Source organism: Tetrao urogallus (assembly GCF_951394365.1).
Source record: "Tetrao urogallus genome assembly, chromosome: 11".
Lineage (NCBI taxonomy): Eukaryota > Metazoa > Chordata > Aves > Galliformes > Phasianidae > Tetrao > Tetrao urogallus.
In genome coordinates, this window is record NC_136824.1 from 16,014,634 (window position 1) to 16,158,812 (window position 144,179).

General features: G+C 39.3%; 1 protein-coding gene and 1 pseudogene across 2 annotated transcripts; both read right to left on the reverse strand.

Annotated features, from left to right (window-relative positions):
- Positions 1 to 403: 403 nt before the first annotated feature.
- VPS13C (vacuolar protein sorting 13 homolog C) lies at positions 404 to 78,865 on the reverse strand (the record flags this gene model as incomplete). The annotated part of the gene is made up of 85 exons (XM_079540623.1): positions 404 to 493; positions 1,556 to 1,639; positions 1,943 to 2,066; positions 3,316 to 3,407; positions 8,896 to 9,010; positions 9,682 to 9,805; positions 11,566 to 11,611; positions 12,745 to 12,908; positions 13,570 to 13,645; positions 13,883 to 13,996; positions 14,459 to 14,540; positions 14,815 to 14,951; positions 15,081 to 15,194; positions 15,996 to 16,107; positions 16,911 to 16,980; positions 17,065 to 17,146; positions 18,550 to 18,690; positions 19,285 to 19,435; positions 19,760 to 19,995; positions 21,153 to 21,279; positions 21,713 to 21,846; positions 22,497 to 22,625; positions 22,967 to 23,131; positions 23,671 to 23,775; positions 24,707 to 25,096; positions 25,430 to 25,724; positions 25,973 to 26,094; positions 26,471 to 26,631; positions 27,184 to 27,448; positions 28,341 to 28,496; positions 28,926 to 29,015; positions 29,652 to 30,017; positions 30,911 to 31,003; positions 31,483 to 31,712; positions 32,709 to 32,947; positions 33,485 to 33,654; positions 34,628 to 34,740; positions 35,542 to 35,698; positions 36,817 to 36,961; positions 37,359 to 37,663; positions 38,120 to 38,287; positions 38,649 to 38,752; positions 39,219 to 39,335; positions 40,396 to 40,561; positions 41,638 to 41,697; positions 42,303 to 42,382; positions 42,705 to 42,861; positions 43,824 to 43,957; positions 44,367 to 44,469; positions 45,218 to 45,365; positions 46,216 to 46,520; positions 47,301 to 47,468; positions 47,763 to 47,866; positions 48,302 to 48,418; positions 48,803 to 48,950; positions 50,800 to 50,859; positions 51,005 to 51,081; positions 51,545 to 51,698; positions 52,207 to 52,346; positions 53,231 to 53,309; positions 53,679 to 53,808; positions 54,144 to 54,261; positions 54,950 to 55,076; positions 55,783 to 55,919; positions 56,262 to 56,376; positions 56,539 to 56,731; positions 57,716 to 57,858; positions 58,514 to 58,608; positions 59,220 to 59,355; positions 60,014 to 60,076; positions 60,502 to 60,673; positions 61,351 to 61,457; positions 62,253 to 62,380; positions 63,237 to 63,294; positions 66,476 to 66,556; positions 67,166 to 67,225; positions 67,841 to 67,900; positions 68,678 to 68,787; positions 69,565 to 69,630; positions 71,157 to 71,219; positions 74,000 to 74,101; positions 74,815 to 74,910; positions 75,632 to 75,674; positions 77,994 to 78,037; positions 78,766 to 78,865. 85 exons carry the CDS (start codon positions 78,863 to 78,865, stop codon positions 404 to 406), a joined length of 11,247 nt encoding a protein of 3,748 aa, XP_079396749.1.
- A 31,300-nt stretch (positions 78,866 to 110,165) lies between these two features.
- On the reverse strand, positions 110,166 to 111,461 carry LOC306950687 (C2 calcium-dependent domain-containing protein 4C pseudogene; annotated as a pseudogene). The gene has a single exon. The product of its transcript is annotated as a C2 calcium-dependent domain-containing protein 4C pseudogene (transcript).
- Between the last annotated feature and the right edge of the window lie 32,718 nt (positions 111,462 to 144,179).

Sequence of the window (144,179 nt, forward strand, 5' to 3'; positions counted from 1 at the left end):
TTACTTTAGTTTGCAAAGTGCACAATTACCACAATGTGCTTGTAAACCAGAACCTTAGAACATGAATTAGACAACCATTTATTTTAAAGAAGCTATATATATATATTAAAAAAAAAAAAAAAAAAAAAAAAAAAAGCAGAAAAGGACATTTCAGAGTAAGAAAACCTTTTATAACAAGTTGTAAATTTTGGATGCTTATTTTAGAGTAACAAAATCCATAGTTTTGGCAAAACACATAGATTTTCAAAAGAAAGTGTTTATGACAATTAACATCAAAGGAAGACCTCAGTTTTTTTATCTGTAGTTTCAGCAAAATGTTTGTATGTTGCTTCTAATCAATTTTAGTGATAAGATCATATGTCGAAGTCAAACCCAACAGATCCTGTTATTATCAAGACAGCATTTATGGTTTCTTCAACCGCAGCGATGCCTGTTTCACCAGCTTTTGTTGTTTTCTTGTTGCCTGTGCTCTCTGAATGGCAACACAAACGCTCTGTAAAGAACACATTGAAAGAAGTCACATTGAAAGAAGTCACATTGAAAGAAGTCACATTGAAAGAAGTCACATTGAAAGAAGTCACATTGAAAGAAGTCACATTGAAAGAAGTCACATTGAAAGAAGTCACATTGAAAGAAGTCACATTGAAAGAAGTTAGCCTGTAGTTTCTTTCTGTGAGATACTACCCAAAATGGCTAATCCAACATTCAAACCTATATACGTGAAGCATGGCTTGTTTGCATTGAGTACTGGAGTAGCTTCGATGGCCCACCTAGTTTTACGCAAGTAATGCCAGCATTCAGTGGAAGCTGAAGTGTTTGAAATGCTTGTCAGTGTGCTTTTGCTCACAATTTCATTAAGTCTAACTAATTTCTACCATGAATATGAAGAGAAAGTAATTTAAGCTCGGTGGACAGACAACAAGCATTAGTGTTACTGAAGCATTTCAAGCATTTATAGACTGTTGGTAACTTACAGAAATTCAGAATTTGCTACAAAACTACATTAAGGCAGATAGTTACCCAGGTCAATTTTTCCATTGTTGAGGAATCATGGAATTGATGCAAATCGTTAGCTTAGCCTGTGCAAGTCAGCTACAAGACCCAAGCACACGCTCAACAAAAACTCCCCCAAATCAGCCTCTCAAACATCAGAAAATAAATGGTAGAAAACCAGCAGAGCATGAGGAACAGGGAATAAGTAATTCTTTTCACATACAGGTACACTTACTGGGTTAATTCAATTACCTTGAAATACTGAGAAGGGAGCATAATTCAGACATACAACTGACTACAGTGAACGTAATTATTTGAATTATTTTCCTTTACTAAGTTATAACGTACAAAGTATAAAACGACGCAACTTCAACTTTATTCCTGCACACACCCTCAAATGTTTTAAACTGCCTTATCTCATTGTTTTCCTGGTCAAACTCATTTTTCAACAAGAAAACATGGTCAATAGTTCCTTGGAATGTGAACATTACTATTTTTTAGATGTTTGGAGTTTCAGCAAGTACAACAACAATAAAAGAAAACAGAAGAATAAAGAATATACCGCTGCTGTAGCTTCATCCTGAAACTGAATGGCCTTTTCACATTTATGACCTGTGCTGTCCTTCCTTTGGAACATCCTTTGATCCTGTTGCAAAGGGGCACAAAAATATAGTTCAGGTGACTCATAAAACAAGAACGCAGAATCTGATACATAAATGGCTTGAGTGTCAGCTTCGGCTTAGACTTCAGTTCATTCTCTGTCTAACACATCCACACTTCCAAAAATATGAATTAATTTCTCCTATCACCAGAGCCAGGAGTTAAGAGTCATTAGATAAATTAAAAGCATCTTTGGAACTCTAAATAAGCAGTATTGAATAATAAATAATTTAAAATGAATTTTTAAAAAAGACAAAAAAAAAAACAACAAACCACATGATTTTCTTACCAAAACAGTTAGTTTTAAAACACTTCCTTCACATGTGGGACCGTACTTAATGTCTTCATATAAGTAATCCCACTCTGCTGTTAAATGACCTAAGATTTCCACCTCTTTTACATATATCACCCTCCTGTTCAGAAGGAAAAACACGTCAATACACAATTTCCACCAGAAATTACAGCTGTACGAGAAAACAAAATGGAAAACAGAAATGTTTCAGAATGCATTTTCTATGTGGATCAAAAATATCCATTCAGTAGCAGTTTAACTGTATTTCCTTAATGTATACTCTAAGACCATTACTTTGTCCTTAAGACTCAGATGTTCTATGTTTTCACATGGGATGCTCAGGCAGATTAATCAAAACCACCAGCCACTGGATAATAGAGGGAGATTACTTAATTTTAACCAGCTCCTCAATGCCAGCAGTCAGCCAGCTGAATACTGACTACACAGTGAAATAAGTATGTAATTAGACTGACAGATGATCCATTGCTACAGCTTGCATTTGTTTACTAGTTGCTCCTTCATCTCCTCAGATATCCAATGTCATCTAGCACACAACAAAGAAAAAAAAAGTAGCAGTTTCAAACAGAATTAAGTTAGAAGCTTTAAGCATATATTGACCAACTGGATTAAGAACAGCAGTACATATTTTAACTAAAGCTGCAAATAAGAGAAAAAAAAACCCACAACCAAACCTAAACCATCCATCATAAAAATGTGTCAGTATCTATCTTAAAAATCTTGTTATGCTACAACATGAAGTGCACTGTTATAAAAAAAATACAGGTTGGCTGTCTCCAAGAGTTTTGGTATGGATAAGCCTACCTCATACACCCAGGCAAAGGGCAAAAACTAGTAACGTCTAGGATGCAGAGATCATAACCCATGGGATCATCTTAGCACAGTTACAAGGTTTTGAGCTCTCAAACCATCCAAGACAAGCAATATCTTACATTCTAAATACTGCCTGATGGATTTAATATTCATTTTAATTTGAACAAAAGAAAATCTGATTCAGAGTACTTTTTACTTAACAAGCTTGTAAACATGCATTATTAAAACACTGGTTTGACTGCAGACACTTCGCACAAGCTAGTTTCAAGCATCAGAAACAGAAAAAAAGCATTTCCCCCCAACAGAATGAAATAGTCACTGACTTTAGAATTAAAATAGCTTCCTGAATTAGTAGGTAGTGTCAATATAACTGATCATGACCTCACATTTTGAATAAAAAAAAGAAAACAAATTACAAAATCAATAAGAAAACAAATAAGGAAAGTGCATGTGCAAAGAACAGCTATTATTTAAAACTTAGCCAGATGCCTGATGCCTAAATTGAAACAAGCTCATAAAAAGCCTTTGGAACTTAGTACCTATTGGTAACAATAAGGTTTGCCCTTCTGCCTTTTGGAAGCTCACAGTGGTATCGGTAATTCTCTTCTTCCAGCTTTCTTATGTGCAATTTCTGAAACAGAAAATGAAAACGTTTGGCCTGTAAAAACACAAGTCAAAGCAATGTATTTAATTAATCTTTTCAAGAGGATTACCTTGTTGAACTGCTTCTTTCAAGACATTCTCTTACAGTGTTCCCAGTCCTGAAGCATCAGTGAAATATCTGATCCCTCCCACCATTCAAAAGGGAGAACATGACACTATGGTGTTATTAGGCTACTTATTTACCTTGAATTTCCCTTTTGTGCTAATTATTCTTTAGCAATTCCTATTCTGCTACATCTGCAGACTAGATTCAAGAGTGAAAATCCTGTGACAATACCTTTAAAGAATATAATGTTAGGCTTAGACCCGTAGAAATAACCAAATTACAAACACTCAGTGCTCCTCAAGGGTCAGCTTCTACAGCACTGAAAAAGCATGCATATTCAACATCCAAATACAGAAGGTATATGAAAGTGCAGACCAAACTACCCATCACATTCCTGTTAGCTACAAATTAAATGACAAAGAGAGGTTTAGAAAAGCTTCAAAATACACCGAAGTGCTTTCTAACTATTTTTACGTTCCTCAATATTTTTTGATGAAGTATTTTTCTGATTTTCCATTCTTTGTGTCACTTAGCGAAGAGTGATTTTTTCTACGTTACGTCACTAGCTCTACAATATTCAATCAACCCCAAAGAGCAGTACTGCAGAGTATCACAGTATATCTCAAAATCACCCACAATAAATTTTAGCTTAAAGACATCACATTTCAGAAGGATACATCAATGAATTTGAAGGAAGTTTCAGTTTAATTCTGTTATTAGGGAATTCATCTGCTGTATTGCAGCAAATTTGAATTTAATTGATAAACTAGGAAGAGCACACTGGAAATGAAGGAGGAAAGAACAAGCCAGTTCAGTTTTGGTTACTCCCTGTAAATAAACAACCTCCTCAATTTCCATAGCTGATTCTACGACTTGACTCCATATTCATCTGTCTATGGTCAAGCACACAGGCTAAAAGCTCAGTATATATCAAGTAACCACAAAGAAAACCATCATCCCAGCCTACTTCAGAATTGAAACAAATCTCAAAGTTTACATTTTATTCTCATTTATTTAAAGCTTAACAAATGTCTTAAAGCATCATTGTACATTTGAAGAGATCCCAGGAAAACCCTTTAAAGATCCACGACAATAAATGTGCAGTCAATGAAATCAATGGCATAGTGTTTTCCTGGAGTTGCTCCCAACAGATGTGATATTAATATATATATATGTATTTTTTATTTTTTTATTTTTTTGAACCAACCAAAAATATATGGTCCCCATCTTCTATAATACACACCTATATAATCAATTTCTGGCCATCTTAGAACTTTGATATTGTAAAATAGACATGAAAGAGAAAAGCACGCCACAAAAGACTGCTCATCTCACTCTCTGCATTTCTTCAGAACGTAGAAAGACAGCAGCAAATGACTAAAACCACATGAACTCACATTTTATACCCAAACCATAGCTGATTCAGTTATATAAGTCTGAATATATAAAATTAAAAAACACGAAATTAAAAGCAAAACACATCACTACGCAAGACCACAATTCAGAAGTTGCAACTCATTCTGAATCTTTGTTGGATATGTAAAAAGTGAGACACACTGCACTTTTAAACAGATTCATTCATAAGCTTATTCCTCTGTTTAAACTCAAAACTTTAGTGAGAAAATCTGGTTTCGTAACCCTAACTTCAAAAACTATCCTGGTATTATGTTTTGTATACTAAGACAAGAGCTTCCATGGAGCTCTCAGCCCAAGAGATGCAGTATTTGTCAGAGCTGTACCAACACTCCTGATACAAATTCAATGCGTTACAGTGGTGCATTATGTAAAAAGGGGTTTGGGACACTTGATGCAAACTACACTGTGACCTGCTTATACTGTTTAAATTCAGGCATCTTTATCAGAAGCTTTTATTTTGAGGAGACCACTACAGCGCTTTTAAGAAGTTCAATTACAGTTATTTTGCGTGGAAATGAAAGAAGTAATGCATATATACACAGCAGAACTGAAACTCAACTAGATATATAATCTGCAGTTTTTCTTACTGTGAAACACCAGCATCACCTAATTATCCTCAAGTATTCTGTATTCTTAATAACGCTCCATGTGTTAACTAGGAAACGAGGCAAAGTAGCACTGTAAACACGAATAAGAACACATCCTGCCAGACCTTTAAGTACTGGGTATAGATGGGAGTCTCCTCATCAGAACAGGCAGTAATGCCCACACATTAAAAGGCAACAACTAACAAAGCCTTGCATGAAGATAAAGCTCATGAGAAAACTCGCTTCTCAAGAAACAATTCTCCCAAAGCTGCTGTGTTTTTTAGTTTGCTTCCTCCAACTGTACATAGATTGCACGTAACATATTCTTTACTGCTAAGCCTCACTGCATGAGCTAGAGACATGCTCTGCAAGATACGGCTCTAACATTTAGGAACATCCACATTTTTATGTAAAACACCTTTTATCCAATCACTGGATATTTTTAAGGCATTCTTTCCTTAAGGTAATATGCCAAAGTTTCAACCTTGGATATACATATTTATTTTAAAAGAATATACATATTAGAGTAAATTAAAAAGGTCAAAGCAAGTGAACTAGAAAAGTATTTTGCACAGCTCCTCTGTAGAGGAATTAAGTCAGAGTAATGAGACTGCTAAGCTTTTTCCCATGGAAAAGTGAACAAGTTAATGACATAAGGTGCATAGAAGTAGTGTGGCTGGAAAAGAAAGCATATTGAAACATGAGGTTTTCAAATCAACCAAGGAAAGTCACTTATATTTTGACGCAAACAATGAACTCTGTAAATGGATCTGAGCTGTGCCATTAACTATGAGGGCTAAAGCAACAGGCAAGAAGCAGAGCCTTCTCAAATTAATTTGAATTAGTTACTCAATTTAATAAGGTACAAGTCAGTGGCAGAATCAGGGATGATACAATCAAGGCAAGATACAGAAGTATTTGGTGGAGGTAAGAATGGAATTTGAAATAATTTCAACTGCATAGGCAGGAGAATAATTTCTGGGTCAATGTTTTTGTATGGCAGATAGAAAGCATCAAGAAGCGAGGCATGCAAGAGAATATAGGAATTAAGAATCCAAAACACATTTACATATTACAGTTTTCCAATTCTGAATAAATTTTATTCTTCAGCTACTTACAGAGGGAAGGGGGGAAATACAGTTAATGAGATGATGATAAGGAGAAAATCCTGGTTGAACTACTTGTGATCTTGGGGCAGAACTGGAACCAAAAATAAACTGAACATAAACTTATGGCAAATAAATTTGTCTGTATAAACTGACCTTCCGAATTGCTTTCCCTGCTGAAGTATCTTATTTCCTGTAAGACACTGCCCATCTTGCTTGGAATTTACACTAAGATACATAACTTTCCCAACGCTAGCCTCTAGCAAAGACATCAAAGCCAGTTTAAAATATGTATGTAAATAAACTAAAAGCTGTGTTCAATTAATTGGCTTCCAAAAGGAAGAGACTATCTAGAGGACTATGCACAGGCTTCGTTCTTGTTTAATATACAATTCTGATCAAAACAATTTAGGCCTAAGAAAGATACAAATATTAGATGCGCAAGAAATGCAAAACATGTAGTTTTCAGTGCTAATTACGCTACATTCTCCTTTCTGACAGATGGAGCAATTGTGAAACCAGTGAGAAAGCACAACATTACTGAAAAATATCTTCAGCACGATCTAAAAATAAAAATAGTTTAAAAAAAAATCATTGTATGAAAAAAAATCTGGTTTGCTTCATACATAATAATGATAAGTTTTCTAAAATAGCTAAAATTAAAAAACTCTATTACATTTCCTTTCTTTAAACAACTTAAATGAAAAATGTTGACTATTGAACTGTAAACTCTAGAAAGGTATTAGCAGCAGAGATGCATCTGCTTGAAGTTTTATTCATTTATTATATGAAAGTACTTTGCTCCTAAGACAACTTGTTCAGCTTTGTTAATTTACAGTGTTGCATTAGAAATGAAATTTATGGCATCACTTGCTGTAGAAATAAATTTAATTACCAATTCACGTTAATAGTTGACACTTAATTACGTTAAACAGAGAGGACCCAGAAGATTCTGTGAATGAAACCAGAGTCAATAAGCTGGCTATAATATTTCTAATTGATACAAATGATAGAATAGTAGTAATAGAAAAGGCACAGGGGTTTTCAAACACGTAAGTGGTTGGCCTATAGCATATTACAGAAACCAGAAAGACACAGCTTTCTTGAAGTTTTTATGGAAACAGTATTTCCCTACAATTATGAAATAAGCAAATGTTTTCACAGAATAATTTTCTCTTCAATGCTATTTTAAATCTTGTGCTCATGTTTACTCCCTTCATCCATAGCCCTATGAGAATGGCAATATTAACAACCAAGTGTACTCAGCATCTATGCTACCACGATTATTTTTTTTCTACTCAGGTGCCCTCAGTAGCTGCCATTCATAAGGAGGTAAGCAGTCTCAGAAAAACAGACATAAAAGAAAAAAGCGCTCCCTTTTCTCTCAGCTTTCTCGCTTAGCTAGTCTTACCTTATTCAAGTTCATTTTAGTTTGGTTTCTTAGCATGGACAACATGAAACACTATCTACTACAAAGAGAAGACACGAAAAGTGGGGAGAGGACATGTTAAATGCAATCATGCCCTTAACCTAAAATAAATGAGGTTCATAAAAGATCACAAAGGAAATCAAGAAGAAAAATGGAAAACGTTTACTCCTTTATTCCAGTTCTTGCTGCGTATGCCAGGAGAGAAAGAGAAAGAAGAAAAGCATTAGAAATAGGCTAGGAAATAAGGACTAGTACTGAACATTAAGAAGAAAGTACTAACAGCAACTTCTACTTTTCAAATGTCCATCAGGGAATTTACTTTACTCTAATTTTTAGAAGAAAAAAAAAACAAAAAACAAAAACATTTTCATTTAAGGAAGTTGAAATACACTTCAACTAGACTATATAGAGCTTGAAAACAACTGTTACTAATTCCCTGTACGTTAGCCACATCCACATGTAAAAGCAGCCTAGATGTTCACAGAATGCTTGTACTTACAACACACTAACATTAAGAATAATAAATACCAAAAGGTGGTATTCTCAGAATTCATAGTTTTCTCCATTGCTAATACAACCAGGAATCCCAGTAATTGTATCAAACAGAAAATACATTAAGCAACTCAAGCTCTATTCACCCTATGTAAGAGTTGCTTTCATTGTGAAGATGACTTAGTAGCAGTAAGTTCTGTTTTATCAGCAAAGCATTTCATCTGACTGCCAAAACTTTTTCTCTTCAAACTATTCTTAATCCTATCTCCCTTCAGAGCAATGCTTTTGTTTTGTTTTTTTTTCCTCCAGAATTTCTATCATCCTTTAAAGAATCCCGTGGGTCAGAAAACTTAGAATTGCATTTACAATGTAAGTCATACCTCAAATAAATCATAACCCTCAGCTTCCACCCTATCGTATGGCCGGATGATGCCATCTTCATGAATGAAACGTGGAGGGCGGAGATTAGGTACTTCTTCTGTTGATTCTGCCACCCTGTTATAGATGATGGAACAGTATTCTCATTAGCTCATTACACATTTGAGTTTCACCAATTTATGCCTAATATTCATCGTACTTACTACATCACTTAAACTTTACAATTGTCCTAAAGGTGTAAATAACGAAGACACGCTGCCAGTAATACATAAAAACACATGAGAAAATTAGCAAACTACAACATGACTTAGAAAAGCTTACTCCCATGCCCTGGCAAGCATTAAGAATTCAAGTTGATTAACATTAACATAAGCCTTCCTTAGAACACACAAAACCCTATTGCTGAGTTTCAAACTGGTAACGGTCAATTTTCACAGTAAGTTAAATGTCACTTAAACATTTGCATTCAGCAGTACATAAATATATCACAGAAGGTAAATTTAAATAAGATCCTTTAATTACTTTTTTATAAGGGAAGCAACTGAAATGAGAAAATGAGCTAGTTATTGTCTATGTGACCTGCAATATTGCAGGACAAATTCTAAAGGAACAATTTCCTGAGATCAACATAACACAAATTCATTAGAGACTGCTAGGTGTCTCTTGGTCCTATAAATCCTACTGAATATTGTACGTAACACAAATGATTTAGTGTCACTACTGGATCATTTCACTACGTGGCATGCAACGTACAGAGACTGTGTGAAAACATCCTCTTGACTTTTTACCTTTGAATTCCCTGGAAGGTACTGCTTGCCATATCTACAATGCCACCTGTTGGGCGGGCAACCACTCCTACAAGTCCCTTTCCGATTCCTTTAAAGAATCCAGCTGCGCCTTCTTTCTTAGCCCCTTCAGAAGAAAGAGGGGAAAAAAACGATAGTTTCAACGATCTGACAGAAGATAGTAGCACAGAATTAAACCGCTATAGCTCCAAACATCATTGCGTAACTAGAGCTCACAGGAACTGATTATGTACCATCCGGTTACTACAAAGCTCTCCATACAAGTCACAGATTGCCCATTCAGTAACGTAGCTGTTCATTTAAAGCTTTAACTGCCTTCAAAGCTAACATAAACAAGGTCAGTAAGGACCCACAGGCCAGGTCCACCTTCTGGCTGCACAGAGAACTACCCCAAACCCAAACCTTACGTCTAAGAGCAGCGTCCAAGTCCTCCTTGAGTTCCAGCAGCTCGGGCCCATGCCCACTGCCTGCAACAGCTCATTCCATGCCCCACCATCTACTGAAAAACCTTTCCCTAGCCCCCAGCTGTCCCTCTCCTGACACAGCTCCACCCCGCTCCCTTGGGCCCATTTGCTGTCACAGATCAGAGCTCAGTGCTGCCCTCCACTCCCTGTGAGGAGCTGCAGCCACCATAGGCTTCCCCTCAGCCGGCTCTGCACTGAACAATTTACAACATTTAGAACAATTTAGAACATTTATAAAAACATCAAAGAGAACTGACCCTAAAATGAAGCCCTGTGGAATCCCAGTGGTCTCCAGTCTAATGTAACTTCATTTATTCTAACTCTTTGAGCCCAACAAATCAGCCAAACTAGATTCTGCTCCTCACATATTCAGTCAAGTCTTCAAGCTAATGTATCAGTCTTTGTAAGTCAATAACAACAAAATAATCGGAATTGTCTAAGCTGCATATACACAGTGGAGTTAATTATTTCTCTAAACTCCATGCTTTTGGTGATACATAAAATAGAAGAACCAGGTGAATGTTCAGAAAGCATATCTGTGCACCCACTACTGAAAGGAATACTACAGCTCAAATTATCTGCCAACCATGTATAAGAGACAGGTGATACACAGCACAATAATAATTAACTTGCAATATTTAAATCACTTGGATGTGAACTTTAATGTAAAATATATCTTTCTTAGATATCATCTATATTGTGGCAGATTTATTACATTTCATGAAGTGACAGCCTTCATGCAAACTGCTCTCGGGAACTAAATCAGATTCATTTATTAAGATTTCCCCAATATTTGAAGTCCCCCCAAAATTAAAATGCATGACATCTGTCATCTCCAATAAACATATTATTTTAAGTATTCATTGTTTTTGCAGTATCAAGTATCTATTAACTCAACACGTGATATGAACATGCCACAAGCAGTGTAAGATATAAAATGTCAGAATCTCAGGACAGAATCATAGAACCGTCTAGCTTGGAAAAGACCTTCAAGGTTAAGTTCAACCATCAACTTGACTTACTAAGTCCAATCACTGAAGCTATGCCCTTTATGTCATAATTCTAAAGCTTTTTCAACTGGTGTTTAAATTATTGGTTTTTTTTGTAGAATCATTGTTAGTATTTTTATTCTAGCTTTAAATGACAATCTGCTTACTACAGCAAGCCTAACATAATACATTGCAAAGACAATTCCTCCCTATTTCACACAAAAGCAAATAACAGTTGTAGATGTATCACAGTAAAAGACTGCAGAAGGTTGCATTTGAACTAGAAATATAAAAATCATCTTCTTACACTTTAGCATCATGATAAAAATTTCTTAAAATTAAAAAGTCTATATTAAATATTAATCTTGATAATAAAAAATCTTTAAGTGGTGCAGTGCAGGCTTACAACTTACCTTCCACAGGTTTCGTAATTATTCCTGTCACACCCCCAACAACACCCTAGAACAAAGAAAACAATTAAGTCCCTATTTAGAAGCTAGAAAGCTATTGTCCAGTTAGGCAAACAGAATCTCACCTTCAATTTTAGAAGGTGATAATGAAGTTCAATATCAATATATTATTTTTACTCTAAAATAGAAGCTAAAAGAGGGAAATGGCTCCAGTAACATTTATTTGCCTACAAAGACACAGAAATCCTTTGCATAGTAGTCTGTCAGAATAATTAAGAAAGCTTCTTTCTAACAAAGCTCTTCAGAAAGCTGTCAGAATTTTCAATCATGAGTGAGTAGTACCAAATATCTAGGGTAACATCAAATAACTGAGAGGGATTTTAAAGTTGAAGCATTGAATGACATTAAGGTAAAAAATACATATATATCTCCATGGTAACTTCTAAACTTTCAGCAAACGCAATCAGAAATTGACACAATGCTTATTACTCGTAATTCTTCAGAAATAAGTTGATGAATTGGAATGGCAAGTCACAGAATTTATTGAAATCTTATTTACTTTCATCTAACAGAAATCCCTCAGAAATTGTTTACATGGGTTCTTTACACTTAGCAGGAAACAGGCACATTTTTTCTTTAACCAGAAAAGGTTTCCTGACTTCACATAATAAAGAACAGATGACACTTCAGCAGTTTCTATTCCAGAAAAATCTCTCCCACCTAGCATGATACTCACTTTCATACACATTCAACTTGATTTAGAAGAATGTGCAAGTAAATGAAAAAACTCGAGTTTTTGTATGAGTTCAGCATACAGAATGCCATTTCTATATAGAACAAGTCCAGAGTTCAAATTCACAGCCAAACTGCTTTAATGACAGAATTAACTGGAAGAAAATATAAAGGGCCCAGTTACTTCAGAGGAAAAACTTGTATTATTTCTTACGATTTCCCTTTTTAAGATCTTATCTTCGTTTCCTTGTGTTGGCCAAAAGAACATAACCTCAAACACTAAAGCTAACAAATGGTATCGAGTCTACTATAACCTGTTTTTGACTTCCTGTTTTTGTCTTCTGTTTAGTTCACGTTTAATATAAAGCCAAAGACGACATGATAAAGATTATATGCATGGAGGTACATATTAAGAGCTGACACATCATATACTCAGCTTCCAATTCATACCCGTAAAAAGCCTTTTCCTCCCTTAGCCAGGCTGCCGCTGAAGTCTCTTGGCTGACGACCCATTTCCTCTCTGCGTTTTTGCTGATATTCCTTATCCATAGTAATGGCTGCTAAACCTTTCCCAACAGAACCAGTGATCCTAGACACCACCCCTGCAGCACCACCTAATGGAACAGAAAGTAAAAGCTATTTTTCTTACACAAATTAATAGTACAAAATACTAGACACAGGTATCTCCCATATTGAATTTAGGTATTACTAATTTACATAAGCTGACTATCACATTGAGTATGAGAAGAAATTGGCCTGAAATCTGTTAGTTTAGTATAATATAATTCTTACATCAGCTCACCATGTCTCACATATCATACTGAATGGAAATTGACTTTCTCTATGAACTGTAAAACAGCTGAATAAACATCTAAGGTATACGTAACAAAAACTTATGAAAAGTACAGTTCTCAGGCATTTCCAGATATTTTGGAATCATTAGAATCACTTCATTCAGCCTCACTTTCTTTATTCATCTGTAACATGTTACAAATTCAGTTGCACACACAATTTTTCTGTTTGCTTTCCTGTTCTGCGAAACAGATTTAGATGCTCTCAAGTTAGGTATGAATGGTCTGTAAGGTGAAGACTGGCTGTACTGATGTACCACTGTACATTTATTGTACCACTGCACATTTATTATAACTCCTGTTTTGAAAATATCTATGGGATATTTCTTTTACGTAACTTATCTCTGAAATAAGGAAAAGAATGCAAAAAATGTAATCCATGTGTTAACCTATTTTATCGAATCAGTAGCAATAGGATACACACCCACTGTATGTCCAAGAAGACTTCTAACACCAATTACAAAGCCCTCAGCAAATTCTTCAGGTCCTTGAACAGCACCCTGAAAATGAAGTCTATTATCATTAGAAGAAAACTTACACATGCATTTCAGGAAAGTTCTAGGAATTCCTTCATATCAGCAAGATTGTTTTAATATGGCACTTCTTTAAGAATTGAGAATACACTTTTCTTTTTTTTAATGTTAACTGTGTTGAATACAATGACAAAAAGCCTACAATGCTACCCATTTATTTCATCAGCCTACTGTTTATGTACGGTTAAAGAATCAAAGTCATACCTGGAAAGGCTCATAAAAGAAAGCTTCAACTCCCTCAGACAAGCCTCTGATTAAGCCAAATGGGTTTCCAAGAACATCTAACCCAAGTACAAGAACATACATCTGTTTCAGGAACTAAATCAAAACAAAAACGAAAAATAAATTACCATCAACAACAAACAATCCAGAACAGCTTTAATGGCTGCTGTTACATAGTAGAGTACAAAGGTGATACATTTTTTTGATTGACTGCCCAAGTAAGGTGTTAGAGTACTGAAGCAAGTATTTCTGTTGTGAGAAAGACTGGCTAATGTAAAAGGTACAGCTTATTTATGGATAACTAATAGAACACTGCAGTGAAAAAATGTACAGACAGAAAGAAAAAAACTAACTACATATATTCTTCAACATACTTTCAGAACATTTTTGTAATTATGGTTTCAGTAACGTGCCTCCAAATTCCTACTTCAGTACCATGAACTTGGGGGGGGAAGGAGGGGAGTATCTGTAGCTTTCATTCATCTTTTCTTTCCTATTTTCCACATTCCGTAAAGACAATTATTCAATATTTTATACAAAGGCTTGATTAAAATTTACCTGTTCACTATAATGCCTAACAGCTCTCTTCATCAGTTGGTCTCTCTTGTAGAACTGATATTTAATTTCAAAGTATGCAAGTCTGAAAGACAAACGATTGTGAAGTAACTGTACATTACCTATAGGTACTCTTATTCCTTTTCAGTAGTTCTGGTTTTTCGTTTGTCTTTTACTTGAGATAAACTTGAAGCTATGTTCCCTTGAAAAAGAGAAGAAAACACACCACTCCTGCATTCCTCCTCTTCCATATACCTTTATACTAGAGACAATCAGCAAACCTTAATACAGACATTCTAACAAAAGTGTATAGTACATATTTTTTGAATTATTAAAATAAAAATACTTCTTTGGCTTACTTGAAAATAAGATCATCCACATCTGTTAGAGTAGCTCCAATACTTTTCAACAGTAAATTAAGAGAATGAATGGCTATCATTTCTTCGCTCTTATCTGATGCTTCTCCACCAGAAGCCAGAGACAGACTCAAATGCAACTGTAAAGAAGGAATTAGTAAAACCAACAAGTTCATCCAGAAGGTCAATCGCACCACCTATCTTACCCTAAGGAATGAAGAAATAATTTTTATCAAGTATCTTATTACCCCAAATCATCTATCACATACCTTAATAGGAGAAATATGAAAAAGCTCAAAAAAGCTCAGCATTGACAAGTCTGTTAAGGAAGTCTCCATTAGTTCTGTGCTAAGTGCATCCACATCTTGCTGAATTAGTTTAGACTATTTTAAAGTAAGAAGAAATAAAATTGAACAGAAGGTTATCAACACATGTAACAGCAGAAAAAACATACAAACATATACGTATTACACAAAAACATATATAAACATATGAATAAAAGCTAGCACAAGGAATAATTGTGTACAAACACAGCAAAACAGCAAGCTAACTAAATGGTGAGCAACCCCAAAACTGGAAACGGGCTACTTGCTTTTGCATCCCAAACAAACATCTGAGTAACACCAAGTCTTTTCCTTAAAAGGGTAAACGTGAAAATTTGTGATGTTTTAGTCCTTCTTGATAATTTTATATGTCTTTATATTTCCCAATCATTAACAGATATTACTTCCATATTAACTTAGAAGTAACTAACTTCCTGTAGTCACTTGTATTTTTGTATTTCCTCACCAGATCAGAATTTTACATAACACATCTGAAGGTAACATTTCTAAGAAAAAAAATCACTTTCCAGTTACACAGCACTACTGACAAGTCAGTCAAAAGGTTACTCTATATACCTTAACCTTCATTTACTACCCTTAACACTTTGCAGCCACAGTTGAAACAATCATGTCAAACAATTAAACCTTAAAAGAAAAAACAATTACACATACCACTGTATTTGTTAGTCAAACTTGTCTGTTAGCAATACCCAACCCTAAATGACAACGAAAACCCCAATGCTTCACTGACAATTATTTTATTAAGTCTCTTCTTTCATTGTTCTCTAATGCAATATTCACTAAAATATTCAGAAAACCACGTAGGCCCTTAAGGACCTATTGTGGCAAAAATCACATTACCCTCTGCCTTTCAGCTTCTGGGTCTGTAGATGGAGTGAAAAGTTCAATAAGTGCTGCTAAGAACCCTTGGTCAATTTTCAGTGCCATTTCCTGGATAAGAACCATGAAGTACCTAAAATGGGAAGATGAACAGTGTGTATTTGAAAGGACCCGGAATTTAAGCTCAACTTGTACAAGTAACTGAGGTTTGGTTATTCAATGCTGCTTATTAAAAAAGCAGTATTAACTGCTTATTTACAGTTGGGAGGGCTTAACAGCCGTGTGAAATTATGTGTTGCTATACTGCAAATTATTCAAAATTGACCTAATAATATCAGCTATCAGTAATTTTTATTTTGTACTTTATGATTTTGTGTGCTCTCTTGTAACATATTTGTTCCTCTTATCCACCTGCCTTCCTCTGTAAGTCATATTATTATTTACTTCAATGAAATTGACCAGCCTTAAGTATCACACCCATATTAGCCAGGTACAAAATCTTATAAGTAACCATTAGTACATTTTCAACTCATTTTCATAGTACAAGAACTCAAACAAAGACACAGACGTATTAACTAGAGAAGATATATTTCACAGTAAAACACTGTCTTGAGCTACATCAGAGACCAAATTAGTCTGTTGTTAGAGCACAAAATAAACCCAGCACTGTATAGCAAACAGGCAGATAAGCAACTCTGATGTTTCAGTTGAAGATGTACATCATTCTGATTACTAAAGAACTTCCTTAACAGTTAATGAGGCCAATTCTTACTTTCTAAAATAAATATTATTTTAAAACGTTTTTTCGCTACAGAGGTTTAAAACTCAATCCAAGTCAGGAGTAGTTTGGATAGGACAATCCCACTGCTAAAAGAACGTTCACTTTAAAAAGAATTAAAGATTTCTAAAGATGCATTACAACACGATTACACTCACTTGAATTGCAGCACTTTGCTGTACTCGTTAAACCTAGTGATAACACTGATGTCAATGAACGGTTTTGGTTCTGAAACAAAAAATAAAAAACAAATTGTCAAGCTGCTATATTCAAGGCTGCATAATTCTGGTATCATTAAAGATTTTCACTTACCTGAATCCAAAGCAATTGACTTGGGAGGGGCTACTGGGTGAAACACGACAGGGAACATCGATCCTGGTAACTGATTATCAACCTAAAATTATCATATTAATTAGACATGTGTTTTAATACCACAGTAATCAAAGACCATTTCAGTTTTAGAAGGCCTGAGGAGATCCCTTTTTTTAAAATATACTTCAATGTTGTTTTCATACTCCTTCCCCCTTCTTCTTAGGGGAAGGAGAAAGGGAAGGTAGATTTGGCTGCAATAATTTTGAAAAGTTACTTTTTAAGTAGTAGAAGATCTAATGGTTGAAACTGTTGGAAAGGGATGCTCATGGAATTTCACACACACAGTCATTTAGAGGATCTGTAGCTGATGGTATGTTTGACTCTAATAACAAGTACCAGCTTCATGCAAAATAAAAACAAAACGTGAAAGAAAGACAGAGGAAAATCTTCCCCAGCAGCTGGTGAGAAAAAGTATCAACAGGGTCTTTGCTGAGTGCCTCCTTTGTGAAAGACTCTGAAGGGCCGCCAGAACTGATGAAATTGATAGCTATCCTCCTCAATATTTTCCTCAAAAACAAAGCACTTCTCAGAATTACCTCAAACAATATATGGCTATTCTTGTTCATGTATCAGCACTCATAGCATCAACTGCAGTACGCTAGTTAGCTACGAATACTGAATGTTAATTCACTTTGTGTTAAACTTGTGTGCAGATAAACTGCTGGATATTGGTTTAGTGTCCATTGTCTGCTTTCCAGTAGGTTGGTCCTCCGATTATACAAAGAGCTCTGATTCTCCAGGTATACTATCTACAGTTACATGTTACATGACTATATACAAACTATGACTGTACAGAAGCAACTACGATAAATTTTGAAAAAGGTTATTTATTTTCTAAATAAACCTATAAACCTATAAAGCCTATAAACTTTCTTTAGAAACACACTTTCCATTTTAGGGCCCTGTTTCACGCTAATCCATAATTTTGTGCAATCCTTTCCATATTATGCCAAATGACAGGATAGAGTTGTTTTCCACCAGTGAGTATTTATACCACTTCAGCTACCCTGACATCAGAGGGCAAAGAGTCATACATCCATCAAGTGGATGGGGCCAGACTCTTTTCTGTGATGTGCAGCAAAAGAACATGGGCCAATGGGAAAGAACTGGAACACAGGAAGTTCCATACAAATGCAAGGAAGAACTTCCGAGAGTAATAGAGCACTGGAACAGGTTGACCAGAGAAGTTGTGAAGTCTCTGAAGATACTCAAGATCCATCTGAACACTCTGCTGCACAACCTACCATAGGGACCCTGCTTTAGCAGAAGGGCTCAACTTCATGATCTTCAGATTTCCCTTCCAACCCCTGCAATTCTATGATTTTCTGATATACATTAGATTTGGAGATATTTCTTCATATAGATATAGTACAATACAATAAAATCTTAAGTGTTTATTATATAAAGCATGAGGAAAGATCGTACCTGTAGCCAATACAATTGAGCCCGTAAGCTTCTTTGGTGAGGTGACTGTTTGAATTCAACCTGAATTCCTGATAGGAAGTTACGTCGGATATTGCATCTAACTGGGAGGCGCATTTCCATCGGGACCTTACTAAAATTCACCTGGGAATAGTAAGAAAACAGAGCAAGCGTATCATTAAATTAAGCTTGAGGATAAAGAACGTTTCATAATACCAACAAACAGACTAGTACATACCACCTGCATTACTCATTACATCATGATCACATGTATTAAAAAAAAATTTATCAAATTAAATATTTAATTATCAAATAAAAAAAAATTACTCAAATTAAGTATTTGCATGGAAAGAAATTCAGTTATTTTGACAAGCACATTACATGAAACTTCAATTGTTCAAACTAAAAATGTCTGTGTTATCTTAACAGTTACTCAACACACGTTGGTGTAACTGAAGATGTTTACATGCAGCTTTCTCATTTCCCAGTTGATGCTTCTACTCCTGATCCAGATGATCTCTTACTTAGTAATAAGTACACAGGAAACACATCAATATTGTCTCAATATTACATCAGAACAAGATATTTCACTTAGAACACAAAATGATTCCAATATAAAATTTGCTTCTCATATTGAGTATCTTTTAATTGGTCACCTATCCTTAATTAATAAAATGTAAGTATTTTCACTGTTGTTCAGGTGCTACAGTCATTTCAATGGTTCAACTCAGAACATACCTCTGTATTGCTGTCTAGTTTATGCCAACCTGGAGCTTGGAAAGCACTCTTACAAAGATACTTTTGATAGGCTTGTTCCAATAGGTTTATTTGTTTTTGATTAAATGGCCTCCATTTCTGCTTCCGTTTTTCTTCCCAGACAACACCAGAACTGCGAGACATACAACAAGGTTAACAATTTTAAAATAATTAAGCCTTTCTTATACACACAGGCCATATAAAAAGATGCTATCCTCATTTTTCAGGCCTGAGTGAACTACTGTTTGCTTTTCTATAGAAGCTAAGAAAAAAAGCAAGCATATCCCATTATTGTACAACAGGAAAAAAGGCAGAACTTCAGTTTGCTTAAAAGGTTTCACCCATATTAATCACATAGACAAGACATTCCTATCAATTCAACCACACTGCTGAATTTACCATGTACTGTCAAATTTTTGAGTACTCAAAGAAATATTTAGGCCTCTAAGTGCACTACCTCGTAATTCCTATGTAAGAGATTTCTTTTTTATTTTCGTTGTTAACAAGAGAAAGTCCAAGACTGTGAATTGACAAGATTATTTCTTGGTCAGGTTGCTCTAGTTCTTCGGCTTGTAATGCTTTGGAAACCAATGCAACATCATCTGTGAACAGCAGCACCCGTTGGCGACCATCCAGGAAGGAAACCCAGTGTATTTGAGTATTTGCATTATACGGAAATTGGCCACATTCATCCTGTATTGGAAAACAATAACATAATATATTACAGGAGTAAACCCACGATGTTTGTTTATATACATACAGCAACAAGTTTACTGGCACACAAGTAAACCAGAACTAAAATAATTTTCTGTTGTTGATTCACTTTATTGCATCTCACTGATTTAGAGGCATGTTGTATCTCAAAACACTGTAAAGAGAAGCAGCAGGCTGGTTTTCTTTTCTTTTTTCCCCTCCCCTTTTTCATTTATTTTTTAAGTGCTTTTGAACTGTAGCAATAGTAGCCAGTGAGAAGAACTATGGCAATGATAGTAAACAAAGCCCTTTGCAGCAAAGGGTATAACTTAGAATCCTGTGTTATGGGGGCAGAATGCATTAAACTGCATACCATAAAACAGTAAAGATGGACAACGATTCAAAACTTCAAATGCAGAGATTTCTCATTTGTTTCTTTGTGAGGTACAAATGACATAGATAAAAATCCCCTTCTTAAAAGTCATGCAAACATAATCATAACGATACACCAAGGAAATAAGTTTTCACACAAACTAAACCCACGTTAAAATAAATGTGGAAAATCGGACTCAAGAAAGTGGTTACATGGTAAATGCTTGCTTCCCATAACTTAATAAAATACTTGATTAGTCTTATTCTAGATTTACCTCTGATTGTAGTTAGTCTCCCCCACCTCCTCACTCATTTTCAACAGAATCATTTGTCTTTTGCACCCATTTAACAGTATTTTAATATTGAGGGAGCTAGAAACACTACAAATACCTCTTGCTAAACAACCCAGTTCTCTACTCTATGCAAGCATTTCTCATAAGGAAGCCAGTCACAGAGTTTTTCCTAGAGCTTTGGGGAAATACTTAAGCCAAATGCACCATTGCTTAAAGTGATTTATGTGTCCTTTGTATTATACAGATACTTCTATAGCCAAAGCTCTTCACCACTCTTCTTTAATATCTGAGGAAAGCATGGTGAAAACAGTTTGGAAACTGTATGAAATCCTCTATTAGTATCAATTTAAAAACTTGTTTAACTGAGAACAGGATCTGCTGGAGAACAAGACAGAAATGCCTAGATACTGAAAAAACTTTCACACTGAAAATTTTAGACTTCTTACAGTCCTAGTGTGTTTCAGCATTTACTTCTCCCTTTCTGAGATTTACCTTCAGTAGATCATGTTCACCAAAGCTTTGAGAGTAGCTCCAGGCCAATTTTCTTGTTTTAGTTGGATCTGTCCATGCAAACAGGCATACTTGCTTTGGTTTCAATTCCATTTCCTCCTGTAATCCACTGCAGTTTAAAATAATAATAACATTAAAATAAAGATTATATAATTCCCTGTTTAAAGAACACTGTTTAAAGTAGTATAACATGTTATGGTACCATACACTCTTCTGATCCAGCCTCCTGGAGGTGAGGCATGAAGGGCACAGGAGATCATCTCCAACCTGTAGCTAGGCTCTTGGTGAACTATGGTCTATACTCCTATTTTATCTTTTCCAGTTTCTCAAATAGTACTAACTGCTTAATAGCAGGTAAAGAATACTTCATTAAATGAATGATATAGCTTTTTTATTACTATTTTTTTATTACTATTTTTTTATTACTATTTTTTTATTGAAAACATTATTATTTACCATAATGGTAAAGGAGAATTATTACTTTCTTCTCAAAGGATATCCACTCTTTAAATAATTATCAGTGAACTGTTTCTTTCACATACCTCTGTTTATATCTGAGGGAGTCCCATGAAGTATGGTTAACAATAAGAGCTGGGGCAGCTCCCTCATGGTAATCTGAGAAGCTTATAAGAGTAGAGTGCTCTGACACATTCACCTCTACCAATAAGCCCCCTGTCTGGAGTAAAAGTTAGAAAGAAAGTTCAGTATTTGCTCTATGCATACATTCAAAGTAGAAGAGGCTAAATTATTACTTTGATGTCAGTCTTCCATGGGTCTCTTACAAACAAAAAAAGGAAACTTATTCCACATTATCTAGTAACGGTAACATCAAACTTAATGTGGCTTAAGACATTTGAAGCATTCACAAAACATGTGTAGGTTTAAATTAAAATTTATATTCCCATTGTAAGAAAAATGGCTTTTAAAAACAGACGTGTAACATTTTTTTTTTTTAATTACTTTATTTGGCTACACTTAGTAAAACCAATAGGCAGACATTTCCTTCCACAAATTTTACAAAACTGAAAGACAGGAGTCTAGATGACTGCATCACAGAATGTATGACAAATTCAGTGATCATAGATTAACAACTGATCACTGAGCAGAATATTTCCCTTGAATAAACATCTATGAAAACGCTGAGAACATCATCAAGACGATTCACAATCTTTACTACGAAATAGAACTGTAGTGTGATGCGCCAAGACCTTAAAGTAGAAGGCCTCTATCTCAGTCATCTCCAAGAGTCAAGCTGTATTAAGTTCAAATACTACAAAACTGAAGTAAAGTATGAAGCTGTAAGGACAGAAGGAGTCATAGTCTCACCAATTCTTCCAGCCTCAGCAGAGTGCCATTATCTGGGACTTGAAAGAGGAATGGTTTGGACACACCTTGAAAGCCAACTACTCTTACACAAAGTTCACCAGATGAGTTTTCAGGCCAGAATGGAAGACACTGTAAAACAAGAGACATGCAATCACTTCCAGTTCATATGTATTCAACATAGCAAGCCAGAGTAAGTAGTCTTGTATGATGAACCTATTTGCCTTAGGTTCTTACCCCAGTTCCTAGTGATAAACATACCGTGTACATTTAATGAGTTACATAAATTGAAAGACTTAATTTACCCAATATATGCCACCTGTGCTGCTCACCATGACCTGAGATATGTGAAGAGTCCATGTCACAGCAACAGAGAAGACAGAGCATCCACAGAGATGTTATTTTCTTAAATGACAGATAAAGACCTGCTATTTCTCTATGATGGAATCCAAAGGAAGCAAAACAAAAATTACCTCTGAAGATGAGATATAATTCCATTTGTTTGTTGGAAAAGAACCATTAGGACCAATTTCACCAACTTCTAGTTCCAGAGAAGATTTGTTTGCTATTGTGTAGAATGGAGTGAAGGTAACTATCCTCGTAAGGTTAAAACTGCTCATTTTGATACTGACTCCAACCTGTTAAACAAGGAAAACTGGTTCAAACAATCAACAGAAAGATTAAGAGAAAAGACATGATGATTGAAAAGAAAAACAGATGTTAAATTAATTACAAAGGCTAGCTGGTTCTGAACACCTGCAACACGAGAATGAAGAAGTGCATTATACAACATGATTAGTCCAAAGGTAAAAAAGATGGTTTTAGCTGTAATATTTGGTAGCATATGGTATCAGTTTAGCAGGAGCTTCAGGTAGTATTTTTTTGTCTTTTTCTTAATTTTAATTTTTATTTTTTATTCTACATAGCTTCAAACATACTTCAGATGAAGTTGCTAAGTCAGGCTCTAAGTAACCCCAAAAGCTTTGAGTTTTCAAAATGAACACTTGTATCTTCAGCATTAAAATTCAATAGTGTAATCTCAAAAAGCCTTATAACAGGAATTGGTTAATTTTCATTTTGAGATTTGATTTAAAACTAGTGAAACAAAAGCCTCAAAATGGAAAAAAAAAAAAGAAGTACCCCAAGAGACCCATGAAACACAGAAGAACTTTCTTACCAGATACTCCATGCTCTTAGCTGAACACCTCACACATCCGTAGCTTCCTACAGTATCAAGGGAAAAGCTACTGGACCAAGTGCTCGTTGAAACAGACAACTGGATCTACACACAAAAAAGGGAACATGGAAAACACTTCAATAAATTAATTTTAGAGTTCACACATTATGGAGTGCTACTGTATCACATGGAACATCATCAAAAACACATTTAAGTGCTTTTAAATCCTTCAGTAAATTAAGATGAGCTTAAGCACTTAGTATCACTATTCATTAACGAGAGAGCATGCAAACGTGGAAAAAATACTATTTTGTGGTGCTTTACTAACTTGAAGGGGTAGGAGAATGGAATAAAATAACACTTCAAACTGCTTCTTCAACCACTAGTAAAAAAAAAATTGCGAGGGAAAGGGTCATCTGAGGAAAAAAAGAATACATCTACTGCTACAGTACTCTTCATTTGGCCATGCAAATACCCTGTCAAACAAAGTATGTCTGTTTAACACTGGACAGAATATTTACATTGGCCATGTTAAACGGTAAAGATAATTAAGATAATTTTGTGATTCCTCGTTATTTAGTGGAAAATATCTCCACAGGAATATTCAATCCCAATTTACATCCTCCATCCTCTCCCTGAGGGAAGAATTTTCTGGCAGGTAAGCTAGGAGGGTACCTCACTGACATTGGGGTCCCTACCTACTCTATATCACCAAACAGTTTCTCACCAGGACCAAAAGTTAGGTGACTGGATGCAGCACAACATCCAGAAGGGACTGGGAAAGCATGCAGACAGTAAGTCTATTCTACTTATTTAATCTTCTAATGAAGTGTAATTAGACTTCTAAATGTATAATTAATGAGAAAGTAGAAACTAAATCAAACAAAAACAAAAAACCAACCAACCGCCACCCAATAAATTTTCCAGAATTTTTATGTCTCTTGGAGTGAAGAGAGTAAGTAGATAAGCAATACAGGTTACTTTCCTTCTTACCAGCATATTTGCAAAGTACAACCTCCACCTACAATAAGCATACCTTATTTTTACTGAAAATATTTTTCTTCTTGAAGGAGAACAGAACAATATCTCTGTATTCTGCTGGATGCTTCACGTGAATGTCTTCAGCTCGATACTGAAGAATACGAGAAGTTTTGTTGATTATCCAGTATGGACTGAAGACAGACAGGATCATACGACTTCCAATTCGCCTGATATGTACGTACAAGTCCACTGTCATCACTGTTGCAGAATGGCATGTAAAACATACTGAAAAAAACTCAGGCATCCCTTCATGAATTTTAAGATGGCCATTCCAGTTTTTGCCTTGATATTTCATCAACACAAGCTCCATTATTTCCCCATTGATTCTGGAATGAAAAACATCTGCAGCACTCCCTTCCAGCAACTCACGAGCTTCTGCTGTTCCCTGCAATAAAATTATAAGGGGCAAATCAGGCTGTTAAGACATAAAACATTCACAAAACAGCATTTTATTCTTCTCTTGCAGGATGCTCATTTTTTAGATATTTTTAGCATCTTGTCACAACATCCAATCACTTATTTGAGCCTGATCCTATGAACAATCCAGGGACAACTACACTTCACTTGAATTGTTTAGTCTTTACTGTCCTGCAAATTTCAAGACAACAAACCCATTCCATCGTATCCCCTGACCCAGTTCCCTCCCTCCGCTATGATTTCGAATGGATTTTACAGTCATGCTACAAGGTGCAGCAACACTCAAATACTTTGCACCTACTTCCAGTAAATATCTCAAGGAGTATGGCAGAAGATTCCTCACAGTCAGTGTAGGATGAAGGTGGATAATATAGGCAGGATCCCACTTCTCTTCACACACTGAAATGTGGTTTAATTGATCAGGTACTGCTGTTGTGCTGACTATTAGAGGCAAGAAATTTGTCTCGGTGGCTGGGCACTGTAACAAGCACTTTACTTCACTGCTCCTATGTAGCTCTTCTTTCCAGACAATGTTCGTTGTGGACTCTCTAAACTGACCCTCTAAAATTCCTGTTGGTCTAACATACAGATTACACCTACAGAAAGAAGACAAAAATGGTACACAAACATCTGCACAGTGACAGCCAACATCAACCAGTTCTAAGTAATTGCTAACATTCTGGAGGAATTTTGCAGCACAGTGTGTAACTACCAAATGAAGACTTTTTTTTCTTTTTGCCCAACCAGGAAGAGCTGCAAATTTAAGCTTCCACAGTAATGCTATACTTGTTTATCACTCTTGCAAAGAACAGCCCTATAGAACAGAAAACAAAACAAAACACACCTGTATGAATGTAAAGGAACATGAAATTCCTCTTCAGGCTTGGATGTGCCAATTGGCTCCAACAATCTGGAGTCCTTACTCAATTTATAGATTACAAACGGGATAGAGAAATGGTTCTTAATCTAGGACCAAATGACAAAAGTTTTCATTACATTTGTTTAGTAAAAATTACTGATAGGACTGTAAAGACTGTAAAAACATGCTTAAAATGTTAATTCACATAAAAGATACATATATACTCCTCAATGTTCATAACACTAGAAAGCCAAATAAAAAAAATCTAGCTTTTTAATTTTAAGAGGAAAAAAAAATCTTATAAAATGCAGAGGAAAAAAAATACAGTAAATTACTTAATTTGTCTCTAATTAGCTTTTTGGGAAATGCATTATTTCAAACAAATGAAACCAAACAAAACAAACCCATGAAGAAAAAAACAAACAAACAAACAAACAAAAAAACACTCAAAAGAACTTTCTTTCAGGTTTTGTTTTTGTTTACCTGTAGAAGAGATCGTACAGTAACAACCTTATTTCCTTCTGTAGCATCAATCTGTACAACGACAGAGTTTGAATTACCACCAAGAAGGCTTTCCATGTTGTACAGTTGTCGACCTGGTTTGCCAATGGGAACTTTTATCACTTTTTTGTATCCTTCCAGTTCTAATCCATAAAAATACACAAGTGTTAATTATGCAAAACATAACTCATACTACAGTTTTAAAGAATAGAACAACATCCAAGTTTCTCTGGACTCAGTAAGAGATGGCCTCTAGCAAAAAAAACCTGAAGTGGTATTTGAGCACTAGGGAAAACTGAAGCTTTAAGGCAGAACGCTCCTGAAGATCTTAACTTTTAACTTCATGTTATAATTTGCATAAGAAATACATCAAAGAATACACAAAAGTATTTTTTGAGTGAGTTAAGTCCAAGGGATCTGTGAGACAGTTTATGAATGACCATACTAAAACACCTATTTTATCCCAAGGGCTAAGAGAAAAAGTGCACTCAGCACTCCAAATAACTAGAAGTTCTACCTTCTTAAACACGCCAATGCTAGGCTTTGTGGTTGTTTGGATTTTTTTTTTCCCCAATTGCCATCAGTACTCAAAAATAATTTTAACACAACAGAGGTTACCTGAATTTAACTGAGTTGAGTCACCCATTTTCCCATTCTCAACATACTGTACCATACAGTGTTCCCTAGCATAATACCTAAATCTAAAGAGAAGGCGGAGCTCTCCTGTCGGTACAAGGCAGACAGCTTCCTGCGTTGAGGAGCTTCAAAAACCGAGTATTCCAGTTCCATGTTCTGACCACTTCCTACATAGTGCCCATTTTCCTTTTCAGCTGAATTAACAGTTCGAAAACTGGAGCCAGGAAACACTTTGAGAGGAACACCAAGGGCATTTTTCACTATGAAAGGAGCTGTATCTTTAAAGGAGTAGTCAAATGTAGATGCAGTCCCTTCTGAAAACGCCTGCAATTAGGAACATTCATAGTGATTACTAACTTATTATAATTATGTAATCATACATAAATAGCTACGGAAATGTAAAATTTCAAATCTCAAAAGAAAGTGCCTGGCAAATGGCAAATGTTCTAAATTGCATATGTAGATACAGACGTATAGTGTATATAGAGAAAAATATATATGTGTAATTATGTGAAGTATTATGGAAGTTACCTTCCCTGAAATAAGATTTTACTGTTATTTGGTAACTTACAGCAAATGTTGATACCTCAATAATTACACATGTATAAGGATTTTTGTTGCCATTAGCAGGCTCTACAAGAAAACTACATGAGTTGGGACAACATAGAAGTCATAAACATCACCATACTTAGTACTTAACCACAACTTTGGCTTACAAACATCTCTTTTATTACACAAGATCCATAGTAGCTGATCTCCAGTATAGACTTAAAGTATAAGCAAGTATTAGCCTATAAATTGTTGTTCATCTGGAAGTTAAAAAAAAATGGACACAAGATACTTCTGTACAAACGGTTGGATTTCTGCTATGGAACAGTCTTACAGAAAAGAAGCAGGCTGAATAGAAATAAAACCCTCTAATTAACATAAGTGTTTCCTACAGTGCATTTTCATACATATTAAGAGAAATTTACTTCCCTTTCATCTTTTCTCTTTTAGTCCTGTACAAGCACACCTGTTCCTCTAACACAGAAACTGCCTTCTTCAAAGCCAGCACCACATTGTTGTTCACCCTTAAGGGCTATCATATTTAAATTTGTCATCCATGCTTGCTAACATTTGTCAGGGCTATAGAACAATGACTAGCTTGTGACTAACAGCACAGAGTTCTTCATGGGTCTAAACCTTTTACAGAGACAAATAATTTGATGCTTACCTTGGCTAAATTACTGAATACAGCAAGACAACATTTGGATATCGTTATGTTCATTGTATCCTTCGAAGAGATGTTAACTGCAGTTTGTGGCTCAGGAAACACAATGAAATCATCTCCAGGCATCAAACTTCTTTCCTGGACAGGGTTAGTCTTCATCTATAACACAAATTTCATTAGCAATTATGAACGTACTGAACTATTTTTCCTCCTGTGTTACAACAGGAAAAAGCATGCACTACACTTGAACCCTTCTCCAAGCAAAGGAGTAGCCACACTATCTTGTAAATCTGATACATCTCAGACAAACTTATCAGTAACATGGAAATTTTATACCAATTCTGAAGGCAAGTTATTTCACTTTCTAACAACACGTGTGGTTACATGTTACATTTTGCCTGTGCACCACACAAATAACTTCATTCAGAAAAACTTCGATGTTAACAGACTGAATTTAATCTTGTAAAATTCCATAGCTCCCTCAAAGCAACAGCATCTGAAAGGTCAATGTTCCATTACACAAAACGATTAAAAAACAGCTCTCTACTCAAACCCAGTATTTACAAAGTTTCTAGTACATTTACATACTTCCAGCTTTAAACTCCATTGCTTCTTTCCTCCTTCAATTCTTTCAATTAGAGGTTCCCATACTGCATACGTTTCATTGTAATAATGAATCTAAAGAAAGAATCAAAATTAAATATGACATATAAAAAACACAGAACTAAGTTCCTTCCTATAGCAATTAATACACTATCACATTAAGAAAACAAAACAAAGCAAAAACTTCTTTTCAATCTTTGATTCACATTTCAGAGCTCTAGCATTAATTTTTAACAGCTTAAAAAAAAAAAAAAATCAGTATTATCAAGTGAAATGTATCATACATTTTTCTTCAGTGACAGCATTTTTAAAAAGCTCATTCGTAGAGAAATGCAGCCAGACAGTCTAAAAGTTAGCTATGATATTTCTATTGAAATAATGCATTCTCTGTTTTCTCCCCTACAGTGTCAATGAGAGTAGTTTTGGGATGAGAAACTTCAACACTTCAATTATTTCAGTGAGGACTAGATTATTCCACAGACATAATTGCCATTGGAATCTCTTATTGATTCCATGTCCAGCAGTGCTTTATGTGTGTGACGTCTGTACACATATCAAGCTAACTCATAGCTTGACTACTGAGAATTATCAGAGCATTACAGTGTAAACCAACTGTAAACTCAACACAAAAAATTACCAAAAATCAAGTTACTTGACAATTAAAACATTTCTGCACCTACCATAAACTGGTAATGATTTGATGGTACCAACCTCCAGTGACATATCAGCAGAGACTTCCATCATTGAGGACCAGTTCTTAAGGACACCAGAAAATACAGATTCTACTAGCAATAAAGGGACAGTACGATGCCCCAGACCACATTCCAAGGTCATCTGAACAGATTTCACTACAATGTCAAATTTCTCTTGTTTCACAGCATGTTCACGGTCCTTAAAAGTTTCTGTTGCTTCTGTGGCTACGTCAACACCAAGAAACCAAGCATTGCATTCATCTATAGGCTTCACTTGCCACAAATCTTCAGGAACTTCAGCTGCTCCTTTAGAATCCTCCTCCGTTGTTTTTGGTTTTATGGCAGCCATAATGGTCACCACAGTATTCAGAATTATTGGTGAGATCTTAAAAAACAAACAAACAAACATCACTTGACACATTTTTAAACTGACAAGCATTTAAAACACAAGACAGATGGAAATGGCAAATAACTCCTTAGCTCCTGATACAGGTACGCAGCACAGATGACACTTAAAAGTTATGTAACTTAAGCTTCAAGACAAACAAACAAACTATTCTTGGACCTCCCATTTTTCTACATTTTCTAGTTCCTCCCTCAGAATACCAAAGGCTCTTGGTAAAAGAGCCTTTCAAAGACAAGAATAATATTCACAAAAAAGCATGTCAGCATGCTTACATATAACATCATTTTATTAACAGTACAGCCATCAAAAGAGCTTAAGCAAATGTACTGTTGTTTCCAATTTCAGATTTCATCTCTAGCCATTCCTTCAGAACACAAATGACTGCTTGTGAATTTAGAAGAGTCTGCAGATTATATTCAGAAAGACTTTTACTACAGATACACTCAATGATTTACCTAATAAGAAGACAGTATTTCACGTTATATACCATTCTGAAAATCACATTAAGAGCCTTAAGTTAATATGCACTTCTACGCACACACTTGTTTGTAAGTGCCTCTCTGAAGAGAAAAACAGTAGAGGTGGAAAGAAAACACTTGCTATGTAAAACAGGAAGAAACTAATAGGAGGAATCTTAGTATCAAATATTGAAGTTCACTCTGTATTGTCAAGAAACAGCCAAAACAATAGACAAGTAACAATTTGCCCAACACAGAGCAGCTCTGAAAAATAGGAACACCTATTTCCAGAACTCAACTCTTGTGAGAAACTAATGTTTAGCAGAGGAATATACAGATTAAAATGTCTAATCAATAGCTCCCTTGAGAAAACAGAGGTCTTCTTTCAAAGACAGCTTTAATAATCCGGCTTACCTTTATAGTAAGCTCTTCTACTGTTACAACCACAGTCTGCAACCCTGAAACATGCATCATATTTTCCATGACCAAAGAACATGGTTGTAACACCTGAGCAAAAAAAAATGTAATTTGATCAGTCAAGCAGCTCCTGGAATCTAGCCTTTCAAAATACTTATTTTTTCATCCCATAGGCCAAAGGGCTACTGATGACATAAATAAGTGGTTTTAGAGGAACAGCATTCTTTCCATGTGACTATGCTCTATACTACTGTGCTTCATTCCAGCTTCCAAATTTGAACTAGGGCTCTTTTGTACTGATTAAAACTCACTAAATTAAAAACAGATTAAAAATACATTACAACAGAAACCCAACATGCAGGTATAGTCATAAACCCCCAAAATCCTTAGAACTCTAAATATAAATATAATGACATCATGTGCAAAATGGCCATCTCTACAGGCCATCTACACGGGCCATCTCTACAGTCCAATATGCCCACTAAGAGTTCTTGCTACTTTTTTTTTTCATATCAGAAGTCAAGTCTGCATACCTTCATTATCTTTCATACATTGGTTACCTTACATACCTTTGTTACACTCCTGTCCTGTTTTTCTCTGAGGAAAGCACAAGCCAATACTTTGAAGTCCTTCACTTGAGCAGTCATCCTTTGTGCAAGCTTTCCCGATGTCAGAGAAAAGTCACATTGGAAGGAAACTTTTAAGGCAGGGGCATCAGCGCTGGTCAAATTAGCAACAAACACAATTTCTGGATCCATGATCACAGCTTTTACTTTCATATTTGGCCGAAAAGGTGTTTCTGTGAAAACAAGTAAAACCATTCTTGAATACGAAATGCTTGAAAGCATTATTATAGATGCAATATCTAATCTTCACACAGAAATTGTTGTGTAGCTTTTATAGGTATAAATTTCACAAACATCTCATTCTTTACAGAAATACTGTAGCATTTCACTTAAAGTCAAAAACCACACAGAACCCAGAATTCAAGAAATTGGTGAGGCATTTTGTCCTTTCAATAAACTGTTCAAAAAACTGTTTCAATACACTAAATTGGTCTAAGCACTGGCTCTATAGAGCCACGCTGAAAATCACTCTTATCTGATACAATATAAAACAGAAGGTTCACTCCTACCACTCTGCCAACATCCCAAAAAGAAAAGGGGGGGCTGTTGAACAGGCCAGATCACATAACACAATGACTGGGTCTAGGTCTGACCAAAAGCTAAGCAAGACTGGCAGTCACTCAAACAAAACCCAACTAAGAGATGATTTCTTACCTACTTCTCATTATACTATAACTTCAGTGTTTAACATAAAAGGAAAAGTCATCTTGACTTAGTTTTCCACAACTTTGAAATAACATATAGTTATCATGCTTTTAAACAACAGGACGTAATTCCAAAATTCTCAGCTTGCAGATGTGTAGGATATTTGCTGCCACTCACATTTGAAGAGCAAGTTGTTTCTTTTTTACTTTCTTAACTACTATCCACACAATCCATATTACTCTATGGATGCTTTCCTTGCAGAAATAGGTAAGAAAAAAGAATAACACTTTAACAGGAGTAAATTTTAATATTTAGCTCAGCTGGAGAGCACTCCATTACTCGACACAGCACTTATGCATTTACTACTGGTCACAGTAAACTATGGCTTGAGTGGCTGGTTCATACATTGTGAAGAACAAACCAAGTCAGGTAGCAAGACAAGCATCCTCAGCACTTCCGAATGATTTATTTTCAGTATGAAATCCGTAAATAAAATGGGGGGGAAAAAAGTCAGTTTTACAGACCTGTTTCTGGCTTCGATTTACCAGAAGTAACATTCTTCAAATGGAGCTGCGTTGATCTTTCTGTTGAGGATGTTGGCATGGAGTTAATGAAAAAGTCTGCTACTGTCAACAAAAACTCCATACTGGCACACACATATAGCTTGTCAAGGATAGCAACAACTTCAGTTCCACTTTTATCCTGTTTGTAATTCACATCTATCATAGAACCATCATCTGTGTTATCTTTCTTGTCTATCATTCTGGAAAACAAGGTTAAAGTGAATTATTTCTATCATAACACATTAATAGAGAAAACAAAGATGCACAAATAGTACAATTTTCCTCCCTTTGTCTTTTAAAATACAGTTATAAAATACACAACCTGTGTTGTCTACAGAAAAAATGATACAGACTTTTTTCTAACAAGCAATTTGAATTTAAAATCTGTTGTACAATTTGGGAACTACATAAGCACCATTTAGCCATCAGACTAAAATTTCAGGACACAGAACTCTAGCTGAGACAGGGTATACACTACTAAGCAGTTCCACATTGTTTACTGTAAGATTCAAGTTTCATGGTTGTTTTTCATTTCGGTTGATCTGGAAAATCAACATATAACAAGACATAACTGTTTAACGTTATTACAATTACATCACTAACTGCATTAGGGCATAGTAAGACTGACAGTCCTGCTACATATTATTAATGACATGTGCAGCAAAATATGAAGGCCTAGGAAAGTCTTCTTCATAAACTACACAGAATTATTTCATTTCTGATCCACTCATACTCACCTTGCTGTCACATTCTGAATTCCTTCTCTGAGATCATCCAAGGTGCATGCCTTAAGTTTAACATTCACATCCATTAAGCCATCAGAGAGTATCTTCCCTGATGATGCCATGAGATGAAGTCGGAGTTCACCAAGGCATAATTTCTCATTATGCAGTGAAAGCAGGGACTTCTACATAATAAAAGTCAGTAAAACTAGTTACTGCAGAACTAAGTATTAAGCACAGTTCTTGTGATACTACTCACTAGATGCACATTCTGATCTGCAAATGGCAGAAGCCATCTGATGTAATCATTCCTTTAATCATACAAATAAATCTAAGAAACTAACTGAAAAAAAATATAACAAACATGTTGGGTTGTAATACATGCAATTTCCAGTAGTTGTTCAGAATGCCTGATGCAGTGATACTCCACCTGACTCTGAACCTCAGAGGATCCTTACATTCTCATTACACTAACTACATTTACAAGCAGGACCTAAGGATTAAACTGAAAATATACAAACAAGACATTTAAATGAAATCCCATTACAGCTTCCTTTCACATTTCCTGAAACAAAAAGTTACTGTGTTTAATGCAACTGTCATACAAGCTACCATCTGTTTGCTATAAACAAAGCTTAAAAAGCATGCAGTTTCTTAGGTGGATAAAGGCTATAAAGTCATGATGACAAAGCCACATTACATGTTTCTTCTCTTCTGTTTTCAGCACAGAAAGGTTGTCAGTTAGGACTGCGTAAGACACAAGTATGGGTGGTGTACAACATATTGGGCCTGCTTACTAACTACATAAGAGCCATGAACTGAACTGGTATCATGGAGGGTGGCAACTCCAACAACTGAAAATCTCATTTCGTAGGTTGGACAACTGGAATCAAGCTTTGAGTGACCAAAAGAGACATTGGGTCATTTTGGTTGGTTGATTCATTTTTTTAAGTGTGAATTTTACACTGACATTCTTCAAATTCAGGTCATTTTCTGCTCAAAGTCTCCAGCTTGCAGGACAAATTTATAGGATCCTTAAGACAAGGATTACAAGCATTACAACAGATGAAATTCTCTGTTTTACTATCTTGGGTTCTGCCCATGTAAGAAGCAAAAGTTCCCCACCCCACCAGTGTAATAAAAGCTTTTGTCACAGACCTGATTCATGTCACTATTGTAGAGTGTTACTGAAAGTGACTCAAAATTGAAGTCAAATGTAAGCATTGTATAACATTCTGCAGAAGACTGAGCTGCAGGAATGTTTTCTTGTCCTAAAGAAAGAAGAGAGCAGGTTAGTGAAAAGCAAATATTTGCACATTCCTTTAGAATACTGAGACTGGGGACAGCTTTCCAGGTTTGGATTTATTTTTTTTTTTTTTAAACCAAGCTCAAAAAGTGACAAAAGGAAGAAGAGATCTAATTCAAAAAGATTACTCATGACAATTTACAATTTTATATATTCAATAGGATTTTGCTCTCTTGAATGGTTGCTACCTATAACTCAGTGGTTTAAGAACTTCTAGCAAGTTGTCATTAATTTACTGTGGCAGTTCTTCACTTGTTTTAATGAATAACTACAGAAAATATCAATACTGTTAAAAGAGCATTCATTGCTCTCTTCCTTTTAGATTCTTTCCATATTGTAGCATTTCAACTACTAGCCTAGAAAAGAATGACTTAACATTGAAAGTTGGCAAAATGCTAAGATTAAGGACACGTTTATATTAATGCACACTTAAGATATTAAAAGGCACAATTATAAAAGCCCAGGATGTAACATGTACATTCTAGGCAGCTTGTTGCTTCTGTTTTATCTTTTTTTAATCTGAAACTTCAGCCTCTGATATAAGCCAAGTAGTTCCACCCTATAAAAGAAAAATGGCAAAATAAAAAGCTACAATATTTATTTTGCATTCCAATATGTTCACACACATCCTGTAACTTTTCATGTAAAAACTGATGACAACTAATAAAAAGTTTATTTATATACATTGAAGCACTTCAGATCAATGATGCTTTAATTTGTCAGCAGTCCTCTCCTTGAATCTATTCAGTTAGAGAATTTAACATACCCTCAGTGTTATCAGATTCATCTGGAACCTTCTCTTTCCTAACCACCTGGTTATCTTCAACGCTCTGTTGCAAGGTATCTGGCCGGGAAGAAGCCCCTCCAAGGTTCTCAAGTAAAATTTTCATGACAACAGCTAGATCACCTTGACTGAGAGCTATCTGAAAAGCAACAAACCCACAATCTCAATTTTAGTGATGCTGTTTCCTTTCAGTACAGAACCCTGTCTTGGTCAACAGCATATAACAGACAATAAGTCAATTCCACCATAAATGTGTCAGTGAGTCAGAAAGATCCTAGATAAAACATCCTAAATTCTAACAAAAATGATTCAATAAATGATATCTTAGGAAGAGATCATTTGTTATGAACAGGAGTTACAACAACAATACTACGCGTTAAATACTTATTGGTCTTGTGAAGGTTCCTTGGTTGCAGAATGGTACAAACAGCTGCTAAGCACCAATGCTTCTTAACAATTCAGTAATGAAGACACATAGCCAGATATCATTAAATCCATGATTTACAGCGTATACATTAAAGAACTGTCATTCAAAAAGGAACTAAAAACTTAATAAATCTGAATCCAATTATAACTTACAGGATCATTTTAAAAAAAGTAGTAAAAAGTGGAAAAATACAGTCATTTAGAAAGTAAAAATAGATTGTGTTAGAATATTTTCTCTCTCTCTATATATTTTTAACGGTACTCCACCAGTACTGCATTCCTCTGTGCTTCAGCAGTGCTGCATCTGGCATCAGAACAGAGGAACAAAGTAGGTCTAATTTACTATTAGGAGTCCTCCCAGTGCTTTCCTACCTACTTTAATTCCTATGGTTAACACAGTAAACAAGAAAGTAATCCGCTGTAGCCGCAAAGACATAACTGTAATTTTAAACTGTTATGAATCAGTGACACACTTCTACTGTTGTTTCTAAGTCTACTGAATGTTCAAGTAAGCTGATTATTACAGCTAAGCAAGTGGAAGTATTATATCTAGATTTCAGATGTTAACTAAACAGATAAATCCTTTTTGATCCCACTGTTAATCCCAAGGATATCTCTACAGACACCCCACCCAGAAAAAGAAAGTTTCCCATTTGTATGCAACTACCAAAACTACTCATTATACAATATCACAACTAACAGATCTACAAACAGGACAGCCAACAAGTCTTAACATTACAAATTCCAACAAGATTACAAGCTCTGTAACAAGAATAGATACCACTCCAGAAGTATAACTTTCGGCACAGCTCTGACACGCCATGATGTTACCTGCATTGGCTTCAGATCTCCTTTGATTCCAATTGCTGGGGTTTTATGATACCAAGTTGCTGCTAAATTTCTCTGGACCAGTAAAGTCAAACTCACGGGACAGAGAATTTCAGAATCTGGTTGAGAATCTGCAGATAAAATACATCTACAAAAAATGGCATAAGCAGAGAAGATATTAAATATCTGAAAATCCCAAACAATAGCATTCTCAAAATTATTATTTTTAAATAATAATTTTTAATAATTAATAAAAAATAAACCGATAATCGTGTGTATGCATACATGCACTTACACCCAGGTATGCAGTTAGGAGAGTAACTGAAACATTCTGACCATTTCTTTTTCTCCATGTAGTTTTAAAGAATATGGACATATGTTCATATATAAATGCACTCAAGCATAGCTTGGGCTGTATTGTTTGGTTGGTTTTGGTATGTTCCCATTATCTACAATCTTTCAGTAACAGAATAATGCCATATATGGAAGATGGACCTGATTTCTTAGCAAACATTTCCCAGGACAGAAGACAACTCTATATATACCTTGATAGTTTCAAATGAGTTAGCTGCACGCCCATGTTGTCAATGACTGGAGGAAGAGAAGATTCATCTGAAGTCACTAATTTAAATTCATTCTGAACTCTGATTAAGCCCAGATCAGCTACCAAAGCATTACAGGAAGTTGAAGATTCAGGCACAACTATAACTGGAGCTTTCAAGTTGATATCCATTAAGAGACGGAAACTCTTCTTAGCAAAGTCCTTCATGCTGGAAGCAGCCATTTCCGCTGCCTGGACAGTGACTGCATTCAGGGCTTCTCGGGCAGTTTGGAAGTTGTTTAAAAAGTTCTGTTGGAAAGTAGTCAAGAGGGTAAGAGTTCTAGGAGAGCGAAATAAACTCAAAAAAAATATGTTTGAGACAAAATTTAGATTTCAGTTAATGAAACCAGTTCAGCTGTGTCAGAAATACTGATCTTCCAATTCCAAGAAAGGTTCAAAGAAGAAAATGGCAAAAAAAAAAAAAAAAAAACCCACACCCACACGTGTACAAAGACACTGTTTACTTGATTTTTAAGATGTTTTTAAAGCTATCAACTTCATTCATTACTTGCTTATGGACATCTGTAGGAAAAAAAATAAGGGCAGAGAACAGTGCAACTTTTAAACTGACAGTTCATCAACAAAATACTTGTACATGCTCGTACATCAGCTCACCACAGGGTACTGGTGACAGTAAACAGAACTGATTAAAAGTTACAAAAACAACTGTTACTGTTAAGAAGAGAAACGTAGCTAATGCCTTACCAAGAGAGACATGAAGAACTGATGCAGATAAACTATTTGGATGCAGCCCACTTTCAGAGTCATTTTACCATCCACCTTCGACATATCAGCATAGGCTTCCCCTGCAGTAGCATCTGGATAAAGTGACATTTGAAATCTGAAGACTTCATCTCCCATTATGGAGACAGCCTAGAAGATGAAGACTGCGTAGTCAACACTACCAAGCAGTAAGCTGTGATAGAATTATTGTTTAAGTTATTAAAGGATAAATATTTCCACAAACAAATCAACAGGTAACTACTGTCATCTCACTAGATTGTCATATTATTCTATTCTATTTTTAGCTTATGCTAATCTTCAGAATTAAAAATACATTTTTACTTCCCTGAGACGCAGGAAAGAAACCAATGAAACTTTGCTTATTTGATGCATTAAATCATATTTGATATGATGCATATGTACCCACACAGCATAACAACTACAGTGCTTTCATTAAATAGCTTGAAGAATTAGGTCTTTTTGTTTGCTTAGAATCCGTGCAATACATCACCTTTGTATGGATTGTTTTTGGATCAACATTTGTAATTATGATGTCCTCAAGTCTGGAAAACACTTCTATCTTTTTAGTCTTCACAGCTACAGATGCATCCATTCCTGATTTGAAACAAAAGGAAGAAGACAGCCATTTATGAAAAGACATTTATGAACTAAAAAAAAAAAAAAGAGCAAAAATTGTTAAGAAAGAAACATTATTACTGAATACAAAGAAAAGACCTTAGAAATCAGAATTCTGCTATGTAACAACCGACATAAAGCTCAGCGTAAAAGTCCTGACCTTACGCACGAAAAATCTGCCAAAATACATTGGTTTTAAAACAGCAGTTAAAATAAATCTTCATACTATTAAGGATCTATCAATTCAAAAACAATTTTTGTAAAACAAATTTTACTGCATTACCTAGAAGAGCATTATACAATTATTCATATTATTACAACATTCATAACATGTTACACAAAGCACATACACAACACACACATTTGCCTTACAGAGGTGTGTGCAAAGGGAAATAACACTTCTCACTATGATTAACTCATTTAACACAAAAATAATAAACCTTACCTTGTATTCTAATGTCTGCAATTCTACAAGTCTGATCACAGACTGAAATATTGAAGGCATTTAGATTTGCAGTAAGTTTCAATTCACAGATATTGTCATGGGTTGTGCTACCAGATGCTGGATGAGAAAAACAAGCCACATGTAAGATGAACACTGCAAGTGCTTTAAAACAGATGTTACATTTATAATATTGTATTTCCATGAATGTATGTACATACGATTCAAAAATAATAACCTGCAGTTATTCTCTACAGTTAACGATAAATGATTTGATAGGACACGATTATTACTAGTTTTTTACCTTCTGGTACAGGAACAGTCATCAGATAACTCAGTCCAACAAGACTCACGACAATATCTAGCTTCTAACAAAACGGGATACTGAATACAGTCAACATTTCTTTACTTGAAGCATTATCTCACAAGCTAAGCTGTCTTTTTTGTATAGAACAGCAAGGTCAGTGTCATTCTATTTACTGAGGAAAAAAATGTTCCAGAAGCAAAATTAAAGGGGCCTTCAAAATTACAACAACCAACCACCAGTAACTCAGTACCAACAGATTAGAAAAATACTGAGTTTCTAGACAATACAAACAGAGGAATGAATTCACAAAACATCCTTAAGAAGCCTACGTGTATAAACTATTCTATTTCAAGGTTAGAAATATCAATACTATAAATAAACATAAGATGGAGGAGAAACTCGAGAACATCTCTCTGCTTCGCCATGACTCAAGAGCTCATGTTGCTTTTCTGGGGGAGAAATGGGGGGACTGTTGTTGTGTGTGTGTATGTGTTTTTATATCAGTGCAAGCAGTCTTACAGCCTATAAACTGGAGAACAACCTAGTTAAAACACATTTTGGAAAGGCTTTGATACTGTTTACTGCAACATCATTTGTTTCACTTTAATAATAGAAGTCTACTACTTAGGAAAAAAATTAAGGCAGAAGTGGATTTAGAGAATTAAGCAACAGCAAAAAGATCTGTCCTCTCCAAAGATGAACATTATACCAGCAATGTTTTTTTGTTTGCTTTAAGGGAGATTATTTTCTCCCCACATACACTTGTGCATAACTTGTTTCTCACTTGCAGTGGTGTCACATGTACTGTCTTCTGAAACCAAAGTCTAGATGCTGCTATATAACAAAAGCATGGGCTTTCTTTTATGACAATACCTGGTCTGAGGACACTTCCTTTTTCTTTTTCCTCTGTTTGAGGCTTGTGGTCTGGTGCTTTATCAGTGCTGGGAGAAGCACCTGATGGAACACTAAAAGTGAGAAAGCTCACAATGGAAATTAAAGCCTCTGTGTGAAGTACTATATCCAAACACGAAAAGACGACCTAAAACAAAGGCAGGAAAACAAAGGAGCTTTTATGACACCAATTTAATAACAACTCAGAATTATTGCCATAATTAAAATTCAAGTCCTGCTTTTCACATGCATACCACCCTTTCTACCTCTTTCAACTTAACACCATACAGAAACTCTAGAGTAGATGAGGGAGCTATGGAAGAGAAGCTTGAGAGAACTACAGAGTCTGCCTCAAAACCACTATTTAATGTAGATAAACTTCTTCAGTAAGCTTTTAGTTCTACTGCATTTCATTGTAGACTACAGAGCACTTTGGCTCAGGTCTTTAGAGCCAAGTAGATATATTTCAGTAGAAATTAAAAAAAAGATTCAAAATTTGAAACTAGAGCAAAGTATAATGAGGACGTTCACCATTACTTGAAGTACTATCAGTTAACCATTTTTTTCTAATCAAAAAGGACTCTCTGAAAACATTAGTTTTACTGATACACTAAGGGATATCAGCTTTCTTGACTCTCTGTGAAGTAAATCAACCACTACAAATCCCACATAGGGCTAGCAAGAAGCAAGCTTCACCTAACACTATTACTTCAATGAAAACGTTTTTCAAAGCAACAATTCCCAAAGTCAGCTTACTTTAGCAATCACTGTAGTGATGGAAAACTACACATCAGTAACTGCTTTCAAACTCAAAAGCAAGAAGCACTGACTGAACACATCACTTCTAAGAACGCTCTTAAGATCTCCCAGTTAGGAACCTCCAAATTCTGCAATACCTGGCCTCATTTTATATGCTGTCAAGTTTATTGTTCCGTAGGCAGGGTGGGGGAAAGGGGAAGGAAAAACTCATAAATCCTATAGTCAGAAATATGTCTTTAAAAACTTCAACAAGCTAGGAGCCTATAGCTTCTATTGCCGAGCTCATTAATTAATCAGTAATAACTATAAATAATTTCTTTGCCCAGATTTTTCTTTGAAATAACAAAATACAAAGTAGTAAGTTTTAATGATTAGAAAGACTTCTTTTTTCTCTTCAGTAACTAACAAGCTCACACATATTACTATTAGAGCAACTTAACGTTATGAAATACATCCTGTGCTTACATCAATGTTTTGCTTGGTGCTATTGTAAGTAGTAACAAAATCAGGTCCATCTGCATCAGCCTGAAAGAGGAGAAAAAAAAAGCCAAGCACACAGTCAGTTTGTATTCCATCTACCAGCTAACTCCTCCTCAAAAGTTTTTAATCCCCTGTAAAGACTGCCTATCACTTAAATAGGCAAAGACAATCTCACCTATTAATTCTGCAAAGGTACTACTCTGTATTTTTTACAAAGAATGCCTACAAACATTTGGGTTACACTGTGTGTCCAACTCGTGACTATGGTGTTCTCACTGCTTTCCTCTTTATGTTTTAACAAAAAAAACTTCAGAATTTTGTGACTCATATACATTAACCATACCATCTACTTTATATGCAGCCAAAGACAATTTCTTTTCATTTAGTGTGGCCCAGGCAAACCAAAAGATCAAACATCCATGGTGCGCAGTGGTTTCAGTAAGTGTGTGTTAACTTGCAAAGCCAGCACTATATGGATGCCATGCAGAGCAGAAAGGTGATGGTAAGAGGAGAAATAGGTATCTAGAACTCTTAAGCAAAATATAAATCTTACAGGTTCTAAAACAAGCAAGAAAAAAGATCCCACGTAGGCTAAGTATGGAAGCTTTATTTTACTCCCCAAATAATCTCAGTTAAAAAGGTATTGAAACCTTAGTGTATTCCATTTTCAGAAGAAGTTCGTCTGTCTTACTTGAAGAGTTAATAATACAGAGAGGATCTCCATTTGAGTCTGCAGATAAAGAAATAAAATACTAATTAATGGAAACGCTTTCCATTCACTAGTTTTCTTCCACCCATGGAATGCCTCCATTATAAACTACATTTACTGAAACAGAGGCAGTAAACATCTTTCCACTGAGAAGCTGCAGATGAAGCACTACCTTTTGAAACGCTATAGTCACTACTACTATTCTACTACTAGGCTCATTAATTTAACTTGCCATTTAGCCTCTTATTTGTTTGGTTTGTTTACGCTATCTTTGAGCACCTTCCTGACAAAAGAGGACTGTATGCACTGTAGTGACTAGACACCAGCTATCTAGAACACCTACCAGTTATTTCAGTGCACCTCATAGTGATTTTTTTCAGATATGCTGCTGCAGTCAATTCATGATTTCTGATTTTGGTTTTGGTTCCAAGCTGTAATACATTCAGAATGTGTAATGGATACCTCTCCTTCTGAACTTGCTTCATCAGGGTTATTACAACCTTGAATACAGAAAAAGAATTAAGTTTACTGTTTCAGTAAAACTGCTCAGAAACAGTATTAATTAATTAAACAGTATTTAATTAATTAAATTTAATATTAATCTGGCTAGAATATGACCATACTTCAGTTTTGAATAGGATGCTATGGCCTGAATACAGTAAAAAAAACAAAACACAGTTAATAGAGATTATACTGATCTGGAAGGAAGTAGAGAATGGGTGTCAATGTGAATTCAGCTTTTGATAATAAGTTCAAAAAAGAAAAAGCTGTGAAAAGTTTTCTAAACTCATCTAAAAATTAAAGCTAACTAGATATAACTACTAACATTAAAAATTAAAAGGCCATACTGAGTTCCTCATGTGTAAGTATTACAGATATCTTCAGGAAAAAAAAAAAAAAAGTACTTGGATGATATCTTATCCACAAACATCTCTGTTTCTAGACTGCTTATGCACTTTTCCTGTACTTCATCTACAAACACCATCAGTCCTGTCTTTTTGATTTTGTTTTTTTTTGTTGTTGTTGTTGTTGTTTTGGGGTGTTTTGTTTTGTGTTTTTTTTTTTGTTGTTGTTGTTGTTTTGTTTTTGTTTTGGTTTGGTTTTTTACAGCAAAAATATTAGTTCTAGCTTACCTACTTTAGCCATTTTGTTATGAAAAACTGAGTATCATGTTATGAAGGATGAAGACTGGGTGAATGCAGAGAATACGAGAAAAAAAAAACCAACTGTTTTTCCCTGTTAGGTATATTGTGTATGTTAAGTATTCTACTAATACCATGTCATATCATGCAGACCAAGGAAAAAATAAAATAAAGTTACTACTCAAAAAATCCTTGTAAACTAAAGCATCTGGGTTCCAGATTTTATTAGTCAGTTACTACCTCCTTTTTTAAGTAATTATCAATTATAGCCTATTACTGATAAACAGAAGAAACAGTAAGTTTCATAAATGGACATATACCTCCTTGATTTCAAAATTAAGCAGCACATTGATAACATCTTCGCTTAATGTTCCTTTTCTCTTTTCGGACAGCATTCCTTCTGAAACACCCTTACTCTGCATCAAGGTCGATTTCTCCATTCCTTTGATTTTACCTGCAGCATGACATAAATTAGTTTACTTACCAAATTGCTAGCATTCATTTAGCTCAAGAAACAAATTCAATTCCATTTTTCCATTCATATGGCTAAAATTCATTTGAGATACGTTAGCAACATTTCCACAAAGCTTTAAACTTTGGAGCAAGAGAAGAATGTAGAAACTCTCTGGCAACAAGTTCACTGAATCTCAATACCTTACCACTTCCATGACTCATCGGTTAATCAAATCACCATATCATCTTCCTCAATATTGTTTTAAGTATGACCACTGTCTTTGCAAAACTAAAGAGAATTTGTATTTTGCACATCATACTCAGATCTCAGCTGGCTTTCCAGATAATACATGATTTTCATTATTCCTGAAAGCTAACATGCTTCATATTTAAGGCAAGTTATCTCTCACCTTCCTCTTGCAGTATTTGTTTTGCACTAGTTTGTTCTGCTTCACCAAGGTTTTCTGTCAACACTTTGAGGAAGACATTCAAATCCTCTTGACTTACTACAACCTACAATATCACAGATCACAGTTCTCAGCAGAAAACAACAACAACAGTTCTTTAAAGTTGTAACAAGCTATCAAAGCGTACCAAAGTTTTCTAGCAAGACAGTTTTTTTGTCAGCACTCTCATCTCTTCGGGAAAATAACAAACAATAATAATTTTATAGGAACTTAAGGAATTAGCAAGGTTATGACTTCTTAAAGCTTTACTTACAGTATCAACACCTTTAATAACGTACCAGGAATTACATGCTACCTCATGACATTTTACCTCCTCTTTTATCTAAACATACAGTATACAGATTGCTAAAATACAGAACTTTCTTGAGATCACTGGAAGGTGGCAGGAAACAAAACTGGAGTTACTAAAGCAATTATTTGCAGATTTAAATTCCTCTCAAAAAGACACCAACTTTCAAAAGGCAATGCAAAAGACTCACTCAGAGAACTGGGCACAACAACACACAGTGTAAGTTGATCTTGTCTTACAACAGGGAAGAACCAAGACTGCTTGACATCCCTTTCAGTTCTCCCTATCTTTTCAGCTTAAGAAACGCATGCAGGGAGTTAAGTATTTAACAACACTCTCAAGCTTCAATATTTACACACATAAGTTAAATGCTATTGACATTCCTGAAACATTCCTCAGCTAACAGCATGTAGTTTGTTCCACTTTTGTGACCAGAAACATACATGCTAGCCTTACATCAAGTAGTATTATGAGCTTCTCACTGTCTTAATTTCATTAAACTTACATTCATTGTATCCAGATACCCTGTGATTTCCAATATTGGCAATTTGTGAAACCAAGTTGCAGCTAGATTTCGATGGACAGAAAGGCTCAAATTAATTGGGTGAAGTATCTGAATGTCCTGATGTGATAAACCTGTCTCCACAGTGGTTCTTAAAAGAAAGAAGAAAAAAAAAAAAAAAAAAAAAGAACATTAAAGAAAACAGTTAAATCATGCTATATATATATATTTTTTTTTTAAACTCAAAACATACTAAAATATCAAATTTAACCTCTTTAGGCATATATGGCTTCCTGAGCAGGGCAATCTTATTTCACTTCTCATCTATTTGTTCCTAGGTTAACATGTTAGTATGAGAGCTGCCCCAAAATTAATGCCTCCAATTTTATTATGTGGGCCTATGATAACAGAGGCAGATGGTGGTGGTACAACAGTATAGGCTGAACCTTCCCACCAATATAGTTACATTTTCTTGGATGGTGGCAAAGGGGCAGTCTGGCATGGAAGTATGGATGAAGCAATGGTGTGGGATTAAATTCCTTCATGTGGGAAAGACTGCATCCACTGACATCAATCACTGCTAGCTGAATGCTTACTGACAGTGGATGTCAGCACAGTGAGGTCACGTGTGGCACATTTCAGCAGTGGTGACAGTGACACGAAAGACAAGGAACGTTCCAGACAGCCATGCAGATTTTTAGGAGCACATCATGCAGGCTCTTATTCATCACAGGTAAAAAGCTATAGCTAATGATGATGACTACACTGAAAAAACAGCTTTTTGTAGTTGATAATTTGCTCTACCAAGCACCGTAACTGTGCTCTTTGCATATGCTGTACTTCCCACGGAAATAAATGGGAAACATTAATTTCAACTGATGTATTTTAACACCAAATATGTGACTGCCACTAACCACAATTTATAAACAAGTAGATTAGTGCCTTACAAAGCATTAATAATACCAACTAGCTAAGGCATTACTTGATGAAATGCACTTTACCTAGACAGTTTCAGCTTAGTCAGCTGCACATCCATTTTGTCAATGACTGGAGGAAGCAAATTGCCTTCTGGAGACACCAAGCTAAACTGGTTCTGAACCTTAATCAAGCCAAGATCTACTACTATAGCATTGAAGGAAACTGAGGACTGAGGAATGACTATAACTGGTGCTTTTAAGTGAATGTCCATAGCGAGTCGAAAGCTCCTTTGAGCCAGATCTTTCACGCTGGTAGCAGCCTTTTCTGCAGCTTGGACTGTAGCAGCACTCAGAGCCTCCTTAGCTGTCTGAAAGTTGTTCAAGAAGGTCTAGAATAAAGAGTTGAAGAGAAAGGAGAAATACAGCTATAAATAGGGCTTTTTCTTTTTTAATCTCAACTAATTTCTCATTTTACAACACCAATAATAACCAACATCAACTAAAAGTTCTGCTGCTTACTGTGTTAAGTTTTCCTTGAATACCTTTTCCCATTATATCTGTTACAGGGCCAGAAATGTACTAACCACTACAACCCAATGATTTTTAAACTCATCACTTTGCTTCCATTTCCCACCCACATTAGTGGTAAGGTTCTTTTATCTCGTTACCTTCCAAGGGATACGTTGTTTTAAAGCCCCTCTATTTTACCAGTGAATGCTAATACTTACTGAAGTCAGTAGTTAGTGGCAGAGAACCCACTAATGCTTTACAAAAGTCAAGATTTAGAATATCTGACAAAAGGACAAGTGATTTACAGTGATTAATTTGTAGTCCTTACAGGATCTTAATTTGCAGAAATTTTTTTGTCTCCAGTGTTAACTCAGTTACATTTGCAATGACCTCAGTCTTTCCCTGGGGCCTGGTGTGAGAACTGAAACGCTTTAAGAGCATAGGTGAGTAGAAAGGGCACAGAGCAGCCTCTGGCATTTCTAGAGCTTGGTAGTTTTTGACTTCCAAATCAGTTACAGTTGGCTTATCCAAGTTTATAAGTAGTACATAAGGAAATTTAAGCACACTCTTACAGAAACTCAAGTTATAAGTCTCTCTGAGGTTGCAAATAGGGAAAGCTAATGAATGCATCCCAAGTCACATAAAGAAAAAAGACTTACCAGCAAAGATACAAGAAATTTGTGAAGGTATACTACTTGAATACAGCCTACTTTCAAAGATACAGTACCATCCACTTTTGACATATCAGTATAGGCTTCTCCCTCAGTAGCATATGGATATAATATCAGACTGAAACTGAAAACTTCATCTCCTACTATAGATACAGCCTAGAAAGAAAGAAAAAATATACAGCAGCCATCAGTAGCTTTTAAGAAAGCACAAAGAAGAAACAAATATATTGTCAGTCTATCAGATAAGCTAGTAACAGAAGTCTTCTTAAGGAAAGTCTGTTTGGACAACAATTCCTCCAGTATAAAAGCCTTCATTCTCCACTTCGAGCGGGAAAGAGGTACTCATGTGAAATCAAGTATTTTGAAGAATGGAATAAGAATACGCATTACACTTCACTCGCACACACAAAATTAATGAAGAAACAATTAAGACTTAAAAACTTGCTGTACTTTTTTATGAAGGGTCCTCGTATCAACATCTGTGACAACTATGTCTTTAAGTCGGGCAAAGAAATCCGTTTGATTTGACTGAAGAAGAAGAGATGAATCAAGACCTGCCAAATGAAAGAACAAACAGTAGTAGCAAAGTAACACCTAATTTTGGGGCAAGGGGGACAACTCAAAAAAAACTGATAAGACATTCCCCTCACCATTCCTAATTAAGTAATATTGCTACAAAAATTTCTGTTCTTCATCCCAAATCAAATTTAACAAATACCTCAAAAAACATAGGCACACATATATTAAGGTAAACCTACAAACACTTGATTTCTTCCTTTGTTTTCAAATTAGGACTCAGGTAATTTACTATTTCTACAATAAGGGACACAGTAACTAAGAGCTCTATTATATCCAAGGCATTTGAGACTTATAGAAACAGAAGGAAACAACAGAAACAACCCAAAGAGGAAAACAAGGAAAAAAACCACAAAAAACACAGTTGCTTTGAAATTAAACCACAAGGTCAGTACTAACAGAAAACGTAGTACCTTGAATCTTGATTTCTGCAATGTTCTTTGTATCATCACAAAGATTTAAACAAACAGCATCCAGCTTGGCAAAGACCTTGAAGGCAAAGACATCCTTATCCTTCGAAGGTCTCGTCACTAGAAAAGACAGGAGGTGTTTTTCCAAGGCACAGCACACATGTTTTCAGTTAAACTCCCAAAAGCACAGGAGGCCTGTTTTAGTTTAGTGATTGGCATTCCGATGATTCAATATGACTTCCTACAGGTTCTTTCATCTCTTAGCATGTTAGAATCTGCTCCTCTCTGGAGCTATTATCTTAACATAATTTTTAGTTCTCTAGGAACAGTAAGATTTTCATCAGGCTTTTCTCTACAACAGTCCATCAACACATTGAGGCACTGTGACATAAGCCATGATCCCCACCCAGCTGGGCTAAACTCATCAGATTCTCTAGCATTTCATCTTTTTGCCAACATACAACATATCCACCCAGACCCATTCTGACAAATGCATAAGTATACCTTTCTTTAATGAAAGGTCATCTTGTTGCTTTTCTTCTTTAGTTGGTGTCACTTTGCTACTTCCTGATGGACTAACAGTTGCCAGAAAACTGACAGCAGACATAAGGGCCTCTGTATGCAGCAGAATGTTAAGTGATGAAAAAGCTACCTGTTGAAAACATGAGACTCCACATCACAAAGTATTGGTAACAAGTAAAAAAAGCACCCAATGGAACTGTAATGCTACGGGAAGTGCAGCAATGACAACATAGCAGAGAAGTTCTAGGCTGCAGCAAACAAGGGTATGCACAAATGCAGCAGCAATGGACACAGAAACAAAAGGAAGAATCTAGTTACCCTTGGAAGCCCTCAGGTACAAGGCATCTCTAATAAGTTACTCTTACCTCCACTGCCAACCCTTAAATGAGGCCTGGGAAGGGATGGATCCTGGCTCCACCCCTTCTATCACTCAGGTATATTACATTGCATGCACATGAGCTGCCCTGGGTTGGCCCTCCTTTCCCACCAGGTGATCAATCACTTTTTCAAACCATAACTTAGCATTTCCACTACAGGAGCACAACAATTTCTTAGAAATAGGGAAGTTAAACATATCACCAGCAACACATAATAAAGGGAAGAAAAGTTTTTTGTAAAGCAGAAAAATGGTAGGCTTAAAAAATAAGTCAATCTGACAACAACAGCCATAACCACTAAGTTATTGCTTCCTCAAATGACACAAAATGAATTTAGAAGCATTAGAAGAGAGGCAATTCCTTCTCAGATGACTAATTTAAGAAGACACATTGGGATTAATGTAGTCTAACTTAAATCAGGATTCAGTTCGCTCAAACACTGTGCTCTGTCAAACTCAGACTCCTTGCATGCATAACCCAGTACAAGACGAAAGGATAAGAGGCAGCTGACTGCCATACAGATACTCGGGATAGAGAAATTTGTAAGCAAATAGATTAAGGGAATCCAAAACTACGGATAAACCACCGCCTTGTAGTTTAGCAAACCAGATGATCCACTTGAATCAGCTTGGAATAGAAAAGACCTCAAACCCAGTTCTTACAGACACGTAAGCCTTACTGAGAAGCCAGAATACAACACTTAACCACATAGAGTAAGTGGAGTTTCTAAATATCAGCATTCTCCCATAAAGTGAAATCAATCAGTTCCATCCACTAATATTGAAATAAACACGTCATCTCCTGCTAGAGCTTCAGGAGCCAATTCTTAATAAATAAATAAATAAATCCAGTATTATCTGAACTTCCCTGATAAAATCTGCAGATACTCTAAAACTATGTGGCTAGCAGTGCACACTGCAGGGGAGATGGACCAGATGGCCTTCAAATGATTTCAAGGCAGGAAAAAATTGGTCAAGATGTTCAAAAGGGAGGGAAATACCTTTCAGAGAAGTTATTTCTCACCAATATACTGTTTTTACTTAGAATGAACACTCAAAAATATGCCATCAGCACAACAACCAGAAGTTAAGAAAGTACATATTCACTGTCATTAATTACTGCAATACAGGATGTTTTGAGAGATTATGTTATCATTCCAGAGAATGAAAGAAGTGGAAAATAGTATCACAACAAGCTCCTATTTCACAGCAAGAACTAGAACAAGTTCCCTTTTCTAACAAAAAATAAAACACTCTTAAATGTACATAGACTTCATGGCAAATTTAACCAGAGTGCTGATTACACAGATCACAATATTTAAATATTCAAACATATAAATATTCAATTTGACAAGCAGCATAAAAACCTCTCCCTCTGCTACATTTTTCCATTATTAACATTTTACATGCTTGAGAAGATGACACACACTTATACTATTTTAATTTTATCCACATTAGCTTGTAACTACATAGACGTTCTCCACAGTTAGGAAATAGACCAACATACAGCTCTTACATTAAGGGTATAAAAACTGACACATGCTTATGAACTTTCAGGCTCCATGGTACAAAAGGAAGGAAAAAGAAAAAAATCCCTACTCACTTGAATTTTCTGTTCAGTGTTGTCAAATACAGTGTGGAAGTGTGGACCATTTTTGTCAGCCTGAAATGAATGATTAGCATAGAGGTTAACTCAAACCACCCTCCGGGCTCTTAAAATATAAAATATCTTCTGTAAATAGAAGGTCAAAGACTTTGTTATGTTTAAACAAACAAAAAAATCATCCTTTAGAAAGATTAAACTTTACCTTGATATATTCCACCTTCAGAAGGTCTAAGCCAGGCTTATCTGATGAACTAATTAAATGAAGGGGTGCTTTTTTACCTGTAACGTACAAGAAAACAGACCCAAAATACACAAGTTAGTTAGATTTCTCCTTTCAGTGAGCCAGTGGCATTTGTGCCTTGAACGCAGGGGTTAGTTTTCAATGTAGTTTGTTAAAATCTACTGCCCCATGACACATGAATCAGTGGTTTGTCTTCAAGTCTAAACCAGCAAGTCTGTATTCTCTATCCCAAACTATCTGTTTATCTGCTAAGCAGTATTTCACTTATTTATTTATCTGCTAAGCAGTAAGGTGGCAGTCCACAACTGACAGCTGCACAACTGAGACAAGCACTGCCAGTGGAAAGTTGCATAATACTGAAATATGGTGCATATGGTGAAATATGTTTATGGTAAAACTAGAGCAATGTCTGAATATTATGGAGCACAGAAAAAAAGGCTACTATATATATATACAATATAGGCTACTATAAATACATACAATATATTACTCCTACATTACCTCCAATTTCATAGTAATCCAGGCTTATTGTCTTCAAATATGATACAGCTGCTAAATTAAATGTTCTGACAGTTGCTTCTGTCCCAAGATGCATTACATCAAACACAAGTACTGTTTCCTCAGTTTTTTCTTGCTTGGTGAGTTCTAGCAAAACCTGGATGAGTAAGAAAAAAAAAAAAGTTCTGCCATCTTTTTACATAGAGTGTTTTCTTTGCTCAAATCAACAATGAAGGAATGCTATTTGTATTAATGCCTTGTTTACACCTGACGGTCACAGACACTTTATGGATTTTGCTCTTTGTGGGTGACCTGCCAAGTTACCTGCTTTGTTCTTCCATTCCATTTCTTTTCTGGGGAAGGGATGAAGTGGGTGCTGGTGTTAATATAAAATAATAGTTCCAGGAATGGGCTCTTTAGATTTTTTTGTTGCTGTTTGTGTTGTATTACACAACTTATACACACACTTGAAGAATATACATTTTATGTACTCTTCTCTGTGTTTTATAAATAAAACTGATATATACACACACACTTATATTTTTACTTTGGTAAACATGTGTCATGTGTCCATAAACTTGGACAACACTGGTAATAGAATAATGGGTTTTCTTCTAGTAAGTAGTCTTTATATAGGAGATTAAGATAGAATTAAAGAGACACACCTCTTTAATTTCAAACTTCAGTTGAAGATCTGTCAGTTCCTCTTTAGCAGATTCCTTGCTTCCTATTTCTTCTCCTTTTCTAAGTGTCCTATCGCTTTGTTCACAACTTTCTTCAAAATCAAAATATTCTTCTTCAGAGTCTGCAGAACAGAGGTGACCTCCTCCTCAGTAAGCTTTTACCAGGAACAAGGATGGATCTCTCCCTGTTTCTTTCCCATTCTAGTACCACTTAAATCTAATCTGACAAAGCACACTTTTTACATCTATATTGCCTTCTTCCCATTAGATGAAAATGGCAAAGCAACAAAAATTGAAGCTCTATTGAAGAAAGCACTAGAATTTAGTTGCATAATTAGATGCCACTGTGCAAATTTTTTTCTGGAACAACTAGGAAAATAAACATTCAAATCCAAAGCTTCAATCTAATTTGCCATTTGCTAGTCTTGCTCTGTATTTGCAGACAGAAGACCTTGACTAATGCAAAACATTTCAGACAGCACTCCTGTAACGTTTGCAGCAGTATTTCTGCCATACCCTTGCTACTTATAAAAGAATATGTGCTTTGAATACGTTATTTAGCCTTTGCCATGTGCTTACTTCGAAGTAGACGTCTTTAACATCAAACTCTTCAAATGACAGCAGTAGACCTGGTTTTGACTAAAACAGTGTAATTCACTTTTGAAAAAGTTTTCTCAATTCTCTAAAAGACGTGGCATGACATCTGGATAATTGCTGGATTGCTAATCACATCCTAATGCAATTGCTATTAACAGCTCACTCTACTTATTTAAGAAGTTGCGTATGCAGAATATGAATTTATTTCAATAAAGAAGCTTTTTTTTTTTTAAAAAAAAAAAAAGCATATGTAGTATTCCGAGGTAACAACAGCATTTTAATAATCTTATTATCCAAGTTAGAGACAACTGTACTCATCCCTAGTGTCCTAATAGCATGCTTTAAGACCAATACTTGCCTGAAAATACTGAGATATTCCATAAATTTTGCTATGTTCTTTCTTTCTTACCTGACACCATTTCTGCTAAGAAGTGGTGTGTAGGAAGCAATCCTTTGGCATCAACAGGAATTGTGGGAATAGTTGCTGCCTAGAGTGAGAAGAAAAAAAAAGTCAGTTTTTAAGTTTTCATAACTTGGTATGTTGAGTTGCACTTTCCAATGATGATAAATCTTTAAGCTGGTCTTTCATTTATTAGACATTTGAGTTTGGGCAATATTTATACTGAAGCCAACATGACAGTGACAAAGCTAGCTCTGTTGGAATTAGCCAACATGTTCTGATGTTAAGTCGCAATGAAGACACTTTGCACAGCTCAGATGAGCAACAGATCTCGTATTTCAGATAAAAAAAGTGAGCAGACATTAGGAGGAATTCATATAACAATCACTTTGATTCTGTTGTCAAAGTTTTAGTAGTAGTAGTATTGTTTAACTTTTATTATTAATATTCAGCTTACCTTTGTGCTTGGAATTGAAACAGATGACATCTGAGGCAATGGAATGCTATCAATCAGATCAAAAATCGCCTTGATTTTCTGGTCAGAAACCCTGATATGCATCAAAGGAAGCCCTCCTGACACTTTAAACCTTAAGAAAAAAGAAATCTGGTTCTAAGACAAAAGAAACAGTACACACCAATTCTTGATTTAAAACATTACTGATACTGAAGTCAGATCACAGTAAAGCTAGTGAATCTGCATTAAAAGCAAGTGTTGCACCCATCAAAATCTCAAAATCAGGTTTTCAGTCATTCATTTAGTTACTTCATTAAGGTGATCAGGGAACAAACAGTGAAAAAAGGCTTTGTTAAAAGTAGTAAGCTAACTAAGACATTGATGTCTTCAAATTCTGAAGTATTTTTTGTTCTTTTCTGTATGTACACAGTAATTAAAAAATAAACCCTCTCAACATTAGTACATTACTTTGCCATTCTTGTATCTCTTTCCACCATTGATTTTGCCAGCTGTATATGAATATCCATAGGCTGTAACATATGTAAAGTTGACGAATGCTGAAAACGAGCCTTCTTCCAGTCTTCACCTGCAAGGATTAAATCCATTTAGATGAAACACATTGCTTGCTAATTGCTATAATTAAAATACTGTGAGTATTCAAATAGCATCCCCAAGAAAAGCTGAAGAACCCACTCACAAACCAAAGCAGTCAGAACAATTTGGGTGAGATGTTCTAAGGGCTTTTTAATAGATTTTCTACATTCCTTAACAATACATTGACTTGGCACTGTTAAGCTCAACTCCACACTAAATGATGCACTTGAATACCAAAAATTTTTTAAAGTAACCTAGCATTTTATCAACCATAAAACTTAAGTCCAAATGAACTACTACTAAGGCCAACTTCACCCATATTTTACAGCATAGTAAAGATAATAATAATTGTATGTGTTTACGTTGCTCAAAAGCAAAATAAAGAAATAATACACAGACCTACAACCAAAACACAAGCAGATGTTTCAAGAAAAACTAACAAGGAAATTTCTCAGCTTAACACTAGAAGAGGTGGCTGTTTGTTTGTTTTTAAACTAATCTGTTTACTTAAATTCTGTTTTTTTGTTTGCCTTTTCTCTTCAAAAACATATTTACTAATGACAGAAAGGTGTACTTCAGCAATCCTCTGAGTAAACAGTTTTTCAGTAAACAACTGATTAATAGTTCAAAAGCATTTTAGTAAATATTTAATTATTAGTTTAAAAGTTTTGTTTTAGTACCTGCTCTTCCAAAAAGAAGTTGCACATTTTTTATTTCCACATCAAACTTGTCATAAGCTTTGTCCATAATCTCTTCTAAGGATGAAAAACTAGAAGCTTCACTACTGCCTTGGTTCATGCTGTTCAGCTAGAAAACGTAAGAACAAGATAAGTATAAAACTCATGCAAAATATTAGTTCTAGTGATGGTGAAAAAGACGATTCATGTAACTTCCTGATAGCCAGTTGGATTATTATAGAGAACATACCTTGATTACTTTCACACTTCCCTCACCAAGGCTATTAAATTGTTATTTCTGATGGTGCTATCAAACCATACAATTCATGTAATGTGAAATGAAGTCTTATTATTAATTTAAAAGTTTATAGCTGAAGTACAAACAAAATATTTAGTCAATTAAAAGCAAGTTAAATAATTGCCATTTTTTATTTTCATAGAAGTAACAGAATCAACTTTCAAAATCAAGTAAAAAACATATATCCTCTTATATTAATAAGAGGTACCTCATTCTAAAGATAAACAAAAGGAAAAATAATCACATTTAGCTAAATATATTATTAATTAAAATATTATTATCATGATTTATCAAAAAAGACAATGTTTCTGGGGCAGGTTACACAGCTACATCATAGTCAACCCAACAGCTCTGAACACTGACAGAACTGCTGACTGCAGTTGATTTTTTAAGCACACTAGGTGAGAATACTTTTGCAGATGCACACCTTCACTTTCTGATATTCACAGTTTTACGTGACAGATATGTTGAGGAAAAAAAAAAAAAAAAGACTATTTCCTTCTTCTTCTGTGCTTATGAAAAGAGATCATTCACATACCTGAAATGTACCAAAATCTAAGATCAGCAAATTTGAATTTTCATGGTAGAAACCTGTCTGCGGAACCACAAGGTAGGAAGGTTTCAGATGAACCTTCAAGTCAAGGACTTTCCTCATTTCGATAATATGAACTAATCCTACAAAACAAAAGAGAAGGGACATTACAATTGAAATGCGACTCACAAGAAAACATTTTTCCAGGTCACATACGAAGAAATGTTATCTGAAATATAACACATCTTAGATATAGGCTGACTTTTTTAAAGGTTTGTTTTCCACCTAAACCAATTGCTCTCCACTAAAAGAACATCCATTATTCTAAGTTTAAAAAAAAAAAAACAAAACAAACAAACAAACAAAAACCCAACAAGATAAAAAAGACGTCTAGTAATTCTATTTAGCCAGCAATCAACACACAAAGTTTTGAAAGAAATATTCTATGATATTCGAGGCTTTGCCTCCAGTGAGATGTCCCTTACCTGTAGCAGTTCTTTCCTTGATTTCTTCGAGCTTCATTAACGTGGCTGATGTCAATCTTTCAAGATCCATTCCCTTACTTGTCTGGAAGAATTCTACCATTGCATTTATTGTTCTCTTTTAAAGACAAAGAGACAAGAATTAACAACATATTTTAACAACATAATGATAAGCAATTCAGAAAAAAACTACAAAATAAATCTTAATCGAGCAAAGAGAATGAAAGCAACAGTTAAAAAAAGAATCACAAAAGAAAGAACAATTTTGATTACTACTTACTGCATCATATTTTATTTCCACAGGCTGTGATTCAATACTAAGACTCTGATCAGCAGTACTATCTTCTGGATTAGTATTAAACTCTATTTTCAGTAGAGAAGACTTGCTGTCCGCAATGGAAGCCACAAGAGATGGTATAATGTTTTCCTGTCTCAGGCCGGTAACATACCAGTTTTCAAGCTTTGCTTCCACCCTAAAGACGACAGGTGGGTAATTACTATATAAATTAGAAACTGGAACAGGTCCATCTATGAGGAACAAGCAGTATCAGAAGGCTTTTGATAAAGGAAAATAAGAAATCAAGCTAGTGTCACAGGACTAACAAACCACATGGTTAACTCATTGTAACATGAATAAACTGTGAAGAAATAGGTAGGAGCCATGTTCTTCACAACAAGGGTGATATTTTCCTTTCAACTGCAGTTATTAGAAACAGAATTCTTTTCAGGGTGCTGGGTCTCTCTTGCTGGAATCTCTCTGTGGACCACTTCCCGCCAAGTAAACAATATGGCATACATTTATGTAAAATTTGTACAGCTTTTCTGGGGGTTGTGATCACACCTTTAATAAAACTGTTTTAAGCAAAATATTTCCACAGTTCACAACTCAGCTGGTGACCCTATGCATGAAGTCAAAAGCTAAAGGAACTGCAAATGAAAGTGTGAACAAATGCAGACTCGTTCTCCGGACACTGAAAGCATTCTTACATCACTGTGTAACAATAACTTGTGCTCATTATTTCTGGTGTGATTTCTCTCAGAAGAGAAAGGTTTCCACGTGCTGGCTTATATGTACACACAATGTACACACAGGCATGGATTTTTTTTCTGTAGGAAGTAAGCCACCTCACATTCAATAGCTTGGCTGGAACGTGTTAGCTAAACCATTGCACACTGCTTAAATAATTCCCAGAGTTCATATACAGCACTTCAACATATAAATTCAATAAACAACTCATTCACATTCACACAGCAACAAATAATATTGTTTTCCTCATTCCATTCAATATTATTCACCAAACTGACAATATCTTCTAATTACTAGAAAGAATGAAATAAAAAAAAAAAAAAAAAAAAAATCCATGTAAAAAAATAAATACAATTTTCAAGAAAAAAAAAGGTGTAAGAAGTTTGAAAAAAGTAATATTTCTACAAAAGCAAAATATAAATCTAATTACTTAATGGCTTGTGCTCCTGGGCGTTGTGATATTTTTGTACTCAAATCAATTATCTGTACTTTAAGAGTTTCTGCCACATTCTGGTCTTCTTTAATTGTAAGAGAAGTGCTCACCAGCTTCAATGTCACAATATGGGCAATATACTAGCAAAGAGAGAGAAAACTGCAATTAGTCATCTTCATCACAAAAGTTTTTCTGAACTCCTAATTTAAATGAATCTAATGCAATGTGGAGTTATGGCTAAACCAGCAGCCATACATCCACATGCAATAACCTCAGTTTACAGAACCTTCAACCCTCACCAGACATTTCTCTAATATAAAACATGGTATTTCAAGAAATACTGAGTCAATTTGAATTTTTTTTTTCTTCTAAGAACTCACAGGGGTTTTAAACTGTGAAAGCAAGTGTCAAAAACATATTTTGTCTATGTACCATTTGTGACTGTGTCAATCAGCAAGTTAAGAAAAATTGAACCATACTCCATAATCAATTTGAAGCCTGCACATTTCCATGTGGTATTGACAAAAATGAAAGCACCTTTACAGTTCACAGTTTGTCTAAACCAAGAAATCAACCTTTTCCTACACAAGTGCACTGTTTGCATTTTGCATCTTCTTTGTTGGTCACAGATGCTTGCTGCTGCTCTACTCTTCTCAACCTGACAAGCAGGTAAGCTCACAGGACTGACTGTACAGAGAATAATACAATGTTGCCACTTAGAATTCTGAGCCTTCCCATGGGAAGCACAATAATAGAAAGATTTGTTTTTAAACCATCCCCTTAAAAGTTGTTTACCTGTTTCGGTAAGGAGAGGTGATAGGAGCTCTCACTATAGCCAATAGCAGTAAAAAGCTTAGCCTTCTCTTCTGGTGTCATTAGTTCATCGATAGCTAATAAATAAATATATACATACATAAATAAAATCCACAAAAGCTTACACTTCAGCTAGCAACTATAACCAATTTCCCTCCCACTAGTTTTCTACTGTACTTAAGTTCTGTTGACACAAAGCTCTATATTATATTGCAGTAAAGTCCACTTTGTAAAATAATAAGCAGCCTTCATATATGGCATTATGTATGTAGCACTAAAATTACCATCATTTACATTACGAGACGATCCACATTTTCCAGCAATGAAAAGAGCTTTGAGGAGTACTATTAGAAGCACTTTCTCTTTTAGATGGAAGATGACCAGAATACAATATTTCAGTCGTCACCTGTAAAACAGCTAAAAACTCGATACTCTTCTCCTTAGAAGGTTCTGCAGTATTTAGGGCCATTTCAGAAATACTCCCTATTTTCCAACTCAATCATCAATAGCAGTAAATAAAATCACAAAATAGATCACTACTGTGTGGTATTGTGTATTTCATACTCACTTCTGTACAGTAGGGAACATACAGTAAGACATACCGTAACTTGCTTCTTTGTCTTCATTCAACCAAGTATATAGAAACTCTGAAGTCTTAAAAAGTTACTATATTACAGCCTACACTTACTTTCAGGAACGGATGATTCTTCATCTTCCTTTTTTCTAGATTCTCTCCTACCCCAGAAACCACTAAACCATCCTCCACTTTTTTTTTCAGCTTCAGTGCCTTTCTTCTTCAGTAGTTTCTGTCCGGATCTTATTGTCTACAAAGCAGACATTAAAATATGTAATTAATTATTATGTATTTTGTTTTCCTGTACATTATGTGTTTAATAGGCATGAGAGGGACAGCAACATCACCCCTGCAAGAGGGACTATTCTGAGCTTACCTTCAGAATGCTAAGTGTTTTTTACCTCAACTGCAGACCCCACATTTTCCCTAGCATTGTAACAGGCAACTACTTAGTGTCACAAATGATTTCCAAAATAAAACGTAGGTTTCATCTACCTCTTAAAAATTCTATCATAGCTGGTGTTTAATTAAATTTGCTGTCCACTAGAAAGGCATCAGAATATTTGAAAGTACAGATTGTGTGGTAACAGCTGTATATGTTTGATTCGAATACCTGTAGAGCTAGTCTTGAAATAACAAAAGTCAAAGGAACAAAACAATCATTAATGCAGAGACAACTGCAGTATGGTACAGTCTAGACAGCAGAAACAGCACACACAGTGGTAAGTACTGGGGAATCGCTTCTAGTTTGTAAACTGATTTATTCCTGTCCTGGAAAAACTGGAAGCTTGCCTTCTTTTTTCCCCATTCAGCCATACTCATCACCACAGATTTTGTCAAGACTCTATAATGACAAAACAATCCTATTTGAAGTGCTACAATATTACTGAACAGAAATAATTTCTTACCTCAGCTTGTGCCTGTTGTCTTGCTAGGACTATATTGAAGACATCAAGCTTTTTTTCTAGGTCCTGTAAAAATATAAGACGAAATCATCTGCTACTCAGTCACATTTAGTAAAGTCTCACTACTACAATTTCTCTGCCAATCCTTTCATATTTACTCTCCAACTTCTCTCTAGACATGCTCCTTTCTTTTAATGGGCACATCTGCTTCTGAAGCCTGATGTTAGACAGTATAATTCTTATCCTTCTATCTTACACTTCAGTAAAAAACCAAAGTTTATTATCCTACAACCAAGAAACGTTAATTTACACATCTACATTAGAATTCTTTCTTTCCCCACCAGGTTACGTTGGGCTTCTGATTAAAACTGTCTTTCTAGAACTCTTGTGCTCTAAGAAAACCATCAATCTTGATGGCTGTCATGCATATTTAAAGAATTATGTAATCAAGGGATCAGAAAATATTTGCCCTTGAGTGAAACACTGCATACCTGAATTTGTCTCTGCGTTTCTTCTGACAGTTTGCTCTGTGTCAGTTTGTTCCTGTATGCGTTTCTGTAACTCTTCAGAAGCTGCCTATGTTGTTTTATGTTACTCCACGACCACATACGAGTACATCTTTTGATGTGAACTTCAAGAACGCTGTCACCTGCATACTTCCACCTACAATAAATTCACACATGTGAATAATTTCATATTTCATTTTGTGCCCTGCAACTTAGAAACTGCAGAAGGAGTATTTTATTAATACACAAACACCTTCTTCATTTAAGCAATTCACTTATAAAATTTTAAACAGTTTCTACTTCACTTCATGAAAAGACTGAAGGCTTATATTCCATGTCTGATGAACTATAAATTCATATTCACTACTGACTTCCACATGTTTACAAATCTGGGCTATAAAAGCATAAAGAACATTTAAGCACTTTGATAAGTAGCATCAATTCATTATTCAGAAAAAGATCCATAAAAAAATGTAATCAGCTCAAAACTGAGAACTAAAATTACAGTTGACACGTTTCCCTTGTAATACATGTACTAATTTTTTCTTTAGTTTTTCTAAAATTGTACTCTGACCTTTAGAGAGATCACTGGAGTTTCGTTCAGAGATTCTGGGATCAAAGTTAGCTTTATAAATCATTTTATCACCTGGATCTTTCACATAATCTGCTCTGCAAACTATTTTTACTTGGCTACACAAAGCTACGTTAAGTTTTAATGACACATGCAACCCAGTTTTAAAAGCACATTATCCACAAAGGAGGATGATAAGACTGGAAAGGACTCAACACATCTCGACACATCTCCCAGAGAGCGCATGACTCAATGCAACTTACCATTGCCTGGCATTTTTATGCAGAGGTACATTTGGCCTAAATTTTCTGTACGGTGCATTGCGAACCATGTAATCTATGGACTCCAGAAGGTCAATCATGCTGAGGTACTAAACACAGGAAAACAAGTTCCTTAGCAAAAGTTCGGATTTCATTACATGCAGTATTTCCAGCAGAAATATATATATTCGTAAGGCTGCCTTCAGTGCTCCCCAAACTACACAGAAATGTAGGCCTATGCATTTTCATTGCTACTTAAAGTAGACCAACAGCTATACCTATTGCTGTTGGAGGATGCTGCCATCTGAAATTCTGGTTTCCTTGAGAAACAAAACAAGTCTATTTTTCTTACTTCTATTCGCCTGCTCAAAACACAGTCTTGAACTTTCTCAAATCTTATTTTCTTCCTTTGTCAATATAAAATTGCCCCAATATTGGAACTGCATTTGCACTAATAATCTTGGCACTGTTCTCAATACAGACTGCATTTGGGAATTGATGAGAGCTAAAAATACACTTGAACTGTAAATTATAAATGAATAAGCAATAATATTGCTAAGGTGCTATCAAAATGAGTTTCTTTGTACTTCAGTGGGCTTTGTTGCCAAAGCCAGTACACACCATTCATTCCTACTCTTGCTTTTACCCTTCCTTCTCTCCCATTACAGTGCTGGCTTATAGTTTCAGCAGATGAAGTGAGACAAGGGTTAATCATAAGAGATTCCATTTTCTGTTCTCTATTCCAAGTGCTGTTCTCACAGCTTCTGCAGGTAACAAGGTCAGAGAGCCTGAATCTAAAGGCGGGGAGCAACTGTTACACAAGGATCACATTTTTTAATCACAATTACTGATACAGCTCCTCATAAACTCTGAAGCAGGTGACAACTGACACCAACTCAACTTACCTGTGGCTTTGTGAGTTCAATAGCAATTCTCTGTACTTCTACATTACAATCAAGCTTGGGAGTTTTCAGTTCTGCTTCTGCATTCGGGTTGATAAAAACTCTTGCAGAGGCTGATACTGGTCTAAAAACTTAAAAAATTAAAAAATTGAGATTAATTTAATACAGGTAGCCATCTTAAAAATACTTAAGCCCGCTGCCTGATATATCACCTACTCCACATAATATGATGTGTACACTCAAGACCCACAGAAACAGTTCAACACAGTAAAGTGCAAGGTTTTGCACTTGGGTCAGAGTAATCCCAGATAAGTATACGGACGGGGTGAAGAACTCCTTGAGAATAGCACTGCGGAGAAGGACCTGAGAGTCCTGGTGGATGAAAAATTGAACATGAGCCAGCAGTGTGCTCTTGCAGCTTGGAAGGCCAGTGGTATCTGGGCTCCATCAGAAGAGGGGTGGCCATCAGGGACAGGGAGTGGAATTGTCCCTCCCTACTCTACTCTTGTGAGGTCCCACCTGGAGTACTACATCCAGCTCTGGGGTCCCCAATACAGGAAAGACAGAGAGCTGTTGGAGAGGATCCAGAGGAGGGCCACAAAGATGATCAGAGGGCCAGAGCACCTTTCCTACAAACACAGACTAAGGGAGCTGGGCTTGTTCAGCCTGGAGAAGAGAAGGCTGTGAGGAGACCTCATTACAGCCTTCCAGTATTTAAATGGGGATTATATTAAAAAAGGGGGGGAATCAACTTTTTAGTTGGGTAGACAGTGATAGGACAAGGGGTATGGTTCCTATGAAACATTTGATTCATACAACAAATGAGATCAGCCCAACAATAGTTAGAAAAAAGAAAAAATCTCTACGATGTAAAATTTCACAAAAGCCTAAACATAATGAAGCTAGTATGGATATGCCTGTATGATCAGTACAGACCAACTAAAATGCTCAAAGCAGTGTATGTTCACTCACTCGTAGCTTACTTACTGTACTCGTAGTCTTGAGGCTGGTTATCACCATATGGAATTCCTCTTTTCAGTTGATCCTGTAAAGGAATATGATACTGCCTAGCAATTGAAGGATATTTACTGTTGGTCTACTTAAAATTTAGAAGACACTAGGAATTTAGAGGACAGTTCAACTCCAATAATGTTTCTGCAGGAGTTTCCCCAAACCTTCACCTCAAGTACTTAAAAGTAAAATGTTTTAACACAGCAGACTCAATAGGTTTCTCTCATCAAGTAGAATGTTATTACAATTTAATTCAACTTCATTCAGAAATTCACTGAACCTTCATATCTTGCATCAACTAGTGTTCACTAATTTAAAACATTCTAGCAATCGTGTACATGCAGGCATATAGTGTAATAGATGAAGTATTTGTTTTTAAACTCCTTGAAGGTGCAGAGACAATATATTCATAATCTATCCTTCCTCATATTTATCCCACAAGGAAGCTGTTTCAGTCTTCTGATATTCCACAGTTAAGAGAGAAATGAAAGATACAGTGTCAGGAAAATAATGCAGCAGCCTGAGAGGAATGAGCAACTTCATGCTGGAACTGAGTGCTCATTCAAAATGAGGTCTCTTCGCTGCTGCAATTCTTCAGCAGTGTTTTGAAGATGCTATACAAATACCAATTATTTCATCTAGTTCATGGATTGCAACGGCACTATCAGTTAAAACAGGACACACACTTTTAAGAAGCAGTACATACAATGCATTATATGAAGTACTTGTTACTGTCCTATTTTACAAAGACTATCAATATCAAGCATAGTTTTTACAAGGAAAACATCTTACAGATATAAATCTCTTCCTGTAATTTCTTTTCCCAATTTCTTATTTTAAAATGTTTCGTATTTTACAAAAAAGTACACATGCTAATTAAAGATATTTGCATTTAAATGCATTTTCTGAACTCCAGTAGTGAAAGTAAGCTTTTCAATAAGCTTAAGTGTATAACAGCTAATCTCACAAACAGCCATATGCTCATGTTATTTAAATATGAAGACTGTTGTGTGAAAGTGACAGACTGCCATGGATTACACAGCTTATTTCAACTACGAGGCAGACCAATCAGCTACTGTGCTAAATCTGATTTCTTGATAATACTGCTTACAAGTATGACTGAAATGGCCTATCTAGACGGAAGTCCTAGCATTTCAGGAAACAGGATATACTGCAGACTACATTTAAAATGTATTCTAGTCTCTGTTTCAGAATTTTCTGTGCTGAAAAGGACTTCATAAGCAGCTGAGAAGATTTACACAAGCCATCTTACGCCCATGCCAAATTCCACACTTCCTTCATGACGGCTTATTAAGAATTTGTAAGCATCTCTACTAAACTAAAAAGGCATAATGGAAAGCACCCTGAGGAATTTTAGCTGTAAGAGTATGCAGACAGGACAAAGAAACAACATATTCACAGCATCTTATACATGCAGCGAACTTGAATTCCAACTTCTAGAAAATGAGAATTATCCTACAATGGGAACCAGAACTAAAATAGAAGGAGGTCTTGGGTTTCAAGTTCCACATTAACAGAAAGGATTCAGAGTACGTTTATTGACTGGCTGGTTTTACCAGTTTTGAAGCATACTTCCTTATTAGCATCAAGTCCATCACGTTAAGTGTATGCTTTGTTAACAAGAGAAAAATAAATAAATGATAACTGTAAAAGACTAGGACTGCAGAAGAAATGGAAACAAGGAATATTGTATGAGGATACACGGAACATTTGTATAACATTTATAAATACAGTGTGTCATTAATGCACTGTATTTTGCACAGACATACTTATTCAAACCAAAAGTACAATGCAGATAATATACAGCACGTGTTCAGCGTTCTCCACAAAATGAAACAAACACATTTCTGATCAACTAAGAAGAGTAGTCATACGTACAATATTCCAAGCCAACTGACTTGTTTTCATAATCCTTCTAAGTTCACTTTCAAAACGTAAACTATTCATTCATTTACCAGCCAGCAGCTCTCTAGAATAACTAGCTGCTTCTCATTACCTACAAATCAGCTATCTTTTAACCACATTTATGTAACAGAGATCTGAAACGAACTTAACAGCAAAGGCACTTTTGCAATCAAGTACTCCTCAGCTGCAGTACAGAAAGAGGATGTTTGCCCTCAGCTGCAATTTACGTCTCTATAATTGCCCTATTAGCAGTGCTACATTCCCAGTTTCTCTTTAGACTAAGTAAAAGTTGTTTTACTTTTATTTAATTGCTGCCTTATCTCATGAGTATTTCCTAGGCTTACAACATTACAATTTGCAGTACACCACCACTCACCTAGCTAACAGCAACTCAGAACACTAACAAATTAGAGAAACTAGACACAGCCTTCGAGTAGCTCATACATGCAAACTGGAGTTTATCCCTCCCGTGTAATTACCATTTTAATTATTTCCAACATCATCTCTGCCACACAGTCTATCTTAATTATGTTTCATTTTCAGAAGTTTTACTCAGTCATTACTCAGTCCTACTGAGTACTTCCTATGTAAAGCTGTGACCCTTTTCAACTTGACAATTGAAGCATGCTCATTTTTCCATATCTGTTTCCCAAAAGAGGGGTGCTACCTTCAGAGAAATACTATATTAATCCCTCTAACTTCCACATCGGACAGTGGACAGTTACCACCTACAAGGTATAGTTTGCTAAAAGTAAAAAGAATAAATGCTCTTTACTTGATGTTCTTGCTCTTCTCTTTGGCAATGTTCTTTGCTTTACTGACTTGTTCTTCTGTTTGGCTACATCACATTGGTTAGTTTCACTTACACGGCTTAGGTATCTTGATAATATAAAGTTTCTGCTCTAATAACGTTTAATATTCTGAAATTTTAATAACTCTGCATTTGTTTACTATTTCAGCTTTCATTACAGTAGCTAAATAAGACCTCGTATAGCTCAGACATTTAATAAACAGTACTGAGCAAGAGCACACTACGTCACATGCTAATAGAACTGTCCTTACAAACCCAGTTTCCAACCATCTCCAAGTCTGTAGGAGCTGGTAACACATAGAGCTACCAAAGCATATTAACCATCAATGGCACAATGAATTAACATACGGCCCTGCTATCAGAATAGAGCTGACCAAATGTCTGGGGTTGGGTGCTGCTGAAACTAATAAGATGTTGTTTGAAACAGTGTAACAGTCGTGAGATGGAGCACCACTCAACACATTCAACTCTACCTTACCAGTATCTGTTCATGGGAGCCGTGATAATACATTTTGCTGTGTACATTCCAATAGGCACTGAGGCTGTCCAAGCATAAAAGCTGCAAAGAAAAAAAAAAGCATTCAACGGATTCCATACTCTGTATTCAATACATTCTATGAATTTAGCTTCCACTTGGAAAAAAAAAAAGGTTATACAACAAATCTACTATAAGCACTGAGACACACTTAATCTTATAATACCATTTTGAAAAGAAAATTAAGAGCATGCTTTTTAGCAAGTAAAATGCACACATTCACACACACTGATAAAAGGTAATTGGTGTGGGGAGGAGCAAAAGGGCACCCTTCAGTACCTGAATTCCAAATGTGTTTTACATATAGACTACCATAGGAAATGGCAATTTGACAACACTGCTTGAAATCATAGTTACTACACAGATTTCTGTCTTGCTGTGTAATGCTGTTTATAAGCAGATCAGTGTTTGCATTGATTGCTTAAACTATGGAGTAGAAAGGTGTGCCTTACTTAAAGCCAGTCTTTTTAGTTCTACTTATTAAAAAATTAAGTAAAAATACAAGATATTAAGTAAAATACAAGAATTCACAGTTTTTCCAATTTTTCTCTGTACCTGCATACTACATCTCTCCAATAACAGTTGCTAGCTACACTTTTTAGCCATTTAGGAAAAAAAACCAAAACACATTACCTTGTAAATTACTTTTGTAGCATCACTTAGAATTGAAGGTTTCCAGTTCTCATTTGTTGTCTAAAATTCCAAAGGGACAGAAGTCATTCCGTGACGTACCTTACCTACCACATCTGTGGCTTTATACTATTTTTCCGAGCACAGAATAAACCATTTTGGTGCCACCACATTACAGAGATCAACTTCTCTAGACTGCATACATGCAAGTCAAAACCCAATTCCAAATTTGTGAGTTACTTTTAGCTCTCAACTCCTTATCCTAGCCATGAAATCCCATGTATTTATGGCAAACAAGTTAGCTGAAATTCTCTCTCCTCTCTTCTCAGGAGGCCTGGCAAAATACCACATTCTTCATCATGATGTAACATCTGCCTTAATTTATCTACTGGACATGGAAACAAGCTTTCCTACGAAATTAAGCACATTCAGTTTTAAAGATCACTTGGAACAGCAGAAAAAAGAAACTGCTTGTCACAAAATAGTATGATGTTCGTCAGTTATCTTCCATGCTACTTGTACAAACTTCAAGGAATATTTGCATGGAGAAAAGGCTGTCTTACCCTCCATATCCATACAATAATTGCATTCTATTACATGCCTGACTTATGTCTTCTGGTGCCCAATCAAATATAAGTAAATCAAAACCATGAACACATGCATGCACACAAATATTACCAATAAACTAAGCTCGCCCAATGTCATTCCCAAGGAAATTGGACACTGTGGATCTGTAACCTGCAGAATAGAAAAAGAATAGCTATTTGTCCATACTCACCGCATACTAAGAATCATGTCATTAAAACTGATTGAAATCTTGAGCTGTTTTCCTTTGCTTAATTTTTAAGCATTCAGTTGAGTCAGTACCATACAGCTGCAGATTAAAGGCTTAGGAATTCAATTCTGAAATTTTCTTTCAGGTTTTTAAATCTTTGTATAGTAAAGAACTGAAGAACTGTCAAGTACCACGTCTCAGTCAACTACAGCACTTTCTGACTTCCGTTCTTCCCACCACTGTAAATACAGTGTCTCTAAAAACAGATCTAGAATAGCTCTGGGTAATGTTTTATGCCCAATGCTTCCTCTCTACATGCAGCTATCTCATCACAAACTGCTTCACTCATATCTAGGAAGCTGGATGGGGATAGAATACTACCTATTACCTATTAGTTATTTAACTTTTTGTTTTCCAACTCATCCTTAAGTTCACAAGTCCCTGCCATTCTGAATGGAAAGTTCTGCATATCAACTGTTTGTACCAATGTATGACAAATTGTCACCACATAAGTTTAGTGAGCAAGGCAGCACCAGGCAATGCAAAACAGAGATTATCTACTTCACATATCCAAAATAACTCTGGCTTTCAGTTGTACCTTAAGTATTTAATTCTAAGATACACATAAGAAGTCACAGTATTTTTTCAAAATGGTAAATAACAGTTTGTGTCTGTGGACTAGATCATAACGACTGCACTAGAGTCATATAAAATGGAGAAAGCATGTTCCAGGTACTTACATCATCTTCGTATTTAACATGAATGCCTGTGATCTTGACTTGGACATTTTTTATAACTTGAGTTGCAAGTTTTTCCAAGAAAGTATCTTTCTTCTCCTCCTTTGGTTTATCTGGAAAATAAAATAAAGAAATAGCATCCAGTGAAACAATACATATCGAGTTTAGCTACACCAACAGCTATTCCAACGTACACTTAATACTTATTCTAATGTGAATACCTGGTACTTGAGTTTTTAGCTACTTAATTTTTTTCCTTTTCTGTACATCTATATTGTGAAAACATAATATTAGTTTTGTGCACCACAATTGTAAGAAAATTTATGTCTAAGTTTCACCAACAATAGTGCAGCTTACACTAATCTCCAGATCGACTTTTAAGGTATACCTCCCCGCACCCTCCATGGCAGAAGCCCCTTAGAAGTCCATCAGCAACTAACTAGGAGTTTCAATTAGAAAACAGGTAAGGTGTTATTTAGCACAAAATATCCTAAAATACCCAGGTGAAGATGATGCTTAGATAATAAAGGATCGGTTCATTAAAGCTTTTCACAGGATATTGCCTGATACTGCCTGAGAAGATTAAATAGCTTGCATACAATAAATGAAAATATAAAGATACTCTGTGAAATATTCTAGTTTTTCAGTAGTAGAGCTGTACTCTGATCATTTAAGCTAAGTTAGTAAATTCAAAATTCAGAAGGACTAAGCACAAGTGTATCTGATCCAATAACCAACAACAAAATGCTCTCTCTACTTTATGTTCTCTTTCAAAAAGGGAAGGGAAAATAATCAGTGGATGCATATGCAAGACTAAGAGAAACTAATACAAATAGCACGCAAACTATGTAGCAGTTAAAAACAAAATCAAAGTCACGTTTCTTACCCACCTTTTGAGTGATCACGACCTTTAAAGGGTCTCTTAAAATGCTTTTTATACTTTTTACGCTTACGTCCTTTTTTCAGGGCAAGCAATTTTTTTGGGAAAAGCATAAAATTCAAGTTAGCAAAGCAGAAATGCAAGAAAGAAAAGAAAAGACAGCAGAAAGTTTAGCTTGTCAAAACAGAATGCCTTAGTAAACTCTCATTAAAAGAATTAAAGAATTTCATAGCTGTTAAGGAAGCAATCAACTAATTCTCATAACACAGAGCATCATTTTCCATCATTCACATATACATGAATTCACTTTCGTGGAAGCAACTGAAGCACTGCCTTTTCTTTTTCTACTCCATGTCAGTAAAAACTTCAGATTCAGTATACAAATTGCACTGTGATTGAGGGCCATGCCAACTGGAAGTGTAAATGCACGTTTCAAGATCTGTTACACAAGATCCCATGAGTTTAAGGAGTTAGCCATAATCACTAGGCTTCTCAGCAAATACACACTCAAACTTTTTAATGAGTTCATTTCAGATCTCCATTGTACAAAGCAGACCTGAAAACAGAACCATGACTACTTATTAGAACCCTGGTGAATATTTTTTTCTGTAATCCAAGCTCTTATTTCATGACTTCAGGCAAAGGCACGTAACGAAACACTTAATAGAATACTCATGTGGGAAAAACACTGAAGTCAAAATCCAGATGAGACTTCCATGCAAGTGCATAACTTCCAAGTCAAGATATTCATGATGTACAAGAAAACCCAAAGAAGGCTTTCCAGTAAGATTCTCACAACAACCAACAGCAGGATATGAAAGTAATTTGGATGAATGACAGCTGAAACTGAAAAAAAAAAAATGCATACAGAAATAATAATTCTTTAATAGTTTTATATGAAATTAAATTCTAATATTCACACACAAATTGCAGTCAAAAAAAACAAACACAACCACTCCACAAATTAAGCTAATGGTCTGTTTTCCCACATTTCTAAAGAAAACCAGTTTGTTGAGTTGTCTCATTTCTTTCACCCCTCTGGCCATAAGGGGGAAAAGAGCCCAGCAACAGGGCTGCCTGTACTTAACTTTACAAGATATACCACAAGAAGGGTGCATCCTACTAAAGTTGGAAACAAGCACAAAGGCCAGTTTAACTTAGAGGAAGAGCTTTGGTTTTTATGCAGTTTGCGCATTCCTTCAAAGTAAGGAGGAAAAAGTGCCAGCCAAGACTTCAACCTGTCCTGTAAGTACTTACAAAGTAGTCACCAACAAATAAAAAAATAAGAGGGCTAAGGAGGGAGTAGAAGAAAATCTACACCAGTGATTTAATGCTGAAGAATGCCATCAGCATTTTATGACACTCTGAATTTGACACAGATGATAGATAACTTCCTACACGGTCTCCCAGTCTTCTTGAAGAGCCCCAGTCACTTAAAGCCTCTGCCTGAATCAGTAATCATTAAAATCTTATTTCTAGAATCATTGATATGCACATGCTAACCAAACATGCATTGTTTTCTTATTTCCACATTTGGCAGCTTTGGGTTTTGTTGTTGCTGTTGTTTCAAAACATAAGCTGCAATTAACCATGCATACCCACCAGGCTTGGTGTCCTTGTAAATCAGACTCTCCAGCCCATACAGGGAATCCTGTGAATGAGCACCTTGGTCCACATGGCAGCAAATAACCAAAAAATGCATTTTGTTTAAAAGAAGGAAAACAGCCCAATTTCATGTTACATTCAGCTCCTGTAATAACTGAGTTCATAAACCTCGTGTCAAGACAGTATTTACATTGTAGTACCTAACAACCAGAGCTGCTTCAGAAATACCTACTTTCAAAGACTGTCTACAGATGGATATTATGGCATTTTCTTTTTACCTCTATCCAGCAAGAAACAAGTGTTTCAAACTTTGGTCTCCATGTATGAGTTCTGATACTGACAAATTTAAATAGCTTGGAAAATAGAAAGTGTTCTGCTTCTGTTAGCAGATCTTGCTACCACTTCTCTATCACATTACACTAACCACACAGAGACATGACCATTTTGTTCAACATCTGAATAGCATGACCTACCGAATTAAGATTCTGTGCATATTAATGTCAGTTGAGTACTAATAGAAAGAGCAAATAAAGCCAAGAATTCACAGATCTGAAAACATTCTATTCAGTTATTTCCCAGATTTTTACCATCTAAATGAGTTTAAAAGCTTTTAGAAAGAGCTGAATTTCTTATTAGTTCACAGAACAGCAGAGCAGCTTGGACCCCAAGAACTTTGTATCTAGCAAAGACAGGAGATCTCCTCATACAAGAACTGGACAAGTCACCCTGACCACAATAACCTAGAAGAGGACTGCAATTTAGAATAATCCAGTTTGAATGTTCCCCTAGTTTCTGACTCCTCAGGAGAAAAATTTAGTAACGCAGCCTTGCAAAACATGAGTAAAAATCTAATTGTAGCTCTTCATATGACAAGTCAATCTACTGAGGTATCATTTTAAAAAAATTCTTTCCCAACGACTTGCAAACATTGGAGGCATTAAATCTCTTTCAGAAATACTAAGACTTTTCTGCAGATGCACTAACCACTGCACAAAGCTCCAGATCTGCTATTCCTTGAGTGTTGCCTATTAGATTAAACTCTTCTTATATTCTCCCTTCATCCCACTGCTACTGATGCAAAGAATTACAGCTTAGGCACAGCTATAGCAAAGGTCAAACTTCCGTACTCTATGAATATTCCTTTCCTTCTGTAAGAAGTAACAGTTGCAAAATTCATCCACTGAAGTAGCTTAGCTCACAGATAGTTTCTGACATATTAAAGACAATAAATGAAGCAGGGTTCATTTCTGCACTCCATACAGACTGGTAAACTGTTGTATGAAGGACTGCAAACGTGTATTTCAAACTAGCAAAACAAGAATAAGGCAGTAGTGTCCTGAAGCTGGAAAATAAAGCAAGCAGAGAAGCTACAACACAGACTATCTTTCCCCAAATATTCTACGAACACTTTCATTTTCAGGAGCTTTTCCAAGGCCCATGACTTGCAGAATTACCATTTTCACAGAGATGCATCTTATCAACCATTGTACCTCCTATCACACAAAACCTTCAGTAATCAGGTCTTTAACAAGCACAGTTAGCTGTCATCAGTTCAGAGCTTGGTCTCTGTCCAAAGCAGCCTATTTTGTACCATAATTCTAACATAAGTATTCGTTATGATAAAAAATAAAACCAGACTAACCAGTCTGAAATATTCAATTATTTTAACCAATTAGTTTTAAATTCTTAATGGTCTAGATCCAAACTTTTAAGTAAAGTTTGCTGTCTTCTCGTTTAACTATTTTCTTGTGTCACATTTCTTTCCTCATCAAGACAGTCCCATTTCTTAAACCAGATCCAATGCAGTACCACAGAATGGCTTAGCTCAACAGGGACCTCGCAGATCATCCAGTTCCATCCCCCTTGCTATTGGCAGGGTTGCCAACCACTCGATCAAGCTGCCTACAATCCCATCCAGCTCAGCCTTGAATACTTCCAGTGATGGAACACTCACAAGCTCTCCAGGCAATCTGCTGCAGCACCTTACCACACTCTGAGTAAAAACATGTAACCTAAATCTCCTCTGCTTTTGGTTAAAGCCATTTCCCCCTTGTCCTGTCACTATCAGACCATGCAAAAAGTTGGTCCCCTCCTGCTTGTAAGCTCCTTTCAAGTACTGGAAGGCCACAATGAGGTCTCCCTAGAGCCTTCTCTTCTCCAAGCTAACCAAGTCCAAATCCTTCAACCTTTCCTCATAAGAGGTGTGCTCCAACCCTCTGAACATCTTCATCGCCCTTTTCAAAACCCATTCCAACAGCTCCATATCCCTCCCGTTCCTTCTGCTCACACTCCCTGCTGCTCCTTAATCTCTCTACCCTCTCCTTGAGCACTGCCACCATCATCATGATATCACCATAGATCATATATCTTTCACCATACAGTAAAAACCAGCAGAAACTGAAGGCATTATTGTTGCTATTTTTTTGTGAAAAGCATTAAACCTTTCCACTTTCCTTTAAATTTCTTTTAAGCAAAGAATGACTTCTCACATGCACCTCTAAAACATCTTTAGAATTTCAGTAATGAATGTTGATTTACATAAACATTTGCCTCATGAGATGCAGCTGCTCTCTTTGGTCCTGTTCCCAAAGAGCTTTATGAAAAAGAAAAAAAACAAAACCATACCAGATAACTGAATTCTCATTTTCAATGGACAAAGAAGTGTTACTCATTTTGTTTACCATTTCATAAGCATGAACTAGAGAGGAAAGAGCCTTTTTAAAGCACTGTAGTAAGATTAGCTAGACACTTAAAATTTATTAAATCAATTACAAAACATCTTGCTTCATAGCACAGTAAATTCCCAAATTCCATTGACAGTTTTCATTATTAACTTGTACCTTTTTCGGCTGCTTTCTGCAAGGCTTCCTCAATTCTGGCCAGCTCCTTTTGTTTATTATCTTGCAAGTACTTTTCTTCCTTCTCTGCATCGTATTTAATGCCTGTAAGCCAAGTTGGGACAGCATTACCCTACATTGCAAATGATGTAAATGCATAATCAAGCAATGTGCACATTCTGAACATTAATGTTGCAAAATGACATTTTAAACAAAGGCTACTCTAGTTGCTGAAACCTCCATCCTGCCTCTGAAAATAGTAGGATACAAAAGCTTCTACCAGCATTTAAGCATTGTTTTACAGGAGTACCTTTCCACATACAATGAGGCATGTAAACGTGCTCTGCACTGTGTAACACGGTGTGATTTCTGCTACACCTGTACATGATATTCCAGAAATTTTAAAGTTTTCTTATTATAACAAAGCATCTGATATCAGAGAAAGGAAAGTAGGTTCCCTGATCTTCTCCCCTCCATAAAAATCAGTTCTAACAGAATTACTGCTATTGATTGTTATTAATTAGGAGCAGACTGTATCCTGCAACAGCCAAAAGATCTAAACCATACCAGAAGAGTGGATTCAAGATAGCACACATCAAAGGAATCATGTTTGTTAAACTGAACTTAGAACGCACAGACACAACCAAGACTTTCCATAAAGGCAACAAGTGCTCTTTTTGCCCACCATTCTTCCACTCACTTCCCTGCATTTGTCTAGAAAGTTCCCTGGGGAACCGAGTGTGAAAAACAGCAGCTTATTTAATGGTACCTTTGGATATTTATCTCTTTGATTATTTCACTATGCTGAGATTACTTACTTGCTCCAGGAACTATAAGAAGATACAAGCCTTCTAGAGTTGCAACAACTGCTTCACCATACAAGTTCTTCCAAGGAATCTTCAGAGTCAGTTTATCTACAAAAAACAGATAAAAGTTCACTCAAAGAAAAACCTACACTGTGATTAGTTTGAACATATAGTGAAGGTCATTAGTTCTATTTCTGCATGTTCTAAATGCCTTAGAAGTTGAGGAGAAACTGTGTGAGTACATCTTTTATGAAGCCCTTGGAGTTAAAAATACACACAGAGAAAACGCGAGCAAGAAGTTGCAGTTTTGAGTCCAAAGACTTCAGATCAAAAACTGAGACTGTGATTGGATTGGAATAGAGTATACTTATTTCCAAAAAACATTTCATTTGAAAAAGCAACGCAGACCTTTAGGGAAAGAATTTTTAACAACATGTATCTAAGAGCTGCTAAACTCTTGGCACGTCTGCCAATCTTTCAGCAATCGTACTTAAGTTCTTCATACTCTTAATCGACCCTTTGAAGAGACACACATTCTAGCTCTACTGAACAGCTCCCTCGATCATCCACGTACCTGTGAAACATTTCAGATACTTTTTTCACACTCAGCCTATAATGCCACACAAACAAGGTTACCCAGGGAACTTTTTATCACTTATGTAGGGCAGTCACATTACACATCTGCACTAGTTCAACAGCAAGTACTATTACAGAGACCACCTAAGAAACCTCAATAAAAGAAATTGAAAGGCAAGACTGATCTTGAAGCTTGTACTCAAAATTTCATTTTAAGATTTAGGTTGAAACAAAACAAAACAAAAATCCTTACCTATCTGGCCAACTTTAACTCTGAAAGGTACATCCAGTTCACTCTGTAAAAGAAAAATAAGCATTAAACAGATTCATGTACTGCAAAGGCAACTTGGTTGAGACAGCGGAATTATTATCCTGATTACTCTTAAAACTGTGCACACAAAATTGAAGTTCCAGAACAGATGCAGTTCTCTGTACAACACAGGTATCATTAATCAGCAATGCTCATGTGAACATGGGAATCCATAAATACAGTCAGGCTTGTAGAAAGCCAAAAAACAAAGGAGTTACACATTTCTAGCAGCTCTTTAATACAAGCATGACAATGCTTTGCAACAAAAGTTACTCAAGAAGTAAAGTTTCATCTACATACGAGAATATAATTTTACTTCTTCGTTCAGTCATTTCACAGGTCTTATCTTTTTGATAATCAGTACAGCACTTAGAATTTCTTAATTTTCCTTCCTTACCTACTCCCTTTCTTACTACCATATTACAAAGATGTTTTTGTGAAGGGCTGTAAGTATAAAGTTATCAGCAAAAGAAGCAGGTAAGACATGAGCAACAAAGAAAAATGAGTGATGTCAAGCAAAAATTTAGCATGTTTTCCCTAATTTTCCTGAGTGCAGTGAGAAGCACACAGAAGTTTGTTGTAAGAATCTTTCAGTAGTACAGCTGTTCTTAGCTCAGGACACAATAACCAACCAAGGATTTTTCAGACAAGAATCAGGGTACTGATTGGAAGCTCTTTCTCACTTTTTTTCCCCCCCTTCACTGTTACTCCTATTTTAACAGGAACATTTAAATAACCATATTACATGGTTAATCAGTACATACAAGTTACATTCAGACTGTAAACATCTCAAACATGTCACCCTTGACAGTTTTAGCTGAGAATCAACTTACATAGCCACAAACATAAGCCTTTATTTCATCAAGAGATGAAACTTCTCCCGGTGTACCCACACCTAAACACAGCATCACAGTCTCTCAGAGGACTTCAGTTATAACAGTCTGCAGGAGTCAGGCTTTGAAAATCCATTCATTCAACGCAAACAGAAAAAAAGAATACACAGATCTGCGTATACCAGTTGTTCCTAATAAGTTGTTCTGAACCATACAACCATCTACTGCTTGGACATACAAGTGATAAATCCTATGGAAGTCCAAACTATGACCTTACGGAAATACGATTATGCAGCAGCAGAAGAAATTCAGTTCTCTAGGTTCTACTGGAAGACTAAAGCAGTAAAAGAAATGTACAAACATTTTAGTTTTACTATTTCAAGTTTCAAATATTAGGACAGGTGATATCTGTGTAGAATCATAGAATTTTTAAAGTTGGAAAAGACCTCTAAGATCATTTAGCCCAACCATCAACTCATCACCAATACTGCCCACTAAAACGTGTCCCTCCCCTTTTCCTGAACACCTTCAGGGATGATGACTCCACCATCGCACTGGGCAGCCTTTCCCAACACCTAATCACTCCTTCCGAGAAGAAATTTTTCCTAATATCGAATCTGAACTTTCCCTGCCACAACTTCAGGCCATTACCTCTCATCCTGTTGCTGCTATTTGGGATGAGAACGGGACCCCCATCTTGCTACAAACTCCTTGCAGGCAGTTGTAGACAGCAACCCCTGAGCCTCCTCTTTTTCGGACTGAATCATCCCAATTCCATCTGCAGCTCCCCACAAGACTTGTGCTCCAGAGCCTTTACAGCTTTGCTACCCTTCTCTGGACATACTCCAGAATCTCCACAACTTTCTTGTAGTGAGAGGCCCAAAAACTGAATACAGTGCTTAAGGTACAACCTCACTGCTGCCAAGTACACATGGACTACTACCTCCCAGTCCTGCTGGCTGCACCTTGGCCACCCTGGCACAGTGCTGGCTCACATTCAGCTGTCAACCAGTACCCCAATCCTGTTCCTCCATGCAGCCTTCCAGTCACTCTGCCCCAAGCCTGTACCTGCACATGGGGTTAGTGTAACTGAAATGTAGGACCTGTACTGGGTCTTGTTGAACTTCATCCCATTGGCCTCAACCCATCAATACAGCCTGTTCAGATGCTTCTGTAGGGCCTCCCGACCCTCAGGCAGACTGATATGCAGAAAACATCAGAAACGTACTTGAAAACACCATTGGTCATTTCTCAGAAGCACTTTTCTTGGGCGTGTACTTATGATATAACCTGTGGACTTTTTTCCCTTTGTTCCAATACCATTAGCAATGTTAGAAGCCATTAACCAAGTACCACTTTCAGTAACAAGCAAAGAAGGCACACACTGTGAAGTGAGACTACACACAGTAAGCAGACCTGGGGCTTAGCCCTTAGACCCACTGATACAGCTTGAGAATTACTGGAATACTTACCAGTGCATTCTCCTTTATTTGTAAGTTGTCAAGTGCGACATTACCTACGTGGAAGAAAAACGTTCAGTGATTTCAACATCTATGCAAAGCAAGCTGGAACAAGGAAAACAGCCACAGCCTTCCAAATATAAGGTCTAACACTGGGGAGCACAGGCACATAAGAGTCACACACGAGGAAAAATGCACATGTAACACCAGAGTGCTTCAACACCACACTTCCTAGGGCTATGTTCTTTATAATACAGGTATGAATCATTCCCTGCCATGGCAACTGCGCAATCGAGCTGAGAAGAAACGCTTCGGCCCTCGGGGCACGCGCGGCCCCCACAACAGCCGGCCATCAGCGGGCAGCCGCCCCGCCCCGCCCGCCCCAGCCCCAGCCCCAGCCCCAGCCCCCTCAGGGGCACCACCCGCCGCCTGGGGGCGCCAACAGCGCGGGAAGCCGCGGCCCCGTCGACCACCGCCGCCCCTCACGAGGGAGCGACGAGGCCCAGCGCCCGCCGACTGACCGCCCCCCGGGGGGTGGTCCGCGGTCCCTAGCCGACCGACCGCCCCTCCGGGAGCGCCGCGGCCCTCGTAGCGACCGCCCTCCGCGGGGGAGCGAGCAGGAGGTAGGCTCCGCGGCCTCGGGCCGCCCGCTCGTTCCGCACTGGGGCCGCCAGCCCTCGGGGGACCGGAGCCAGCGAGACCCGCTCCCCGCGAGGAAGCGCCCTCCCCGGTGGCAGCGGCGGCCCCGCTGCGCCACAGAGCCGGGTCGGAACGGGCTCCTTACCCCCCCATATGCCCAGTTTGAGCTGGGATTTGTTCAGGTTCTCCACATAGTCGCCCAGGAAGCGGTTCAGCAGATCCGCCACCACCGACTCCAGCACCATGGCGGAGGCGGGCCCACCGTACGCCGCCCGCGGCCCACCGTGAGCGGAGAGCGGTGCGGAGGGGAGGGACCAGGGAGGGGCGGCGGGGCGCGGCGCGAGGAAGCGCCGGGCGCGTTCCCGCGGTCAGGTGACGGGGCGGGGCCGCGCAGTGCCACACGGAGAGCCGGGGCCGCGCAGGGGTTGAGGGGACGGCGAAGCGCTCGGGGTGGCTGCGGAGCCGCTGTTTGGGGGACAACGGGCAGGGAGAGGAGCGGCCCCGAGGCGGGAAGCAGCGCGCTGAAGTAGGCGCGGGGAGGGCGAGGGTCGCCTCGCAGCGGTGCTCGCTGATAGTTCTTCCTGTGCACAGAAGAACGTTCGTGTTCAGCCAGCCGCCCGAGTGATGTGAAAACTGACAGAAAAGGAGAACGAGGGAGGGGAAATGAGTACTGGCAATACTCAGGCCTCAAGAATACATGAAAATAAGGCAACATGGAGACGATTAGAGACGAGGGAGGCAAATCACAGAACCACCAAGGTTGGAAAAGACCTATAGATCACCCAGTTCAGCCATCCACCCATCACCAATAGGTCTCACTAAACCGTATCCCTCAACACAATGTTCAAACATTCCTTGATCACCTCCAGGGTTGGTGACTCTTCCCTGGACAGCCCATTCCAGTGCCTGACCACTCTTTCAGAGAAGCAGTATTTCCTAACATCCCGCCTGAATCTCCCAGGTGCAGCTTTCTAGTCCTATCACCAGTTACACGAGAGAAGAGGTCAACCCCCAGCTCACTACAACCTCCCTTCAGGTAGTTATAGAGAGCAATGAGGTCTCCCCTGAGCCTCTTCCAGATTGAACAATCCCAGCTCCTTCAGCCACTCCTCATAAGGCCTGTGCTCCAGACCCCTCACCGGCTTTGTCGCCCTTCTTTGAACCCGCTCCAGGGCTTCAGAGTCTCTTGCAGCAAGGGGCCCAAAACTGAACGCAGTTCCCAGCTCAAGGTGCAGCCTTACTAGAGCTGAGTACAGGGGAACAGTCACTTCCCTGTTTCTGCTGGCAACACCATTCCTGATGCAAGCCAGGATGCCATTGGCCTTCTTGGCCACCTGGGCACACTGCTGGCTCCTGTTCAGCCGAGCATCAGTCAATACACCCAGGTCCATTTCCTTGCACAGTCTCCAGCCACTCTGCCCCAAGCCTGTAGCATTGCCTGGGGTTGTTGTGGCCAAGGGCAGGACCAGGCATCTGGTCTTGTTGAACCTCAGCCCATTGGCTTCAGCCTAGCTATCCAGCCTGTCCAGATCCCTCTGTAGGGCCTTGCTACCCCCAAGTGCTGCTTCAGAAAGCTGATAAAAACATTGTGGAGCTGAATGCAAGGGTGTTTTAAGAAACCACCACTAAAGGAACAAGTTTTTGCAAACTGATAAAGGTCTATGAGCAGCTGTAGAAGAGGTGGATCTGAAGGGTTGTGTGTGGTTATCTCCATTGTGCAGCAGGCTCGAATGTGAGGTCACCCCTGTATGTATGGATCTGTTAAATCAGCATGTTCAGTAAAGCATACAGCCAGTCCAGAGCAGATGACAGCACAAGAAGATTCCTTATTTAGTGCTGTACCTCAATGTGTGCCACATCTGTACATTGCTAAAATGCTTAAATGCTTAAGTTTTCCACAAGCATTTTTCAATGTTTAAAGCACGAGGCAGAACATTGCGCCACTAAGACCAAAGTTCAGATCTGCAGTGGTTCTTCAACACTTGATCCATGTTGATCAACAACTTGTTGATCCATGCGATTGGGTGGGAGAAGTTGTATGGCAGAATGCTGGAGACACATGGAAATTGTGGAAAGGTTCATCAGTGGGAAGTTTCACCCTTGTATACCTGTAGGCACCCACTGGTGAGCACCAAGAGCTCACTGAATGCCTTTTCCCTTGCACTTACTGTGGCAGTTCTTGGACAAGAGCTGTCAGATGCTTTATTAAAATTTATTAATCAAAATCATCTGTGTATGCAGCATTCTGAGCCTTTTGCAAGGCTGGTTAACGCCTGTATGTGGATGAATTTGTTTTAAATTGAGTCATTAGTGCCATTTTTGTTCTTTCAAAGAAGTCTACCTGTGTCAAGCCAGAGGTGATTCCAAGGACCTTCCAACTAAACATGTGATGATATCTGACATGACTACTGTAACAGATGAGATTTTTCGTTAGAGAGTGGCATTCGAGTACCACATTCTTGTGCTATGCTCTGTTTAGCTTCAGACAGGAAGAAAAAATTCTAATTATTTAATTTATAGAAACTACAGAAAGTGACAATTGTTTTTTTTACTTCTTTCATGCAGTGCTGTCTGTGCAGAGCCATTTGTACCCTTGGGAAGCATCAGTGCAAGAAAACAAGGTAGGAAATTGTGTGCAGAGCTTCTGCTGCCATTCTGATTGGTAACAAACTTCCATTTGTGATTATTACAATAAAACTTTAAAAGAGCTTTGCTTATTGTGCTTTGTATATATAAACTGTGGCTGAATAACTAAGCTTTGAGCAAAAGCTAATCAGTGACAGCTCATCCTCTTATTGTATATAAATTTAAGAACAATTGTGCAAATCAGTGGCACTAAATGTTCTCTATAACAATTATATAATATAAACAGGGTGATAAAACCATTTTCTTTGCTTCTCGTAACAGCTGTATTGATTTCTGCACAGAAAATTCTGCAGAGATCAGTTTATGACAACTACAAATTGTTGGATAACAGGTGAAAACAGCGTTTATGTGGTCAAATCATTTTCTAATTAACCAAAATGATTTTTGAAAATCATCTTGTTATAGCATGTAGTTGAGTAAATGAAATTTCTGTTGTTGTTTACCAATATGCTTTCCTAACAAACACAAATATGTGGCTCAGTGGATCAAAAATTGCTCCCAAAATAATGTGATTTCACCTGGCACTGAACTCCCAGAAAGCCCAGTCTGTGTCAGGTATCTTGTTTCAGTAAAATCTGCATGTATTTCAAAAGCAAAACAGAAGGAATACAGAGTGGAATTATGAATGGGCAAGCTATGAAGAAGGCAGTTACGTAGATATTTTATTGTACTGTAGACGTACATGCAGTTTCTTTTAAGCACTGAGATTTCTGAAATAACAGACTCAGAACAGAAACATTGGTGTTTGCTTACCATTCACTGAAAGCACAGATAGCGTTCATTCACTGCAAGGAAGAACCGATGCATTCTGCCCATTTTTTTCTAAATACCAACATTGAATAGGCATTATTGGTTTGATAAATATGAATAGAGTCAGTAGCTTAACTCAGCTGAAAGTCCTCAAAACCATGTTTCTTGTGTACTATGGTAGCACTTCATTATTTCCTAAAAGGAGCCATAAACACAGCACTGTAACACTTAACGTTGTGTTTTACTAATTATATGGCAAGATTTGCTCAGGTCCCTCAGGTAGAACTACCTGAAGAGCAAAGCCTGAAAGAATAGGAAATCTGCACAGAAAGTATCGGTTTCAATCTTTAGTTTTATGAACAGAAGTACACATTGTAACAACAAATTTTTTTTGGTGTTGCCTGTTACACAGTCTTGCGCACATAAATAAATAAATATCCCAGCATAAAGCTAATTTGAGGTGGGTACATGGATTGATCACTTAATAACCCAGTTTTCTTCTCATCTTTTACTGCATTAATATTACAAAATCTCCAGCTCCTGCCATCTGACTGTTGGCAAGTGAACAGATGGCAAATTTTATCCACTATACCTCAGAAAGCAGAGAGCATGCCTGTTAGCAGTTGGGAAATCAGCCAAGTAATGTAGCATCGGCTCTCCTCATCACAAAGCCTCCAGGGATTAGAGGACTTTGTGATGAGTTAGATCAGGTTGCCAAGAGTCTTGTCCATACAAGTTTTGAAAATGTCCAAAAATGGATACACCACAGCTTTGCTGAGTATCCTGTTCTTTATTCACCCGAATTCTGAGAGGTTTTTCACTCCTTTTAGGTGCTGAGAATCTCCTGTTAAATAATGTTTCATTGTAACATTCTCAGAAGACATAATGTTATATTTAAGACATACATAGATTTTAGACTTAATGGATGCAACAAGTCAGTATTGATAATTTTGCCATCCTTCTTTTTCTAAAAATGGTAATGACAATAATAATAACTCTGTGGAATTAATACTATTTTATATTGTTGCTGGGTCTATGTTTTTTATTTTATACTGTATTTTTCACTGTTTTTAGTCTTTCTTCTAAGTAGTGCACAGGAGATTTTGTTCATAGTGAATGCCTTTACAGAAAATAAGGGAAAACAAAAGATGGCGTAACACTTTTACATCAACTGCTAAAATGAAGGATGAAAACCACCCAAATTGCCTTGTATAAACTACATAAAACTGCTAAGTAGTAATATCCTGAGATCAGTGTTGGGAACTCTTGCAATACTTGTTTCAAATACATCAGCAATCACTAAATCAATTGATTTGGACATATTTAGATGGCTGAAACACTAAGAAGATGTCAACATACAGCAGTAATCTGCTATTCCTTTCCCTTGTGACAGCTGGAGTCTCACAGTTCTCAATGGAGAGCCTTGGAGAACTCATATTGATACTGTTTCACTGTGTCTTTTTCCCTCTCTGTGACAGAATAATAAAGTATAAAAGATTTCTAGGCACAGAAAATATAAGAAATAATTGGTAAGTAAATGAAAGTGTGTCAGTATATGAAGACAGCATTAACTTCATCTGCTACACTAAGGCATAGTCATTTTACAAAGGGAAAAAGCTTGTCTTTAGTAATAAAAATAACTTCATCCATCTAGAGAAACCCCAGTTTTGTTTCTCCGGATAATTTAAACTAGATATATTGTCCAAAATCTAGTGCAATGGCTGGATTTATTCCTCTATATAGGATGCCACCTCTGTTTCTGAATAAATAGATATTCTACTTTTCCCATTATTCTCCAGGACAAGCTTCACTTCGACTGTGAATAAGTTTTCAGATAAATCTGGATTAAAAAATGGCATTCCTGCAGACTGTACTTCATTCAAAGCCAAGACTCAAAAATCTTCATAGCTTTCATGTGTTTACTAAAGAACAAATACTGCATAAATACCACATGGTAAGAAATAACACTGTATCTGTACAATCTTACTATGACAGGTAATTTTCAGGGGAATCATAGAATCATAGAATGGCCTGGATTGAAAAGGATCACAATGATCATCTGGTTTCAACCCCCTGCTTTGTGCAGTCACCAACCAGCAGCCCAGGCTGCCCAGAGCCACATCCAGCCTGGCCTTGAATGCCTCCAGGGATGGGGCATCCACAGCCTCCTTGGGCAACCTGTTCCACTGCCTCACCACCCTCTGTGTGAAAAACTTCCTCCTAATTTCCAACCTAAACCCCCCCGTCTCAGTGTAAAACCATTCCCCCTTGTCCTATCACTATCCACCCTCATAAATAGTGGTTTTCCTCCTGTTTATATGCCCCTTTCAAATATTGGAAGTCCACAATGAGGCCTCCCTGCAGCCTTCTCTTCTCCAAGCTGAACAAGCCCATTTCCCTCAACCTTTCTTCACAAGAGGTGTTCCAGCCCTCTGATCATCTAAGGGAGTTCAAAGTATCATTTCCTTTACCTGCTGTATCTTATCTGTGTCTAGATTTCTTATTTAGAACCTGCATTTTTGCATGAAATTTCTAAGCCAAAAGGCTTGGTCTCTCTGATTAGTATTGGTCACATGTATGTCATACCAACTGAGATTTGAATTATAAATTACTTAATATCTTTCAGTTGTAACATGAAATAATCTGACTCAATTTTTTATGAGGACTTTATTTGATAGTATTTCTGGAAATCATAGATTTTTTTCTTCAGTGATGAGCTGTGAAGATGAAAAAGCCACTAGCTATATAAGAAAATTGCTTGATATGAAAATGAACTTGTTTCAGTGGATAAATTGCCTTTGAGTGGGGAAAGAAGAAATAATATTCTAATCTGGGTAAGTGTATTTTTATTCACTTGACAGGAATTTTTTACTTATCCATTGTGAAAGCATATGTGAATATCTATTAATCCAAAGCCAAATAATTTAACTTGATAACATTAAATTAACTCCTTGCCCAAGGAGGTTGTGGATGCCCCATCCCTGCAGGCATTCAAGGCCAGGCTGGATGTGGCTCTGGGCAGCCTGGGCTGCTGGTTGGCAACCCTGCACACAGCAGGGGGTTGAAAGTGGATGAGCATTGTGGTCCTCTTCAGCCCAGGCCATTCTGTGATTCTATGATTCTATGATAAAAATGTCAGTTATTTTCATATTCACTTGGATGTTTTAACAGTTTTCCAGCAAAACTCAAAATGATGATGATAGAATTGTACAAGTAAAAATTTATGGGTGGCTTTTTTGGCAAATTACTAAGTGGTTTTGAAGGGATGGGATGCTGAAAGGTTGCATGTTCACTTATTTATTATCAGCTGAAGTTTGCTTTTTAAATGACTAAGAGAAGAACAGAAGGATGTTGCAGTTATAACACCTATTGTTTACTAAAAATTCCAAATGTCACTTAATATAAACTCAAATCAAAAGAGTTTCTTCTCACAGAAGTCTCACGTCAGACATTGCTGTACTAGACTATTGCTTTTGGTTAAACGAAAGATTTCTCTTAACAACGGGAAGTACAAAATCTTTACTATCACCTACTTTTTACAATGTTTATTTATGAGATATCCTAAGATGTTCAGGATCTTACTTGAGGCTGAAAATATGTGATTCCTTATTTGGTAATGCATTACACCAGTTGGAGGGTCAGACAGAAGTAACAAGCACCGAGGTTAACTGAAAAGTAAGAATTGTGGTTCAGATACCTGCTTGTTGAATGTTCCCCAGAAAGCTTGGAAATGCAGTCCATGAGACTTATTCATGAAAATATAGTGAGCATAGCAACGGTGACAGTCCTAACATGTCTTACTTACCTGAAGGCCTGTAAGCTCTCACAGATGAAAGGGACTTATGGGCATACCAAAACTGTGCATTTGTTATTTCTCATTGTATAACATGCATAATTTTGCCAAGATGTCTTAAAAAGTCTGTAAGCAAAAGCCAACTGAAAAAAGAAAAATGCTAGTTAAACGACGTAATAAATCGTCAGTTAGGTCATTCTCAATGAAAAGGAGAAGGATACAACCTGATCTCCCATATTTCTATGTTATTATCTAGTTCTAGCAACAGGAAGTGAAGAACAGGCAAGCCAGAGGCAAGGAAGGGTGTGGGAGCAGAAAAAAAAAAATTCCTTACAGGGAAGAAGGTCGCCATATCAGTTGTTCCTTTGACAGAAAAAGCAAGAAAAACACAGCTAGAAAACTGCAAAAATATGTGGATTTCAACATAGATGATTTGGTACATCGGTCATTCCAACAGATTGAGGCACTGGTGCATCAAAGGAGGAATCCTGTAGTTAGCTGTAGTACTGTTGGTATGAGTAGCACATTTTTATATGTTTATTTTCTTATTTCTTCTGTTACTGCAGATCTACGCTGCTTGATGCAAATGTGCTCTTTTTCTCCTTTACTCTTAATCATGATATTGATCCAGGGCTCATCTTGCACACAGTGTGTGTGCACAGTCAGGGTGCTCCGTGGGCTGCAAAAACCTTTATTCAAAGGTGAACTTTGGCAAACTTCTCCCCGGTGGGTCAGAAGACACTGCAAGGGCATACTCAAGACCAGGTAGGCTGCTAATTTTGGATGGGATCTCTACTGTGATCTCTCGTTACAGAAGAACATGGCCTTTATTTTTTTTTTTTTTCCATTTCAGTGTTGAGACCAAATAGTCAAATGAGAAGAAGCCTTTGAGAAGTATTTTGAAAGCCTATCTGATTTCAGGATTTATAATATTTAAATTTCCAGTGATGGTAAATATGCTTATCAATCCAATTTTACTGTTTCATATTCCTAATATAGATGTACATTATGCTGTGATTCTCACATAGTAAGTGTGTGTGTGTGTGAATAAAAGTGGCAAGTTATCAGGTATTTCGCAAGTGAGGCACTCAGAGGTTAGGTTTCAAGCTATAATATTGAAATGCAGTACTCCAATTAAAATATATATATATCTGCCTTTAACTTCTTTATCTTTTAGTTCTACTCAGCTGAGAAGGAGAACTGAGCAGCCCAGGCCCGATTTTGAAAGCAAAGTCTGCCTTTTAACTTTCACTCTTCTATTCATACTTCCCCATCCTACACTACTCACCAAGAATGACGGCTATTTTCCAAAGTCCTGCACAGCCAACATCCCACTGCCAGATTCATATAAGTAATGATAATGATGTAGTGAAATCTAAACTTCATTTATTTTGGTAATTTTAATAATGATAGTTCATAATGTTGTAGATGTCAAGTTTGGCACTTAGATTGTGCTAAATCCAAAGCTTTAAATTCAGTGCTGTAATTTAACTCTGCCAAAAGTGAAGGCAGGGCAGGTGGATTGAGTGTCATGATTTGAAAATTTGTACAATGCTTTTGAGTGCCTGAGCACCTTCGGATAGTGCTGAGTTCAGCTTCTGAAACTCTTCCCTGTTTTTGACATCTGAGAACTAAACTAAAACCAAACTAGAATTCACTGGTTTTCTTTTTTCTTATGAGGTTATGAAATGAGTAAATTCTGTTGTGATAGAATATAAACGTTGTAACAAATCCAGTTGCAGATAGACACTATTGTATAGGATGGCTTTGCTGTTGAAGCCAAGAATAGTCAATAAAATTAAAAACTGATAAAGTTGTCACGCTACAGATAAAAGACCAGCTTTGCTTTGTCTTTTACTCCCCAAAAGCTTGCAGAGTTTATTGTATCTCTGCAGATATTGTTAGCACAACCTTCACCTTTCATCAAACTGTTCTATGACCTCATCCAGAGATCTGTAGCTGCAGTGTGATTAAGTCACGTGCCAGTGTAATGTGACTGAAGGAAGAATCCTGTTTCCTTGTCCTGTGGTTGGGAGAGGAAGCATTTCACTATACAAGAACTGTCAGACATCATAAACTGAGCTACGCAGGTCACACTGAAAGTAGTGTCTCCTATTTATTTCCATGGAAACTACAACAGATGCAAAGAGCACAGTAACACTGCTCGATAGAGCAAATTCTCAGTTACAAAACACTATTTTTCAACTATTTTTCAAGAAGCGTGTCAATGGCTGTAATTTTTTTCCATGTGAAGGAGTTCATTTCCACCCTTTTCCTTCATCCACACTTCCATGTCAGATGCCATTCTGTCAGACTGCTTCTCTGCTGCCATCTGTCACAGCAACAAAATGTAACAGAATATTTGTGGGAATGAGTAAGTACTGCTGTTCCACCAACATCTGCCTCTGATGTCAGGGACCAACGTAGTAAAATAAGAGGCAATACTTTTTGAGCATCCCTCATACAGTAGCTGAAACTCCATAGAGCTGACTTTTTTTGTACAGGGACTGGAGTAGTGGGTGATCACATACAGAAGTGATTGTGGCAATGTAACTGCAGGCCAGATTCCATAGGAAACCTTCACTTCAGATTTTGGTAAGGACAGTGAATGATAGGCAGGAGAATGCTGAAGTATGGTAGGCAAAAAGTGCAGAGAAATAGAAATAACAGTTTTTCAGGAAGAGCTGAGATTTGAGCTGTTCCTTGTTATCACCTTAACAGAATATTGAAAGACCCCGCACACAAAAGAATAAATCCTGTGGCAATGATTTTTAGTTACACTGTCAGTCCAAATGTGTATCTCAGAGCTGTACAGTACCAAAATGCAGCAGTGATATGATCAGATACAGTGCCTGCAGAATTGAACTCTGCTCTATGGAAAATCGTAGAATCTAGTGAATGGAGGCTAGGGAGGAGATTAGGCAGCAGATTCAATGTAAATATCCAAAGAAGTTAATCCTGTGTCACCAGACTGAAATAATTTGCCGCATAGATTTATCAAAAGAAGATCTTGTCATACCAGTTGCTGTCTTTCTTAACTAGCTCCACTAACCAAAAGAATTCAATAGAACTAATTTAAGAAGATTTAGACAGTGCATGTGATACAGTGTCTAGTGGCAAATCGCTATTTTTGAAATATTAAGTTCAGTTATTCTTTAAAAAAATTGAATTATTTTAAAATCATTGTATTAAAATAGAGAGGGAAAGAATATGTGTAAGTATCACATGGCTAAAGATGAGATTGTAACAGGTTATCCTCAAAGAAAAATTCTGAATATGGAAAAGGAATCCATCACATGGATTCCTGTTCTTCATGTACTGCTGTTGATGTCTGATATGTTTTGTATTTAAAAATAAGTAGAGCAGAAATCCCAGATCAACCTGAGTTCTTATGAAATGTGCAGATAAAACAACACAGGACAGTATGACCAGCAGCACTAATGGCTACTTTATCATTCAGGAAGCATCAGACAGTGTTGTGGTCTGGATAGATTGATGTCCTTTTAATCAGCAATCCTTAAACTGAACAGTCTCATTATTAAGTATACCAGTGTAAACCACAGTACTCATCATTGATCCCAGTGATTGCTATAAGAAAGTATAGTATCCCAAAAGACAGAATCTCCCAGATCTATGCTTCAGTGGTCCCAAAGAGATTAAATAAAGGCACACAGCAGCCTCTGCTTTCCCTCATCAACCACTGGAATCAGTCCACTGTCATAGAAGGAAGTCAGCTGTCATGTTCCTACTTTATTATGTGCCTTCAGATCATCAAACCACGTCACCAGGGCCAGAGGTAGCACAAGGAAATCACCTGCTCCGTTCCCTTCCTTTGTTGCTCTCAGCAGAGTGGGTCCTTGTTTATTACACTTCTAAAAATCAGTGCCACTTCCTTTTCCTTGCCCTTCATTATGATACAGATAAAAAGCTTTCCATACGAAGATAAAATAAGAAAGAACCGAGTTTTTTTGGCAACATCTGATTCAAGTTTGTTTTTTTTTTGACAATTCTAGCTGTATTGTAGCCTTCCTGACTGTTTAGCGGATTGCTGTATAGCCTCCTGCATCCTACTTAGGAAGCAGTAACGGCAGCCTGGAATAAACTGGAATAATTATTAATTATTTGTAGGAAATACTAGGAAACACAAGCTCTTCTTCTACTATATATTCCATAGCCCTAATCACCAGCATCCAGTAATCAACCTATTTATAGATTTAGCCTTACTTCACAAGTTGGATTTTCTCATGAAACCATTAACCCCCTGAACAGTCAGCATACGTGACTTCTTATGGATAAGAATTGTATTGTAAGTTGTTGTACATATTTTAAGCTGTCCCTTATCAGAAGTGAGTAAAAGCTTTTTAATAATAACATAAAAAGTTACAACATATCAACTCTCTTTTCCAGATATTTTTTTTAGGTGAAAGGTTGTTCTTGGCATATGAGAAAGGAATTAACAGCCTCTGCTAGTTGTGCTTCTACTTTTTTTTTTTTTGACAGCAGCAAACCATATGTACTTTTTCCTGTTGTTACTTTAACAAAGAAACGCTCTGTTAAATATTAAACACATACATGAATGAAGCACTTGCATGCTGTGCTGCTGGAGACTGTAGAAATCAGTGTGATGATCTAATCTACTTGAATGACAAATCTCCTGACTTGCAGATTTGAAGAATTCAGTGTAGTAATTCTGAACTACAGACACGCATCAAAAGCCCTGTTGTCCTACACTTTATACAAAATCCTAGTCCCGTAGATGAATTAACTGCAGAGGTGCAGGGTCCATCTGAATTCCATAGCTGGATTAGGAGCCTCTCATATTCAAACGTTTCAGTATTGACGTCTCAGTTTAAAAGTCACTTAAAATATCAAACTTAATATTTTTCCTCTAGGTTGAAACCTCTGAAGCAGTACTGTCACACACGGATGTCCTGTCTTCCTCTCCACATTGCATTTGTTTAACTCATTCACCTTCCTGTAATACCAAGTTATGCTCTGGTTAGATACCTATGTATTTTGCCAGAATAAACATTTATTTCTCCTGCAACTCTGAGAATTAGTCAATCACTATAGTTTCAATGTTTTTTTTTTTAATATTTGCTCTCCTCTAAAATACACAAGCTAAATCTGCACTGGATTTAAATTAGACACTGAGTTGTTCTAAAAACGTTTTCCCTGTTAAGTGGGAAGCAACTAGTAATGGTAGAACAGCCAGTCCCCAGTGTAAATACTAAGGACTGACAAATGTGGCAGACATCTTATTATCCTCTGAACTGAACTAATTTTTTTATTTGCTTGTACTTTCTCATAGAATAATTGGAGTCAGTGTGAAAACTCAGCCTTTTGGCAAAGTTGAACTCATAAGCTGGCAAACAGCTTTGGGAGACAATGGACTCCAATTAGAATCAAGGAGTTGGCTGCATGTAAGTAGCATGTAATTGGTCATGTAATACACACTGTCTGTAGTTTATCCACTTTCACTTTATGAGAAGAGATATGATGGGAGTACTTGCCCTTATGGTAACTAGCAGATCTTATTCTGGTGTGACATACACGCCATAACTGTAGTGTTGGCTTTGTTTAATTTGCAATGAAGTTTAGTCCCTATAGAGTCTGTGGGGCCTCTGAAACTGATAACTGCTATCAGAGTTTTAAAAGTTCCTTACACTATCCTAAACTTCATGTCAACACTGTGTGTATCTCTGCCATTAAAATAATCAAATCTGAAGATGGTGATACTTCTCTTGAGAACAAGAAAAGTATTTAAAATAACTTGAGTCCTAACTTTATAGAACATGATCATTTTGCCCATAAACACATCAGACTTACCTACTTTGGGTGTATACAGTTTAGAGAACTACTGTTTTAAGTTGAAACAGTCTTCAAGGTAGAGCTGTCCAGAAGTAGAAAAAAAGGTTCCTTGGCACTTAGATAGTAAAGGTGGTAGGCACTGAAGCTTCCTGTCACCTGGATCCCTGAACTCTAGCTGACGTTTGCCAACATAGATATCATCTGATAGAACTAACATCAGCTGATTTCCAATTTCTTTATAACAAGGCAGTCTGTAAGAGCAGACGTATTTCTTGCCTAATACCCTCAGTCAGCAGCTTGTACCACTGAGGTAATAGTTATGCAGGAAGAAAAACACTGAGCAGATGGGTATGTTTACTGGGGAGCAAAACTGTGTGCAGAAGCAGAACTTACAATATTTCTGGGAATTAGTGTAGTCACGAAAGGATGAAAGCATATTATAATTAATAACTGCATCCATCAGCTTAATTACAAATTAGGTTGTGAGGCTGTGACTGGGAAACTAAATTTTTTCCATTTTTATCTTTCATAATTAATGCTATTGAACTGTATATAAATGCATATTTTTATATATGAGATACTTCTAAAAACATTTCTATGAAGCATGCCAATGAATTTTTGCTACAGCATTACAATCTCTGCAGTTCCTCAAGATGAGCTAAATAAATCTTCTCTTCTAGGCAACGTCTTTTGCTCTGTGAATCCTGGGTCTGTTCAGCTCCAGGTTGCTAAAGTCCTCCATTACAGATAGATCTTTACCATAAGGAAATAACTTCTCTTTCGATCATCTGCTGCAAAATTAACACACAGCAAATCTTCTCTTTGTTGGACACACACTTTGATTACACACTGCACTAACTTTATGATTTCATAAACTAATGAACTAAGCCAATATAACTGGTAACACACTGATCTAATCTCAGTTGCCATTTTGGTTTGATTATAACATTCAGTAGTTGAGCCTATGTAGTGTGCTTCTGTGATGTTAATATTTACCTTTGTATTTAAAATAATAAAATCAGAAAAAGCACACATAACTAGATTATGCCTTCATATTTAATAGCCCTTTACAGATCCCTCATGTAACACAAATGAGGGCTTTAAAAACATATGCCTTTATTAGAAAAAATCATCCCAGAAAAAGGTGAATTCAAACTTATCTGCTTGCGTGATCAGAGAACAGGTAAGTGTATCTCCTGCATATTCTACAGGAGAAGAATAAAAGAGCTGGACTTGGGTAGCCTAGCAAATTGGAGGGTGATAAAGACACAGCTTTTCTTCATAGATGTCACAAGTGCTATGGAGGCAGGAGAGCTAATGAGGCCATGCTGTCAGCTGTCAAAGGCTGACTGTGGCTGAAGATAAAGGATTATATTCATTCAAAGACTAAGGCTCTAGTCAAAGTTTATAGTAGGTCAAGTCCAAAAAATCTGAAAAGTGGGACTACTCGACAACTGAGATGCAAATTTCTATGTCTGGTATTTCTGAATTTATTAGCAATGCAGTTTTTTTTCGCTATTGATTGTTAGTGTTGTGCACCTGGCGCAGCCATAAATCCCTGGAGATATCAGATAAATTGTCATGCTTTTATATTAACTTGATTCAAAAATTTTAGAAGGCTTGCTCTGTCACCAAGCAAGATTAAAAATAGTTTCTTTTCCCTAGAAGCAGATCAAAAGCTTTTTGAAAGAAAGGGATTATTTCCTGAATGCTTCAAGTGCATAGCAACGTGATGTAATTCATAACATAAATGCAATTCCTGGATGTTCCTCTTATCCAGAAGCGTGACAGGATGTGCAGCTACTATGAATGGAGTAAGTCCTCTTATAAAGATACAGTGTTTTGACTAACCAGTGAATAAGACTTTTTAAGGGCATGACTGATAATAAGTCTTAAAGTAAAATATTTTTACATGTTTTCAGGATAGAAGGATGACCACAAGTGCCAGTTATGCTGTTACCTCTAAGAATTTCTACTTGTTTGGGGCCAAGGCTAGCAGGCACAGAGCAGCCATGAAGCATGACAAAAAATGGAATGTAGTAATTGCAGGCAGTCTGCTATCTGATCATCCAGTCATCAGCTAATGCTGAGAACTGCGTGACCCTGACAGTTCCATATAGTTCAGTCTGTGGACGTGCTTTGAGAGGTAGTGCCTCTGGACACTACAGTTTGAGATAGATTCTTTGGCCCAGTCTCTACAAAGAAAGAATTTTCATGCGGGATCCTCCATTAATTCTACCTCTGCCATACAACCTGATTTATTTTTAAGAGTTTTTCATACAACTTTTTGTTTCATGAGCAATCTTGTGTGTACTGTTTCCTCAATGAATGCTGTAGAACTTCTGGCAGCTTTACTACTTTAGATCCAGTAGAGGGATTTTTATTAGTTCTTAAGACTTCTTTTTTGGGGCAAGTTAATTCTAAAACCAGAGCTTGTGCTCTTTCTGTTTCTGTGGTTTGAACATTATTTTTGTAGGATGTTTGTTCATTTTGAAAAGGCTCCATTTCCTGTTCAGCCGTACACTTTCTTGTGATTTGATCCTTCTGAAAGCATGTTAGACAAGGCTGTACCTTCAAACTTCAGGTAGGAGTTCTTTAAATGCTCCCTGCACAGTCTCAATTAAATTTCCTTTTCTCAAGCCTCCTCATTTGTCTGCAGCTCTGTATTAACATAGTAGTTCTGTTTATTCCTCCTATGGCCTTTACTGTGAATCTATTCATTGTTATGGATCTTGTAGAGTGACCTAATGTATATCAGAATTGGCTTGTCATGCTGTGGGTCTCTGACCACTTGAAGAACAAGGCACTTACTCTGTTGTGTCCTTGAAAGGCATTTACTCAATATGTCAGGCAATTTGAAGTTTTCAGTCTCTCACATCTGTTTTCAGTTTATGATCTCTATTCAAGTTTTATGACTGATGTCACTTCAGCTACCTTCCCTTCAAGCACAGTATTCCAATTCATAGGATTTCATTGCTGATATATTTAATATTTTTCTAAAAAGTCAGATTTTATAACACAGAACTAGAGTTTGAAATACGTGGCGTTGACTCATACTCATCTTGCATCTTCATCAGGTTTGTTATGTCCACTGATTGCCTTTCCTTCAGTGCAAGGTCAGGTTTGTCCCTAGGTTTCGGTGCTTTTTATGAAGACCTGTTCTCTGCTGCATTAGGATTGGTGAATGTGCACTTTCCTGGGAGGTACTTATGGGTAACTCTTCTGCTAATGCAAGCAGACTGTCTAGTGGCAGGTGGTTGTTTTTTAGACCCTGATGAACAGAACTGCCTCAACATGAGGCAATTGAGAGAACTATTTTTGGCCTTCAGTAACAGTACTCTGTTTCTGTACACTAACACCTAGTCCTAGTTCTGTGCTGTTAGATCTAGGCCAGTACAATACTTGGGGGGAATGTGCCAGATTTCCCAGACCACTACAGAACCAGGGTGTTGGGGAATTTCATGGCTATGCCTTCACAGTTACCTTCCTCCTTTTGGCTCAGCTCTCCGTAATCCCAGGCTCTGTTTTGCATGGCACAGCAGTGTAATCTGGACTCAGGCACATGAGAAAATCACCATGTTTTGAATATGAAAGCTCAGCTAGAGCTGGGCAAGATAAGAAAAGCAAAAGCAGAGGCAGAATTGTTGAAATGGCTGAAGTCAGCAGCTCAGTGATGTAGGAGGAAAATCACTTACCTGGAAAGGTGTGGAGCCCTGAAGAAAAAATCGAGGGTGATAACTCAACAAATCTCAGGGTGTGCCTCTGCTAGGGAACAAGGGAAGCCCACAGTCCCCCTGCCCTTCCCTGCCTGCTTCCTTTGTCTAAGAACTTGTTAGTCCCAGCCTGTCGTCTTTGTGCATAAGGCAACAAATAATTGCTTTGTACCTTGAAGGTGTATCTATGGTGCTTGTCTGTGTGTGGTAAAAGTTGTCCAAGCCAAGTGACACAGAAAGAGGAGGATACCACCAGTGTGCCAAAAGCACCAGCATGGAAAGGCTGCCTGATGATATTTCTCTGAATGACAGATAGTTCATATTCAACATGAAAGCAAAAAAGAAAACTGTTGATGCTTTGTGACATAAAGATAATTTGTCTCTCGATGGAAAAAAGCAAACGCTGTTCACTTACATTAAATGTTTAAGGGAAAAAAAGGGAAAGCAAAAACACCACTTTGTCACCATTCACGTCTATGTACATCTGAATATCAAGCTTTATGGCTTACCACTTAACCAAGGCTATTGTGCCAGCAAGTTACCCTCTCCTTGTAGTTGTCAGCACAAGATATGGAAGCACAGTATAGGAATGCTACTGATGGTCAGCAGCCACAAGGTTAAACTGAACACAAGCCAAAGGGAAATGGGGATTGATGTTTCATGACAGACAGAAGCTGAATCATTGCCTAAAGCAACATAAATCACAGCTCTATAATCTCTCAGTAAATTAGTTCTACCTTTTCATTGCATGAGGAAATGCCAATAGGCTTAGAGACAGGAATCTAAAATAAAGGCACTGGCACAACCATATCATTTCTTTAACATAGGAGGAAATAAAATTCAAGAACTACTAGCAGCTGTAATTTAATCATTTTTCCTTCACTTTTATCCATAATTTAGATTTAAGAAATTTTTAAATGAGTGTGTTACCTGATGTATTCACTGCTAACACCAACAATCTTCAGAAATAATGTGGGAAACTTATGTCCCTGGGAAGACCTGGATGCGTTCTACTGTGATTGAAATCATGCTATAGTTAATACTATTGGTTTGAAATAGCTTGTTTTAGAACTTAACTTTCAGAAAATACATTAAAAATATGTATATGTATTGACTTGGAATATTTTATCCTCAAAACTAGTAAACTGTTCTTGCTGCTTGAAAACCTTCCACTGTTCTGTTTGTTACCTTGCCTTGACCGTTGCTGATGTGGACCCTCCCTAATCTCTCTTGCTTTGATTCTTCTCTCAGTTTGTCTCTCTACTCTGTTCCTCCTCTCTTGTTTTGTCTTCTCTGAATCCAGGTCTTTGAGCTGCTGACTACTCGGCCAGCTCTGCTGGTCCCCCCAGTCACCACCATCATAACAATGTCATCTACAGCTCCTGCAGGGTCTGTCATATCCCACCACTTTCCCAAGACAACCTAACAGCTTGCTTCCCTTTCCTCAGCCTCACTCCTCCTTCTTCACATCCATTCAGTCCTAGCAGGAGGATCAGTGCGAGCTCTGAAAAGACAAGCACTGTGCTGAGGCCAGCAGAGCTTTGTTGTGGAGTGTCTGACTGTACCCGTGAGCTGAGTCATGGCTCTCTTATATGCAGCTTTATAAAAGATAAGAAACTTTAATTCTGTCAAACATGCACAAACCATACAAGAAGTACTGACATTTTAGCAAATAAGATGAAAGTCTGCATGAATCATATGCAAATTACAATTTATCAAGGCTTTCTAGCTTTCATGAGAACATCGAGAGGTCTGGCCCTGTTACAAGACCCTGTTACAGCAATGCTGTGTTTGAATCATTTTCCCAAACCCTTGGAGATGAGAGTTAAAAACCAAGATCTTATTCTTAAACTTGATCCTTAGAGAAGGCTGTGCCTTTTGATCGATGTTTCTTGCTAAAATGCAGCCGTGAGGTTAGCATTCAGGCTAGAAAACTTGAGGCCAAACACTTATAAATTGGCAAAGTTACAAATGACTGAAATCCAGCTCTGATGACAGGAAGCGTCAAGCAACGTGAATAACCGGTGTTATGAGATGCACTTGTAATCAGCTTCCTAATGTTTCTGGTATCAGTACATTACATTTGCAGCTCTGAGGCCGTTTTTCAAGCAAAGTTATAAAAAGAATCTGTTTTCCTAGGTTATATTTATGCATTGTAATCATGGCTGTTTAGAGCATTATACGTTCACTTGGTGAAAGGGCATTAAATGAGCTTCACAAATATTTAATCAAGCTGCAGAATGACTTAAGTTTACTTCTCTCTTTCTGTAGAGAGCTAATAGCCATGCCTGGAGGTTGCTGTAGTTACCACTTACTGGAAAAGCAACTAGGCTGTTCTTCCTTTTGGGTCTGAGCTTTCCTGCGTGAAGCTTTGTGTCAACTAAAACACTAAATACAGCTTTCTAGAGAGTAAATCTACTCCATTCAGGCCATTTCACTGACAGGTATTTTGCAAAGCTGTTTTGATTTGGTTTGGTGTTTTTTCCTAATGTTACCACAGAGTGCTGAAGTAAATCCATAAAGTTAACATTTATTATCGTATGTAAAACTGAAATGAAAGCTTGCAGACTTTGTGTAATGGGAGATGTGTTTTTCCCTCGTATTTTGTTTTGTGAATTCTGCTAGAGCTGGTCGAAAACAAATTGGAAGAAATGTAAGTACTGCGTGTTGTTCCTGAAATAGCTTTCCTGGGTCTTTCCCAGAAATGCTGTGGGTTTTGGTTTTTGTCTGTGTTGTTTTTTTTTTAATTTTTTGTTTTTGTATTGTTTTATTTCCAGTAATGATCACAGAAGGAGGGACGATCAGTTGTTTTTTAGGTTGTAAGGTATCAAGTTTCTCCCCTTGTTCAGCCTTAATTGAACATTGTTGAATATGGCTCTCTGGCTATTTGCATTAGTGTGACTGAAAACGATCTCTCTTCTCCAACAGCTGGTGGTATTTCAGCAGGGAGGCAGTGTTCCACTGAGCAGCACCAGCCCTGTATCGCTGAAGATGTGCCAGACTTGGGCAATAAAAGGGACCTTGTTCTGCTTCAGCTCCAGCCTTGTCCAGCATCATGCAGTGACACTTGGAAGTCTTCCAAGAACTTGTGTCACAGGCTCTGCTGGAGCAGAGGACAAAGTAAGCTAACTACTACCCAGCTTTGTGCTGCACCAAAGCTGTTCCCATGTGTGCCAGTTTAGAAAGTTACAACTGAATATAAAAACATTTTAAAGCATCTCTATCCAAAGACATATATGAAATGCAAGCTGCTATTTTTTTCCACTACGAAATTTAAATGAAGATTACAAACAGCAGATGAAATTTGGTTTAAGAGAGTACCAAGGAAGGAGGAAAAGGTAAGCAGCACCTAATAGATATGAAATGCTTGTTGAACTGTTTTAAACAGCCACTTTACTTCATTAAGCCTAGCCATATCTGTTCTCATAGATCATTCCAGAAGCTACAGACAGCAACTTCTAAACGAGTCACATGGGACTGGAGACTCCATTCATTGAACTGTAGCCATGAGACTCCAACTGCAGGGCCATGGCACTACCTGCTGCACAAGTTCTGAAAATAATGAGATAGATGGATATGTAAAGAATATTCATGGGGTAATAGAGAAAATATGATAAAGTTAGGTATGCAACTCCTTCCACACCAGAAATAGTATAGAGCTCCTCAGCCTGGAAAAAACAACAGATGATAGAATAATCTTTAAAAAATCACAGAAAACAGTGAATAAGGAACTATTGTTCACTGTTTCTTCCAGTGCAAGTCCTGCAGATCAAATAATGTTAATAGCAAGCTCAAATGAAAGTGAGGCACTTTTTCCATGAAACAGTTTGCTACAGGAAACTGTGAATACTGAATGCTTACATCAATTTCAAAAGCCCTGCAACAAATTCATAGAGGAGAAACCTGTTAGGCGCTATTAAACACAAGGAAACTGGCTGCAGGTCAGGAAGCCCTGGAGCAGTCTCAGCTGTGTAATCTGTGCCACGTCACGTGAGCTGCTCTCACATTCCTTCTTAGCCAGCCCCTATTGCAATATGCTACATCAACACAATACTGTCATAGAAGAGCCTTGGAGTTGGTCAGATGTGGCCATTTCTGTTTCTGGCACAGCAGCTTTGCCTGCACACCTATAACTGTTCATGGGCCACTCGGCTACTTGTGCTGGTAACACAGCAAGAGCACATCATCACCCTGCTGTTGGGCTCCCCGTATGATAGAAACTAGTTTGCACATGCTTTGAGCCCACTATAGCTAAAGAGATGGAGAGACAAGCTGAATCTAACTGCTATTTATGTTTATTTACAGCAATTTGCTCAAACGTGGACTTTCACCATTAAAACGTAACAGCATAAATATGCATATAGTAAATCCCAGTCAAAAAGTAAATTTGCAGGATGCCAGCTACCTTATCTCTCCTCTTCATTTACATCGTGACTTATCGCAGTTGACATTTCAGTAAGCCTGTAGTAGCTGCTCTGAATTTGAACATTCATAAGAAGAAGATGCAATACACTGGCTTTGATGTCAATAGAATGTCAGTCTCTGCCTACTTTGTTCAGTCTGAACTTAATTGCAGGAACTGCATTAATAGTCAACATAAGCCATCTGTTTAAACATGTGTGTTTTGGAAAGAAGTGCCGTGTACAATAAACACACTCACTGTAATGACTCATATATCTGTTTATGTGAAACGAGGATTTGGCAATTTCCCTCACAAAAACATTAAATTACAGGCTAAAAGCAGTTTTATATCAATTTCATTTGTTTACGTGGCAGGTCTGATGGTTTGACAGTTTTGATGCAGTCTGAGAAGTATGTTAACCATGAGGCTGCTGAACCTCACTGTTTTACCAGCCTTCACTCAAGAACCTGTTTGATAAGTCAGAGCTGCCCCGAGAAATGTCAGCAGTTCATGGAGTTCAGTGGCTGAGAGACACACAGAGGTACATTCACAAAATGTTCTTCAGTGCCTTTGGCCAGGGTGCACAGGGAGGAAGGGCAGTGCTGTCCAGGTCTGATAGAGTGGTTAACAGCAAAATATCCCAAGTAAACATGGTGTGACTGGCAGCCTTGCTAGGCAGTGCATGTAACCACTGCAGACCCATGAATGACCTACTTTCATAAGCATTACACTGAAGTTCAATCACTGATTTTGCACGAGGTGAAGCTGTTCCCCTCTCCTTTGCAAACTGAAGCTTCCTCAAACAGGGAAAAATCAGAAATATGCCACCTCTCATTTTATCTATCAGACTACCACAGGAAAGCAGGTTTTAATTTCCCTTTTCTTCCTTGTAAATGCATATAAGGTGTTGCTTTTAAGAATGAAACGACATGCCATTAGATATCTTTTCTGGTGCCATTTCTAAGTAAGCTTTGTTAAATTAATCATGATAATTCACTGGTGCCTCAGTCTCCTCAGCAGCAGAATAAATCACGAATTATCTAGTTTTATACACACTGATGGAGAGTCTGGCTGCCTGCTTCCCACTCGCATGTCCAGAGTAGACTTCTGTTACATTTATCACTCGCAGACAAACAAAACATACATGGGTGACAGCTTAGAGCAGAGGCTCAGAAACTGCTGGAGAGGAAACATATAGTAAAGGCAAATGGTAATTTAGCAACTATCACCTTTTCTCCCTTGAGAAGTTAGTCTGACATTAGTATAGCCCTGCTTTTTTTCTTTTTTTTTTTCTGGAATGATTTTAAATTCATGAGAGATATAAGAAGCCCTCATTTTGTTTCCTTAATCTTGCTGTTGCCCAGCCTGCTTGGTCCAACGGGCTGTAGTGTTGCATTAAATTAGGTCAGTGATGTTTTAAGATGTACTCTAATATCAGCAGTTTCCTCTTTTGTTTTTCCTACTTTATATATCTGAGGGAATTCTACACAGTAGATAATGTTTATATTTCTGTGAGTTTGAAGTGGACATGGTCTCAAGAAACCTGCAGGACTTCGTTTTAAGTAAGATTTTCTTATATCTCCTGTTTTGTGGTTTACAGAATGTTTGGTAGCAGAGGCCTGTATTCATTTAACTGTATTTATGTAGCTAGCAGAAATATCCCACCCTAATCTATGTATGAAACCATTGTCCCCTTTGACTGCTTACTGTCTCCTAACAGTGTTTTATTCAAATTCTGTACCCCACCTTATCCTTTCAACAGACAGTCCTCCCATCACACATACTGAATATTTACGCCCATCAGAAGTTCCTAGCATGGAGAAACATGCATCCAACCTGCCCCATATCAGCACTTCAGACGCACTAAGCTCTTAGAGCATCTTGGTGACACATTTATTTTTATTAACAAATTCAGCTCATCACTAGAAACATCTGTGTTCACAGCTTTAAAGATTTTGTATCTGCAAAACACGATCAATCCAAATAGCTTGAGATTTTTGTTGGATTTTCTATACATAATGCAAACAAACATCAACAATCACAAATATACCAAAGAAATGGTGATTTTTTCAGCAGTCATGAAACCTATTCTCAAATTCCTTTATCAGAATGGAAAGGATGGCTGCATATTTGTCATTGTTCAGAGGACTGTATTTAGCCAATGTAACAAAATGCATAAAATTATTTGCCACAGCTTGATTTAGCACTGCACAGAGCCCTCTGCTCATGCTGGTTTCAGCCCTGACTGCTGTCTTGGTGCTGAGCAATGGGTGCATACCAAGGGTCAGGCCAAGCCACTTGGCAGGGAACAGCCACCAAAATGGCACAGGGCAGGGAACACAGGATGCACTGTGCAGGACTGCATGTGGCCCATGGCCCAGAGGTCCAAGACATGTCCAGGTCATCTCCTGAGATCCCTACCAGCATCAACTATCCTGTGATTATGAAGTTGACAGAAAGTCATGGACCAATGTCCTAACAAGGGCTGATTTTCATTAGAAATAAGAGTTTAAACTGCTACTAAGTTCTTATCAAGAAAAAGTGAACTATGAGTAGTATCCGGTCTTGAAGCAGTATTTATTTACAACAAAGAACAATGAGTGGAAATACAAATAAGTGAAGCAGATTAGCTCCGTGTTGATAATCCTAGCTCCACATTTTGTTTTTAAACTTTATCAGTTTCTCCTCTAGTAACTTCTCTCAGATTGTGCTGGATTTTGACCTTTAGAAGGTCCCACAAATCGAGTATCTCTTTTTTTTCTGTTCACATTCGTGCAGTTCCCAAGTTTTCTGCCATCTGGCTGTTCTGTGTTAACGTCCTGTCTTCTGGACTCAGGTAGTAACCTGCTAGCATGCCGGATCATTCACTACCATCTGGGACATGCTATTGCCCAGTAACTTCCATCCAGTCCCATTCCTGAGGCAACCTTAGCTCATTCATTCCTACAGGTATTTTTAAAGCAGATGGTTAAATGAAACCATATGCATTTTCAGAACAATACAGAAATGTGCTTCACGTAATCCATTTGGCATGCATTTACTGAATGTGCCCATTCCTTTCCGCTAAAAATGTTCAGGATAAATCTTAGAAGTCTCACTACTGAACTGATTTGTACTCAAGTTTTACACAGATTTGGATCATGTCTAGTGCTTCCAGTGGGAATAGCTCTGTTTTACCAGTATTTTCATATTAATGGTTTTGTTTTAGATTTCTCTTACAAAGCTGGAGAATAGTTTAGGGAATATTCTGAATGGAAATCAGAAGTTTTGTCTTCATGAGAAAGATGTAAAATGATTTCTCAGCTGCATTGCATCCTCTGTCAGGCCATGGGAATAATCACCCTCTCTGAGAAAATGTTTCTGCAGCCAGTTGTAGCTACTTAGATATTCTTTACATAACCCCACAAGACAACACCTCCACCTGCCATCACAAATGGACTACACGTGGCATGATTCTTCCCCCTGGCTGTGCCAAGTACTTTGTTGTCTTGTTGCTAACATGGTTAGCTATTGCTTCACAGCTCTTTTCCTGGAAGAAGAAACTGGTTACATCTGGGAGAGAGAAGACAAAGAGGTGTTTTCGTAGGAATCAGAGAATCTCAGAATGGTTTGGGTTGGAAGGGACTTACAGCCCATCCAGCCTCAGCCATGGGCAGAGTTCCCACCCACCAGATCAGGCTGCCCATGGCCCCATCCAGCCTGGCCATGATTGCCTCCAGGTTATTTAGAAGCACAGTTTACACACTGGTGTGTATATATCCTTTTCCCAATGATTCCACTGCGTGTAGTTTCTCATAACTTAATAATATAGCTAACAGTGCAGTTAATAATACAGTTTTGTAATATAATATAGTTAATAATGCAGCTTCCTAACAGTGGTTTTAACTTTAGCCAAACCAGCCTGTGCTATTGAAGAAGTTTAATTTCAAAAAGTCAGTTACACCCTTCACATGAGTTCAGGAAAGCACACTGTTTAGCAGATAACCTTTACACAAAGCAAAAGCAAATACTGGACAAACAGTATATCTCAGAGCCCTGTAAGTGCACCTTGCAACTATGGGTTATATTTAGCTCTAACCTTGTTTTGAGAACAAGGTCAATCAGATCTCATGTTTAGGAAATTCAGGACACAGTTCTTGCAGGTGGCACCATCTGAGCCCCACTGAAATGGACACTCACTGCTAGAGGTCACATTCACTTCCACCAGCCCTATGCCCTGAGAACAGACAGGGGCATGAGTCCCAGGCGTAACTCACTTATGGCATGTAATGAGGCAGTCTTGCACTGCTCAACTATTAAATGAAGCTCTCCTTATGCTCAGCAAAGAGCAAGAGATCATTATACAGTGAGCTGGTATTACCAGCTGTGGGTTTGTGGCTACAGCCTATGGAGCAGACAGAATATGTCACCATTCTCGTTGCTGATTTGTGTTGCCTGTACACTCCTACATTGATTTGAGACTGCAGAGCTGAATTACTGGCTTGAAGAAGCTTCAACACATGAGGCAAAATAATTAGGGGTGTGAGAGTCATTGTTGATCATAAGCACTATTTCATCATCAGTGACACTGCTCTTACCAACACTCAGGATGAGCCATTTGCCTAGGTGATATCCCTGTATAGGTTTCAACTCTTAAGTCAGCATCAGCTTCAGCACAGCTTACCAATCCCTAGAGGCCAGGCAGCTGTTCTTGTGAAGCCTGTTTTTAATATCTAGGCTTTGCCTCTCTGTTTTAAGGATGTCAGAACAGTGCTGGGGTCCCCGCTCTAGCTCTAGCATCCAGCACAGCAAAAGCCAGCTGTGCCCAACTGATCCCCAAAATCTGATGGTTGGATCCCAGCAAAAAGAAAATCTGGCAAATACAGTTCTGCTATAGGCACTGGACTAAAGCTAACGTGCACTCAACCAGAGTTTCATTTACAATCACAGTTACATAGATCAAATAATCTGCTCAAGTCAGAGAAACATCAGACAAACTTAGGCTGGCTCTGTCATTTCAAGACAGCAGTTATTTTTATTTTTACTGAAATGATAAATTCAAGTGAATTGCTCACTGGAAGTGGCTACTGGTTAGGACAGGAAGGTTTTGTGCACACACAATGAACAGAGCAAGGATTGAAGTTAAATGGTTAAGTGTGACAACTTAAGAAACTGTATTTTGGTAAGGGGAAGATAGAAATAATCACGGGAATTTGAGCAGTGCCACTCAGCTACTCTAGCTCATCCTCGAGATGTGAGAAAGCAAGCATCTTTAGTATGAGGCTCTTATTCAAGTGCTCTTCTCAGTGTGTTTCTTGCCTATTGTGTGAAGGCAAAAGGGAACTCTTCAGGCAACTGAGGAACATCATGAGACAAAGCCACACAGCTACATAAAACCAACAGTGATGAGGAATGTGCAAGCACTGGAGAACTATACTTGTGTGACCTCCTGGACGTCACAGCAGCAGTTTAAACACACAGGCTGTGACCTGTTTCCCTGTACATGGCTCCCCAACTAAGCAATCTAATGAAGACACAGAACTTTGGCTGGTTATCTTACTTCAAAAAACAAAAAGGCTCTCGATTTCTTTTGTTATCAACCCTGTCACTCACCTTATGGTATTCCACATGCCTCCTGAGTTTGCTCTGAAAGGGGTGAGAAATACAAGTAGAAAAGTCATTAAGCTTCAACAGGAAGGAAGTGAACTGGAAAATCTTGTTCAGTGTTTTTCTGTCTAGTACATGCGATGCTTGGCAAGGTCAGGTTCTCACTGTACCACTCAGGACAGATAATTTTGCAACATTACAACATTTACGACTAGAAATAGAAAAGGAATAACAGAGGGAATTAAAAAAAAAATGGAAATCCAAAGACATAGCTGTCTGGTGACCTGTGATGGTATCAAGGCAAAAAGAGGCTGTCATTTCTTGTCATCTGTTGTCTTATCATGGTCTTATCATCAGCTGTTTGTTGGATCCTCTTCTCATCTTTGGTACTGTGCTCAATTATCAATTGTTAAACACCACCAGTGGTTTAGCAGTAGCCATTTCTGTTCCTCACAGGAGCAAAGACCCGCTGGAAGCTCTTTTCCTTGTAAATCCCTTAAATACAAAGAAACTGGTGGCATAAAGCATGACTCCCTTAAGTGATGCAAGCACAGAGGAAGTAGCTCTTCTTCCCCACTCCACTGCCTGTGTGATGCTGTGCACAGTCCGGGCTGAGAGCTAGTTTCAGGCATCTGAAGTCCACCAATTCCTGCCACCTGTGTTTTCTATCAGTCAGTTTTCTGCACAGAAGGTTAGTTCACGGACACTCTGGAACGTTCAACTTCCTTTTACCTTCACTATGAGGAAAGATAATCCAGAAGGATTTTAAAAGAATGAAAGATTGGTTTTCTTCTAACACGCTATTAATAATGTTAATAGAGTGCATTTTAGTGGCAGTCCTCAGCATTAAGTCTGTATTGAATACCATCTTATTTAAAAATGCATGTGAATTTTACGTGGCTCTGTGCGTGTGTGTTCGGAATACGTGGTAATGGAAGATAGATAGCATTTAATTATGCCATTTGTTTCATCAGCGTAAGGCTACTGTTTGTTTTAACCAAACATCCTGCTACAAAAAGCCATCAATAGATGTGACTCATTACCTTTCCTACCTTGACCAAATATCATGCCCAACAATTCAGCCCCCTGTGCAAGCTGAAGACCTCTAATCTAGATGCAGGACAGGCAGGAGACTGAAGCAGGCAGTAGTTACTGGAGAGCACAAGGATGGCCCAGTGAACACGTGGCCTGTGGCACTCCTAGGGATTTCTCCAGGACAGCTTTCCTGGCCTGGGGCAAATACCCTGGTGTCCCAAATGCAGGTTTTCCACAAATTTATACATTTGTCTAGCTTTTTGTCCCCCTGCTTTCTGAGTTACGTTATATCAAATCCAAAGAAATTTTCCCACAACACTTTTAGTTTTCCCCTGCATCCTCTACAGTGGCCATCCTCTTTCAAGAGCTCCTTCCCAGGATGGGCTCAGAGACAGCAGGGGTGCCATTTTCAGCACTGCCTTTTCAGAGCTGGTCTGAAAAAACAGGAGCAGCTTGGAACAAGTGGTGCCATAGATAGAATGTGATACTGCAGTAACTGTGTCTCCTAATCCCTGATCTGCACATCTGTGCACTCAGGCTTTTGAGGTCATAGGTATTTCCTTCCCATGGTGCTATTGCTGATATTTACATGAAAAGTAGCACAGTTACAGGAACTGCATTTTACACTGCATAGTGCTATCTGCACAGGTTTGTTTCTGATCTAATAATCAGGACAATGGCATCAAAATAGGGAAGTACTTGCTTTTTGCAGTAATGTTTGTCCACAACCATCTGAAGAGCCATGCCTAAAGTAACCCTGTTTCAAAAGGCCAGCACAATGAGTACATCCAGTGCAGCAGAAACAGACAATATTTGCGTAGCAAAACAAGAGCATGGGATCTCAGCAGAAAGAACTTATTTTCTCAAATATTTGTCACTGTTTTTAAAGCATGCTGTTACCAGGTGATTCTTTGGCCGGTGAGCACCACTGAGCACCTCTGATCACACTGCTCCAAACTGGAGTTTTGTTTGAGAGAGCAATGTAGGGTACCACCTTTTCATATATGGCATTTTAAAAGTTAGAAAACTTCTGATCAGGACTTGCTTAACTCTGAGAAGCTGTTTTTGAGTGCTAGCAGGTGGATTTTCTTCTTGCTGTTGACTCACACTAGCACTGAAGCATCACGACTTTTTTCAGGTTGACGTATCCGGTTGCATTCTTGTTTGCTCATGCAGGTGTTTTACGTACAGCCCCAAGACAACTGACGCTACTGGAAAGCAGCTGCAGCATAGGCAGCATTGTAGGAATTCACCACTTCGGTCTAGTTCAGCTCTGAGCTCACAAGAAAATAAGCCCAAGTCATCCCTTAGCAGGCAAGCCTATCATCAAACTTCTGTAAGAAAACTTGCTCAGGAATAAGTCGTTTTTAAAGAACATTAGAAAGAGCTCAATTCTCTTTCAGCTGACGAGAGGTGAAGGTTTTCCTCTCCAAACACCTGACCACAGGAGCCCAGCTGGAAACTTACTTCCCTATTACAGGAATGAAGGACTTTCTCCAAGTACTTCATTCCATCCCTGCGTGATGAAAGATAAAAGTTTACAACCACCTGCCACCTGTTTCTAATGCTAGAAAATACATTATGCCCTTTGGCATGGTGAAGAGAGCATGCAGGAAAGATCCCGTAATTGTGTACGAATGGCTGATGGGGAGCAATAAAAGGGACACTGCTCTCAGCAGCATTCGTGCAGTGGAGCCTCCAGAGCAGCTTCCCACCTCAGCTGTTCCATTTTTGTCCCCAAGGTACAGCAGTGGCACAGCACGGGGACATGCACTGTGGTGTGAGTGAAGTGAACCTCTGACACCACAAATGTTGTCTTCTGTATTACATCAGCCTGCTTCTCCATGTGGGTATACCTGTGAAGGAACTTCAGGTTCCAAGGACTAAAAATGTCATCTGCCTGAGGAAGAAGCACTTGATTTCCTCTGGGGAATTCAATACAAGAAGAGAAAAGCAGGAAGAAACGGCTCATTTGTAAGCCAGTCTGGCATACAGTGAGTGTTTAAAAAGGCTTCGTTTCTTTTGCAGCAGTACTGATTCTTCCTTGGAGTTCTGCTTCTTAATTTCACTTCTCCCCACTGGCTTTGCGTGTTCTCCAGCAGCCAGTTTGCCCAGACTCAAGGATTCAGGTGTCAGTGTATCACCTCCTGCTATGCAAATACATATCAGAACATTTAATTATCTGCTTTAGCACCAAGGGATTTATTATTACATTTGATTTTAATCATCTTCTGGAATATACCCAGCCCTTTCCCTGTGCAAGTTATGCTTTGTACAGAGATTGTTTTAAGAAGTTTTCACGTGAGATGGACCAAGGGCTAGCACTGAGCACTCACCATCACACTCAACATCTTTTGGGCTTTTTCTGCTATTCCAAGGAAGAAAATCCTTCCTGGGGTAGTTAAGCCCGAAAGAGAATTAAATACTTTGGTGGCCAGGCAGTACCACAGCCTCCCATGAACAGGCCCATGGATTGCACACAGTTGTACTCTTGCCAGAATGGAGCAGGGGGAGGATCTGCTAGAAATCTATTTGAAAGAGCTTTTAAGCTGTAGATTTGGCATAAGCAAAGCCCTGTTTTTACAGCCTCATAATGAACTCTGAAAAAAACCTTCTCCTATGGCCCCGTGCCTATCTACCTGTAATTTAATCAAGGGGGGGCAGCAGCAGTCCTGGACTTTCAAGACAATTTCTGCCTCCTCGCACTTGCGCAGCCCACCTCAGCAGAGAAAAAAAATGGGAAAAAAAGGGAAGGAGGAGGTGCCTCAAGAATGCAGCTTTAAAGTTCTTATGACAATAAAGCCAGCGCCTCAGCCACTGGATGTTTGCTGATACAGTACAGAAAAAGGTGATCCTTATTTTATCCTAATGCCTTGAAGAAGGTACACGGCAAGTTCATAGCTGAAGCAGGGATTCCCTGCAGAGATCCCAAGCCATCTTCTGTCCGTCCAGCATTGATCTGTCTGCCTTAGTTTATGAAGGGATGCAGAAGCTCAGTTGCTGAGAGCTGGAGCTCCAGGGTACATTCCTGATCAAAGCACAATTACCTGGCAGCTTCACCCAGGCAGCTGTGAAATCAACCATGGAAGGGAAGGGTGAATGAAGATGCTAACTGCGCTAACAGCAGTCAGCCTCTCCATGGTGACGCAAAGCAGGAGTCACCTGCATAATGTGACAGCACAGGTCTGTGTGAGAGAGAGCTGAGCCTGCACACCGCTGCACGTAGCTGCTGCTCAGTAGAAGCTGATGGCGTTATTCTCAAAACAAGGAAAACTGTTAATGCCTGCTTTGGAAATCCAAATCCTCCCCCCGCGTTCTGGAAGGGGGAATTACCAAATGAACCATCTCTCTCACTCCCCAAACATAAGGCACATTAAAATGTTCCTTTCTGTAAACATGGGTGCTGTTAAAACGGTCTATTTAACTGATGCATTACCTGGGTGCTGCCAGAGTTTAGTGCCTGCTGCATGCACATGCTGAGTACGTGCTTTAGGGATCAGAGATGAAAAACAACCCTTTTTCCTCCTCAGAACCATAAACAAAACAGCTTTAACTTGGTAACTGCTTAACACTTGATCCTAGCGGCAAACCAGCCCTTCTCCTTTCTTCTTCACCTTCACAGGCAGCTCTGCTCCACAGCCACCATGGAATTTAGCAACAAATGCCTTACGGAGCTCAAAGCGTTAAGGCACACTGACATGAAAACAATACCAAATGACACAGTGTTTTCAAGTATTCTATAAGAAAAAGAAACCAAAACTTTATTTAGTAGAAAACTTTCAGAATACAAAATGGGTCTGTTTGTAGTATTACAAGGACAACATACTCATTAACGACAATTCCTGTTCTCCTAAGGTGTAGTCCCGTTTCATGCTGCACCCTTTATTTGTTGCTTTCATCCTCACAGAGTGGCTGAGCAGTTCTTCTTCTGCAATGCCATCAAAAAAGAAGTCCTCATTGAAGATGGGATTCCTGCTTCTCTTTATAACAGTGCTTCTCTGTTTCTGTGTTTTCCCTGGCACCAGGGAGAGGGTAATGCAGCAGTTTATGTTTTTGGGCTCTACAGAGTCATCATATAAACCCTCTGCACTGATCAGACGGATCCTCAGCCTTTCATTTTCTGAGCAGTATTCAGCTGACAGTCTCAACATGCCCCCCTTGTCCATGACTACGGTGCTCTCTCCCACCAGTCTCTGCCGGCCTTGGGCAAAGTCCAGGGGAAAGAGGGGAGAACAAGACACACTGCAGCTCCGTGCGGCGAGCAGCCCCTCCGAGGCCCGCCTGATGGCACTGGGGCTGTTATCAGTGGAGCTGCTCTCTTCTGTAGACAGAGAATTATTCCTGGACATGCCAGATTTGTTCTTGGCCTTCAGTGCTCGGCAGAGCAATCCTTCCTGACTTCGTGCCTTGATCAAGGAGCAGGATCTGGGAGGCGATCTGCTGAGAAGCGGGGAGCTGAAAGGAGAGGAGTCGCTGGAGGAGGCAGTGTCGCTGTCGCAAGCACCCTGCCTGTGCAGGTGCCTGGGAGGCAGCCTTACCGAAGTGAAGCTGATAGCAATGGGATTGGACGTGTTCCCTTTGCCACCGAACGTGTTAGCTCTGGATCGAGGCAGCGTCAGGCTGGGCAGAGCCCCGCACGTGTCACCGTGGAAGATCGATTCCTTTCTCCTGGTGTGGGGACTCTCCAGCAAGGTGCAGAAGCCGTAGGAAGTGGGAGCTCTGGGGAAGTGAGGCAGGGAGAGCGCGGCCTGGGACTGCGGGTCTGAGTTGGTGCCTTCTTCCTCCAGCGCTGGGAACTCTTCAGCACTTTCCACCTGGATGAAGTGCGGCAAAGAATAACCGGAGCTGTGGTCAGAGGAACTGAGACGTGCATCCTCTGAACCGTGGTGCTGGCGGGAGCCGGGACCCTGAGCAGGAGCAGCGGTGCTCAGCCGGGGGGGGATGCAGAACTCCGGGATTCTGTCCGGGGTGAGCACGTTGGGGAAAGCAGCAGCCCCCAGGCGGGCTTTTTCCAGCAGATGTTGGCCGGGTGGCAGGCCCAGGAAGGAGGCACACGGGAGGTTCCTGCTGCCCTGCGGCGGTCTGATCTTGTCCAAGAACCACATCGCTGCACCCAGACGGGAGGTCCGCAAAGGAGAAGAGCCGAGAAGGCAAATCTACCTGTAGACACAGAAATGCAAAACTACATTAACGTGCTTCCCAGGCACGCTGCAACAAGGCAAAGCGCTGAGGATGCCGAGAACAGCGGGACGGGCACGTCCAAACGAGCAGCCTCTGCTCGACACGCCGCCGTCAGTAAAGTCTCATGGATTTTGCCGCAAGGACAAAATGAAGCCACCAGAAGAGAGGCTCAACGACATCGAGTCGCTACCCTCCCCGAGCGACCCCTCCGTGCTCCCCCGGAGCCGAGCCGATCCCAGGCCCTACCTGCCGGCTCCTAGCGGCGCTCCACTCCGGTGTCTCTGCGGCTGCCGGTCCTTTTCTAGAGGCGCCGGGCGCCTCCCACAGGAAGGGAGGGACGGAGGGAGCGGGGGGGCTGCGGGGCCCGAACGTCCCCTGTGCCACCGCGCTCCGAACCGAGCCTGGAACGGTCACAGAACGAGCACGTGGCGAAAAAGCCCTTCTCGATTTGCGCCTGGCGCCCTCGCAGAGCAGCGCCCGGCTGGGGAGGGCTAACCCTGAGCCACAGCCGCCCCTGCGGGAGGAAGCCCCTCGTCCTCCCCGTTTCCAGCTGCTTTTCATTCGCGGCCGCTTTCGAGATTATCTATCAAACGCAGTACAAAGGCAGAATTGTCTCGGTGCTTCCTTTCTTCTTGAGAGTCTGGCTGTTTTCCAAACCAAGAGCAGTAGGAAGCGTGGAGCGCGATTTTCCCACCTCATTTGAAAAAGACGTGGCTGCTTTTCTGCATCGGGCTGCGTGTCCCCTCGCCGTGCTATCCACAGAGCGTGAGACAAATAAGCCCCGAGGCAGCACCTGTCAGTAATACAGAGCAACGGTGCAGCCAGAACGTGGACGAAATAAGTAGAAAGGGGGCAAAGAAACGCTTTTGCAAGTCACCTTGACAAGGAGCATCTTAAAAATGCAGGCATGCATGTCCCTTATGGGACGTCGCACAGAGCACGGTGGGATCCGTGAGCTTTCCCAGCACAGCTCTGCAATGCAGCAGAACACAAATGGAGCTCTGCACACTTTATGATCGTGCTAAAGGCTGCTAAGAGAAACCTTCACTGCACACCTGTGAAAGGTTAGCTGAAGCTCAGCTGAAGCTGAACGCCTGTAACACAGTGCCAGGAACAATTTTGTCTTTCCTTTCCTCCCTGAAGAGCTAAAGTTCATGTTTACTTGGCTTGAAATAGACTGGATGTGCTCAGAGGAAACAGATCAAGTGGGTTTCAGGGGCAGGGAACATTTTGAACCTGCTGAAAGGTTCAGCTAGGAACACACGTGTCCTGGGGCTCAGCCCTGCCTCACTGCCGCTCATTTTACAAGCTTCACTTTCGTAATCATCCTCTAGGGGGTTAAATAAGACACAATCAAAATGCCCGAAAGCGCTCTGCAAGCTAATGCAGAGGGATCTGGAGGGGGATCCTGCACCTTCCCCAGCACTTGGGAACACGCTCCTTTGGGCAGCAGAGCTGCACGGCACACATTGCATGGCACACACTACAGCGGCACTGGATGGTAGCACCACAACCCGTACTGCATAGCACAGAACTTCCACAGAGTAAGGGAGCTTCATCCCATGCCTCTGCCTTTAATATCAAAGAAATCTTTGGCCAATAGAGGCCAATCTTGGCCTCTACAAATGGAGAAAAGTGAAGAAACTGGGGGCTTTCTAGAGGGAAGCTTATTATTTCTAGCGACAGTTCACAGATGTTGCCCAGAGCTGGCCATCATGGCATGGTGTGATAAAGCAGCTACCCTGCTTTAGGTGCACCATTGCCATTTAGCCTTCATCTACACTTAGCAAAAAAATCGCTAGAGATTCCCCAAATCCCCTCATCTGTCACCCCCCTCCTTCCAGTGACTGCAGGCAAGCAGGTGCCTAATGGTGGGCGCTGTGAACCCCCCTCCCAGCCACGCTGTGGCCATTTACAGACAGCTGCTGTGCTGGCAGCTCGGCGGCCCTGGAGTACTTGTACAGCTCCCTGGGAACAGGCACTCCAGCGCACGATTAGCTGCTTAGCTTCCTGCCTTCAAAAGAATTGCTCTTTTCCTCTAGTAGTTTCAGAGCGTAATTAAAAAGCAAGTAAGCTTCCTGTTGCTATAAAAACGCCTGCAATAAGCCTCCTCTGAACGGGAAGGGCTACAACTCGTGGATGAGGCTTTCCCACCCCCCCGTACCGAACATCGGGAGGAACTCCTCGACCGGTGCTGGACGAGCCGGGGCAGCGGGAAGCCCCCAGCCGGGAGACGCAGGGCCGGCCGAGGCCAGCCGCTGCTAGGCGGCTCTGCGCCGCTTTCGCTCCCGGAGCCGCGGAATAGCGGCGGCCCACTGGCGCCCCCTGCCGGCCGCGTACTGCGGCTCCCGGGGCTGCGCCGGCCTCGAGCGTCTCGAGGCTTCATCCACCGGAAGTTCTTGATTCAGGGTTTAGTTTAGAGAAGATTTCATTTAGTTTAGAAATGATTTCATTGCAAACAAAGCAATGCCCTGCTTATTTGTTAAAGAAACACGGGTAGCTCCACAAGCTGCCAAGCGTGAAGATAATATGCGTGTACACCCCACACCCAACCACTGTAAGCTATTTCTGTGATGGAAGGAGAGCATCCTTAGGCTGTACAACTGCACAGCTTGTCCAGTGCAGCTGTTTTGGTAGAAGACATCTCTATTTACACTAATCCAGAGGTGTGCTCCAGTTATTCATCTATCATAGAATGGCTTAGGCCGAAAGATACCTTAAAGCCCACCCACCCGCTGCAGTGGGTTGGCTGTCTCCCAGCAGATCAGGCTGCTCAGGATCCCATCCAACTTGGCTCTGAACACCTCCAGAGATGGGGCGCCCACAGTTTCTGTGGGCATCTGTGCCAGTGCCTCACCACCCTCTGAGTAAAGAACTTCTTCCTGATGTCTAACCTAGATGTCTCCTCTTTCAATTTAAAGCCATTCCCCTTGTTCCATAATTAGCAGGCTGTGTAAAAAGTTGATTGCCTTCCTGTTTGTAACCTTTCTTCAAGTACTGGAAGGCCACAGTGAGGTTTCCCTGCAGCCTTCTCTTCTGCAAGCTGAACAAGCCCAGCTCCCTCAACCTTTCATAATAGGAGAGGTGCTCCAGCCCGTTGGTCATTTATGGCAGTGGTTGGCTCAAGGGACTGGAAGGAAACCCAGGGGAAAGCCTTTCACCCCGGGTGACAGTGGGTCCTGAGGTGCAGACACACAGCACAGGAGGTCCCCACCCCCAGCCCAGGGCACATCACCTCCCCTAGGGCTTGGCAGTCTCAAAGAGTCCCCTGGAAGAAGCTCAGACTCTACCCTTCCTGCCCGGCACTTCCAGCCAAGATGAGCAAAAGAAAAAGAAAACCTTTTTGGAGTGTCGACTGTATAGGCAGTAATAGGGAACTTGCAAGGAGAGCAGGGATGAGGTGGCAAAGACTTCCAACAGTCATTCAGTTGTAGTTTCCTGAAAAAACATCAATAGACTGAGAGGCATTTGGACTTTTTTTTGTTAGATATCAATATTGTAAGCAAATATTTAGCACATTGATTCATTCCTGTCATTTGGACAAAGGTCTCATAGCAGCCTGCTCACCACTTCCAGCCTAGATCAGTCATTTGTGTAGCGTGCTCAGTAGTTGCAGAGATCCAGCAAATCTAATCTGAAAACTTTCTTATGCTATTTCATATCATGTAGCAGCTGGTATTTTATCTCATCAGCAGAGGCCAATTCCTGTGCAATTTTGTAAGTGTACTTGCTCCTGTGAACAAATGAATGAAAGAACTGAAGAATGAATGCTGCTTGGCAGCATGAGCATGTGAGTAGCAGGGCCTTTCAGGCACACTTAGGCTTTATGCAGAGCGTATCAAGTGCCTCTGGCCCACCTTGTTGATCTGAAGAGTTCCTTCTTTGAAGTGTATTATATGGTCCTGTGACAAGAAGCTGACACTTGCCATTCAAAACCCAAAGAGATTATGCTGTCCTAATTCCACTGCCACTGAACTCAGCAAAACCAGTCTGGTCTCAGTCTGAAGTATGGTACTGCAGAAGCATCTTGCCATATGTTCCTTTAAATGCTTCTCCATGTTTAAAATGGAGAAGTACCCAATCCCAGGCAGTATCTCCTTCATATCTATTTCAAACCTGACATTTACAGCATTTATACTGTTTCCCCTTCCGCACTCACACACTGTCCTCCAAAGAGCACAGACCAGAAACAACCTTAAACAGAAGGAAGGAAAGGTTAGTTCTCTACTGCACCTCTAACACAGGCTGTTGAGCCTTCCTGGCTGCAGTGTGTCCTGCAGGTACAGTACGTATAAAGCTTAAGTGCACTAGGTGACGTTGCTGTGTTGAAGTAACAACCTGCTAGTACAAACAGCACTCATGGGAATGAATGAGGCAGCAAGCCAAGGCCATTTCAAAAAGGATGATTTACCTTGTCAGAACATGCCAGGTCTTAATTCAGAGTGTTAAATGTTTTAAAAACAGGTGTGTTGACAGACATCACTTCCCTCCCATGTCAAAGACGGGGGTGTCAGTGAACAAGCGGAGTTTCTTGGCTCACCCATGATGACATTAACTGCAGCTGCCTGCAGGCCACAGTGTTCTGTGAGAGCCTGTGAATATGACAGCTCCAAGGAGCCAAGTCTCCCCTGCTCAGCTGCACACCATGACAGCAGGCTTCAAGGAGCCACTGCCCATTTTGGGAGTTCTGCTGTCAGATAGAGGGCTCCTAATGTGCACATGCAGGAGTGCATGCCTGAAAAGCTGCCTCCAGGAGCACGAGAGAATGTGCTTCAGAGTCTGCTGGTGTAAAAGCTATTGTTGTTACAGAATACTGATTGCATCAGGATTTTGTGCTCTCCAGATATACAGCTAGAGTATTTCTCAAGGACAAACACCAAGTTAGTCATCTATTTAAAACTTGATATAAACGTTTGGTGACTAGTTAAAAAAAAAAATCTACAATGCAGAGCTGATTCCCTCCTCCTCATCACATGGTGAATCCCTATTTGTTTATATCAGCTGATCCCTTGACTCTGTTTGATCTAAGATTTGACTGGGAGATATTCCTGCTTTGCAGTAAGGTAAGGCAGCCACTGCCAGTCCAGGCAGCTCCACTCAGTCTCACAAGTGTAACATTAAGAAGCAATTTGATGAATCAGAAGAGGATTTCCTACAAGTATTACAATTTAATTGAACGTTTTGTCTTTATAAAGAAAGTGACACACTGATAGGACTGGCTTCAGCATCTTGGTGGATAGGAAAAAAATCATGCAAGCGCAATCCATTTCAGAGTGGTATCGCTAGTCAGCAGCACCTAATAAACAAAAAAGGTTGCTTTTGGTACAGTGCAAAGCTTTGCTTCAAATGACATTTGAAAATCACCATCTACTCCTAGCCCTGACACTTGCTAGTGTTCATCTATATCCTGCCTCCAGATCTGACTGGCCTCTCCCTCATGGAAAATGCCCAAGATAGAAAAATTATGCAAAGATTATACTTGGATTTCTTTCCAAACTGATGGGAATCCAATGCAAGGAGGAATCGAAGTACCTCCTCAGACCTACAGCATGTAGCCCTCCAGATCTAGACTATGCTCCTGCTTGCTAACTCTGCATTTTGCAGCAAATGGCCTGTCATCAGAATACTCTTAATTCTAGAAAAGGAGAAGCAGAAAGGTGATACATCCTTGCCATGGAGTGTCTGATGACAAACCCTCACTGTGCTGACAGTATCAGCCCCATCCGAGATCTGTATTGCTTTTGGTTTTCCTTTTCTGTATGGGCTACAGAACATCATCTGGCAGCAAAGGTGAAGAGTGAACAACCATTTCACCACGATGTGACCTGGTAGGAAAAAAGAAAATTGTTCATGCAATAGATCTTCAAATCCAACATGACCACCTACAAGCTTCTGAAATGTATTTTACCCTCTGATATGGAACTCCACAGCCTTTGACACAGGTGTACAAAAACTGACTGGCTTAAATTCTTCATCTGATCTGTGGCCTGTCCCTTTGCAGTAGCTGTGTGCCACAGCTTGAAGCTTTAGTCCAGCACAAGCTGTTGATATTTTACCAGAGCTCTATCCTCCTTTGCCTCTAGGTATTTTTCTGTATAATCCTTTTCTTCCCAACCTCTCTACATGAGCAGTTAGATGGAGCCTGGACAAATATTAATTGTTGAAAATACAGCATAAACCAGGCAAACAACACAGATAGCAGAATTCTGCTCTTTACAGTGTTAACATCCTTTTACAAACTATTTTTTTTCTCCCCATAGCATCTCAACGAGCTTTCTGCCATCTGAGCGAACACGGCACTTGCACAGATTCAGAAGGCTGACAGTTGCTACCAAAACCAATGCCTTTTTATTTATTCCCAGTACATCTGTTGTCTTAATGCTAAAGTTCTCACTGGCAGATTCCCTGCTCTTTTGGAGACCCTTACAACTCCACCCTCCATCCTCAGACTGTCCTCAGCATTTCCCCACTCAGGACAGTTCTATTTTAGAAGCACCCAGGTGCATTCAGCAGCTGTACACAAGTTTTCTGTCCACCAAGTTGTTGTGTTTCTGTGCAAGTATTTTTGAAATGAAAGTGTTCTGCATTTTTCACTTTCTATTTAAAAAGCAGGCACTGTTAAGCTCTTGACCCTGTAAACGTTCATATAGATAATCCATGGTTACCTCACTTATGCCAGAGCTCCTTATGCCTGCAGATTACTTGGAAAACACAGGTCATTTTCAGTATCAGTAGTAGGAAAAAAAGCAGCCTATCAGTGAAACTGCTACCAGCATTGATTTCAGGAGATGTTGTGAAGAGCCCTATGGACTTCTGGTGACTTTAGGAATAGGCTTGGGATCTTACAGAAGTGCTACTTATAGTGCTAGGAAATAGAAGGGAACAGATAGTGACAGTTTTGTTATTGAAAGAAATTGTTTGTCACAAATTTCATTTAAAACAAATTAGACGAAAAGTCACATACTATGGGATAAAGGAATTTTGCAGCACCCCCTGCTCTCCTCCCAAATCCCAGTGCTGAATATCTGCCATTAATGGTTTACAACCAGAAAAGTAGCAAACTGGGTTAAAAACGCATACAGAACAACAGCAGTTCAAAACAGTGAACAGCAAAAGCGTGAGAAAAGCAAGGACTTTCTCAGACAAAATCACTTCCAAGTCAGGGAATCCATTGGCATGAGAAAACAAACAGCTTTACTGCTCCCAAACACACAGAGTTTAAACATATGGCTACAAGATATTACTATATAAAGAAAACCAAATTGAAGTTATTGCAGTCATATACACATTGCTACAGGGAAAAGCAGAAATAGGCTCATGTGACTGCATGAGATTCCCCGGCACTTTGTAGAAATCGTAACATGGTTAGGAACTTCAGTTAAGAGGGGAGGAGGAAACAAAACCCTTAGTTCTTCAGCTGCCTCAGCCTCTCTTATTCCCTGAAGCGAGCTCCAAGCCTGATCCCAGTCTGAGCCTCCCTCCCCGGCCCCTTGGGGCTGGCAGCCTCCCCGCTGGAGGCTGGGAGCAGCCGATGTGTTACACATGGCACTGGTGTGCTGGGAGCCTTCCCTCTCCACCCCAAATGCTTAAATGGAAATAAGCTACAATCTGCTTGCCATGCATGTTCCACTTGATGTCTTGCACTACCCAAAAGCATGGCAGAATAAAATATGCGAGCACTTGAAATGCGTTTTTTGCTATCCATACAAGGAAATTAAAGGATAATTTCCTCTGCTTTGTAGCACTCAGAGGCATCTCTTGCCACTTTTTCAGTCTGTCAGTAAAAATAACATGCAGTGAAAGCTCTGAAAAATGGTTTCCCAGCACTGGTTTTATAAGAGGCTGCACAGACAAGGTCGTTGAGAAGAAAGATGAGATAGCAGGGAATACCATTTCCATCCTGTAGCTACGGGAAGCACAGCTCTTCCTTTGTGACCAGCAGCACTTGGAGCTGAGTGTGAAACCAGACTGGTGATCGAGAAGGTTTTTGTTTTCCTCCCATCTGAGTAAGTGATGAAGGAGCCTTCTTGGGTTGTGGCTTTGTACTCTCTCATCTACTCCTAGGTAGATGCTCAGGCACGGATGTGTGTGTGTGAGTGTAGGGATGGTAGGGCAGCCCCTCCTTGAAGTCTTTGGGACTGGAAAGACTTGGAAGCTGTTGATTCACTGCAAAAGAAGAAAAACCTCTGGCCTTCAAGGTCAGCAGGTGTACAGGCACTGACAGAGCATGGCTCTGGCTTCTGATATTTGTAATGTCGAGCTACATAACAACAGCACTCTCACTCTGTCTTGTTTGCTTTATTTGCTATTTACTATGATCAGGAGCACAAATGACCTTTACTAATTAAAATATTACACTCACTGATTCGCTGCTCAGCAATTCTCCTACAGTATCAAAGCAGTGGCATTCAACAGCAGATAAAGTGGCAGTCAGGCCAGGGCAGCTTCAGCCCCAACATAGCTGGGTAGCACTGCCCTGCAGAGGCCAGCCTTTTCAGGCAATCTGAAGTCATTAACAGCTGCCCCACTTCACCTGTCAGCAACTCAGCCCCCTTGAGTTGTCAAATCCTCTTTAGAACAACCCATCTCAGCTCTTACATTGTCATTAAAATCTCTTCTACTTTCTGTTTGACCAAAGGCCCTCAGAAATCAGATAGAATCCTGTCATTACAGGTCATTACAGAACGCTGCTTAGGCCACTGTTCTGAAGAAAAATTGCTAAATAAAATAGAGGCTTGTGGATGTCTTGTTAGCCATACTCCTGATACTCCTTTCCACTGACTTCTTAAAGTACTGCACTATTTAACAGGTCCCTTCAAGGACTGTTTCAATGGTAAATAATCCTACTGGACTGTACAAGACCAAATTTCACCCAGTTTGAAATGCTCTTGGGCTTGTGCTATTGTACAGGATACTTTGATTTAAGTATTTTTGAGAAGTATCTGCAGAGTGCTGCCCAGTGGAAGTGTGAAAAACCATTTCATAAGTCAGTTTAAGTTAGCAGCACTTCATGTCCTCCAGGCAAAGAAATACTTTATAGTTTATCTACATGATAAAGTATCATTAAAAGAAAGAATTAATGGAAGATTGCTATCAGTGAATGACTGACAATAAGATGAAAGATTGATTTGATCACAGGAAATGCAAACAAATTATACCTCCAGGGGCTCAGTGAAAAATGGGGCAGAAACTGACAGTTTATGTGATTAAAATAAATCACCATCAGTCCTGGAGATGGAGCAGCTGGGAGTCAGCTCTCCCCTCAGTTGTGCTGAGTTTACCTTTGTGTAATGCTTCACAACCTGAGAAGAGAATCACGTGCCAAATGCACGCTGTGCTCCCATCAACCTTCACAACAGTGACTCCAGAGTGTCCATCAGTAATATTCCTATCCAGCAGGTCGTTTTTCCCAGGGCACTGGAGCTTCATGGAAAACAATGCAGCAACATGAGGTTTCTTACCAGCTCTTGTACACAGGAACTGCTGGAATTCTCTGGCTGATTTTATTGTGCATTTCTTTTCAATCAGCATCTCACCGGCAATCTGTAACATCAAAAGCAGCAACAGTTTTCTTTCTTCAGCGCTCCCAAAGTAGAGTGTGTGTCTTTTCCATTTTACTGTACTTTTTCCTATATCAGTCCTTTCACAGAGCACGGTCCCCATGCCACCCTTTTATCTCTCCATCTAGGCCATTGGTGAAACCATTCGTCGTACAGTGGTCCTCATTCACATTTCAATGCAATTGAAAAAAACGTATTGACCAAAGAAGGCCAATCTGGTAGGTTTAAAGCACTTCATCTCATAAAACATGAAAAAATATTACATAGCATTGCCTTTCCGATCTGTTATGTCTTTTCTCCTGCCTCAGGTTACATTGTACTCAAACTCCACTTTCTTCTTCTCCTAGAAATTAAGTGCCTGTCAGGTTTCTGCTATTTCCAAATCCAGCTCTGTTTAACATATCAAATCCATTTTCTAAACTCATTCCTAAAGGTTGTGCAGACATTTGATTGCAGAACAAGCAGCTATAACAATGCCTTCCCTGTAGCATGACCACTCTAGACATCCCTCTAGTGTTACCAGCAACTCTACTGTTGACATTAGAGTTTCTTTGAAGACTATTTATACAGGGCAGATTTGCAGAGTAGGCCATTTTTGGATAAGGAATGCAGAGCTGGAAGGGATCTCCTAGGTTGCTGAACATGATCCCCTGCTATTGCAGACACCACATTATTCGATTCCCCATCATGAACTTACACTGCATTGTGAAAAGTCAGGTTTCAGTACTGTTTCTCCCAGAGGAAAATCATTCCAGAATCCAATCACTGCAGATAAACTTCATGTTCTTTGGGTTTTCTCTTGTACAAGAGACTAGTCCCATCCTTCCCCGCAGTAGGAGCACTCACTAGGTGTTTTATATCAAAGAAGGAATATTTATTGTATCTATGGGAAATGTACATCCTAATACATGCCTCTTTCACAACCACTTTACACTAACTGCTCATGGTGACTCGTGGTGACTTATACCTGAACCATTATCCCCAGTGACTGATCAGCGACATTGTGGAGGGTTTTGTTCTTTCTCCTAACTGCAAGACTACGCATTTTAAAGCTCTGAATTTCCTCCTGTTTCTTTTACTTCATCCCTGTGGACAAGTTCTCTTTCTCTTGTGTTAGAGGAACAAGAATTTCTCCATCTTTGTCAAAATCCTCCCCCACAGGATGTCTCACGTAAAGGCTTTCTTTGTTTGAGGGAATAAGCAGAGAATGTTGGTAATCAGAAATCCAAACAAACAATACTTCCTGGACAGAGGCCAAGGGAAAGCTGCATAGAAATATTCTACTCAGAGTTGAAATGGATTGCCATCAGGACTGTTTAGATGAAAATATATGCTCATTTCACTGCTCCTTCTAAGCGCAGGTGTGAGCAGGCACACGTAGGAGATTCACTGTGCGCAATATAAGCTCCTTAAGCATACATATCACTGCTTTGCAATCTGTGGACTATGAGCTCCATGTCACTGTGATGGACAGTCCATCAGTCAGGTTTGCTTGCACTGAACCCTGCAGTGAACATGAGCTTATATCACCAGTATGCTTGGCAGCTATAGCCAGTTCCTCTAGATAGTGACTAGTCAGAAAACAAAAACAACAACATTTCAAGCAAGAAGAATGCATCTAACTGCTCCTAGCTACTCTCTCCTAGGTTACTCTCATCTATAAATGTGGTAATTTCCTGAGTCAAAACTTCCAGTTTCTCACTCTCTTTGCTGTTTGGTAACCAAATAGCAGATGGCTGGACTACAATTAGACATACATACATGGTACCACCTGCTAGATACACTTTTTTGTTCACACTGGAACAGCTGTTATTCTCCAATTTTGCAAATTCAGAGTGAAGGAGAAGAGTAATTTTTTAATTAATTTTTTTAATTAATTTTGAAGCTCATAGAGCCACAGGATGGATGGGAAGGGACCTCGCAGCCCCCCCTCTGCCCTTCCCCTCCTATATTGCGCTCCCCCCCCCTCCGTGGCTCCTGCTGGGCTACCCGGACCTCCAGCCTCCATTTTCCCCCTCATTGCTCTGTTTGTGTCTTTTTAATTAATTCTTTGGCAGATGCTTTAATTCTCTGCAGGGTATGACAGTACAAACTCAAATTTAAGATTATAGGTGATCATAATGTTTTGCAACAGCTTTGCAAGTCAAACAGTGGACATTTAGTAAGTTAACTTAAGGAGTCCCATAACCAAACAACATCGAGCCTCAGCCACGTACGTCTTTTTTTTCCCATAAAGAATCTTCTTCTATGTTTAGTAACACAAACTCAGCTAAGCTATTGAAAGTTTCCTAGCACAATGAATAGGATATTCAGCAATAAAGCCACCAATGCACCAAAAACCTCCCAGAAGATAAGACAGAAAGTGTTATCACTTCATCTTTAATGCCTCATTTAAAAATGAGGGACACAAAGAAATACATACAGTGCATCACTTCCATGTTTTCCAACTCAATGGTCCATAAGTCAGTCCTTGAACCTATCAATAACACGGCATGATTTTCTCAGAGGCACTGATACAGATGAAGTTAATTTTAGCATGGTGTATCAGCCATGGTGGTGATGGGTCAACAGCTGGACTAGATCTTAGAGGTCTTTTCCAGCTTTAATAATTCTATTAAAAAGCGCAGAGCTGATAGATCTTACTGAAGTAATGGCTCTTCCTCCTTGGGAAAACAGGGAGTTTCCTGCTTGACCAACCTCATCTCCTGCTATGACTGAGTGACTCCCTGGTGGATGAGAGAAAGGCTGTGGGCACAGTCTACCTAGGCTTTAGCAAAGCCCAGAGAGCAATGATGAATGGAGTTAAATCCAGCTGCAACCAGTTGCAAGTGGTGCTCCCCAGGGGCCAGCATTGGGGCCCATCCTCTTTAATACCTTTATTGACAGTCTGGATGAGTGCACTCCCAGTAAGTTTGCAGATAACACCAAGCTGGGGGGAAGTGTTCATCTACCTGAGGATAGGAAGGTCCTACAGAGGGATCTGGATAGGCTGGATCAATGGATTCCATGAATATGCAGGCTTACTTGAAAGATATGAGCTGGGCTGCAGGTAGCAGAATCTAGTTTACACTGGTGTTAAAGTTGTCACAAAAACTTGAGCTGATCACTGTTAATATGGTTCCCACTCACAGGTACAAACAAAACACGCCTTACTTTGCTGGAGTCGTTATTTTTAGTGATTGCTTTCCCCTCAAAGGTTCCACATTTAAAAACCAAGTCCAAGTGGTCAATCAGCAAGCATCACTACTTCTTGAAGTGGCTGTACTTCAGTGCTGGGTAGAAGAAAACTTATCTCATGGAATTGCTGGGCAGGAACAGTGTCTAAGCACACAAGAAACATCTGCAAAATCTGACAGAGAGCCAGGAAAGGATTTAGAATTTAGTCTGGTAGGCACTGTTGCCATGTAGCCAAGTTCCCTGAGGCAGAATAAATTTCCCCACAGTACTACAAAGCTGTAACTCCCTCCACAGTCACTAATACCTAGTGCCTTGCTAATATCTAATGCCTTGCTCTCTTTCTTTCCCCCACCCCCTTGTCTAGTAGCTTTGTTTTTCAAACCATTTTCAAGCCATTACCAGTTGGCGCCGTTAGCCAGCACTCCCTGCCACTGAACACCTCTAGCCACAGATGCACCTTCAGAGCATTTCCACCCAGCAGAGCACCTTGTGACAGGCTGCATCTGTGCCACACTGCTGGGGCCTCCTCACCACAGCAGGATGGATGAGCAGCACAGAGTGAGGGTTTGACTCCTGGGTGCAAGTTCTGTTCTGCTTCAGAAAAGTTTCCATGGGTGTCCAGCCTTTAGGCTTGCCTGAGCCACACTGAGAGAACAGAAAGAGTCCTGAGCCACATATAAAATATATGATATGGTTAACATATGCAAGTATTGAAACTTATTACAGCATTAAAAAAAAGAGGGCAACAAAAACATAGAACTGGCAGGTTGGACACATGGTTTAGGCCATGATGAGAGGTGCGTGTGCTTGTTGTCAAGGAGGCAAGACATACAGCAGCTGTGTAGTGCCAACGTTGCAGGTGCATTTAAGGATGTAGGCAGATGCATGATTGACTGCTAAGATGTGCCTTGCATTTGTAGCTCAGGTGCTCTTACACTCTGGTGGATGTCTACTTGCATTCCCAGGAAGTTGCATGCCTTTGCCAGTTTAGCTCCTTATCAGCAGCTCAGCCATCTGTAAGGCCTACAGGAAAACATACATGGATTTCAGCTGCTCACCATGCCCAAATAACCAGCTGTCCCTTACCAGGGCCACACCTCAAACAACCTCCTTTAGCTCTGAGTTCCGTCAGTTATAGAACCATCATTGCTTACTGAAGTGATGCCACATCCTAACAAGTCAGTGCTAATTCCAACCACTGACCAGGAAGTATGAAAAGCCACAAGGTTCCCAGCAGCTACACCTTGGCTCCATTGGTATGCCAACACCACAACCTTCAGCATCTCATCATTCAGTCCTGTGCTTGCACACGTAGCCTCTGGTGACTTGGGAAGAGATTGAAAGGGGCTGTCTCTATTAAAGCCTCTTACTCTACTACTGTGCCACGTCCTGCCCAGAAGCAGAGGAAAGGGGTGATCAGATTTGCAAATGAGAAATGTGACAGTGTCATTTCCCACACATCTCCACCTTAAATTCTAGTCAAGAAAATGATTATTGACATGGACCATCAGAGAGATGAACAAAATTAAAAACTTTGTGGAGAAATTACAAGTTATTCCATTGATCAATTTTTTTAATTTCCATTAATTTTAATGAAATGTAACATCCTGGAATCCCATTTCCCCTGCTAACACCAGTCATACACATTCAGAGTTTCATTCAGAGAAACTTTTTCTTTGAAAATCTGCAAAATCCTGAAGCATTGTAATTTTAACTTTTTTTCCCCTTAAGAAAACATATTTCTTCCTCTGTTCAGTTTGTTCTAGAAATTGGACATACAGCTTATTGGCTTTTTTACTTTTTACTTCTTTTGGATAATTGAAAAGCAAGTCCCATTGAAGCCCTGATGTACAGCCTGTTCCTTGGGATGGAGAATGAAGCAGTACATCATCTAAGATGGCCATATGAAAGCACACTACCAACTTCACAGCAAAAAAAGAATAGCAATCCCTTGTTTAATGAGGCAGGCTCCTGGGTTGAGCCCTTGCTGCATTTCACTCAATTTTCTGGCACTCATTGAAACACTCAGATGAGGACTGTATGTATTCCTTGCTTCCTGAGAGTTGTTCTCTTACTTCAGAATCATTCTCCATTTTCCCAGTACTGCCTCAACGTGAGAGCACCAAGATCATGCAAAAAGGTACATTCCCCAATTCCGTGTTGCTCCTATTAGTTCCCAAGAGCTTGCAGTCTCAGCTTTGGGGAGCTTTCATCTGAGGGGAAGCACAGCTGAAAGTCTGCTCCATAACTGCAGGAGTGAAACTCCCTTTTCCCTATGTAGTTTAGAAATATTTAACCACTTCATTTTTATGACCGTAAATGAATATGAAGTAAAATTCATGTAGAACCATTAGGGTAAATTAATTTTAGAATAAAATTGAATCAAGTAATTGAGGGCTACAAAACACTCCTGTGCAAGCTGCACTTCTAATTTGCATGGTAACTCTGGTTTGGCAATTATGCTGTATTGAAATAATGCTGAAACCAATCCTGAGGCGGAACGGGTACCAGACAGTGCTATTAAATGTAACAGTTGTCATATTCCTGCAGCTGCATGATGACATAACAAGGCCAGGCACACCCAGCAGCACACAGCATCACATGGGTTGCAGTCCCCGGCTCTCTGGAAACATGTGCACTAGCAGCTAATTAATCCAGCAAAGTAGCTGTTGCTTCAGCACTGCAACGTCCATTTTTAAGATTCATTAAGCGCTTCCCTGAAGAGAGAGCTGAATTCTGTCAGGCAATAGGTCAGGTATTGTCATGCATTATGGCCCTGGCGCAGAAATACTTGAAAGCTCCCTCTTAGCCATAAAACAGGGCTCTGCATCACCACTTTGGGATGTACTTTCTTGCTAGGAAAGCAAGGATACAAGGCTCGCAAGCAAGCCATGGCAAGGCCTAATACCCCCCTGGGTGTATCACTGGGTGATATACATCATAAAGAATGGATTTTACAGATACTGAGTGCAGATAGGCAAATCACGCTATTTCCAAAAACAAAGGCCTATCAGGTAAGAACTACCAAAAAAAGTTATTCCTTACTTTTTGAAATGCTTTTTCCAACAAGGAAAAGGTTACCATTATATCAGCCTAGCTGCCCTTACTCTTTTGTTATTGCCACACTAATAGCTGGATTACAATACTATTTCAGACATTCAGCCTTCATTCTAGCTGCTGAATCTGGGTAATCGAATTTTGAATTGAAAAAGAAAAAAAGAAGGACAGAAGGGCATGATGCCTTATTCAAGTGGTAGAAAAAATACAACAAAAAGAAACGAGAGTCAGGAAAAGGACATGAAAGTGCCAATAGTTACTGCAAACCTGGGAGGGAACACATGTGAGCAAGTGGACCTCAAAGTTGTAACAGATCAGTTCAGTACATATTTAATTACATGGATTAGTTATCTGCAGACAGTGAGCATGGAACATGTACCACTTGTGTCATTGTCCAAAGAGCAATAGCAATGAAAACTTCTCTTCTGCATGCCAACGTTCTATCCAAAGTCTTCTATTTTTGCATTCTGTAGAGGTGGCTCCATCTAAAATTGTGCAAATAAACTTGGTTTGTGAACCTCTGTTGTATTTAAACAACAAAGAATCTGCAGACTGGGCTCCTGCAGAGAAATCCAGATCTCTGGCCAGTCTGAGGCCACAAGAGAGACCACACTTCTATACAAGGGAAGAATATTCCATCAGAGAAAGCCTGGAAGACAGAAGTAGCTGGGTGTGAGCCACTAAGGAAACTTATCCACTGGATTCAGCAACAGTTGGAGACATTACTGCAGTTCTTTCTGGATAGAATTGTGGCAAAGTAAAAACAACACCTCTTAATGAGATTATTCATAGATTATCTTTATCCCACCCTTCCTCCCATGAAAGATAATTGGCTGCTCCTAGGCCCTTTCACAAAGCCTCACAACTTATGCTTTCTCTACAGCTTGGACAGAATTCTCCTGTATTTCCTCATCTCACCTCTTTTTCTATCTTCAGACTTTGTAACCATTCAGATTGCTGCTCTGCTGACACAACCAGGTTTTCCCTCAGTTGTTCTACTAATATTTTGTGTTTCATTCCATGTAGTTCCAAATACTTCCAAGACTTGTGTGTCTGCCATACTGATGTAACAGTTCCACTTCAAGGGTTGGCTTTATTTTTTGTTTAAAAAGATCAGATTTGCATAAAATTGCTGGTGAATGATTTTACTTACTTAATTTGGAAGGCTCAGTAAATGCAAGTTGATGACCAGAGCTGGCTCCAGACTTCTTATCAGCATAAAGAATGTTTCCTGCCTGAGGATGAAGAATCTAGGTTACACTTGAAAATAGCTGCTTCTGTCACAGGCAAGTGACTAGGATGAGAGGCCTGTGTACACCCTGTGTTCCAGAAGTAGCTGCTGTTTTATTCATTCTCATCCTCCCTCCTGGCAGCAGCAGCTGCCAGCCTGGCTTCCAGAGCTCCTCCAACACCCATCTTGGCATCCCCATTGCTGCCTTCTTGTGCCTAGAGCTAGTTCTGCCAAGCACCAGATTAACCACACTCAAAAATAAAAAATTCTAAAAGACTCTGCCTATGCTTTCTACCTATAAATATCTGATGAGATGTAGTTACATTTGTGAGTCAAAAAGTCTTGCCTGCAAACTGGAAATAAGAAAATCTGTCCATCTTTATATCCAGTATGAGCCAGGCTCCATCTCACCCGGATTTTCAATCTTACATATAGAACACTATGTTCAAAAATCCTCCACCCGAGCTGCCAAAGTCAACACTGTTCATCACATTTCCAATAACTAGAGAGGGTAGGCATACACACACACATTTGCACAGATGCTGATCAATTGTAGCAAGGAGTAGAAAAAATACAAACTATGAAGCTGGATATACACAACATAGGGTACAGAATGGTACATAAGGGCTAAAGTCTGTGCCAAGTTCCTGTTTGAGCACGTGCCCCAGCAGAGTGTGAGCTCTTGTTTCAACATTAAGGAAGGTTCACTATACTTTAAAGACCCCACAGCATACTTAGGAGCATGAAGCGTGGCAGCACTCCTCTGCTCTTCCTTAAGAGCTCAAGATGAAATAGGTAACAGCATTTCTGTCTGATATATTCAAGCAATGAAAGCATTAGGGATTTAACCACACAGAACTTGCTCAGCTGACATTTTTGCTATCCTCTCATTCCTCTTCCTCCAATATGAAGGTGGCAGGCACACGTACAGAGCACCCATTCTGGAAGGAATGCAAGGCTGCTCTGAAACTGTAAAATTTGCCCTTGAAAGAATAAATGTGATTAAGGAAGAGCAGATCATCACAGAAGTTAATGCAATTGCAAAAAGAAATCCACGTATCTGTTTTCAGCCATTAGGAAAAGCATGTCAGGTCCAACTCTACAAAGCTCTGTCAACACTGGAAAGGAAAGGGTGGCTTGGCAGAAGTGATAAAGCTGATTAGGGAATAAGGGAGAACTGCCAAAAACACAAGTTCTGATTACAATTAGTAGATTTAATCGATTTCTCCGCCACGAGATATTGAAAATGAAGATTAGGAACATCCAGCCTTGTTCTAATGCACACAATGTAGTTGTGTCTACACACATTAAATGCCTCATGGTGCCCCACTTCATCTGTATTACACAAAACACAGAAAAGGAGTAGAAACAGCTCCTGCAGGGACTAATAACTGGAGAATGGGCTTCATGTCTGGGACAGGGCTGGCAGCAAGGCTTCCCAAAGTGATACAACGGACAAGTGTTTAAAACAGTGAGAACGGGAGAAGAATCAATGCCAGCTCAGCCTGTCCAGCAAGAGGTACAGGCTTTTGAATGCAACCAGGCCCTGCATGTAACCAAAATGTCCTGAGAAGAACACAAAGGTGTCTTACAGCTAAGCATAGAATAAAGGAAGTCTCACAACTACCCTTCTGTTTCCTGCAGACCTGAGACTTGCCAGAAGAAGTCTAGTTCTCATTAACAACTGCTCTTAAATCATTACTGATTTAACAGATCAACAGGAGACCACGACAGTCAAGACGTTTATTGGTGAAGTCATAGAAAAGGCAGCTTACTTTTGAAGAAGCAGCCCAAAAGAAGGGTGTGTGAGAAACACAAGATGCACTGATCTATTTTTACAAAATTATTCCCATCTAAGTTGTATTTTGTAATAATTATGTGCTGTCAGTGATTTCACATGAAAAGTGAATTTTTCATTTTGTTGAGGGGAGTTCTAATATGCTATTCCTATGGGTGCAAAGCTGATTGTGTATGAATCTGATATTCAGAAATGATTAATTACTTGATTGCAAATGTTAATTTTAAAATCCTGGTTGAGCATGCATCAACAAGAGTAGACATCTCAGGTTAGGAAGAGGCAGAAATAAGTACACTACCACCAGTATCCATTCAGTGCATCAGCAGAAAGGAAAATAGCAGAAGATCAAAACACCAAGTAAAATATTAAGTACAGGTCATTCTGTTATGCTCAAAGACAACACAGGTAGAGGTTACTTGCTCAGAACTAATAGGCAGGGACTCCACTTCCACATTTATCCATAGGATATGTTCTGCGTATGTAATGTATAATTATACTTTCCCCCTTAGTGTTAGCAACAACTCCTTTCTTTCCCACATGGTCTCTGTACAAGCTAATCTACTTTAGTTTTGTTTGTTGGGTTTTTTTGTTTGTTTTTAAGTAACACATTCTTCATCCATTTCAATAGAGCTGGATAAGCATTTAAGACAAGTGTAGAAAAAAGTCTACAAAGAACCTAGCACCCTGCCCTCTTTATAGTAACTCCTTTGTCCCCCTAGGTCACTGACAGTCTAGTTCTATGTAGCCACTTGGCCTCTGGAGTGAAATTCCATCCATCAGTGTCTTAAAAAGCTCTTAAGATTACTCAAAGTACTGCACCAGCAGTAACTTTCCCTACCCTTCCACAGCCTCCCACAACATGGAGTATTCCAGGTCAGCAGTACAGCAAGATATTATAAGCAAATACACTAGCAAAATAACCAATGTTTGTATGTAGACAATGCATATCACTAAGAAAAAAAAAAAAGAATACTGTCTAGCCTTTTGTATCTCCTGCTTGAGGTCTCATGGTTTGCCTTGCATAAATAAAAGCACAGGTAAGAAAGCAGATCTGGAGACCTAGATGCAAACAAGATTTCCTCAATATTTTGGGTAGAGCTATTAAGGCCTGCAACCTGATACCACAGAAGTAAGCATTCAGCACAACTCCCTTCTTGTTGTGGAAAAGGCTCTACAAAATATACAAGCTCATGCTCACAGCTCCATGCACATACCCCCTTCCAGTCACTACGCAACCACTGAGGCATGAGGGATAGGAACAAAAACAGAGAATGGAGAAGGGACAGAGGAACAAACATAGGCAACAGCCCATCAACCGAGATGCTGGAGGCCTTCCTGTGCTCTGCCCTGCACTTTACCCTAGAGGTGGCCATCCCTCAGTACAGCTCATTTTCCCATGATTTCATTCCTTGGCTCTCCAGTGGAGCTCTGTAATTGCAGCAGTGCCAACTGCCTGCAGAAGCCTAGGGCCATGCCGTGGGAATCCCTGTGTGGCCATAAAGAAAAGAGTGTAACCGAATGGGAGCTGCAGGAAATAAAGCTTACCTAACACTTCAGTTCCACATGAACCCGCAGTCATGCTAAGAGCAGCGTGTGGCCCCAGCATCCTGGGCTGTTTTTCTGCTTGACTAAGAGGTCTGCAAATCAATATTCATTTTGAAGAATGCTATGCTGTTTGTACACACAGAGTTTACCCTGTGGGTCCAGATGTTAGTGCTTTATTAAGCATAAAAATTATAGGAGATTTACAATAAAAAATACTGTGACTGCTGCCAATTTTTCTTTGGCAAACGTCCAGTAGGAAATATTCCTGTGTCAGCTGTAGCTCTCTCCTTCGGTATCACACAGACTCAGACAATGCATTTGTTGGATTCATTTAAGTATCTCCAAGAGCGTTTCATTGTTTTAAAGCATCAAAGAATTTTGCAGCTATAAATCATAACAAATAATCAGTAATCCCAAACAATGAAACCACATGAGAGAAATGAGGTGCAGATGTTGCCAGTCATTGAAGGAGATTGTAAAAGGGAAAGGAAACAGTTGTGTACATTATAGCACTTGTTATGTGAGTGATTCATTTGAAGAAAGAATTTTAAGGTGAAGACTTTTCCAAAACACTGAATCACTACACTTAAAGAAATACAGCAAAAAACCCTCTCTATTACAGCAGCAAGCTTAATGCACTGTGACATCTGGAGAGCCGTGGAAGTAGTAATCAATTCCCTAAAATATGTGGCATCACTCCAATGCTTTACCAGCATCTGTGAAGTACAAGCAATTGGAAAAAGAAGACACTAATTGCTGCATGGTATGAATTTCAGACAAAGTAAAAATTCAATATAATTCTATTTTGAAGAAGTACGAGACAAGTAGTATCTGATTTAGGGCTGTGGGGTACTCAAGCTGCTTAGAAGACTAAATCCTATTTGGAAGCTCATCTAGTATTTCCTGATGTACTTCTCACAGCAAATGTTATGTTCATTCTTTGGCTATGGGAAAGAAAAGCAAAGGGTTGAACTCTGGAAAAATAAGCACTTGTGTAGCTGGTACCTTTAAAAACAACCACAAAGTGTGTATATTCATTCTCCAGAGTATCTGGAGCCCAAACATTGTTATTCACTGTTCACACTGAGAATTATCACTTAGATGCACATGAGTTTGCAGACAGCAATCACAGCGCATGTTCTCCAACTCTTCTCACAACAGTTCTGAAAACCTGGAAGCGTTCAGCAGATCAGAATGTAGTTCAGCCACAAACACTGATGCTAAAGTGTATTTGTCAGAAGCCGTAGGGAGCTTACAAACAAAAGGCCCTCTGAGGGACAGCATTACAGAGCATACCACTGCTGTGGCATTTGTTTCTCTGATGGTACAGATGCTGTGCATGAGGGCAGGCAGACTGCTGGGGCACCCATTTGTGACCCTTTCAGCCTGAGTACTATGCAAGATGCAACTCAGAGGGGACCAGCTTTGCCCTCAGTCTCCTGACCTCACACATTGCCAAATCTGTGTCCCATTAACTTCATTGGGACTGACATATTCTGTGGGAACCAGAGCTGAATAACAACCCTATTCTTCATGCTTTTTGAGCTTCTGAAGCTGCTCTTCCCCTTAGATTAGGTACCAAACATGTTCTTTATTTTATGCAGTCTTTGTCTTCAGTATTCCTTACTAAGGATATTAACTCTGTAAATGAATTCTCTAATTGAGAAGTGGCTGAATTTTTTTGTTTTGTTTTGTGCTTTTTTTGTTGTTTTGGTTTCCCCTAGATATAAGGACAAGTGAAAAGAAAAAGCATAAGAAGGGCCATCCCAGATTTTGAAAATTATACATGAAGCAGTAGCAGTACAAACGGGAGTACAGAGAATTAACAGGCTTTTCAGGAATACCTAAGACTTTTGCTGTAGTAAAGGCAAAATGAGATAATAATTACAAAAGGTATGAAGTTATTGTTACAGTAACCACACAGCCAGAACCACGATTTAATTCGTTACTAATAACAAAAGAAATACAGATAGAAGTCAATTAAATTAGCACTAAGACCTGGATGAAGTCCTCAAAGAAGCCTCCTACTGTAGTTGGTAGAATATCAATACCAGCAGTACGAAGACATTAGCTAAAATCATTAGGACAGGAAATAATGCTGCAACAATCTCAAGAAACCTATGCACCTGTATGGGAACCGCTGAATCACAGCCTGAACCCCTGATGAACCTGAGGAGAGCAATGAGTCAGCAATGAGGAGCACAGGTGAAGGCAACTCACCTGTGCTGCAGGAAGGATGGAGCCTGGCTGCACCTCTCCTAGACCCATTTAAGAGCTGACTGCCAGTAGGGAAGGATCTCTTCTGGAGATCTACTTTGCTGGAGTTTTGTAAGCAAGCCCAGGATATAGGTGAGCATCCTATCTTTTCTGCTTTGGTGTAATAACTATGTAGCTGAGCTCTCTGATATACCTCATAACTATAAAATCTGTACATTCATTGATTGTACAGCACCTTACAGTAGCAGGGTCCCAAAAGTTGTTTTTTTAGGCTTCTTTCAAGCTACCTTTTTAATAGCTGTACAATTAATTACTACTAGAGATGTTATAATGAATACTTCATGTACCTTTGAAGGAATTTACACAGTCGCCTTCATGTGCTTTTAAGAGTCTTCTTCACAGCAACACTTAAAAATAATCAGTGATGCCTTCATCTGCTGACAGATACAAATGAGAGTATGGAAGCCACACTACTAAGGTACTACTTCCATTCATCTTTCACGCTCCAGAGTACCGCTACAGAGTTCAGTAGCAAGCTCTTGAAAGAAAAGACAGTCGTTTCACTGTTGGTTAGAAGTCAAATTCAAGCCAAAAACCAAACAATTAAACAATATCAGTACAGCAACACACTTACCACAACAAGGGAGAAACAAAGGTCCTGTAAGCTGGGTTCTACAGGCATTTCTCCTCTAATGATGTTTTTGACAACATGCTGATTTTGGCCGACTCACTAACAATGAGTTGGACTCCATATAAATGCTGTTGTTTTTCAGCTATTCCTCGTTAGTTCATCTTTCTAAGCCTTCTAATGCAGTTCTTGCTCTGGTCACATCTTAGCCCCAACATCTGCTAGCTGCTTGGCTGGTTAGTGCTGTTATTTATTTTTTGCCCAGTCAGTTTATCCTGCAGGGATCATGCTTCCTGAGCCTTGTAAGTGATGTCATTTCCATGGAGGCGCTTGAAGTGTCTTGCTAAGTGGCAGAACACTCATTTTTAAAATGGAAGATTATTTTATCACTGTCAGTTTTCTCAATCTGCCACACCACAGTGGAAATGCATATGCTCATTGACATAGTAATACACACACTCTAATTTACATGCTTGAGTATGATTTGTGCTGCATTTTAATGGACGTGTTCTGAGACAGATTTAAAATGTATCTGGGGTGGGAGCTTAGGACATTGCTCGCAGCACACAGCAGAGGAAGCCCTGCACACACACCTAAGCTACGGTGTGCCTGAAGCATCACTGAATTGCTGTCCTCCATGGGCTATTTTAAGTAGTAGAATCCTAAAATATTTTCAATAGAAGGATGAATCCAGGGCTCTGAACAAACAAGACAGCACTTACAGATGGTTAACGTAGCTGTTTCATTCCTATGGGTTTGAGGGCTGGTTAATGTCTCCCTCCCAGGCTGGATGTATGCCCCTGGCCTTGCTGTCCCACCTCACGCTGCTGGAGAACACCCCTGGCACCACTGCCAGTCCCAGCCACGTCCCAGGAGCACAGCAGGCTGCACTCTCGCTCTGATAAAGCACACTTACCACAAAGGCTCTGCAATTTTGCAGCTAGGGAAATGGAAGAACAAAATATTGGAATGGTGTTAGAATGTTTCAGTTTTAAAATGTCATCTGAGTACGAGTAAAACCAAGAAATGTTCTATTCTGGGAAGAAAAGAGAAAAAGTGATTTTTTTTTTCCACCCTGTTGCAAACTGAAAAAATTGCCAGTCATATAACTATGGCCAGATTCAGCCTCAGAGATTACTGTGTCTGCAGATATTCAGGTCTCATAAAGCACAGCTGGCAGAAGGGCCTGATGGTTATAGCTTACATGTGCTTGTCAGTATATAAGTGGTGGTGCCAAGAGGATGGGTGCTTGGGGCTCAGCAACAGGGCAAGGGGCAGTGAGCCCAAATTGGAACGCAGGAAGTTCTATTTGAATGTGAGAAATGCTTTGCTTTTAGGGTTACAGAGCACAAGAACAGGCAGCCTAAAGAGGTGGTGGGGTCTGCTGCTCTGAAGATACTCCAAGCCCACCTGGGTGCTTTCCTACCTAACATGCTGTAGGGAACCTGCTTTGAGGTGGGGTGTGCTCATGGCTGTGCGATTCTGTGCTCCAGGAGCCTGGTAGGAACTGGATAGAACCAAAAGGCCAAAAGATTTGCAGGGAATGCTGAAGAGGTGTTGGATGATACAAGAACCTGGCTGTGAGTCTGTTTGGGTTCATCTGTATGGGTGCTGCTCTTTTCCAGAAGAAATGTGTCCACCTGCAAGTTTCAGGGAGCTGAAGTGATGTGAGGCAGCCAGCAATCTGTGTGTGCTCTGGGTTTGTTGCCACTCAAGTATGGCTGTTTCTCATGGCTCAAATAACAAATACTGGTTCCTGGAAGGACCAGTTGATAGACCTCTGTTATTGTTACAATATTGTTGTTATATTGGTGTGTGTTATGATGTTCTCATGAATTGCTACAGCACTGTGCAATGCAAACAGAACAAAACAGCTCAGCTCGTGCCTCTGAGCAGCTCAGTTTCTTCTGAAGGCCCAACAGCTGCCGGCTAGCTCTTTGCTTTGGTTGCAGAGACAGGTTTGATGCTGTGCTCCAGCTGCACCGCGTTCCGTTACTTGGGTGCGTGATTTTGAAGGACAGCTGCGCTGGCAGAGCCCTCATCTGCATGCAGGTATTTCACATAAAGGACTTTATTTGCAAAGCCATCCCGTTTCTCCTGTCAATACAGGCGTCTTGGCACGCCAACCACCGGCACAGCAGCGGAGGCACGCTGAGGGACCTCTGGGCTTCGCCGGCTCCCGCAGCAACGCGGCTGGGAGCGGCGGTGCCACGCGCCGGGGCGGTGCGGGCGGGAAGTGCAGAGCCGCGGGCGGGAGGCGCCTCACGGCCCCTGAGGGGAGCGGCGGCGCGCGGGTCTGCCGCCTCCCCGGGCCCGGTTCGGTCCTCGCCGCTCGGTTTTGTTTTTTTTCTCGTTCCTCCCGGCCCTTCTCGTTCTCCTTTAGGAGCCGCCGCCCGCCCCCCATAACCGCGGATCCGGACGGGCGCGCGCGAGAGGCGCCGCCGCATCTCCTCGGCGAGGGCCGCGCTCAGCCCGCTGCCTCGCGCCCAGGTACGGGCTGGGCCCCGCGCGTTCGGCGGAGGGAACGGCCGCGTTCCGCGGGGGCGAGACGGAGAGCCGCCCGGGCTGCCCGCGCCGAGAGCCGGGCGGAGGGCGTCGGAGCGGTCCCGGAGTGATGACGCGCTTCCTGTCCTCCCGGCGGGGGTCTGCGCTGGAGTCCGCGGCGGCGGCGGCTGCGGAGCCGGCGGGAGCGGGGGGAAGGAGGGGAGGGAGGAAGGAAGGGAGGAAGGAGACGAGCGGCGGCGGGGCGAGGCGAGGCGAGGCGGTGCTGCAGTAACGCCCTTGTCGGTAGGAGCCCCGTCGGACCCCCGTCCTGACCGCTGCGCGGAGCGCCGGTCCGCGCTGCGCCGAGGAGACCGGGGGAAGGAGGAGGGAGGGGGGAAGAGGTCCGCGCCGTGCCGCCTCCGGCGTGCGGAGCTCGGCCTCTCCCAGCTCGGCGCTGCGGTGCCGGCGGAGCCGCACGGAACGCCGCCCGCACAACAAGTTGGAGCGCCGCGGCTGCCGGGAGAGCCGAGCCCCGGGAGGGAACGAGCGGCTCCGCCTCGCCGGGAGCGGGACCGGGCGCGAGGGAAACGCCGGCTCCTTCAGGATCCTCCCCGCGGCGGGAGGCGCAGCCCCCCATAGCGGGTGGGCGCGCGGAGCCGTCCGCCTCCATGCGCCGCGATAGAGGAAAATCCTCGCGGTGCGAAGCGGCGACCTCCCAAGGACGGCCGTATCTCGCTGTACGCGCCCGTGTCCGTCGCGGTGCGGCCGCGCGAGTGTGCACGTGCCCGTTCCCGCAGGCCGGGGCGCGGAGGCGGAGCGGGGGCCGCTCCGGCGGCAGGGGAGCAGGGCGGCCCGGCTCGGGGTGCTGCCTGCCAGAGCTCTGCTCCTGCCCCGCCGGCACGGGCTGTGCGCTGCCCGCCTCGTGCCTGCGCTCCTGCGTGCCCGGGGGGGTTGTTGCCCTCTCTTGCTGCCTCTTCCCCTTCTCCATTCTCCCCTCCTCTCCCTGCCCCCCTAAACCCCTGTAGCCCTTCTATTCGCTTGGTTTGCTCCACGTGGTTTGTTGTGTGTTAAAACCCTGCCGCTGCATAGTGTGTATCTGAGAAGATAATAGGAACGTTCATTCAAAAACTCCGACTTGTTTAAAAGCTTATGTTACAGACCCATGTCTTAGAGCCAACTCTGAGCCTGTTAAGTTTCAAGCCGGCTCAAAGTTTGAAAGCACGGCACGGTACTTCAGGGCATCGGGAGGTCTGTGTGGTTGAGAGCCCATTAGCTATGGAAAATGTCCGTGTGATTAAATACAAACGCACAACAGGTCTGGCAGATTGCTCTTGCTTAAGTAAAACAACGTTTATTTTCAGTTGTATGGCCATGTGTATGTTCTAAGTACGAGTGAAAGCTTCAGTGTTAGGCAGGAATACCTTACAAATGGCAGGATGTGGAAAGCTTTTGCGTTTGAGGTAATGGTCAGAGGCTCTGCAATCAGTGCAGCTGTTAGCTAGGTTAACAGTGAATGAAGCTGTCCAAACTACTTCCCCCCTAGCCTTCAATGTATGAAATCTTTGAGGCAGTGCCTTGAGATTGAAGGTTACCACAGAGCTGGGAAAAGGCTTCTTTCCTCTGAGAAGTGCATTTCATGTGAACTTCACGACAGCTTCTTTAACTGCTGACTGCTGAAGGGCTGAATTTTTCTCCCAGCTTATCTGCTGGTAGCAAAATCACTGAGCCGAAGTAAGATAAAAGCACTTGTTTCTGGTTGTCATTGGAGCCTCTGGATTACTGTGACAAAGTTGGTCAGTATTTAAGTTCTGAATCTTTGTGTAAAACTCGATGAAGAACATGGCAATTTTTAATGGGATACCCATACATTTTATCATCCAAATAGTGGCTCTTTCCCTGGAGTACTTCTGCATAATTGTCCTGTGTGTTCGGAGTGTAACATCTGTTGCGTGATATCATGTAATGGAATGTGGTACGGCTTAATTTAAGTTGATTTGAAATGTTGCCATTGGACTGTAGTAGTGCCTCAGAGGGTGAGAGGTTTTTTGGAGTGCGCGATGGATGCATAGTTTTTCAGCAGTAGAAGATACTGGGAAAGACAAATTTGCATTTGGACTGCAAAGAATTAAGTACTTTAACTCTGAGCTTGGTTTGCTATGCAGTTTTACTTAGACTTCTTTCATCATATGCCAACGCATTTAATCACCAAATTCTGCTTAGATTAGAAAAGGCATTTGCAGTTAAAAATATAACTGAATAGCATAAAACAGCACTGCAGTCTATTTGATTCTTTTTTAATCTTTATTCTTGGAGAGAGAGATGTGGGCTTGAGAGATGGATCTGGCTGTGGCATCCTGAGATCTCTGTAGTCTTCCTGATGGCTTAGTTTTTGCTGTGGAAACTTTTTCTTGTTTGATATGGTTTCTGCAAAAAGTCGACTCAGCATAGCAAGGATGATCTGAAGCATTAATGTTTGGACTGTGTTAATCTATATGCTTACCTATCCAATATGTATCTGTAAAATCTGTGCAAATGCAAGATCTGGGCAGCTTCCAAAAATGCTAGATCTTAATTAGTCATCACAGCTCAACAGTAGTACAGGCAGCCACCTCCGTCCCTTACTGTGGCATTTCAGTGTCAGATAGCTGCTGCGATAGCAGTATTGCATGTTTGTGATAAAGTACAGGCAGCGCCATTTGCTGCAGCATAGCGTGGAAGCATAGAATGTCCTGAGTTGGAAAGGACCCACGCTGGAGCATCGTTCCTATCCGCTGTGTTAGCATTAAGGTACCAAAGCTGCTGTTGGGAGCAGTTCTCAGCTCCTCGTCTCTCCCAGCCTTGGAGTTTTGAAATTGCCAGCTATGTGGATGTCCTGATGTGTTTAAATAAAGGTCATTTCTTGTGAAGAAGTTCTTATCCAGATGCTGCATTTGCGCTGGAATATAATTAGCAAAGGGAGAGATGTGTGAGAGCTCTGTATTCAGCTTTCAAAAGTTCTTTTTTTTCCTCTGCTCATGAATCCTGTCAAGATTTGGCAAGTCTGTTTATACATGTTTTTGCAAACAATAGAGAGCTGATGCAAATTGAGAACAGCAAACAGAACAGTTGTGTGTTGTTGGAAATGGAGGGAGGCGGTCTCACTGTGCAGTGCTTTGCATGTTAGGTTTTGTTTCTGAGTTACAGTATGTTAGTTGGAACAAATGTTACTGCTGTATGGCTGGACATGGCTTCAGATAGCCCTGTGTCTGTACTTGAAGGGGAATGCAGGGTTTTGCTTCTGGGATTTTCTTTTTGACCACACACAGTGATAAGAATGTGAAGTAAATTGAAGAACTCTAAGTGGCAGGGAAATGCAAATGAGATAGAAGAGGGTTTTTTGTTTGTTTGTTTTTCCTTTGGACTAACCCAGTTCCTGAGTACAAAGCTATGCGAAGCACAATATCTCAGCCATTGCAACTCTGTGCACAAGGTTGTTATGGGTATGAACATCACGTTGCTTTTAAGATGTTTTTCATTGCTGCCATTAAGTAATGTATTCCTTTCTCAGGAAAAAAAAAAAAAAAAAGAATTGGGGAAAGAAAAAAAAGAGAAAAAATCTGGGTGTGTTGAAAGGAGCCCAAGCCACTGGCAGCTCACAACCTGCAAGGCCCAGGCCAGCCCACGTGGTGCTGCAGTCCTGGGTCTGATCAAGAGTTAGAGAATTGTGTCCTTCCATCTCTGTGTGTAATAAGCAGATGCCTTTTGAGTGAGGCTTGGGAATGAGGTGGTGGCCATGAGCCTGTGGTTACGCTTGGTGCCAAACTTGTCACTGTGAACGCTGAACGTTCTAGATTGCTGTCCTTGCTAATGCTGCTGAAAACCCGTTTCATGGCTGTGTCAGAGCCGTTTCCCCGGCTGTGCTGTGTGCACACATGCTTATCTTGGAATTGAGTTTGAATTAGCTTGCATACTTGAAGCAATTGTGATAACATTTTGATGTTTTCCACTTCCAGCTGCAAGCTGGGATTCCATCCCCAGAGATCCACCCCCTCGATTCTCAAAGCTCCAGTACTTCTTTTTTTGTTTGTTTTTAGCCAGAAAACACCCTGACTGACTTCACAGGCTGAGGGTGATCGTACAATAATATGGTGCCTTAAAATATCTGTACAGTACTATAATGTTGGCTTCTTACTTAGAGTCCCTTTTCTTGGCAGCAACCAGTTGAATTTGTGCCAGGGTGGGTCAGCCTGGCACTTGGAACTGCCTCGCTGGCATTCTCAGTGGGTAGCTCAGCTTTCTGCGTTTGGGCAGCAGGAAGCGATGGGAGCTGAAGGGAATGGCAAATGGACCATGTGTCTTTCTATTTGGCAGCTTTTGCAAGATTGAGATTTTATTTCCATTGAGAAGTGACATTTAACACAGGAAGAAGCTGTGAGGGTCCCACTCTTCTAAACACAGCAAATAACAGTTGAGATGATAAAGAATCAATGGTATTACATGGGCCATTTAGTTTTTCAAGGTGAATAACAATTTACATTTTTAACAGCTGAGAGAGAGGTGCTTGTTACTGGAGGGTATTCCTGCTGAGTGATGTGAGAGCCTATTACATAACGGGGTTGTCCTCAGTGTAGGAAGGCCTTCTGTGCTGCACAGTGCTTCCCTCAGTGCATGCTCGTATGTCGACAGATTTCTTGCCTTTTCTGGGAGCTGGTATCTGTAAGATGGCGAATCTCCCTTTGTTTCAGGTGGAATCTAGCTGTTGGCAGAGGTGGAAAAGCTGTGTTTTTTTTCTGGAGAGTTTGAATGTACATGAAATACGTAAGCATGAAACAGTTTGGAAGACTTACTGGTGCTAAAAATCAGGCTTGAATGTGTACCAGTGAATACGTTAATTGTCCTTAAGGGCACCGGTGGCAGCTACCTCTGACTGTCCAATTAAAATAAGCCAAATACTGCCTAAGGGGAAACAGCGAAGTGGTAATTGGCAGAGAGAAAGAGGAGAATGAATTGATGGCCCCGGATGAAGAGAAGACCTGTAGTAATCTCATGGGAAGAATGGCAAGAGGAATGCGATCGTGGTATGGAATGGAAGCAATAATCTAGACAAGGTAAAAACATTGAAGTAATAGGAAATAATGTAAATTCATGAACAAGGTTGTAAATGAATTTATAAATAAATGAGATCAGGAATCAGAAGTTGGATGCTGCAGTTCCCGGTAGCCTGCAAGTTCTGCAATTCCTTGTGATTTTCCTATTTTTGATTACAAAATTATCTTGTATTAAGTTCACAGTGTAAAGACTCATCTCCCATTAGCAGGAGGTATCTGAGCTATCTGAGGAAGGGATCAAGTGGTCACCGCTGCTGCACAGCAGGAATGCGGGGGCAGAGCAGAAGGAACCAGTGGCAAACCTCCTAATTTAGGATATCTCTGAAGGCAGTGTTACAGGGAGGGAGAGAGAAATGCCCAGCTTCGTTCTAAAAAGGCAAAGGCTGTGGAAAATGAGATCACTTTGTTTTGGTGTTTATAGTACACCTGGGAAATGTTACGTGCATTCGCTGGGGATCTACAGAGCCTAAAGGAGAACCCAAGGTCTTCCATGTACCCACCCTCTGGAAAATTGTAGACTTGAACAAGTACCAAGTAAAGTTTTGTTGTTTGCAGTTGGAAGTAATTGTCCAAGTCAGTGTAACTGGAAGTGAATTATGTGTTCAGGGAGATCCTAACCAGATCTAAAAGCAGCTGAAGGGAACCAGAGGAGCGTAACTGAAGAGAAGACTGAAACCTGTGAAGAAATTGGTAAACTAAATTTTGCATGTGATATTGGACAGGCCAGACTACAAATTTAGTACTGCAAACCCAGGTATTAAGAGGAGAGGAGGAGAATTGCGGAGTCTAATGGTCCTTATCTGAGGCCATTGCATGAAGAGAATATGGTCATGTATGGGATCGGTTCAGATGGATTAACACGTGCTGTGTTGGTGAGTGATGTTTTGTCCTTAGAGAGACCTGTTTACCATTCTTAGTTGTCTGTTATCTTGTCTTCCTTGGTTCTATGAGGCATTTACTTCTATCACTGCTGACAGCCTGGTAATGACATGCCATAGCCCATCTGCGTGGATCTAGTTTCTGGGTTTCACTGTCTTGCAGCTAGGTAAGGTCTCTTGCTGATTCTTAATGTCTTCACTTTAGTCTGTAATTTTGGGGGCCTCCTCCTTGCTCTGCATGCTCTACACCTGAACAATGAAGCCCTGTTTTTATTTTTGTCTTACTTATTGTGTGAACCAGATCTGTGTGTTATGTAACCGGTTTCCTCACCTGGGAACTGGAGAGCTACCGGTGAGGCCACGAGTGGTGGTGGTGTTTGTATTCAACTGCAGGTGATCAAAGCAGGGCAGGGATTTGAAGTCTGTTTGCTCAGGTGTTGAATTGATGCGTTCAGTGTCCTTGAACAACTGTGTGTTAGAAAAAAGTTGTCAGTTTTGCCATGATTGTAGCAGTTAACGTGTGTGGATTTTGAAGGAAAACTGAAATCTTCCCTAGTCCCTGTCCATGAAATGCATAATAGCACTTCTTGGGGCCAGAGTGGAGCTGGGTTGTTCACAGCTACAGAGGGCCCTAAACCACTGGTGCATTTCCCTGGTTAGAATTCCTTGTCTTTGCTGTCCTCACATTCCTGTATTTAAAAGGTAGTGTTTGGTAATGTGACCTCTGTGTGTTGTGACAACATTCTAAGTTTAATGAGCACCCCTTTGTGAAGTGTGGCCTCGGGTCACACCAGGTAAACTTGTAGAAATAAGCATTCTTAAGTGATTGTAGTCTTTTTTGTTTGTTTGTTTTCTTTTGTTTGGGACTTCTAAGAAGCCACAGCAATTCTTATTCAGTTTGTTTAGCAGGCACTACAGTGTAGTTTTCATCCTGAAGCTACAGAAGTTCCCTTAAAGATAAATTTCAAGTACCTGCTAAA